Consider the following 126041-nt stretch of genomic DNA (forward strand, 5'->3'; position numbering starts at 1 on the left):
TTCATTAAGTATGCGGATGATTATTTTTATCCTTAAGTGGATGGTTATTTTTACTAAGAGTGAGTGGCGTGCGGGAAGCCAAGCAGCGATGCCGCGATGGTGAAATGAGATGATTATTGATGAAGATGAGGTGGCCGCCGGTTGAAAAAGAAGAGCATTGGAGTGAAATGCTTTAGTAAATTAGGATTTAAGATGGTTATTTTTTTGAAATAACTAACTGGATTTTTTAAAAATTTAAAATTTGAAATTGAAGAATTTAAAATTTGAAATTTAATGTGAAATAACTACCTATTGTATACATTGTCAAGATTTTTCATTGGCTTCCTAACAGAATTCAATCTTATTTTATGTATTATAAAAAATGTTATTAATATTTTTTTTTAAATTAATCAATCCAAAAATAAATTACAGAAATTTATTTGTTACCTTACTAAAAAAAATAGAAATACAACTAACATGATCCATTATTTAGAAAAATGTTAAGATTGAGTCATAGTCTATAGTGGGATGTAGCATAATAATAGCGCCGGTTGGTAAGAAAAGCAAAACAAATCAGATAACGCGGCAAAAGAGATATGGCGGAGTATCATTAAAAAAGGAAAGAAGCATTTAAAAAAAGCTTACGTGTCAGTACCAAAACGAATCCTGTCACCTAAATAGCTGAAGAATCTTTTCATCGCCAAAATTAACGGTTATGATCTCACCCAACCTAAGATTTTAAAATAGAAACCCCTTCCATATTTATCGAAATCCCAAGATTTCTCACAGAATCTGCAGAAAACGAAGAACGAAGTGAAAGGAGTAGAAGAAACACTTGTGCTTAACCATGGCCGTGATCTCCGTCCACGGCGATGGCCGCCACCACAACCACCTCCATCCGCCGCAGCTCACTGGTTCCGCCGGCTCCTCTCGACCGTTTTTCTCCAGTGATTACGTCGAGCCTTCCTCGCTAAGCCTTCTACCCTTACACGGCCATGCTTCTTCTACCAAAGGTTCGTCTTCTTAGGAAATCAAGCTGATATTAATCAGGAAAAAAAGAAAGCTTAGTTTGATGTTATAGATTACTAGTTTCGATTTTGGATTATACTACTGCTGTTAGAAACTGCAGTTGTTGCTTTTATTTTTAGCTCAGTGGTTTTTAACTTTATGTAGTTGATGAAGAACTCTATTTGTCACTTGCACACCAAATGTATAAATCTGGGAACCATAAGCAAGCGCTAGAACATAGTAAAGCTGTTTATGAGAGAAATCCGCTTCATGTTGACAATTTACTTCTTATGGGTGCAATTTATTACCAGGTTTGTTTTCTGTCTCTGTTTCTGTTTCTGGGAGGATTGATGATTTTTTGTAGACCTTAGGCACCGAATTCTTGGTCCTTCACTCCTTCTGTATTAAATTCTGAGTTTGTGATACCGTCTTTCCTGCAGTTGCGTGATTTTGATATGTGTATTGCAAAAAATGAGGAGGCGCTTGGGATTGATTCCCATTTTGCTGAGTGTTATGGGAACATGGCAAATGCATGGAAGGTAAGTTACCGCTGCGCTCCTTTGCTGACTTCAAAAGAATCAAAAAACTTGTGGTGTATTTGTTTTTTATAGTAGGTGAATTACATATGATGGTTTTCTAGAGTTAATGGTTTTTCCTTTTTATGTGCAGGAAAAAGGAAACGTTGACATTGCCATTCAATACTACCTGATTGCCATTGATGTCAGCAAGCAATTCTGGACCTATATTATTGTTCCTTTATAGCAATTCTTTTTGTGTGAATCATGTTGTGAACTTATTATACATTCCAGTGATTTGTTGGTTCATTTGTTATTTCCTTTATAGTACTTTATTTTGGATGTTTCAGCAAGAAATTTCACATAAAGCCATGGACACATATTTTGCCTTATTTGGGCTGACAAAGTCACTTAACTTGTTTGCTGTTCTTATTTACAGAGTTTCAGGTGTATCTTTGATATAATATATGTTGCATGAAACTTATCTGCTGTGGCGCTTAATCTCTTTCTTTCTTTATTTAATTATTTATTCTTTATTATTTATTTATTTTTTTGGGTGGAATCTTGTTATGTTATTTATTCTTTATAATGTCCTTTATTGTATGTTGTTATATAATCTTGGGTGAGATAATTTACCTTTGTTTTGGTTTTGTTGTTCTAGATAAATCCAAATTTTGCTGATGCATGGTCAAACCTAGCTAGTGCATACATGCATAAAGGGAGAGTCGCTGAAGCAGTACGGTGCTGTCGACAAGCACTAGCTATAAATCCTTTGATGGTATTCTTCAGCATATAGTGATTACTGTTTCTTGTTAATCTTTATTGAACAATTGGCACACATTATAATATTTTATTTGCCATTATGTTCCTTTTCATGGGGGATTCATTTGTTTTGGTGGTGATACAGGTAGATGCTCATAGCAACCTGGGAAACCTAATGAAAGCTCGAGGGTTGGTGCAAGAAGTAAGTCCTAAATGTTTGATACACCATTGTGTTTTGACATTTCTATCCACCAAATAATTCAGATCCTTGAACTCTATAAAAATGTTGCAACATTTCTAGACTTCAATTTTGCTGTGCCATATCCTTCTGTTCTAATTAATATAGTTTTTCTTGAGCAATCAGCTTTCTCCATTTGAGATTATGCTCTATTATATTCCCCAATGTGAGCAGTACTTCATCCTATTGGATTAGTTTTTCTGCTTATAAAATCAGTTGTTCTTAGAAAACATTTCTTCCATGATATTACTTAACTAGGCTTTGGTGTACAACATCTTGCTCCTAGAACAAATACCTTTCCATTGTTTTCTTTCAATAGTAATTTGTGTTTCCAGCTTGAGCTAAATGAGTGTGGCATCCTTATGTATCTTTCTCACCATCCTCAAGTCGCATTTTATATAGCCATTAAAAGAATGGCTGTATGCCGCCCTGGCGTAGTTTCTTCACCACTTAGTATTTTGTACCCTAAGTGTCTTGTTAATTATTGGTTTTACTGATTTAAATAATTCATCCATGGAACTGTGATCAAATTCACAGTTTGAAACAGATGTCAAGTTGTTGTCTTCAAGCCAGGGCTCAGATGATGGTTGTTGTAACATTTTGTGCAGGCATACAGTTGTTACTTTGAGGCATTGCGCATTCAACCTACTTTTGCTATTGCGTGGTCAAATCTTGCTGGTCTTTTCATGGAGTCTGGTGATTTCAACAGAGCCCTTCAGTATTACAAAGTAAAGTCTTACATTGCATACCTTAGTGATCTGATATTTCATGCTTTTGTTTATTTACATTCTTAATTATTTCAGGAAGCAGTGAAACTCAAACCTTCCTTTCCTGATGCATACCTGAACATGGGACATGTGTACAAAGTAAGCCAGTAAACAAGTTTAGCTTGGTTAGTTAGATGAACTAGTACCTTGATTAATGATTATTATATTTGGGGTAGCATGACATTTTTTCTTTATCAGGCTTTAGGAATGGCTCAACAAGCTACTGCATGTTACCAAAATACTCTTCAGACACGGCCTAACTGTGCCATAGCTTATGGTGAGTTCTGTTGTTTCATATCTGTTTCAGGCTAATTTTATTTATTTATAAGACATTAATTCATAACCTATTTTGTTTTCCCTCTTCAAAATATCTCATTATGGTGTCCTCAGTATTGAAAGCGATGATCTATATATCATGAAGTTAATAATAAAACAAGTTATGACTTTGTTGTATAAACACTAAATTTATATCATTGATTATTTTCTATTGTTAAAGACGCGAGAATTATGCTTCAGCTAATTACACCAAACAGTGCATAAATTACACATTACACACTGCCACAAGATTGTGGAGTTGGTTCTGAACCTTTACAACACAAAATGACATAACACATATTAGGGGAGATAGCCTTGGCATTACTTCTGTTAAGAACACTGTCCATATAAAGGATTTAACCTTTTAGGGTGCTTTGGATTTCCAAATGTGTTTATTGAGGCAAATGAAGAGTTTTTCAAAGAATATGATACTTGTTTACATTTCACAATGTGGTAAATCTCAACTTGTGCTGTACTGCTAATCATTACCCTGTATCACATGTGGGAAATAGGTAACTTGGCAAGTATATACTATGAGCAAGGACAACTGGAAAATACAATTTTACATTATAAGCAAGCTATCGCATGTGACCCCAGATTTTCAGAGGCTTACAATAATTTGGTAGGTTTTCTTGTTTTGTTATCGTCTTGCTTGAAAATAGCCTATGAAATGTTTACATATTTCGTTGGTTTTTTTCTCTTATCCAACATGTAGGGCAATGCACTGAAAGATGTTGGCAGAGTGGAAGAAGCAATCCAGTGCTACAATGTATGCTCCTTCCTTCATCCATTACATTTATTTTTTATTCATTTTTCCACTATTATATTTGCATGTCACTGAATCTACTTTATTGTGTCTTGAAGCAATGCCTTGCCTTGCAAGATAACCACCCCCAAGCACTGACCAATCTTGGAAATATATACATGGAATTGTATGTGGTCCTTGTATTTTTGGATAATGGTATTAACTGATGATGGTACGTGGTTGAATGATTTTTTTTTCTGGTCAAAATTGCTCTTGTTTAGGAATATGGTGTCTGCTGCTGCTTCATATTACAAGGCTACACTATGTGTGACTACTGGATTGTCTGCTCCTTACAACAACCTTGCTATAATCTATAAGCAGCAGGTACTAAAATCTGGAATGAAATTCCACCTCAGTTGATCCAGACGCCCTCATAGATGTTGTATATGTTTCATTAACTAGTTCACAGTTGGTCTATGTTCGTGGGTGACAAACCGGGGGCACTGTCAGAATGAGATGCTAATGCTAAATTTGTATATATTCTTTATAAAGGTGTACCTCTACTGATCTATTTTATACTTGTTTGGACAAATTATTTCAGGGGAATTATGCAGATGCCATATCATGCTATAATAAGGTTCTCTGCAATGACCCCCTGGCAGCTGATGCCTTTGTAAATAGAGGCAATACATTTAAGGAGGTTGGTAGAGTAAGTGAAGCTATCCAAGATTATATACGGGCAATTGCTGTCAAACCCTCTATGGCTGAAGCCCATGCTAATTTGGCTTCAGCTTATAAGGACAGGTATGCTAACTTCAAGTTTCCTTCATGTTGTTGAGGCCCATATTATAACAACTCTTTTGCATATCAGCAATGTCTTAAATTTTTAAAGTTTCATTGTCTTGAAACCTTTCATTTTCCTCACAGGACCTGTCAGAGGTCCAATGAGGAATTGATTTTCTGAAAATAATTTGAGCTTGGGGTCATAGCTCGAAATTAATCTTTTTTCAATTGTTGCAGTGGGCATGTAGAGGTTGCCGTAAAGAGCTACAAACAAGCATTAATTCTTCGTCCAGACTTTCCAGAAGCAACCTGTAATCTCTTGCATACACTTCAGGTATATTTCAGTTGTAATACTTTTCACTCTTTTCCAGTATGCCCTTAGTGGAGCATCTTGCGATAGAGACGATAATATTTTCTTTAACATGAGTTGATTGGTAGTGCTTTTATCTGTGAATGCACAATGCTTACTTCCATTGAACTGGTGGCTTTCAGATAGATGGGTTTGATCAAATCATGCTTGTTATGTTTGCTTTTAGCATACATCCATGAGTGATTGAATTCACAAATTAGATGATGTGCTACAAAAGCTTACCTGTGACCCTATCTTAATTTTCAACATTACTAATTTGATGAACCAAGTGTGATTAGTATCACATTTTGGAGAGTTGTGATTCATCATTTCATTTGTCATAAATTGGTGCAATCTTTTGTCATGTTGCAGTGTGTCTGCAGTTGGGAGGATCGTGAAAAAATGTTCAGTGAAGTTGAAGGGATCCTCATGAAGCAAATTAATGTCAGGACCTATCCATTCACATTAACATATCATATGGTGCACCATGTTTTGTTGGGTTGAGCATGCTTTATTGTTATTATTTTTGCTTTTCAGATATCGGTTCTTCCTAGTGTTCAGCCCTTCCATGCAATAGCATATCCACTTGACCCAATGCTAGCTCTGGAAATCAGGTATGATTTTTATGCAAATCACATCCAAAATAGAAAGTGAACTGTTCTATTGTGCATCCTCCCCCCCCCCCCCCCCCCCCCTCTTTCTGTTTCAGTTTATAATGTACTTCACTGTCCATGTTTGCAGTCGTAAATATGCTTCCCATTGCTCCTTAATTGCATCTCGTTTTGCTCTGCCTCCATTTAGCCATCCTGCCCCTGTCCCAATCAAATGTGAGGGGGGGTATGAGAGATTACGGGTTGGGTATGTCCCAATCTCTTGACTAATATTCATATATTTCTCTCCCAAACAGTTTTGATGAATATTTGTTTTGTTATATTTTAACTGTGAGCAACTTGATGGATGCAGGTATGTGAGTAGCGACTTTGGTAATCACCCCTTGTCACATCTAATGGGATCTATTTTTGGTATGCACAACAGAAAGAATGTTGAGGTATGTAAGATGGCTCATTCCAACTTATCCCTAATTTCCAAAAGCACTTAATTTTTGTTTACAATTGACAATCTATGTGCAGTTTGGCTAAAGTGATAAAATTACTCTTTTTGCGGAAAAAAAAAAAAAAAGCATTTGAGCAAGTGCTAGTTGGCAGTGTTCTGATGGGAAAATGTTAAAAATACCATTCTTTATATATGCAGGTGTTCTGTTATGCCCTGAGTCCAAGTGACGGTAGTGAATGGAGGCAACGCATTCAGTTTGAAGCTGAGCACTTTGTGGATGTTTCTGCCATGTCATCTGATCATATAGCAAAAATGATTAACCAGGATAATATACATATCCTTGTCAACCTTAATGGATATACAAAGGTTCTTTTCTGGAAATAATTTTTCTCTTATCTATTTTGCAAACAAAAATTCATGATCAACTGTAATAAATCACATTTGTGGTCTGTATTTATTTTATGCAGTAATTTTATGTATTTGATGCTTGGTTTTTCTGAGGGCTTCCATTTTATGTATCAGTACTTTATTCTTTTTATCTGCAGGGTGCCAGAAATGAGATTTTTGCTATGCAACCTGCACCGATTCAAGTTTCATATATGGGATTCCCTGGAACAACAGGAGCAACATATATAGACTATTTGGTGACAGATGAGGTGAGATTCTTAAATTTGGTCTACCTAAAAGAGAGAGCTGTTTTTTTCTTCTTTTGCTTTATTTTATTTTATTGAGGGGCTAATCAGTCATCTAACTCTTTCTAATTTTTCTTGTAGTTTGTCTCACCACTTGGGTCTGCTCATATATATTCTGAAAAACTTGTTCATCTTCCCCATTGCTACTTTGTAAATGATTATAAACAGGTTGCTTTTTATGAACTTAATTGGAAAAGCCTTGATTCAACTTTATTGCTGGTTTTTATTAGATGCATGGTGTTGACTTTTCTTTGTGCTGCAAAATTTGTTTGTTCAGAAAAATCAGGATGTATTGAATCCAAAGTGTCAGCACAAACGATCAGACTATGGGCTGCCTGAAGATAAATTTGTATTTGCATGCTTCAATCAACTGTACAAGATGGATCCTGAGATATTTAGTACATGGTAATAGCAGGATGCTGCTTATTGGCTGTTTAGATTATATATTTTTTTCTAATAAAAAAAGTATTCTCACATATTTAGTTATATAGTTATTTTCTTTTCATACCTTGTCAACAACTAAGCCTTATCCCACTTGACTTTTCTGGGTGCATTGTTCAAGAAACACCATTGTGTTTTATGAGAAACCATACTTCCATTCTTTCTATTTCTGCAAAATGCATATTTGCATGCTATTAACTCTTGTCTCTTGTAGGTGCAGAATTCTTAAACGTGTACCCAATAGTGCACTTTGGCTACTAAGATTTCCAGCAGCTGGCGAAAGGAGACTGAGGGCATGTATGTGGATTTCTGTAATGATATTACTCTTGATGATATATTGTGATTAGTGGTGTCTGTTATGTTTTTTATTATTGCTCCAAAATGAGCGCTGGGCATTGGCCTTCTTTCAGATGCTGCTGCACAAGGGTTACAACCAGATCAAATTATTTTCACAGATGTTGCAATGAAGAATGAACATATCAGGCGAAGTGCTTTAGCAGACTTATTTCTTGACACGTAATTTCATCTCTACTTGTCCTCTCTTTGATGTACTAGATTGTTTTCTGTTATTTGCTTACGGCTTCCTTTGTTTTAATACTCTTATTGCATTGTTTTAGGCCTTTATGCAATGCGCACACAACAGGAACAGATATATTATGGGCGGGTTTGCCTATGATCACTCTACCTCTGGAGAAAATGGCTACTCGAGTTGCCGGATCACTCTGTCTTGCTACTGGACTTGGGGAGGAGATGATTGTTCCCAGGTGAGAGATATTTTCTTGATTACTGATATGGACAGTTATTGTTACCTTTCTGTTTATATAACTAACTAACTGTTGTGTGTGAAACCAACCATGTAGCATGAAAGAGTATGAAGAGAGGGCAGTATCACTGGCCTTGAGTCGCCCAAAGCTTCAAGCTCTCACTAATAAGCTTAAGTCTGTTCGCATGACTTGCCCTCTATTTGACACAGCTCGCTGGGTGAGTTTAATACTCCCTCTCCTTTGCCTCAAATTATAAATGTATCAAATTCTTTTTTGTGACAGATAGTTTTAGATAGTATGTAGTTTATAAGATGCATTGTTCTGAATTTTGTAGGTGAGGAATCTTGAAAGAGGATATTTTAAAATGTGGAATCTACATTGCTCTGGTCAACGTCCCCAACATTTCAAGGTCACCGAAAATGATCTTGAATATCCTTATGATAGATAGATAGATAGATAGGTAGATAGATAGATAGATATAGGTGTTAGACGAGAATGTATATAAGAAAATCAAGAAAAAGTAGACCGATCTGATACTTGCTATGTTGATGAATCTGATGAAGTTCTGTTTTAGCAATCACGAATATATCTATTTTGCTAGCAATCATGGATGAGTAATTTATTGTGTTTTGGCTTCGCAATGCTCTTGATTAATTAACTAGAACATTAACAAGATATACAAAAAAAGAAAGAGGGGGCCGGGGACTAAACTTTTCACTAAAACTCAAATGAACCAAAAGTTGAATCAAATACAACAAATTTGTTATTTATTATCATATATGAATTGCATGAGCCAAAACAATATATCAATGGAATGAAATGGTAATTCACTTTATCAAATTAGTTATTATCGTATCAGAACTGTTTTTCAAGGTAGTTAATTATTTTTTGATCCACTTGAAAAGCTTTAGTCAAAACTTCAGGAGAAATAGGTGGAGTGGATCCAAAAACAGCATTTGCGATTGTGATAACACCTGGATTCTGACTGCTAAGACCAGAAATAGCAACAGCGTTGCCATAACCCACGTTGAATTGGAAATGAATGAGACCAATTGGGAACACAAACACATCACCCTTGTTGAGCACTTTAGTAAAAAGACGGTTGGTGTTGTTTTGATTGGAAGTGACAAATCCAACAAAGAGAGTGCCTTCAACAACAGTCAAAATCTCTGTGGCTCGAGGGTGAGTGTGAGGAGGGATTAAACCCTTAGGTGCAAAATCCAGGCGAGCAAGTGATATGCCGAGTGTGTTAAGTCCGGGTAGTTCGTTAACACTGACAGGAGTCACGTTTGAGCCAAGTTTGTTGACAACATTCCCAGGATCTACATGCTTGAAGAAATCTTCAGCTACTACAACTTTAGGGTCTTTGCAAAAGTTTCCATTCACAAATACTGCAAAATAAGAAATTAAGAAGAATTAATTATAACGATGCTTAACCATATATATTGAAAGGAGTTTGATACTTGAGTATGTAATGATATATACCAGCATTTTGGGTGTCATTGAGAGCCACACAGAAATCTTGCAGTGGACTGGGATCATAGGCTGATGCAAAAGAGGATGCCAAAGCCAACAAACCAACAAGGAAGTAGATTGCTTTCATTTTGTGCCTCTTGATATACCTTTAAATTGATGCTATGTATGTAATTGCTAATCTCTTATGAATGATGCTATGTATGTAATTGCTTAATTAGTTGTGGTGAGACTTGATGAATTTGTTGAATGGGAAGCTTGCTATTTAAAGGGAGGAGTCATTGAATTGGCCTGCAAATTAACGTTGTTGCATCTAATAATTGCTGAACCATTCTATACCAACTATGTATGTGCTTGTTCAAAGAATATATTAAACTTGTCACGTTAGCTCCAAAAAGAAATGAACAAGTGATCAATTAGTTTTCAAGTTGTTTGTCTTAGGACTTGGTCTGAGTTATTGAGACTTGTTAGCTGAAATTTAATTTACTGTGCTTTTAGAACTAGTAAGGCCAGTTTGGATAAATAACTTAATTAAATTACTTTTAAGAAAATAGCTTAAACAATAAATGACTATATTAAAAGTAACTTATAAATAAGTTATTTTGTATTTGGATTTTTAATTCTAAAAGTATTTATTTTATAAAAATATGATAAAAAGTAGTAGTATTACGAGAGAAGTAATTTTTTTTAACTTCTATGTAAGTTCCTAAATAGCTTCTTAAAAAACCACAATTTGATTTTGAAAATTGCACTAGTCATTAATACTACTACTTTTCATAAGTCAAAAGTTAAAAAAATTACTTTTAAAACTTTTTAAACGGGCCCTAAGTACATCATATTATATTTCTTGGTTGCCGCTCTTCCAAGCTTATCTATTCCTTGACCAAATATGTTGTAGTTTTATATATTATAATAATATGAAAATTTCCTGGAGAAGCAGTTGGGGGAAAAGGGATACAGTCATAAGGAAAAGAAGAGACCCCTTCAGATTCATACATGTATATCCCCAAATTGAACAAATGGCGATCTGATAATATTGTGAGCTGATTGCTTGCTTCTACTAATTTGACAGTAAAATATTATCCCATTTATGTAACCTCGCTTAGGGTTTAATTCCTTCTTGCGAAAGTTAATATGGAGTTTGATTTTGATTGATAATATAAAATATTTTAGAAATCGTATAATTATATTTATTATTTTAGATTATTATTTACTTAATTAATATATAAAATAATTATTTTTATCAATCTGGTATTATTTTATGTTGATAGTGTATTAAAATTAAATTTTATCTATCTATCTATCTATAAATAAATAGTCATTTCGACCATGAAATATTTAGATGCTGACAAAACTAATCATTAAAATTGAAACTAAAGTTATATCCATAAAAAAAGTTTTGTTTGATAAAAATAACCTATTATTAATTTTTTTATAATTTCGTAAATACCCATCTCTTTTCTGCTTCTTTCCCTAATTCTAACCCTAACCTTAACCCTAATCATTTAACCGCCCCTCCATCCTCCTCTGCCTCCTATCCTACACCCTTCTTTGCCGCCATAACCCCACCCACCACTACCATCTCCTCCACCCCTTTTCTCTTTGACCATCGCCAACTCCGACACCACCTCCGCTCCATTTCCTTTCCAACTCCTCTCTTCCAACTACCTCTCACCACCTCCTCTGCTAGTCATATCATTTTTTCGCAAGCATAGCCATAGCAGTGGACAATTTTTCCCACAAAATAGAATTTATCATTTTTGTTTCGGCTTTCGTTTCCGATACTATCCACAACCGTCCATATGTCTTACAAAAGGTATGATCTCTACTTGCTCGAAATTTTTTGTAAGAAAAATTGGTTTTGATTTGGAATATTGTATATAGCATGCTGAGAGATATAAAAATAGAGAATCAGACAGTGAGATATCATGGTATGGAGGCAAAACATTGATAATGTTTGGCCCCAATATTTAGGGTTGAACATGGATCGAATAATATCCACAGATCCACAGTATTTATCTGTATTCGATTCGTAAATTATATTATCCGATCCACATTGTCATCGGATCGGATTTTATCCAATCTGCACTCTAAAAGGATCAGCTTGCGGATATCACACCTGTATCCGTAGATCTGATCTAGTTAAGTTTAGAAATCAAACACCCTAACCCTAAACATTCATTTCGGTGCTGCACATCTTCCTCTCTCCCCTCTCCCCTCTCCCTTGTCCCTCTTCTCACTTCTCAGACCCAACCATCTCAAGACTCATTCTCTAATCTACTCATCAGTGACCATTATTGTCGTTTACCTCCACACGAATCTCATTCGTTCGCTGTCTCCATCCCATGGCCTCCCCATCTCGCATTCCGTCGCCTTTTTGTCTCGCATCTGTCTTCTCATCCTCACCACCTCGCCGTTTTCTCTTTTTCTTTTCTTTCTCAGCGGCGCTCCTCTCTTCTTGGATTAGTGGTTGGCTACTCTTTTCGTTCTCGACAGTCGCATTCATACCTTCATCGTGATTCTTCTCTACTTCGCCTCTGTTCTTCACCAATTTAGTCATCATCGTTATTTTACGTCTGTTGGGCATTTTAGTCACTATTTTGTTTCTGCTTATGCTCCAATTTTTTGTTTGCTTAAGTCTTTCAGTTATGTGTATCTTTTGCTACTTCTTTTGATGGCTTTTTTGTTTTAAAAAAAATTAAATAAGAATAAATCTTATGCACCGTAATTTCTTTATTTGTGACTCTCTTGTTGTATTTTTTTTTTAAATTTAGATGCTATTATAGTTTGATTCAGATTTTTGGTTCTTGTAAAACTGCTGGTGATCTATTATGATTTGATTGTTGTTATTTTTCTTTTAAATTCTAGATTTTTTTTTGGTATGCTATTTTTTGTACTATTGCACACCTCCATCTTTAACGTTCTTCTTTCGTTACTTTAGTTATCACTTTTTAAGTTGTATAGTATTTTGTATTAGTAAGGTTCAATAATTCGATGTCTTCAGTGAATAACTAATATTCATTAAGTTGATGTCTTTCTTAGGTGTAATATGTAAATACAAATCTAATATCCAGTAACATGCAAGTTTAAAGAATTGAAGTACATTTATTTTTAGGATGGTTATAGCATGGAGAAAGCATTTCTGGTCCTTAAAATTACAGCATGGTTTTTAAATTTTTGCTTATTTATGGTGCTTAAAATTTTGACTATATTTTGTTAAAAAATAAAATATTTCAAGCAAAGAGGTGAGGTTACAACTGAACTAGGAACCGGCTAAATACCAACATCACCTATTCACATCATTGTTGTGCTAATAAAATCATTCTTTATATTCTTGGTCCACCTTTTGTAGATCAAAGACTCTGGAAACTTAAGAAGGTTTTCAAACTTTATGGCACCGAAAATGTGACTACAAGAAATGCCACGGGATTCAAACAACTTGCACGAGCACGAGAACATATTTTTACTTCTATCGACTTTCACCCGTCGATCTTTCGTCAGGTCTCCGAGAACAGTCATACTGAACTCAACCTTGTCGAACACCGTGCATAATACCTTGATATTCAAAGCCTCAGCCCTCTGCTCATTACGAATTTCCTTAAAAATATTGCGAGTGAAACAACATGCTACAAATCTTTCATATACCTCTAACGAAGTAATCATCATTGGCTCAGAGCATTGAGACTTAAAGTCAGCTACTAATTCATTGTTTCTATACTCCTTTAAGGCCCTATCCAGGTTATGCATGAAGTTGATGAGTGTATTCTTGCGATTAACGTAAAATATGATGAGAGAGTTTATACCTTCCACTGTGACGTCGTCTTTATGTACCCGAAAAACTTTTTCCATAAGAAACAATGGGACCACATTGCACGAGTTTCGTAAGTTTTTTCCATTCACGTATTCCCAACAAGGTTGTGCTTATCCAAAATGGCTTCCCATCTTCGATCAAAATCTATACAGTGGTTGTTGTCATATATAAGACCCTTAAAATCCCGTAGAAAATTATGATTCTTTCACTACAAGAAAACACGTCTATTGCCACATTTTTAAAGCGTGGCGAAAAGCTGAAAAAAGCGTGGCGATAGCTTTTCGCCACGCTTTTTGAGCTACCGCCACGCTTTTTTCAACTTATCGCCACGCTTTTTCGTTTGCCACGCTTTTTACAAATGGCCACCCATAAAAGCGTGGCCGTATGTGAAGATATGGCCACGCTTTTAAAGCGTGGCCATATGAGAGGTCTGGCCACGCTTCAAAAGCGTGGCGATAGAAAGAGATATGGCCACGCTTTTAAAGCGTGGCGATAGCAAGATATGGCCACGCTTTTAAAGCGTGGCCATAGCCAGAGATACGGCCACGCTTTAAAAGCGTGGCAATAGCCTTGTAAAATTTAAAAAAAAAAAATCCTTTTTCTGATTTTTACCTTCATCGATACAAAATATAAAATTTTCAGTTCTTTTTTGATACCAAACTATAAATATAGTATGCAATTTTTATTACAAGACAAATCAAATACAAAATAAATCTCGAGTTTGCATAGGAAAGTGATTGTCCTGTTTACAATTTGAAAGAATTAGCAAACTTCTCTCACAACTGGTTGAAGAATTTAAGTTCCTATGGCGATGCCTTGTACAACAATCTATCTTAGCAATAAAATGAATCTGTTCCTAACAAGTATATCAAAACTGTAAAACCGCGGAGAGCACACTACTAATATGTTCTTCTTGGTTTAGTTCATGAAGCCGCCACAAGCTTTGGTCTGAATCATAGTTTGTAGCCTTTGAAACTAAACTAAACAAAACATGATATAATATGGTTCAAAAATCTCAACAGTAGTTTCTGTAGCCTGGGCTGTACATGCAACTTTCTGCATATTTGACAAGATCCTTAGGTCGAGGTAGATGAGAAGCAAGACCTGTTTTACCAAACACAGCACAAAAGATATAAGTATTGAAAAGAAAACAGAGCAAAGTTGTCTGAAACTCAAAACATTTCATGAAACTAACCAAGTTCATATGCCTTGCTACCACGTTAGCACCAATATGTGCTGATATCTTTCTGATATTTGATAATGGAGGGTAAATCAGTCCTTTATCATAGTTCTCCTGTGACACTTGTGCAGCCAAAGCTTCAGCTATTGCATAAGAAGAAACCGTTAGTGAGTTCTTGGTTCTACCTTCTTGGAATTTAGATTGAATTGATTTTAGTATATTTAATCTCTCTTAGCTTGAATGAACTCACAGGCTGCCAAGAGCATCTCATCGCGGATGCGGATTGCACCAGAGATGAGCAAACCCAAGCCAAAACCAGGGAATATGTAAGCATTGTTGGCTTGAACAGCAATGCAGGAAGCGCGAAAAAATAAAATGAAAAAATAAAATGAAAAAATAAATATATAAAGGTCAGCCACTGAGATGTTTATATTGAATAACAAAATGTGTAGGTAGCAAAGGTCAAATGAAACCTGTCCAGGAACAAAGACTTTTCCTTCATATTCAACAGGATCAAATGGGCTACCACTAGCAAAGATTACTTGACCCTACAAATTAAATTAAGATAAACAACATTAACACATAATGATGTGTGTAATCTATTCTAAATTTTTCAAAGACCTGAAAGAAGGTACAACATAATTCAAAGAGTGGGGAAAAAAAGTAGAGAAGAAAACAAATACAAAGAAAAATCAGAACCAGATGAAAACTCTACTGCAAAAGCCATATGGTTTTACAATTCCACAATCCACATACCATTTTGAATTTGTCCATAGTTCCTGAAAGAACTCCTCTTGAAGAATCCATGTCATTCCCCTAAACAAATACCAACATTTTATCAAAGAAGAACAAAAAAGTAGCAGTGCTAATGGTAAATATTTTTTATAGTTATATGCAAACCATGCGGTCCAGCATCCGGTTATGACTATCCACCTCCTCGTGTATATCACTTGAGATCTGTTACAATCACATCAACAACACGTTAACACATCAAAATAATGAGAAGGTTACCAACAGCTGAAAAGAAATAAATGAGGAAATGATCATAATTCACAGCGTTCTTCAAGTATAATATACAGGAAGAACAAACTTAGGTCTAGATTATTTTACAAGAAAAATTAAACTTACTCTTTTCAACAAATTGACTCTATCTTGCAATCCACCCATTGCTCGCTCGTTATCTTGTTCATCAATTTCATTATAGGAGGAGTAAAGTGATGATGCTCGGATGCCTCCCTCCTCAATGCCGTCAAACAGAGCAACTCTGCTGTTCCGGGCGTCTCTGAAACAGGGAAAAGGTTTATAACAAAATAGTAAGAGGCAAAAGTTAGATAATAAACAAAAGCAAGGTGATTTCCTTTGCATAAACCATACATTGAAACAGTTTTACAATCTTTCCATCAGACATCTCCATGATTTCATAAAATGTTCAAGATAAGCAAATTATCTATGAGGAACAAAAAATTTGTTTCAGTATTTCTACCGTCACCTGTGAATGCTTGCGTATTTCAAAATAACAAACTTGAAAGTTAAAATAACCCTTCACAAGTTATCAAAATCCCAAAAGAACTAATCAAAGGGGGGAAAACGAAATACTAGTCCAGCATAACCCAATTTCCACCAGAAAAGTTACCCTTCAATTTATTTTGTATCTGCCATTTTAGAAGTTCTTTTTCATGTTTAAAATTACCTGTCACATTTAAATATCAAGAAAATATTAATTATTTTTGACCAATTATATCTTTAAACTAATTATGCTGAACAATAGAGTGGAAAACATAAATAAGTGGTAATTCAGTATAACTAAATAAGGATAGTTTCATAAAATTAGCTTACTAGATACTAGTATCAAGATTATTCATAAAACCAACCCGAAATATGGTTAAAGCATTTCATCAAACATGTTGAGTGCGGTAAACTTGAAACGAAATAAGAGAATTCAAAGCTTAGTATCAATGTGATAGAGAAGAGAACATAATATTGTATACTTTAATTCAGTCTATGAAAAAGATCCAAACCACTGCCAAATCAAATAGTTACTTATTGTAATAGAAATAAGAAGTTGCAGAGTTTCAAGCAGAGTATTGGTGTTGTGTGAGTGTATTGTCTGGTGGTGGGTTTAGGGAACTCACAGCGGCGACAAAAGAGAGCAGTTCGACAGCTAGGTGGAGCGCACGGGTTGGTCGCAGAGTTTGAAGCAGGGCAACGTGGCTTCCAGACGAACGCGAACGCGAACGGTGAACGCCGAGCAAACTTGAACGGCGAAGAACGCGAATGAAGACGACGGCTGAACGAAGACGCGAACGTTAACGGCAACCAACGGCGGCGGAAGCGCGGCTGAGCAGACAAAGACGACGGACGCCGAGCTCAAGGAAGCAGCTGCGATCGGTGACAGCGAACGGGGGTTGAAGACTTGGAGCACGAAGGAAGCTAGATAGACGGACGGACGACAGCAGTATGCCACTCCTTGCGGCGGCGATGGTGTAGGCTTACAGTGCTAGGGTTTTTTGGCTGAGTTTTTGTGAATGAAAGAAACGGAGGGAGAAAGGGAGAAAGAAACGAAGGAGCTTCAGAACCAAGAGTGAAGGGTTTCGAGTGACGAAGGCTAAGGGCGAAGGGCGAAGGGTGAAGGGCGAAGGGCGAAGGGCGAAGGGCGAAGGGTGAAGGGTGAAGGGCTAAGGCTAATGGGAGGCGCTCTTCAGGCTTAGGGTTTCGAGTGATTAGAGTTAGTGTCTTTGGGTTGGGGACCGGGTTGGTGCCGGGTTGGGAGCCGGGTCAGGGGCCGGGTTAGGGTCAATGGGTTGGAGCCCCTCTCGCCACGCTTTTAAAACGTCACTGTTTTGCTCTACGGCCACGCTTTTGAAGCGTGGCAGAAAAGAACCTTTTGGCCGCGCTTTTAAAGCGTGCCAAAAGCGTATTAGGATATGGCCACGCTTTGTAAGCGTGGCCGTAATGAAACCCTGTCGCCACGCTTTCAAAATGTCCTTGTTTCTCTCTATGGCCACGCTTTTGAAGCGTGGCAAAAAAAAGCGTGGCCGTTTCTCTAACCAATTGCCACCCATACAAAAGCGTGGCCGTTGATACTTTTCGCCACGCTTTTGAAGCGTGGCAATAAAAAAAGTGGCCAAATCTCTAATCTATTGCCACCCTTATAAAAGCGTGGCCATTGACCACTTTTGGCCACGCTTTTGAAGCGTGGCAAGAAAAAAGCGTGGCCATAGGCCTTTTTTCTTGTAATGTTTATATTTTCACATGCATTTCTCTGAAGATGCTGTCCGCATAACCGATGGGTCGTATCAGAAAGAACATTCTTTATTGCATCTCACATGACAAGGTCTCCAACTGTTATAACTGCTTTAGGAAGCTTCCCATCCATCGCTTCAACAAACATTTCCAACAACCACTTAGATGTGTATGTCATTTCGTCTGATAGTAAACCGGAGCCGAAAATAATAGTTTGCCCATGATGATTGCATCCGGAAAATATGACCAAAGGTTTGTTGTATTTATTCCTTTTGTATGTTGAATCAAAAGCAGCAATATTTCCAAAGCAGTGATAGTCGACAATTAATTGCCCATCTGCCCAAAATATATGCTTGAGCCTTTGGTCACTAGTGAACGTATACTTCCCAAAGAAAAACGGATTGTTGTTTGACTTGCCAATCAAATAGTTAATTGCGACATTTGCATCCCCGTTTTTTACTTTTGATCTACGATAACGATCAATGTGATTGTATAAATCTTTGCGCGTGAAGCCAGCATGACGATATCCATCCTTCTGAAATGCAATATATCCCATAATATGGCACATCTTGACACCAAAATTATGAAGATTCTCCACTTGAATTTTATCAGTAATAGTAAGTCAACGATTGGCTGGAAGATGTGCAAATTAGGGGGCGTCAAATTATAATTGTGAGATTCCACAAAACATGATACTTTCTATCTACCACAACCGTAGTCAACCTTAACCTTAAGCCGTGCTGGGCACTTAATTCGTGTGATTGACCTTGCCTCCCATGATCTATTCTCCAGATCAAGATATCTCATATTCCTGCAGTCCTCTTTATTGCAAACAAGTTGCCTACAAATGATTTTACTTTCCCTATCACTAACGATGTCATCCTTTCTCATTACAAAGCCATGCCAACAAGCATAAGCGTTATAAAATTGGCAAGCTTCATCCTCTGTCCTAAACTCCAGGTTCCAAATATCCTCCACCATTAAATCTGATATTCTTTTAACATCACAATCATGTTCACTCTTGTTAGTAAAATCTAACGAATCAACATCATCATCTTCAACATCATCATGTGAATTCGGTTCATAAATAAAATCATCACCCAAATCATTATCAGAATCATTCTTAACATCATCCCCGTATGTAGACATAATTTTATGCCTACCAAAATCTAGGATAGTGAACAAAAATGTGAATAAACAGAACCAAAGGCAGCAACTACGGACAGCTAATCTAACCTAATTAGTAGCAGCTATAATTTCCGGAACCAAACCTATTTAAACTAACCCAATTGTTTACGAGTCGAGTATAACATTTTAATTTTAATACGTCAAACCTAGTCACAACATAGAACTAGCAAATGTGACTTAAAATCTAAATTCCAGAATAGCAACGCAACACCCTAAACAGAGAAACATTGAAAAGACAGAGACTTTCATGAAAATTAAACTAACCTCGATTAATAAAAAAATTGAATCAGAGATACCTTGATAACAACCAAAACTTGAGCTTGAATGAGTAAAATATTGAACTACTAGAGAGAGACAACCTTACTTAATCACCCGCACCTAATTCGAAAGCAGCTAAAAAATAAAGATAGTAAACTAGCTTCCACCTGTCACAGTTTCGTCACAAGCAGAGGTTTAGCTATTAGGTTGACAAATTTTACTACTGGAGCCACATAAAGTTAGCCTTTGACCTTTCCTCAGTCGATGGCGGTACCTAGCAGAGAGAAACAGAGTATCAGTATTGGCTCTTGTAACTCCAAAGAAATAATGCTTGCAAAATAAACCTCGAGTTGAATAAGGTGTTATATAACATACAATAAATAATAAAAACAAAAGAGGGTTGGGTGTGTGGAGGTTAAGCGTATTTCTTTTCTCAGAGATGCAGATTGAATGCGAGACACATATGGAGGGTTTTTCTTTTACATCAATTTAGAGATAAGAAATTAAAATTGCAAACTACCCCTTTAAATTATATAGTATATATATACACTAACTATTCATAGAGTATGATATAGTATGTTTATGTTATAGGTTCATTAAAAGGTTTGATTATTTCACTTCATTAATTATTGAACCTTTGAAAATTTTACTTAATTAATGGCTCAGATGATGACACCTAATTAATTAAGAGTAAAAAACCCATACGAAAAGTATGAGAAGCCAATGGAATATTTGTACAATATGTACAATGGAGGTTTATGGAGTATTAGAGATATAATCATTAGTGTTGCCTTTTCTCATCAGCTGAAACTTTTAGAATGAGTGGTATCATGACATGGTATTAGAACGCTAGATCCGAAAAGTCAAAAGTTTGATCCTTAGTGAACTCCAAAATCTTTATTATCCCTAATACTATGGTTATTCTAGATAGTATGGGGGATGTTCATTTTGTTACTCAATAAAATCACACACTAAAATTAAAGTACAAGTAAAATCACACACTAAAATTAAAATCACCTTTATTAAAATCACACACTAAAATTAAAGTACAAGTAGAATTATTCAATGAATTATAACCCTCATGCGTTTTATTATTACATTGAACTGCATGAGCATATGCATAACATACACTAAATCAAAGTACAAGTAGAATTATTCAATGACGAGTGCTCTCTGTCGTCAAACTAGTTGTTATCATACCAAAACTGCTTTTGGAGATAGTTGATTACGTTGTTGTCCACTTGGAAAGCTTTAGCCAAAATTTCGGGAGAAATAGGTGGAGTAGATCCGAACACAGCATTTGCAATTGTGATAACACCTGGATTTTGACTGCTAAGACCAGCAATAGCGAAAGCATTGCCATAACCGATGTTAGATTGGAAGTGAATGAGGCCAATTGGGAACACAAACACATCACCCTTGTTGAGCACTTTGGTAAAAAGACGGTTGGTGTTGTTCTGATTGGAAGTCACAAATCCAACTAAGAGAGTTCCTTCAATAACTATCAATATCTCAGTGGCTCGTGGGTGAGTGTGAGGAGGATTTAAACCCTTAGGTCCAAAATCTATGCGAGCAAGTGATATACCCAATGTGTTGAGTCCTGCTAGTTCGTTAACTGTCACTGGAGTTACTTTTGACCCAAGTTTGTTAACAACATTCCCAGGATCTACGTGCTTGAAAAAATCCTCAGCCAGCACAACTTTAGGGTCTTTGCAAAATTTTCCATTCACAAATACTGCAAAGTGAAAAATCTTATATTAAAAACAACTAGTAGTCATAAGATGCTTAGCTTAACCATAATATTGAAAGGAAACTAATTGAAATATAATTTGAGTAACAAAAACTATGTGATTATGTGGAGAATATGAATGTATATATGCACAGATACCAGCGTCTTTGATGCCATTATCGGGGAGAGCAACACAAAAGTCTTGGAGAGGGCTGGGATCATAGGCAGAGGCAAAAGAGGCCAGAGCCAAGAATGCAACCAGCAAGTATGTAGCTTTCATTTTTAGTTCGCTAGCTTCTATATATTTCTATAGTTTTGTATATAATTGCTTGTTAATTGTGAGAGACTTGAATATCTTCTGCATGGAAAGCTCGCTATTTATAGCATGGAACCATTGAAGTGGCTTTGCAATTTATCCACGCTGCAGGTAATGAATATTATTCTATAGTATTTGCATTGCGGAACCATTCTTCAACAACTACGTGCATGCTAGTTCAAAGAATAATACATTTTAAAATATAAGAAGATGCTCCCCATAAGTTAAAGCCAGTTTAAATAAAATTTTGTATTCTTGTATTCTGTTTGGTGATAAACTATACAAATTATGAAAATTTAATTTATTCTCTTTATTTTTTATTAAAAAAATGTGAGATAAAAAATATAAAATAAAAAATATAATTATAAAAAATTAACAAAAATAATAAAAAATAACGTGTGTCCTTTATTAGTATTACCATGTCCTTTTTGTTAGGGTAGGGTGGACACAAAATACACTAATTTAGTGTTTTGGATACAATATCTCTATTCATATTTCCTATGTCAAACACAATTTTGTATCTATGTGTCTCTGTCTTAATGTCCGTCCTGTCTCTGAAAACAAATGCAGATTTAATTATTATTAGTATTTTTAATGATATGAGATTACATATATCTAATAATGTGAAATTACTCATTTTTTTTACTGATTAAATACTAGTTAAATTTTAATAAATGCTAATGACTAAACTTTTTTTTTATTTTTAGTATATAATCATATAATCTCACGTTGAATTGGTCTCTTTTATTCATTTTATCTACAGATTTAAGTAAGTACTCACTTTAAAAATGTTATTTGATCGTCAACTTTAAAAGTTAGGTAACATTTAATAAACTTTTTGTTAATTAATTGGTACTAATAATATGCAGGTAAAGAGAGTAAATACTCATAAACAAATAAGAAAAATGGGTGAGTTTATATAATCAATTTAATTTTAATTAAAATAAAATATTTGTTTTGATTATTATTTATTAATTAATTGTTACTAATAATATGTAGGTAGAGAGACAATAAACACTCAAATAAATAAATGAGAAAAAAGGGTTAAGTTTATATAATCAATTTAATTTGATAAAAAATTACAATAATAATTATTTGTGTAATTAATTAATTAATTATAATTCGACACTTTTTAAAACCAAAATAAAGTAGTTTAATTCATTGAATAAAGTAAAAGTCTAAAATATTTCTATTTATTATTATTGAATAATAAATTAATTGTATATGTATTTAACATATGAAATAAATATCCCTATATATTTTATTTAAATATAGAGTATTATGTGAATTAAAATCTAAATAATTAATTTATTACATTATTTTTATTCTCACGAGACTATGAAATATTTGGTGGTTTTAGAGTATATTTAATGCATATTTCAAAATCTTATTTTTATTTAAAGTAATTGGGCCTCCTCTAGGCTTATCCATTTGACCATGCAATAGTGCGACCTTTATATAGAAAGTTAGCTTGTGTGTCTACAAAATGTCAAGAGCAGTTAGGGTTAAAAGGAAGAAGTTGTAAGCAATTGGGTGTCACAACTCACAAGGAAAGTTCGTTGATAATTGTTTGGTGTCCTTTAAATGATTTTTATATTGGAGCGGAAGTTAGTTAAATTTGAAGAAATCCAAATTAATATGTAACGTAGGGTTAGTTATAATAAAAAAAATAGAGAGTTGTTATGCACTTATGCGGTAAAGAATTAAAAATTTCGATGAGAGTACAGTAGTTGGCTCCAAATTATGTTTCATGAAGCAAAGATATAATTTAAGCACAGCAGCCTCGAATATCCAATGGAGGGATTGTGATTCTTTTCGGATGTTCTCATTTAAACCTAATTTCCTATATCTATTTCTCTTATTGTAGGAAAGAAATTAGAAGTTTGTTGCATAATTTTTTTTTCTTTTATTGGATGATTCACTTTAATAATGAGTTAGCTTACCATCTACTGTCTCTTTGTTGTTGTGCGAATCTCACTATTTATCCTTATCTTTAATCCAACTTCTTATATACACATATATCCCACTTTATTTATTTTTTCTTTTTCTTTTTTTTTTCCTCGAATGGTTCCGAGGTCAGCGTCTCAAGTTCACTGTTGTATTATTGTGCAACAAACGATGATAGAAAAACCTCTTTTAAAATAATAAAATGAAATAAAAAAACTTGTTCAGCCTATATGGTGCTTTGTGGCATGGATCTATCTTGCTCCTTAAATATAGCAGACACTCGAGATTTTAAAAGATGTGATTGGAAAAATATATATGCACTACTTAAAAGTCCCTTTGGGAAGTAACAGCTACTTTTGTTTTCTTACTTTTAAATTATAAAAAGTCATAATTTGTCTGTTTGATACCATTTTAAAAAAAATTTTTAATTTTTTAAAAAATTAATTTACAGTTTTTTGAAAAATAGAAATATATGACTTCTTTACTTTTTCATAAGTCATTCTACCACTTACTTAAAAAAAATTTAATTTCAAAACATAAAAAAATCTATTTTCCTTTTTCACTTTGTGAAAAATACTGACCATTCACCACCATTTTCACGCAAGGTCTGCTAGAAGTATTGACCTTCCACCATAATTCCACCATCATTCTCACGCAATGTTCCAAACCTCACCATTTTCACGTAATGATTCATCTGATAGAAGTATTGATGATCCTCCACCACCATTTTCAGACAATATTGCATTTGAACAACCTACTGCATATATTCCTTCTAAGTATTTTTTTTTATCATTTTATCACTCTATTTTTTATTATTAAATTTGTATTTAACTGTGGTATAAAATTTCAGTTTAAATTTTATTTTTTTCATATGTGATTTTATTATAGCTTGCTATTATTTTCATAGTTAATTATAGCAAGTTCTTGATCTCGATAAAAGAGAAGAGATTCTAATAGGAGTAAAAAAATAAAAAACAACAACAAAATATACATTGACACATATTTTATATTTATTTTTTATTTTCACCTACCATATCATACACAATATTAGTGATTAGGTTATGTAAAATCAACATTCAATATTGGAAAGTATTTGTTATCATCGTTATTTTAATATTCATTCTCTTCTGTAAAAAAAATTTATTTTTTGAGTTATTTATCCAAACGCTACAACTTTAAAATAAGTACTTTTATAACTAAATATCCAAACACAAAATAACTTATTTATAAGCTGCTATTAATAAAAGTCCTTATGTTGTAAGTTTTTTTTTCAAAAAAACTTATTTAAATTATTTACCCAAACTGGACCTTATTGCAAGAAAAGTGACATATCTTATTTAACAACTAAATGCAGAGAACCGTATTTGGGAGATTAAAACTGAAAAATAGAAATTTGGAGATGAAAAATGAGAGACAAAGATTAAATTAAATTTTTATATTAAATACTAGTAAAGTTTTAATATCCATTTTTAAAAATTTTAGTCCTTTATATTCCACTTTTTAGAAGTATTGAAAAGACTTAAATTTTATATTTAAAACTGAAATTTTAGTTCCAATTTATGATCACCAAATATGATACTGAATATTAGTCTCTAAATCTCAATCTTAATAATTCAAAACAAACACAACCTTAAAATGTAATGTTTCATTCTGTTCGGTTGCTCGAGGTTTCGAACGGGTTGGAGTGGTGCTCCAGGTGAGGGAGTGGGAACCAGCCTAGACCTGAGCCTGTGTGCGAAACGCGTGGGCAGACGATCTCCCGAGTTCTTTGTGAAGTATGGGGGAGCTACCTGCAATGACACTCCGACGCCCAAGTCAGGAAGTACGCAGCAGCTATGAGATTAGGGGTGCTAGTGACGTATCTTGGAGGAGGGGTAAAGCCCTCCCCATATATACCCTATCAGTGGGGTGGGTCCCACGAGGATAGACCCACCTTCCTGAAACTTTCCTTACTCCAGCTGTCAGGTAGCTGGCTTCCTAGAGAAAAGGTGTCCGGGTCAGGGTCCGGACGTGCGATGCCCCGCATACCGGCCGCTCGGGTTGGGTGGGGTCGCATGCCGGGTCGGATTAGACGGAGCGCCAACTGGGCTGGGCCGCAAACATTCATAAATAAATTATTAATTAAAATATTGAAAGTAAATATAGCTATATGTATTAATTTAGCTAGATGTATTGTGCTTAATGAAGCTTTGGCATTGGATGTTAGAAAATATTTTTCTTTTAATTTACTCATAATTATTAGTAGTATTTGTTGTAGTTTTTTCTATACTTTAATTGTGTTTTATTTTTTTTTGTTGTCCACGGTATTTTTCAGTTCAATAGTTAAATGAATAATCTGTAACAGATCTGAGCTCTATTTAATTGTTTGTCGCTGGCCAATAACTTGCTGTATGCACAAGGCGGGATTCGAACGCCCGACATTTATTTAAGTGGATAAGTGATGAATTGACCGCTCAACCAACCCAAGTTAATTCTTTAATGGTATATTTTAATATGTTAAAAGTATGCATATTGAATGGAATTGTATTTCCGAAAATAAAAATAAGAATATTTGTAAGGAAAAGTATAGATAACTAAGTGTATAATCAGCCAAGAATTAAACAGCTCAATTAATTATAATTATTAATAATTAATTTTAAATTTTTTAAATTCAAAATTTAAATAATTAGAAACTGATTAAGTAAATCTAATTAAAAACTATAAAAAACATTTTCTTTCCACATTACAATACAAAAAATTCGAAAAATACATTAAAAAATATCTATTTAATATGAAAAAGAAATATCACAATAATTAGCAAAAAAAATATTTATATATATTAACTTATCTTTGTTAAGATGGATTTCGAGATCCAGTTTATTAAAAAGTTAGCAGAAGTTGACTGGATCCTAGTTAATTCCCTAGCAGAACTCTATTTGTAATTATATTATGAAATTAAAAGATTACATACATTAATGATTCAATCGATCATAAGTAAAATATAACAATATTGATGGTAATAGAATCTTTTAACATACGCGTGCTTCTTTTTCTTTTTCTCCTTTCGTTTAATTTTTTTTTATTTTTCTTTTTTTCTTCATTTATTGTCATTATTGTCGTTTTCATCTTCTTTTTTTTCTCATTCTTCTTTTTTTATTTGATTTTTTCTCCTCATTCTACTTTTCGGAGTTGGTATATATTCTTGAGACCTAGTCGCTAAAATTTGATGTGTAGTTTTAGAACTAGTGAATTAGCAAATTACATTACTCTTTAAAGTAATTGGACCTCTTCTAGACTTATCCATTTAACCATACATAGTGCGACCTTTATATAGAAAGTTAGCTTGTGTGTCTACAAAATGTCAAGAGCAGTTAGGGTTAAAGGGAAAAAGTTGTAAGCAATTGAGTCAAACACTGACCTTCACTAATTTATTGTCACAACTCACAAGGAAAGTTCGTTGGTAATTGTTTGGTGACCTTTAAATGATTTATTATATTGTAGCGGAAGTTAGTTAAATTTGAAGAAATCCAAATGAATATGTAACGTAGGGTTAGTTATAATGAAAAAATAGAGTTGTTATGCGGTAAAGGATTAAAAATTTCCATGAGAGTACAGTAGTTGACTCCAAATTATGTTTCATGAAGCAAAGATATAATTTAAGCACAGCAGCCTAGAATATCCAATGGAGGGATTGTGATTCTTTTCAGATGTTCCCATTTAAACCTAATTTCCTACATCTATTTCTGATGATTCACTTTAATAATATGAGTTAGCTTACCATCTACTGTCTCTTTGTTGTTGTGCGAATCTCACTATATTTATCCTTATCTTTAATCCAACTTATTATATACACATATATCCCACTATTTATTTTTTCTTTTTTTTCTCGATGATTCCGAGGCTATGTTGATCACCGTCTCAAGTTCACTATTGTATTATTGTGCAACAAACGATGATTGAAAACCTCTTCTAAAAAAATAAAATAAAATAACTTGTTCAGCCTAGATGGTGCTGGGTGGCATGGATCTATCTTGACTCCATCAATATAGCAGACACTCAAAAGAAAAGACAAAATGTATGCAGAGAAGGAGGGATAATAAGCAGGCTGATTCACCTGCATAAAAGAAGAGGGGAGAGGGGAAATGGATCCTCTCAATTTTTTTTTAATAATTGAGAGAATAAAATCTGATCTTTTACCATTAATTGTTATAAGTAGGATCAAAAGAAAACATGAGAAAAAGTGTATTAAAAAGTTATAGATAACACTTTATTTCTTCAATTTTTTTCAACAATTGAGAGGATCTATTTTCGAAGAGGAGAATTTAATTAGAACAATACACAATTTTAAAAATAGTGTAACTAGATATTTTTTAAAAATTATTTTTTATTCAGTTTTTGGAAAAAATAAAAAATAAAAAGCAAACAACTTTTTAAAATTTTTGAATAATTAATACCGTAAAAGTGGGTATAAAAAATTAAAATAATATATTGTTAAATTTAAAGGCCGATCAAAGACTGGAATTTAAAGAATAAGTAGTATTTTCGTTTTAAAAAATGTGATGTTTGAAAAATATACACTACTTATTGCAAAGAAAGTGATATGTCTTATATAGCTTTTGGTTTAACAACCAAATGGAAAGAACATTACACTACGACTCTATTTGCCTATTTGGAAGAGAGATTAAAATTAAGAGATAAAATTAAGAAATGGAGACTGAAAAATAAAGATTAAATTAATTTTTTATATTATATTTTATGTAAAGTGTATAGAATTGAGTTATGTCTCAATATCTTATTTGATTTAAAATGAATATAGAATTTAAAATAACTAAAATTATTAAAATATTTTACTAATAATTAAAAATAAAATTAAAATAAAATCCTAATTCATATAAGTGAAGATGATCAAGAATTATGTGGAACTGAAAACACTAATAAAAGTGTTATGTTTAACAATGAAAAAATTTGAGCTAAATGGAAAAAGAATAATGAAAAAAAATGTGATAATTTATTATGTTCAACAATGAAAAAGTTTGAGCTAAATGGAAAAAGAGTAATGGAAAAAAATGTGATAATTTATTATAAATTTCTGTTGTAAGAAAAAAGTTAATTGGACGTGGGGTTAAAAGTCTCTCTCTATTTCGTTCATAATCGGTAGGAACATCGTTCCCTTTATTTCTTATTCGGCGGCAATGGCGACTCTTGTCTCTGCTGCCGCCGTCTCTTTCTTATTCTTTCTTCTTTTTTTTCTCTTCTTTCTCTGTTTTATCCCTATTCTTCTCTTTTCTTTTGTTCTTACAAGAGAGATAAAAAGAAGAGAGATATATTAAAAATGATTATGATAAAAGTATGATCGATGGTGGATCGATGATGACAGAAGTGTGGTAGTGAGAGTCACAAGATAGGGTGGGATTGAGGTGAAAGGTAAGGGATACGAGGAGTGGGGTTGGATTATGAGATTTGAACGAGAGCATTTTAAGAAAAAAATATTAGTAAAGTTTTAATTTTTATTTTTAAAAATTTTAATCTTTTATATTTCTATTTCTATTTTTTAAAAGTGCTGAAAAGACAGAAATTTTGTATCTTAAAATTAAAATTTTAATTTTAATTTATGATCACTAAATATGATGTTGAGTCTTAATTTCTAAATCTCAATCTTAATACTTCAAAACAAACAGAACCTTAAAATATAGTATTTAATTCATAAATAAATTATTAATTAAAGTATTAAAAGTAAATCTAGCTAGATGTATTGTGCTTAATGAAGTTTTGGCATTGGATGTTAGAGAATATTTTTCTTTTAATTTACTCATAATTATTAATTAGTAGTATTTGTTGTATTTTAGCTAAAATTTTCTATACTTTAATTGTGTATTATTTTTTTAGTTGTTTACAGTATTTTTTAGTTTGATAGGCAAATGACTAATTTATTGTGGATCTGAGCTCTATTTAATAGTTTGTCGCTGGTCATCAATGAGTTGTTGTATGCATAATATAGGATTTGAATTCTCAACACTTATTTAAGCGAATAAGTGATGAGATGACCACTCGATCAATCCAAATTAGTTCTTTCATTGTATATTTTAATATGTCAAGAGTATGCATATATATCGAATGGAATTATATTCCCGAAAATAAAAATAAGAATATTTGTAATTATAGTATGAAATCAAAAGATTAAATTATTGATTCAATCATAATTAAAGTATAAAAACATTGGCAGTAACAGAATTTTTTAATATACGCACGCTTCTTTTTCTTTTCTTCCTTTCGTTTAATTTTTTTTTCCATTTTTTTCTCTTTCTCTTCTTTTGTTATCATTGTTGTCCTTGTCATCCTCCTCTTTTTTTTTTTCTTTTTTTTTATTTGATTTCTTTTCTTCCTTTTTTTTTCTTCTTCTTTTTATATATATATTTAACAAAATTACTAAATACAAATTTTGATACACAACACAAAAAATTTTGAAGGATCACATATTCAGACCATTGACTTACCCACTTCTTCTTCACGTTCTTCTCCAATATATATTCAGCAAAGCTCTGAGCACATAAATTTTAATGTGCACAATACAAAACTCAAGTAAAAGAAATTTTTGAGTTGTGCAGTGAAACTATTGAGCATAAAAATTTCGGTGCACATAACCCAAAATAATGGCAATAGAAGTATTTAGTAAAATTTTTTAGGCTATGAAATTTTTTTTATACTATATTGATAAGAATATATTTTATGTGCAAGAATTTTGGTGCTATATATACAAATTTCTATACTATATCCACAAGTTTATGTGTCATATACAAAATTTTTTTGTGCTAGGAACAGAAATTTATGTACTATATCGATAATTTTATATACTTTTTAACAAAAATTTATGTGCTATATCAATAAGAAAAAGCGTGTACGTTTATACACGCGCATGTTAGTTTTATGTTGGACTTTAATTTTATCAACTTAGTTAGACTTAATTAGTTACAACAACGTTTGTACTATAAAATTAGTAAAGCTAATTTTATAGAAAAAAAAAGAAGACCAAACATTGAAAGGAGAAAAATACTCTTTAATAATAACCATCAAATTTTGATATTGGAGGGAGATAGATGATGACTAACAATATTAAGTTATGGATAATTTATGTAATAGAGATTCTCCTATAAATTTAACTTTCTCATCAAGTCATCCAACAACAGCAATAGAAACATTTGAATTTCTTTAAGAATTTTTTTCTTTTTTTAAAAGGTATTCACCTATATCCTATATAATTAGAGAAAAGTATATTTTTCTTTTGGCAAAATAGAGTTATTGTAATTTCTTTGTAATAAATTGAGAAGTTATAGTTCTCAAAGAAATCTAATCAATTCTTTCATATTTTATACATATTTTTAATTTTTTTTCACCTTTATATTTTAGCTGCGTCATTTATCTGGTACCTAACAGTAATATTAGAGTTAAAAGTTATTGATTAGTAATTTTTGTTGTTGCAAGTTACTGTATATTAAAAAATAGCATCAAAGTATGAGATTCAAAAATTTAGTGGGAATAATTTTTTCTTTTGGAAATTAAAGATAAAAGCTATTATGAGGAAAGACAACTGCATGGCAGCAAATTAGCAATTGAAGGTACAAATACGTACTATAAGAAAAGTGTTGAGTACCATCGGATTTATCAAATAAATCTGACGGTAATAAAATTATTGTCGAAAACAATCAGACGGTATAAACTTCGCTGGTAAACGTTTACTGTCAGATTTATTTCGTCTGACCATTAGACTCTCTGGCAGATCACCTGCTTGAAAAACCAATTTGTTATTGGTGGATCTTTCCGGCGGTAACAATGGCACCAAAAACATGTTGTTTCGCGCTATATTACCATCAGATTATTCCTTCGGTAATTCCAACAATAATATCAGTTTTTTTTTAAATTTAAAATAATTGTCAATTTTAATTTTAAATTAAAATTTTTTTGCACAATTAGTGGTCAAATCATGAATAATGAAGAATTTTTATTTAAAATAATTAAATAATACAATATGCAAATTAAATAAAAGTCAAGTATATCAAATAAATATATAAAACAATAAAACAAAAACCTAATATCTACAGATCTAGGTAGTTGTCGTCGTCATCAATCTTGTGGCCATGAGTCGATGGAGTAGAAGGCGGTGATGATGTCCGTGTGCCACCAGCGTTACCGCTGCCACCAGCAGGGTCAATGCCAGCGGCGCACATCTTGGAAAGTTACTCCTCCATCTAAGCCTCCATACGCTACATCCGCTCCAGCGACTCCCTAAACTCCAGCCTGAGCTCATCCGTAGACGTCATGCGGGTAAGGATCTCCTGATATCTCTCCTGATAATCGTTAAGCTCCTTAGCCTGCTGGTGAAGGCTGCGCTGGAGCTCCTGCACACCTGGAGCCTAAAATCCACGCGTTCCTCGGGTTGCACGGCTTGACTGGTGGCGGAGCCTGACGATGGCCTCAATGTTGAGGTGCAATGGCTACTGGTGAAGAACGACCCCATACCATATACGTGGTTCTTATACAGGGCTGAGGCGGTCTTGTGCCAAACCAAATCGAGGCCGACAACTGAGGTCGCAGATCCATCAGCGGCATCCTGTCCACTTTGTTGAGACTGCAGAGACTGCTGAGTCATGGATGCTAACGTCCGACGCTAAATCCGACGGTACTCAAAATTTTTCTTGTAGTATGCTGGGATTACAGATAAAAAATAAGAGATAAATGACAATGTCATTGCAAACTTACACTTGACACTAGCTAATTTAGTCTTGTCAAGTACAGTAGAGAAAAAGACAATAAAGAAAATTTGGGATACTTTCATCAAATTATATGAAGTCAAGTAACTTCATAACAAGATATTCTTAAAGAGAAGACTTTATACTCTTCGAATGAGTGAATCCACATTGACAACGAATCACATGCATCAACCATCTACATACGTTATGTTTTTAATTCTCATCGTTAGATTTCAACATAGCAGAAAATAAACGTGCAGAACTTCTACTTCAAAGTCTATGAGATACATATTATCAACTCATTATTAACTTAGCTAATAATGTTTTGGCTAATTATCTTTCCTTTGATTGTATGGCTGCTGTGATTTTTGAAGAATCCAAGCACAAGAATAAGGAACATAGATTAGAGAGCTCAAAGCAAGTAAAGGCATTGTTGATGACGAAAGGGAGAACAATGGAATGTGGTTCCAGTGGGCCAAAGTAAACCAAAGTTACGAGAAAGGAAGTAATTCAAATGCTACAAATTTGGTATAAGAGGGCACTTTAAGGAAGATTGTCGGAATAAGAAGAGTATAGAGAATGTTACAAAAGGATCAAGTTCTCAATGATGTGATGCAAGTACCTCTGATAATAGAAAAATCCTATATGGTGAAGCAATAATTGGTTCTAAAAGCAACAAACAACTCATTGATGTCTGTGTTGTTGATTTAGGAGCATCTTGGTACATGACTCCTCTTCGTAATTGATTTTGTACATATAAAGCTTTCTTGAAAGGATCTATGTTTATGAAAAATGATCATGCTTTAGAAATTGTTGGAGTTAGTACTATCAAAATAAAAATATTTGATAGTTCTATTTGTTCACTTCAAGGATTTAAACACGTGACAAGCTTAAAGGAGAATTTATTGCCAATTGGGCAACTAGATGAACTTGTTTGCAAGACCCATATTGAATATAGAATCTTAAAAGTTGTTAAAAATTCTCTTATGGTAATAAAAGCAGAAAATATTGCAATGAATCTATACATGTTTACAGAAGATACTTTGTAAGAGGCAGAGGCATCAGCTACTTCATCAAGCCAAAAAGAAATGATGATGACATGGCATTGCAAACTAGATCACATGTTAAAATGGGGCTTGAATATTCTTGTGGAAGATAATCTCATTGTCGGGTTCAAGTCGGTAAACTTACCATTTTGTGAGCATTGTGTTACAAACAAGCAACATAGATTAACATTTGGTAGATCAATTACTCGGAACAAGCATATATTGAAATTGATTCATTCTGATGTATGAGAGTCATCGGAGATGGTCCTAAGTAGAGCAAAATATCTTATATCATTTATTGATGATTTTTCTAGGAGGTTATGAATGGATTCGATAAAAAAGAAGTCAGATGTGTTTGAGATATTTCAGAAATTCGAAGAAAAATTAGAATTTAAATCTGAAAAGAATATCAAGTATTTGAGATTAGATAATATAGGAGAATATATAGATGGTCATTTTCTAACATTTTGTAAGCAAGCAGGTATTTAGTGACACTTCACAATTCCACACACACCTCAGCAAAATGGTGTAGCATAGCAAATGAATAGGACTCTTCTAGAAAGAGCACGAGCTATGTTACAAATTGCAGGTTTAGCCAAGTCAATTTAGGTAGAAGCTGTTAAAATCACCTATTATGTGATAAATCGTTCACCGTCAATCATAATTAGGTTGAAGACACCAATGGAGATATGGAAAAGTAAGCAATAATCTAATTATTCTTCTTTACCTATATTTGGGTGTTCTACTTACGTGATGTACAATTTCTCAGAAATCATTGTCAAAATAGATATGTTGATTCACACTTTCCATGTGATCTTGTCAAAGAAAAATCTACTACAGGTAGGGGTGACAATAGGTAGGGTAAAATTTGGACCCAACCCTAACGCTATCCATGGGTTGAGAGTAACCCAACTCTAATCCTACCCGCAGTTAACCCATGGGTATTTTCGACCCTACCTGCGGGTTTTCACAAATATTCAATATTATTATATAACCTAATGAGCATGCAAATTAAAAATTTAATACAAACAACACAATCATCCAACAAATAACACAATCGTCCCATAAACAACATAATCATCAAATGCTCAATTTTATATAAAAGTCTTTGCTTAAATTAACAACACAAACACAAATAAAATCATTGTAAGTCCATGAGCATTCCATTTGCTGCAACAACATCATCACTAGCTAGTCTATAACTTCAGATACATCATCATCATCATCATCATCATCATCATCATTATCATTTGTAGTTTGATAATCAAGTTTTTTACCTAAAAATCAACGATAATAATTTTGTTTATTAATCAATCTATATAAAAATTTAGCATTAACATAAACAAATAGAAAAGTTGAATCATAAATAAGATCTTTGACGATATACTATCCACAATCAGTTTTGATTACATATAAAAGCTTTCACAGTATCTTGAAGTCTACCACGATGAGGAGCAATGACTTGACCACTTGTGCTAAAAGAAGACTCAGAAGAAACGATAAACACAGAGATAGCAAATATATCTCTCGCAATTCTTTGAGGGGTTGGACGGGGATGTTAGAGACGTGAGCGAGCAGCACCGACGAAAGGAGTGGGGGGAACACGGAGTTGCAAAGAAATTGAGATTTGAGAGAAGAGAATCAGAGATAAGGTTTCTTGAGGAGTTTGGGGGCTGTGAATCTATGATCTGAGTGTAGGATTGTGATATAATGTTGTATAAAAGTGTTAAATTATCAATTGATGATCTTAACTCAGTGATAAAGACCTTTTACACTAAGTGAGAGGTCATTGGTTCAACACCCACCCGTAACATTTACATATATAAAGTGCGGGTTGGTCAGATAGGGTTGAGAATTAACCCGCACCCTACCCGCTCTGTACTCAACCCTACTCAGTACTCACAATGGATCGGGTTGGGTGCATGCTACCACCCCTAACTATAGGCTATGTGTTTATACTTGTAGGAGAAACTGTGAGTTGGCTATATAATTTACAAACTATTGTAGCTTTATCTACTATAGAAGTTGAATATATGATAGCTATACAAGTATGCAGGAAATTTATTTAGATTCAAAGATTAATGGAGAAACTCAAACACAAATAACAAAAAGTTTCTATGTATTGTAATAGTCAGAGTGCCTTGTATATTGCAAGAAATCCAGTCTTTTATTCAAAGACGACTAAATCCATTGGAGTACAATATCACTTTTTTTCAGAAAATAATACAAAGTGTAAATATGCAGAAGATTCACACTAAAGATAACCTAGTAGATGTCATGGAAAAACCAATTAATACTAATAAGTTTGAATAATGGTGTAAATCCTACTATGGTCTATTGGATACACGAACAATATAGATTCATAGAATTTATCAAAATTAGCTTTAAGTGAGAGATTGTAAATTTAGTAAAACTAATTTTATGAAAAAGAAACAAAAAAAGAAAAAAAAAAACTAAACAATGAAAGGAGAAAAATACTCATTAATAGCCATCAAATTTCGATGGTGGAGGAAGAGGAAGACTAACAACCTCATGTTATGAGTGATTTATGTAATAGAAGTTTGCCTTTAAATCAAACTTTATCATTTCATTTCTCATCAAGTGGTCATCCAACAAGAGCAGTAAAACATTTGAGTTTTTTTGAGAATCTTTTCTTTCTTTGACAGATATTATCCTATATAATTAGAGAGAAGTATATTATTTTTTATCAAAAGAGAGTACTATTGTAATTTTTTTATGATAGAAAAAAGTTGTAATTTCAAATAAAGTTATTCCATTTTTTCACATTTTATACAAATTTTTTGTTTTTGCATCTCTATATTTTGACTACGTCATTTATTTGATACCTAACATCACTACAAGAAAGTCATTGGAAACTGTTAGATTTAGTGACAGAATAAATCCGATGGTATGAATCTCGCCGGTAACTATTTATTGGTGAATTTTTTCGTTCGCCACTAATTACCAGTGGATATTTTCCAACGGTAATATATTATTTACTAATAATTAAATTAATAACTACCGACGAATTTAACCGATAGTAAATTTGCTGGTAAACTTAAATTTTAACTTTTTAAATACTAACAATTAACTAATTTATCTCCACAACATCAACCATACATTATCATAAATTAAGCCAATGCAATAGTCAAATCAAACACCAATTCATATCCATTAAAAATTTCATTGTCAACAATCCCATAATCGTTACAGCAATTTATGATGCAAGTACATAACATTGCTATGAGCAAATAGAAATTATATGTAGATCATATAATTTACCAAAATCTGTAGTATCTCACCCTATAGATGTTTAAAAAGAATTAATACTAAAGTTATTAGGAGCAAGAGAATTTTTATATAAAAAATTTAACATTCTAATCATATCATGAACAAGACAACAAAAGAAAACAATCTCTCAAGAATGAAACCTGACATTTGAAAGCATGTCATAAAAATCAAGAAAAAGAGAAAGCAAATAGTTTAGTTCCAGTCTCAACATATTATAAAATAAACAATATTTGAAAATCGTTGAGCATTGCCAAATGGATAAGTGTATTATGTTCAATAATTTGGTTATCATAGTACCTCTTGTGCTGCCTTAGTATCTTTAATCATATTCATGACATTTGGAGCATCAACAACCTCCTTTAAACTGCCTACAGATAACACAACAAAATGCCGCAGTGATAAATGGAGGCAACAAGAATCTCGCTCTTCCTTGCTCTGTTTTCACTTTATTATAAAGATTATTGTTCATGGTTTTAAAAATCGGATCAGACCGAACGGTCGAACCTATCCGACTGAGAATTGTCCACTTTTGTGATTCGATTTACAGCGTAAAACTGCCAGTAGAGAACCCGCCATCAAACTGACAAAGAGAACGAGAATCGATCGGTCGGACTAAACTGGGACCCAGCTGGTTTTCAAAAAAAAAGAATAAAATCTTCACCCAAAAACAAAAATAACAAGAATATATTCCGTCGATTTTTTCTCTGTCATTGATGTTGATTGGGACCTCCTCCAAAAAAAATTTAGAACGCACAAAGTAGTGATCCCATAAACGTCGTGTTTTTTTTTTTTCAAAAAGGCTTCAGAGTGAGAGACTGCAAATCTAGAGAACCATGAATTACAACGAAGAAGAGATGAAGAAGTGGCACTGATAACGCAAGAAGCAGAAGGAGGAAGCAAAAATAGATTTGGGATGAACACAGAGGAGGAAGACTGGAAGAGATAAATATGCGTAGGCGCGAGTAAATCCCCATAATAGTCCTTGAGATTCGGGTCGTTACCCGATATGGTCCCTGAGATCCCAATTGCATCATTGTAATCCTCCAGATACGGCTCCGGGCACCATAATAGTCCCTGGACAATTTTTCGGTGATGAGTCATGACCGACGATCTGATGTGTCACGAAGTTGCCACGTTGGAGAGCCAAAATGTTGGCGTTTTGGGTTGGTGCCCCAATTTGGTAAAAATGTCGTCGTTTGACCCGAAATAAAATATGAAACGGGCTTGATAAAAAACACACCTTCCCTTCACTTGTCTTCTCCACTTCCACCCTCTGTCTTCTTCTTTTCTTCTTCTTGTTCCTCCTCTCTTCATGAATGCCACTACCTTAGGGTTCCATTGGTGAGGTTGAAATTCTTACACTCAGAAGACATCAAAGTCAAGTTTTACTTCATCGTTTGTTTCCTCCTGCATCAGAAACAAGAGGTTCTGCCATTTGTAAAGGTAAATTTTTTTTATTCTTTTTTTGCAATGCATGATGGTTTTTGTATATGCTTGTGTTGTGAGTGTAGTTGGAATTATGGTTTCTTTTTCTGTTACTATAGTTCTAGGATTTGATTAGGTTGGGGTTTCATGAGATGCTCTGTTTGATTATGGTCATGCTCTATTTGAAAATAATGCTCTGTTACTTCCTTAGGATTCCATTGGTGAGGTTGAAATTCTTGCACTCAGAAGACATCAAAATCAAGTTACACTTCATCGTTGGTTTCCTCCTGCATCAGAAACAAGAGGTTCTGCCATTTGTAAAGGTAAATTTTTTTTATTCTTTTTTTGCATTGCATGATGGTTTTTGTATATGCTTGTGTTGTGAGTGTGGTTGGAATTATGGTTTTTTTTTTCTGTTACTATGGTTCTATGGTTTGATTAGGTTGAGGTTTCATGAGATGCTCTATTTGATTATGGTCATGCTGTGTTTGAAAATAATGCTCTGTTTCATGGTCATGAGTGTTCTGTTTGATAAAACTCTTATCTGTTGATGTCTGTTATATGAGTGAATACTGTAATGACTTGTAATGTAGACAATACTATAAATACTTCTGCTGCAGTTGTCTTGTATAATATACAATTTGTCTAATTCATTTCTTATGTATAATGATGAGAATATTTAAAAGATCTATTTTACTTAAGCCATTTTAATTTTATTAGAAGATTGGAAATAAACAGCAACATGTTATCACAAAAGTATACTCTTTATTAAGTTTGTAGAAGATGTGATGTTATGGAACTTGAAACATACATGTTCAATTAAAAATTTCGTGTCTAGGAGTCAATATTGTATATGTCTTGTACTAAATAAAGTGACTATATACTGCAAATAATTATGTGAATAAGACACTAAAATCTGTTTGTGTACATATATTATTCTTTTTATTTTTTTATTGAATAGTTAGTGTAAATAGGACAGAAAAATCTATTTGTGTTTATAGTGATTGTCAAGTAATGGGTTTTGAATTTTTTTTTTCAGATGGAAGAGATGTTGGATATTATGTTTCATTACGGGGGTGATTTCAAAGAAGATCAAGAAGGAACAATGGTATATTATCCGGATAATAAGGCTTGTTTAGGTGACCTAGATGTGGATACGTTAGATGTATTCTATCTAAGGAACTACCATAAAAAGCTTGGTTATGATGAGATAAAGCAATGCTGGTGGCAAGTTCCTGGGAAAGGTTTGGAGAACGGACTAAGAAGCTTGAATAATGATAAGGAGATAAGAGAGATGGTGAAGTGTGCTAAGATCAATAACGGAGTTATTGATGTATATTTCGAGCATAGAGCATCACTGCCAAAGGTTTTGGAGGGAAATACACAACAGAAAAAGAATTCTCCAAGATTAACACAACCATTACCCCCAAACACCAAAGTTGCCTCAAACACTAAAGGTACACAATCACCATCAACAGTTTCATACAATCAAAATCAGACCAAAAAATCCATTAACAAAGTCAGTAGAGTCAAGCCAAACAAACCCACTGGTAGCATCCGGCCCACAAAGCCCATCAAGACTACCCAAAACACCAAAACAGATAAAACCAACAAGTCCAAGCAACCCAAAAAAAATAGTATATCTAGGAGACCTTGTACAAGGTCTACTGCCAGAGGATTCCAAAGCCTAGTTTTTAATAATGAGATTCCTTTCGAGGTGCCTTCTGACTCTTATGAGAGCGCAGAAGATAGCCTTTTTAAGCCAAATCTTGATGAAGACAGCTCTTCTAATTCAGATACTGGGGTGAAGAATGTCAACAATGGGAGTAGGAGTAGGGTGAACAAGAACAAGAATGAGAAGATATTGAGAAATGTTGGTCCTCTAGCTAAAGAAAAGGAGAAGATTTTGGTCGAGGATGATGCATTTGTGCAAGAAGTTAGTGATGAAGAAGTGGATCTTGGTTTTATTGGTAATTTTGCTGAAGGTGTAGAATATGGTCTAGATCCTGGAGCTGACTCGGATGGTGCCAATTCATGGCACTCATAGGAGATGAAGACTCCTCCAAATTCGGAAGATGAACTAGAAGAAGACAACGATTCTGATGACGCATGTCCAGTGTTTAGGGAGAGTGCAAGATTTGGTGAATTTCATCTTGAGGTGGGTATAAAATTTGGCACAAAGTGGGACTTTAGAGAAGCTGTTAGGGAGTATACAATTCAAGAGGGTAGGCGCATACGCCTGGCGAAGAACGATAATATAAGGTGCATGGCAGTTTGTAAGGTTAAGGAGTGCCCTTGGGTGATTTATGCATCAAGGGACCATAAAGACACTTGTTGGCAGATCAAAACCTTTAATAACAACCACACATGTCCCAGGGAAGACAGAAATAGGGCTGCTAATAGGAATTGGGTCTGCAGCAAGCTTGTGAAGAAGATTAGAAAATATCCCAACTTCAGACACTGCGAAGCTACAACCTATTTCAGAACACGTTTTGATTTGACACTAAACAAAAATTCAATCTCGAGGGCTTTGATGGATGCTAGAAGTGTAGTGTATGGTGATGAAAAGGAACAATATAAGATGGTGAGGGACTATGGCTTGACTTTGCTAAAAACCAATCCCGGTTCAATAGTGCAAATATGTACCAAACCTCAACCAAATGGAGAAGTTATTTTTGAGAGAATGTATGTGTGCTTAAGTGGTTGTAAAAATGGGTTCAAAGCTGGCTACCGTCCTTTGATTGGATTAGATGGAGCATTCCTGAAGACTCAATTTGGTGGACAAATTCTGTCAGCAGTTGGACAGGATGCGAACCATCATATCTACGTCATTGCGTGGGCAATTGTGGAGATAGAGAATAGGGAGAACTAGAAGTGGTTTCTTGAATTATTGCATCTAGACTTGGGACATTACAAAGAAAATGGCTGGTGCTTTATATCCGATATGCAAAAGGTAACCATGCATATTCGACAAATATTAATCCTATTATTAATTAACTGTTATTGTTGTTATGACAATTATGTTGTGAATGAACTAATACAATTTATTTGGCTGAAATGTTGATTTTATCATTTGTTAGTATGTATGCTATATTAGTGCAGAAAGGTTTCATTTAGTTTGCAAGTTATTTGACTGAATTGTTGAACTGTTTGAAATTTATTTGACTGAAATGTTGATTGGCATGGTCTAGTGCGCCTATTGTCACTGTTAACATGTGATTGTTACTATCTGTGTTGTTTTACCATTGTACATTGTTACTATGGGCTATCGACTTAAATGTCAGGGACTATTATGTGTACTCATGTTAAATGTGAAGGAATATTATGGGGAGGGTGAGTTTACGTTAGGGACTGTTATGGTGATCGACCATGATTGGCAGGGACTAATACACTATGTGTTATTAAATGACCATGACTGGCAGGGACTAATATCAACAGTGCAAGAGGTGATGCGCAACGTGCACTATCGTTTTTGCGTCTGGCATTTGTGGAGAAATTTTAACAAGAGTTAGAAGGATTTACAACTAAGGGGGCTTTTGTGGGAATGTGCAAAGGCAATGACTCATCAAGAGTTCAGGGATGAAATGGACAAGATAAAAAGACTGAATGAAGATGCATGTGCATATTTAGATAAATGGCAAAGAGATGCATGGACTAGAAGCACATTCAGCCATAGGCCGAAGTTGGATAGCATTTGTAACAATGCATGCGAGGTGTTCAATACAAAGATCAAGGATGCAAGAGCCAAGCCCATTATAACATTGTTGGAGGAGGTTCGAATGTTTGTAATGCGAACCATAGCCAAGAACAAGGTGAAACTAAACAATCACACTGGAGTGCTCACACCGGTTATAAAGAGTCGACTGGAGAAAGTTAGAAAAGAATCTAAGAATTGGAAGCCTATTTGGACAGGGGACAACAGATACAAAAAGTTTGAGGTGCATGGACACCCAACTAATCATGTGGTGGACTTAGGAAAAAGACTATGTACTTGCCAATTTTGGATGCTTACAGGTTATTTGCATTGCTATAATAATTGTTTTTGTGCTATAGTAATAATCTGATTAATGGTATATGACTAAAACCCATGGTTGTTGTGGCTGTTGTTTGTATGCAGGTATTCCTTGTGTGCATGCATGTGCTGCACTGTCTCGGGTTAACAATCTACCAGAAGACTTTTGTCACCGCTTGCTAACAATGGAGTCATACAAGGAAACGTATAATCATCATATTAATCCAATTCCTAGACAAACATTATGGGAGCATACAGAAGAATGTAACAGGCCACATGCACCAAAAATAAAGAGGAAACCTGGAAAACTACAGATGAAAAGACAGATGGATACTGATGAGAAGGGTGGTGGAGGATCTAAAAAGTCTAAAGCTGATCCCAAGCCTCAGAGTAACAATGGAGATAATGTTCATCTAAAGAGGCAGTTGGGCCCCTTTACTTGCAGTTTCTGTGGTGATAAAGGACATACAAAGAGAGGTTGTAAGAAGAAGAGAGCTTGTGATGCTGCTGCTGCCGAGGCTGATAAGAAGAAGAAAAATGAAGGAGGTGCGCCTGCATCTGAGCAACAACTTCAGCAGCCTCAAGATGATGGTGACCAACGTGATGGAGAAGACAATCCTCTTGTGCAGTCTACTGAGATTGCACCAGCCACTTCTAATGCACAACCTGTAGAGATAGATATATCTCAGCTAACTGCTTCTGATGTAGAAGATTCTCATAAGGTAACTACCTATTTACATTTCTTAAATTTTTTGTGATTCAAGTGAATCATCATTTATGTGTAATGTAAATTTTTTCTATCTAGGATCATGGAATAAAAAGGCCTTCAAAATTATCACCAAGGAGAAGATCCTCTCCACTAGCAACTTCTGTCCCAGTGAATCTCATGCAGGGTACATTTTATCATTTTTTTACATATTGTTCATTCAATGAATACAGGGTACACACCACCAACTCTTTTAACTCAGGCTTTACAATACATGATAACAATTAACACAATCAATACAGACATTGTAACACTCCGATTACCCTAAACCTTACCTCTAGCCGTAAAGCAAAGGTTAATAAGAGATTACGGCAGTCCTAAGACTTATACATATATATGTATATAGAAGGAAATAATATGATCTAGAATCCTGATGAAGGAGTAAGCTCAAAAATAGAATTTCAAAAGCGCGAAACGTTCACACGAAACTAACGCACAAGACTCAAGGTTTAGATGAAAGAATAAAATATATATATATATATATACAATATTATTATAATCATAGAGAACTAGCCGCAGCTTGCGGAGTTTAAGCCGACTAGTTACAAATAGAACGATACAGAGATTTAGAAGTAAAATAGCTTATACGACCTATCTCTCAATTAAGCCTCTAAGGCCATAAAGATAAATATACAAAAGATGTGAGAGCCACTATAACAAAGAAAAACGTAAATAAACCAAGGAAGAACCATACTCCGCTCTCTCACCATATCCGCAATCTCATCGAAGTAGATTACGACCTGCATCTGAAAAATAACAACAAAGTATGGAATGAGAACCGGAGGTTCTCAGTATGGTAATAGTGCCCAATGATGTAAGATGTAAGGCTCCGGGACGCCGAAGACAATCCTAGAACATCACATCACATACAGATATTCAAGCTGAGAACAAAACAAATAAATATATATAACAAACTTAAACCATAAACCAGGGTTATCTAAACTTAGGGGGAATTCTAACTAAACTAGTCACACCGCTGTATCCCACAGCCCTCGCCACCCTAACCTCCGTGCGATCCCATCGCCACCGCCTACCTAACCTCCTCAGCACCAGATAATCACAATTAATACAAACAAGTAAAACACAAGTAATATTCATATACAACAAGTAGTTCAAGAAGCAGATAGGCATGTTATACAATTAAGCAAACTCAAGTAAACAAAGCAAGCAAGCATATATAAGATGCACATGATGAATGTCTGCCCTATTGGCTGTGATATCACATTGTCGATTCAACTGCCAACCCGACACATTTCCATGGAGACGACGCCCTTCGGAATCCTCATATGGGAACCCCCGAGATATAATGCTCAGATCACTGTCCAGGTACATGTGCCTGCACGCTCTATGGATTCGAAGGGATGCGAGCGGGACCTATTGCCACCGACCTCACATTTAAGCGCAAGCAGGACGAACCACCACCCTTATGCCGCCGCAGCTACCTCGAACAGGCGGGATCCAACCTCAACCCCTGCCCGGGCGCATAGCGTCTCAAAATCTCAATAAAAGTAGTACAGTGGTTTTTAAAAACATTTTTAGCATAAGATGGATCCATCACTTCATTCAGAGCCCTCGACTCTTCACAACCACTATTCATTCTCATTTCATTTCTGAACTCAACAGTTCCTTAGTTCTCATCTCATTCATCAACCATTCTTCACCTACCATTGGACCACCTTCAGTACGCCAGAAACCTAGGCCTCCGTTTTTCTAAACTTTTCCAAACAAACATCAACTAAAACCCTTAGCTTATTTCCCATATTCCCATACTCAAAAGTAGGCCCAAAACCTTTAAAATGGTGTTATAGAAGCTTACAACCTTGTCGAGAAGGTGAAATAGTTGAAAACAAAGTTTAAATTTATGAAACAGGGCGTGTGCGTCTGCACAGGGGTGTGCGTGCGCACGCCCAGGAAGATTTTGAAAGTGTGCGTACACACAGGGGTGTGCGTGCGCACAGGTACTAAAATTTATAAAGTCTGTTCACTCGCACAAGCCGTGCGAGCGCCCCTAACAGACGTCCCTTCCCGACTTGTGCGTGCGCACACGGCTGTGCGTCCGCATAGGTCGTAATTCTTCATTGATGTGCGCGCGCTCAAGCTATGCTAGCGCTGCCAACAGAATGCACTTCCCTGCCTATGCGTGCGCACAAGTGTGTGTGCGTCCGCACAGGTCAAAATTCTCACAGGGTGTGCGTGCGCACATATCAGAAAATCCTGAAATTCTGCAACTTTGCAAAATTTCAGATTTTTAACACCAATTTTGAATGATCATAACTTCCTCTACAAAATTCCAAATTTTGCAAACTTTATATCAAATCGAAGGGTTTCCAATAATCTTTAAATATAAACCAAATTCAACAAATTTTGAAAACCAAGGCCAAAGTTATGATCAAGCAAAGTTCATCAAAATTCCACTTTTACCTAAAACCTCATAACCTCAATTTTAACCAACCTTCCCTTCAAAACCAAATCAAAACCTACCCAAACATCATAAACTACTACCACACATAACACATTACCTCTTCATATCGTTCTCCTTAATTTCACTTAAATTACTCAACTATTATACCATATCTCACTACCAAATCCATAATTTTCTACAAAATCATAAATTCACACTCATAATCATAATCAATAAACAACAACCTCGACCACCAAAACAAATCCTCATAAATTCCAACAATCATGATCAAACCCTATCCCTCATAAAGCACATCAACACCAATGATACCCAACAATACTCAACAACCACCATAACCAACAATCATAAATCATCATCAATATATGTCATTAAACACCATAATCATCAATATCCTTTATTTCAATCCACCATAAATATTTCACATTAACTCATCATCTAAATTCTCAAAAGTCTCATTATTCATCAATATAAGTAATCATCATCATCCACAATAATTCTATACACCAACAATTAACATTAATTCACATATAATTACTCATACACCCACAATCAGGGACGGATCCAGAAAGTTTAGTATGGAGGGGCCGAATTTTAGATAAATTTTTTTCATTCATAAAAATAATTAACATATAGTTATTAGAGTTAATTTTTTAAAAATTTTATTTTTAATATGATAGTTACATAAAAAAAATATAACAATATCAATAGTACATTATAAAATTATAAAGTACCAATAATTTATAGCGTGTTTAGTTAAAAATGATTACATATCTTATTAATTAAAATTAATTCTTTCAAAAATTTTTTAAAATTTGAAAATAAATGATAAATTATTAATTATTTGAAAGATACAATACCTTTATAGAATACAAGATATAAAATATTTTTATAAAAGTTTTTCTTTCAACAACGTAAATTTAGAAGAAAAATAAGTATTTTTTATAAGAAAAAAATATCTAAAGTACATCATGTGATTACCAAAATATAAATACGTAAGTTATTATTAATATAATAATATAAATTTTAAATATGTTAATATAAAATAAATAAATGATTTTTTTAAATAAATATAGAAATTATTATATAAAACTAATTTGAAAGTTACAAAAATTTGAGGATATGATATTAAATTAGTTAAGCAAAAAATATTAGTGAATTAAATAATTAAGACATAAATTTATCACATAATAAAAAATAAGACATATAAAAATACTAAATTATATAATATTTTTTATATTTTTAAATACATATCTCATATATAAATATAATTTCTAAAAATTTTGGGGGGGGGGGGGTCGAGGCCACTACTCGCCCCCCTTTAAGTCCGTCCCTGCCCACAATATTCAATCCTATCTTAGGGTCTACTAGCCTAAGTGTCCATGAACATTACATATTACATAAAGAAAATCGAAACCATACCTTGGTCAATTCCCAAAATGTTCCAAATATCAAAACGAAGCCACCAAGCTTGCTCCAATGCCTCAACCAACACCAACAAACACCAAGGCTCACACTAACAACACATATATCACTAAAATCAAAACATAAGATGCATAAAACAACTAAACACAAGGGTTTAGTGAAGTCTTACCTTACCCAACGTGATTAGGGGTAAAATTCAACATTTACTCGCTACTAGAGATCACCTAAACAAGCAAAACCACAAAATCTACTCAAAAACTAAACCCAAAAATGAACAGAACCTAGGGCACGAAACTGGAGCGTGAAGAGAGAAGTATTACCAGATTTTTTTAGATATAAAGGAAGAGCTCGTCAAGAGCTTCGCGTGGCCGCAAACGGTTCGTCAATCGGAGCTCCGGATCAAAAGTTATAGCTCCCGGAAGGCGGAGGTGAAAAGAGCACTCTCTCTTCACTCTAACCGAACTCTCTCTCTCTCTTTGTGCTGAAATGAGCTTCCTTGGCTCATTTACTCACTTATATATGTTGGACCTTGGGCCCAGTTTGGGTCTGGTCCAACCCGTTAGCATTTTTGATCCGTTTGGCCCATTTTGGGCCAAAACCTTTAAGATTAGTGTTTGGTTTTCGATTCTAAATTATTTTCCTCCTTTCAAGACAATAAATCACTTTCCAAATATTATTTTTCCAAAATACGTAGTACTGGATAGACCAGAGCCGGTACTGCTGGCTTAATCGCCAGTATGCATTTTTACAAAAACTGTTCGAAAGAAATACATTTTCCAACTCAGAAAAATTCACTGAAACAAAATTTCTCATTTATATTTTTAAATTAAAACTTCTAAATTTTGAATCTATTCTGGGCACTAAAATTATTTTATTAAAATGGTTTTATGTGAAAACGCGGGTTCTTACATCCTCCCCTCCTTAAAAAGATTTTCGCCCTCGAAAATCCGAATCACACGATGGGATATATATATATATATATATTCCCCACGAAGAATCCTACTTTCAACGTTGCTAATCCAACAAGTTGCCAAGGCACCTCGTTTGCCATCATCCTACCGTGTCGACGTTCCCTTACGCCTTCCGCTGTGTCACTCTGATTATCGTCATTACGCATCCAAAATTTTTCTTAAAACAATTACCAATTTTGTAATACTTTTTAAAACCTTTAAATCAAGTTCCATGTAAATGAGTTCATTGTTAAAACTTTTTCAAAAGAGCCAAAAATTGTTTACTCGAAAGTCATCTATTTGAAATCATGGTTTTCTTAAATAAAAACTTTTCAGTTTGACTTCCTTTCGATAAGATAATTTGGAAACCAAATTCACAAATGAACATAATCGGAGGACTCACTTTTCTTTTTAAACAATATCCTCCAAACCAAGAATTTCCGACGTAGTCTCAAAACCAAGGACTGCATTTCGCAAAGCTGTGAAAACAAGCCCAATCTAAACCAATTTATTATGAAAGCTTTTTCAAAAGGCTCAAAAATTCATTTATTCTTAAATCAAAACCTTTCAATTCGAATTCCGTTTTGATAAGATAAATTATAAACCAAAATCACAAATCAGGAAAATCGTAAAACTCACTTTTTTTGTAAACCATATTATTCAGACCAAGAGTTTCGATTTAATTTCAAAAGAAAAACATTTAAACCGAAAGTTTCAAACCAAATTTGAAAATCATTTTAAACCATAAAACTTTTCCAACATGGTTCAATGCCATACTAGTTAGAAATCAAAAACCATAATTTAAAAACCGCAAAAGCAGCCGTGTATACCTTCCCTTCCATAACCACAAACCACATTCTAAAGAAATAAAGCTTTGCATTACTGTTCCTAAAGATCGCACGTGACATTACAACTATTCTCAAGTTTATTCAGAAGGATAAAAGACTTTGAAATAAGAAGGGCAAGCAACACGGATAATCTCCGCAAGAGTTTTGAAAGAACTGCTAAATTTACAAGTAAACGAGGATGTACAATCCATGAAGAGTATTGGAAGAAATTCAGTTTAACATACTCAAGGATAACTTCCCGAATCAGAGATAACTGATAGGAACACAAAAAGGATAAGCAAGGCAGTAGTTTGGAACTAATCAAGCTGAGTTAACAAGTATAAAATTATAGAAGAAGGTTATCTGAAGCTAGTGATGACACTCTCAAGGTTTAAAAATTTATGATTATGTACACCAAATACATTTGAATATAAAGAATGAAAAACTGAAAGAGGATCACCTCATGTGCTAAAAGAAAAGTATGTAACTCGCATTTCACAAAAAGGGTGACAGAAACATACACCAAAACTGCAATGTGGTTAAAAGAAAACTAAATTACATTTTGTCTAAATAGTTTCCAAGTAAAAGACAAAATAGGTGAGGTTTAGAAAATGAGAATCAATTGAGTTAAGGCCACACAATGTTGAAAATTCTGAAAGACATTTAGTTACTCAATCAAATAAGGTATACACTGAAATCACGGCAAGGTTGTAAGAAATCAAAGGTTTGTCCAAGAATTCCCAAAGCTTATATTCAAACAAGAGTGTATAAGTTTTATAACAAATATGGAACTAGTTAAACTCTATTTAGAAAAGGAAACTCCAAGGTAAAAATTTGCTTATCAGTTGGTTTCAAAACTTCATTTAAAACAGTGCATGCCAACTTTAAAACAACTTTGTCAATTTAAAGAATAACTATGGATGCAATTTAAGCGAGAAGAATCGATTTAGATTTCTTAAGAGAATCCAAAACTTGTTTCAAAAGTCCACAGCGAAATCCTAAGAATACACTTGAAATTGCCATCACATAAGAACATTCAAGAATATTAAGATGGGATTAAAAGAAATCAGACCAAACAATAAAGGATCTTAAATCAAAGGAGTTCAAACAAGATCCATGAAGTATGGGACATCAAACAAGTTTTTCATTGGTCCAAAAGAATACAAAACTCGTAAGGAAGGACAAATCAATCAACAGTGAATTTTTAAGAAGGAACCATTGACCAAGGAAGGACAATTAAGAGGACAAACAACACACTAGATAGAAATTACTTCAAGTTGACTCGGACGAGTATGATATTTTACAAGAGATGAAAAACTAAGATTAGTGGTGACGGTCATAACAGTAAAAGAATAATCAAAAACAGAACCGAGTATATCATTCCAAGAAGTGAAAAGTTTAAAAAGGAATTGGTCTGTTCCAAAAAGAAAGTTTCAAAAGAACAACAATTGCATAGACAATGTGTTGTACTAAACCAAAGTCAAATTAAAAATAAAAATAAATTAAGTGAAGTTCGCCAAATGAAAATCAACGGAAAAGAGGCAAAAATCTTTCTTTTGAAGAATTCCTAAGTACATAATCAAATGAAGATATTTGTAATAAAAAAAACTATAATAAAGTTGTTAGAAAATCAAGTTGTATTTAAAGTAATTATATTTCCATAAATCAGTGAAGAGACAGGCGAGGTATTAGAAACAATTAGTTTTAAACTGTAAAAGAAACTTTCAAAATTTATATGGAAAAATGTATATCAAATCAAAAGCAATTTTGTTAAGATTTGAAAAATGGTTGTACTTATCGTCAAATAAGAGGAAACTAAATTACAATTTGTCTACAAAGGACTCGGAATAAGAGCTTAAAAAGATATAATACATCAAAACATGTTAATATATATATATATATATATATCAAAGAATACATGACTCAAGAGGAAGTGCTTAAACAAAGAAGATAAATACACCAAGGATTTTAAGCAGACATATGCAGTTAGGATTAAATAAAAATGCATATGAACAGAGGAAGAAGGTTAGAGAAATCAAACTACTATCCAAAAGAAAAGACCACAAGAACTTCAGGATAGGGTAGGAAAGAACAAGTCACATGATTCTAACATAATCCAAAGCACGTAACTGAGTAACCTCGAGAAATAGTTTCTAACGTTCCCAAAACCCACGAATCGTGTTACCTATTACTCGTATCTCGTCCATGATAACCCATTACCAATAAAACAAACCAATAGTTTTCCAAACTCTTATCAACAGTTTCAAACAAATTCTCAAAATCGTTTTAAGCTTTAAAACCTTTTAAGAATCCAAGCCATACCGTGTAGAAATTGAAAATCTTAAGTAAAAACCGCAAAAGAGTCAACCGTTACTTCCGTTGCCACAAGTGTTAAGCCACACCCATCAGTCGATATGCCGCAAACTCCATGAATAGGCTTTTCTGGAACATGATGAGCTCGTCGCGCATAGGCTAGGTTAGTCACCCTTACTACCTCTCCGTTAACGTGATCGACCTCGTCCGAGAGTTGCCATTAGGGTTCCTTTTCTTCACCAAACATTCGATATCAAGGTGATCAGTCTCAATACCAAAGGTCTAGTGCTTCAATTTTCCCAAAAGGCACTCACAAACAAGCATGCTATGAATTATCAAGTAGATAACCTAAATAGCATGAAAGAAAAATGACCCAGAGTGTGCAACGAAGCACAATCGGTCCATCCCTTAGGCTCACGAGGACGAACCGCTCTGATACCACTAAATGTAACACCCCGATTACCCTAAGCCTTACCTCTATCCGTAAAGCAAAGGTTAATCTAAGATTACGACAGTCCTAAGGCTTATACATATATATATGTATATAGAAGGAAATAATATGATCTAGAAGCCTGATGAAGGAGTAAGCTCAAAAATAGAACTTCAGAAGCGCGAAACGTTCACACGAAACTAACGCACAAGACTCAAGGTTTAGATGAAAGAATAAAACATATATATAGATACAATATTATTATAATCATAGAGAACTAGCCGCAGCTTGCGGAGTTTAAGCCGACTAGTTACAAATAGAACGATACAGAGATTTAGAAGTAAAATAGCTTATACGACCTATCTCTCAATTAACCCTCTAAGGCCATAAAGATAAATATACAAAAGATGTGAGAGCCATTATAACAAAGAAAAACGTAAATAAACTAAGGAAGAGCCATACTCCGCTCTGTCACCATATCCGCAATCTCACCAAAGTAGATTACGACCTGCATCTGAAAAACAACAACAAAGTATGGAATGAGAACCGGAGGTTCTCAGTATGGTAATAGTGCCCAATGATGTAAGATGTAAGGCTCCAGGGCGCCGAAGGCAATCCTAGAACATCACATCGCATACAGATATTCAAGCTGAGAACAAAACAAATAAATATATATAACGGACTTAAACCATAAACCAGGGTTATCTAAACTTAGGGGGAATTCTAACTAAACTAGTCACACCACTGTACCCCACAGCCCTCGCCACCCTAACCTCCGTGCGATTCCATCGCCACCGCCTACCTAACCTCCTCAGCACCAGATAATCACAATTAATACAAACAAGTAAAACACAAATAATATTCATATACAACAAGTAGTTCAAGAAGCAGATAGTCATGTTATACAATTAGGCAAACTCAAGTAAACAAAGCAAGCAAGCATATAGAAGATGCACATGATGAATGTCTGCCCTATTGGCTGTGATATCACATTTTCGATTCAACTACCAACCCGACACATCTCCATGGAGACGTCGCCCTTCGGAATCCTCATATGGGAACCCCGAGATATAGTGCTCGGATCACTGTCCAGGTACATGCGCCTGCACGCTCTATGGATCCGAAGGGATGCGAGCGGGATCTATTGCCACCGACCTCACATCTAAGTGCAAGCGGGACGAACCACCGCCCTTACGCCGCCGCCGCTACCTCGAACAGGCGGGATCCAACCTCAGCCCCTTTCCGGGCGCATAGCGTCTCAAAAACTCAATAAAAGTAGTACAATGGTTTTTAAAAACATTTTTAGCATAAGATGTATCCATCACTTCATTCAAAGCCCTCGACTCTTCTCAACCACTGTTCATTCTCATTTCATTTCCAAACTCAACAGTTCCTTAGTTCTCATCTCATTCATCAACCATTCTTCACCTACCATTGGACCACCTTCAGTACGCCAGAAACCTAGGCCTCCGTTTTTCTAAAATTTTCCAAACAAACATCAACTAAAATCCTTAGCTTATTTCCCATATTCCCATACTCAAAAGTAGGCCCAAAACCTTTAAAATGGTGTTATAGAAGCTTACAACCTTGTCGGGAAGCTGAAATAGTTGAAAACAAAGTTTAAATTTATGAAACAGGGCATGTGCGTCTGCACAGGGGTGTGCGTGCACGCCCAGCAAGATTTTGAAAGCGTGCGTACACACAGGGGTGTGCGTGCGCACAGGTACTAAAATTTATAAAGTCTGTTCACTCGCACAAGCTGTGCGAGTGCCCCTAAAAGACGTCCCTTCCCGACTTGTGCGTGTGCACAGGGCTGTGCGTTCGCACAGGTCGTAATTCTTCATTGATGTGTGCGCGCTCAAGCTGTGCTAGCGCTGCCAACAGAATGCACTTTTCTGCCTGTGCGTGCGCACAAGGCTGTGTGTGCGCACATATCAGAAAATCTTGAAATTCTGCAACTTTGCAAAATTTCAAATTTTTAACACCAATTTTGAATGATCATAACTTTATCTACAAAATTCCAAATTTTGCAAACTTTATATCAAATCGAAGGGTTTCCATATAATCTTTAAATATAAACCAAATTCAACAAATTTTGAAAACCGAGGCAAAAGTTATGATAAGGAAAAGTTCATCAAAATTCCACTTTTACCTAAAACCTCATAACCTCAATTTTAACCAACCTTCCATTCAAAACCAAATCAAAACCTACCCAAACATCATAAACCACTACCACACATAACACATTACCTCTTCATATCATTTTCCTTAATTTCACTTAAATTACTCAACCATTATACCATATCTCACTACCAAATCCATAATTTCCTACAAAATCATAAATCCACACTCCTAATCATAATCAATAAACAACAACCTCGACCACCAAAACAAATCCTCATAAATTCCAACAATCATTATCAAACCCTATCCCTCATAAAGCTCATCAACACCAATGATACCCAACAATACTCAACAACCACCATAACCAACAATCATAAATCATCATCAATATATGTCATCAAACACCATAATCATCAATATCCTTTATTCCAACCCACCATAAATATTTCACATTAACTCATCATCTAAATTCTCAAAAGTATCATTATTCATCAATATAAGTAATCATCATCATCCACAATAATTCCATACACCAACAATTAACATCAATTCACATACAATTACTCATACACCTACAACATTCAATCCTATCTTAGGGTCAACTAGCCTAAGTGTCCATGAACATTACATATTACATAAAAGAAACTAAAATATACCTTGGACGATTCCCAAAACATTCCAAACATCAAAATGAAGCCACCAAACTTGCTCCAATGTCTCAACCAACACCAACAAACACCAAGGTTAACACTAACAACACATATATCACCAAAATCAAAACCTAAGATACATAAAACAACTAAACACAAGAAATTAGTGAAGCCTTACCTTACCCAACGTGATTAGAGGTAAAATTCAATATTTACCCGCTACTAGAGATCACCTAAACAAGCAAAACCACAAAATCTACTCAAAAACTAAACCAAAAAATGAACAGAACCTAGGGCACGAAACCGGAGTGTGAAGAGATAAATCTTACCAGATTTTTTTAGATATAAAGGAAGAGCTTGTTGAGAGCTTCGCGTGGCCACAAACGGCTCGTCAATCGGAGCTCCGGATCAAAAGTTATGGCTCCCGGAAGGTGGAGGTGAAAAGAGCACTCTCTCTTCTTCCTCGCTTCACTCTAACTGAACTCTCTCTCTCTCTCTCTTTGTGCTGAAATGAGCTTCCTTGGCTCATTTACTCACTTATATATGTTGGACCTTGTGCCCAGTTTGGACCTGGTCCAACCCGTTAGCATTTTTGGTTCGTTTGGCCTACTTTGGGCCAAAACCTTTAAGATTAGTGTCCGGTTTTCGATTCTAAATTATTTTCCTCCTTTCAAAACAATAAATCACTTTACAAATATTATTTTCCAAAATACGCAGTGTTGGACAGACCAGAGCCGGTACTGCTGCCTTACTCGTCAGTATGCATTTTTACAAAAACTATTCGAAAGAAATACATTTTCCAACTCAGAAAAATTCACTGAAACCAAATTTCTCATTTATATTTTTAAATTAAAACTTCTAAATTTTGAATCTATTCTGGGCACTAAAATTATTTTATTAAAACGGTTTTACGTGAAAACGCGGGTTCTTACAGACACAACTAATACCAACAATTGGTTAACCAATTTTTTATTTCGGACATCTTCTTCTAATCTCCCAAGCCTCCAATCAAAGTTCATCTTCACTTCATGATTATCTTCATAAGATTCTGGTTTCTCAACTGGTTCATCCTGCCCAATATCTGCCCACACAAAAAGCCCACACCATCTCTTTCTACTTGTCTGTAATCAAGCAAACATATAACATGCTCAAGCTTCAGGGAAGAAGAACAAGAGAAGAACAGTCAGGTAGGTAGGAGCAATCATAACAACACAAGTAATACTGATAACTCACATTATAATTGGGACAACCAAAAAATAGTTTATTTGGGTTTGAATCTGTCCCAAACCACCTGAGAACTGGGCGGCAGCTGCAACCGCACCATTTCGGCACCCCAGATCTTCTGCTCCTGCTTTGCGTTCTCGTCCGATGGCCACTGCACGGTGAACTAATAGAGCTTCCAGCTCTAGTGCTTCCACCACCCATCATGGATATTCACTTCCAGCTCCAGGGACAACAGCAACAACAAGAATGAGAAAACAACGATGAAGAAGAAGAAGAAATTAACTTACTGAACATTTGGGAATTTAGGGTTAAATATAGAGGGAGGGACCACATTGGATATAAATTGAAACTGTGCTAGCTCAACTAGCCATTAGCACCATCTAGCATGGCAAAATGAGGCCACGTCAGCGTCTTGATGATAACTCATCACCGGAAAACTGTTCAGGGACTATTATGGTGCCCGGAGCCTTATCTGGAGGATTACAATGGTGCAATTGGAGTCTCAGGGACCACATTGAGTAATGACCCGAATCTCAGGGACCATTATAGGTATTTACTCGCGTAGGCGCGCTGCCACAAATTGATTGATGATGCTGCACTGCTGCCATAAGGTTTGAGACAGAGGAGATTTATATCTAGGGATTAGGTTAATTTTTTTTATGCTGGGACGGCGGCGGGTTATATCCAATTGTCCATAAGCCCAACAGATAATGTTTTTTTTTTTTTTATAAATAATCCAATAGATAAGGTTATTTTTATTCATATCATCGAGCTTTATTCTTATGAATAAAAATAAGACTTGATTTGTATATAAAAAAAACTTAATTTTTAATATTTATTTTATTTTTTGTTTTTATCATAAGATCAAAAGATTTTGATTGGTATAATATTTTAAATTTAGATGACATTTTAAGATTTATATCATACTATAATTATATTTTAGTGTGTGTATTTATATTTTATTTATTATTTTATTATAAAACAGTTTTTTCGATTAAACTAATGGTTGAATCGGTTAAACCAATAAACTGATGAATCAGTAATTAACACAGTTCAATAACCGGTCCGATTTTTAGAACTTTGTTACTGTTTGCCTCAAATCATGTAATTGTTGTCTTTGTTTACCTTCTATATATTGTTTATCAATGCTTTTATTAATCATACAGCTAACAAAGTCACCAAAAGTATAAAACTAGAAGATATTCCTCTCAAATTAAAAACTCTTAAATCCTTGTCAAAGTTTTCAAAAGTTTACACGATCATTCCTCCCCCTAAGTACCAAAAATCCTATTGAATTTAATATTCAATCTTAAACCTTGAGTGTAATACAAGTGAATGATAAATTATGCAGGAACTCCAAAGTATAAAACTGACTATAAATAGTTCTGGTAACATTAAAATTGATCTACAGATTCTTTAAATTAGAAAGACGATGGCAAATTGATAGCTAGCTACGGGGGTGAACCAGCATTATATATTTGCAATATAAGTAACACTTACCTATGTATCATCGACAAGAATACCATCAATTCTTCTTTCTTTTGAAAGAAAATAAACAAATGTCAGTAAGCATTGCCTAATTAAACTTCATTTTCAAAAATCTATTCTTTTAACAAAGTTAAATTCTCACCTTCAAATTTAAAACACAAATGTTAGAGAGTGAGCATTGCCTAATTAATTCAAAAAAGATGCATAAAAAAAACCATCTGATTTAAAAGTGTAATTTCATAAATCAACAAACAGTGTTATTTTACCCAAGCCATGGACAAAATCTATTCGTGCTTCAAACAATTTTAGATTTATAAAACCAATTCTTTTTTCTTTTAATTCTCAAAATATCTAGAGAATCTAAAATTGATGCCATATTTATAAATCTCAAATAAAAGCAACAAGGTCATACCTTTGGGGCAACTGTGGAAGAAGGACAAAATTGACACTTATTGGGAACTAAAACGACACAAACAGCAAGCAGGAGTATCAGCGACACAACCAGTAGCAGCAGTAGCCAACGAATAGAGTTTTTGACAAGAAGAAATCAAAGAGATGCGCAATAATAACATGAACAAAGGCTCAGCACAACAGAGCTTCTGATGAGAAGCATACATGATGAGTTTAGAGAAGGATTGAGAAGAAGGTTTTGAATTTTGTGAGTCTAGGTTTTTATTTTGCGTCATTAGGATTTTTTTAAATAAATTAAAAAAATAATAGAGAAAGGGAGGAGGACAACCTACCTGGAGGGAGGAAGGAGGCAACTCCGGTGACAAAGAAAACAGTGGCGGCAGTAGTGGCGGGAGCGATGAAAACGTGGTGACAGCGCGACCAATGCGGCGCAAGGAGCACCAGCCGAGTCCACATTGTCTATGGACGCTATTGGTGGTGGCCAACGCTAGCATAGGGGCAGAGGGCTGTTGGAGGTAGTTAGGGGAGAGAGAGGGAGAGAGAGAAGAAGAAGGTTAGGGAGAGAATAGTTCGAAAATGAGGAGAGAGTGAGTTTGCGATTCGAATTTAAGATGAATATTATCTTCAGATTTATTGGCAGATAAATTCGACGGTAACACTTTGTGAATAACTAAAACATAGCGTTGCACTAATTAAGGTTACTAGCGGTTTTTTCGCCGACAAATTCGACGGTAATATTCGCGCCAATTTTTTTCCTTTTTCCTCTAATTATTTCCATCGAAAAAAAATTCACCGATAACTCTGTCGCTAAATTCTAACGCTAAATTCGACGAAAATTCCAATAATATTTAACATTTTTCTTGTAGTAATGTACGTATAAAATCACCGTAAAATTTATAGTAAGAAGATCGAATGGATTTTGCTAATAAATGTCGTTATTAATTTCATAAATGGTGGTATCGCTATGTTTTTTATTTACTAATGTTGGAAAATAGAAGAACAAGGCACACACACTCACGAAAAATATAAAATGAAGAAGAATGTATTGAATGTATTTGTGTGTTGTTCTTTATGAAATGATTACATATGTATTTATACTTCTCTTTGACATCTAAACTTAACACATCCTAATAAAAAAATGATTTAAATTAAAACTAAATATAGGCAACCCATTCAAATTGTGGTTTCTATTCATTCTTAAATTCTAACCATCAAGTTTATTTTTAACATTCTCCCTTAAACTTGATAATCTTCCTACTCCAATCATAATTCTTAACTTTTGAAAAGTATCATATTTTAGAGGTTTTGTGAAAATGTCAACAACTTGATCAAGTGATTTCACATACTCAACCTCCCCATGCATGTTTTCAATACATTGTTGAATGAAATGATACTTTGTTTCTATGTGCTTGCTTCTGTCGTGAAACACTGGATTCTTTGCTAGGACAATTGCTGACTTATTGTCCATCATGATCTTGGTGGATTCAGCTTGCTCAAAATAAAGTTCCTTCAGTAGTATCTTCAGCCAAATTGCATGACATGCACAGGCAGTGGCAGCAACATACTCAGCTTCACAAGTTGAAAGAGTGACTATGGGTTGTTTCTTTGAACATCAAGAAATTGCATCATTTCCTAGAAAGAAAACAAATCTAGTAGTACTCTTCCTAGCGTCAATATCTCCAGCATAATCACTATCACAATAGCCTATTAACTTGCACTCATCTGAAGTTGAATAAAACATGCCATACTCAAGAGTACCTCTAAGATAGCGAAAAATTCTCTTGACTGCCTTCATATAGGTTTCTATTGGATTCTCCATGTAGCGACTGACTAACCCAACTGAAAATAAAATGTCAAGTCTGGTATACAGGTCAAATACCTTAAACTCCCCACAAGACTTCTGAATAATGTTTGATCAACTTTTCTTACACCTTCTTTCTCTTTGAAAAGTTTGACTCCACACTCCAAAGTGTATTGGTAGGATTGCAGTCTAGCATGTTGAGTTTCTTCAATAGCTCTCTTGCATAAGTCTCTTGTGAGATGAAAATTCCATCCTCCATTTGTTTCACTTCAATTCCCAGATAATAAGACATTAGTCCCATATCACTCATCTCAAATTCTTGAGCCATTACCTTCTTAAATTCTTCAAACATTATTTGATTGTTTCCTATGAATATAAGGTCATCCACATAGACACAAACAAATAACAAATTTCTTCTTTCGTCTTTCACATAGAGTGTATATTCATGAATGCACCTAGTGAAACCATTATCTTGAAAATACGTATCAAGACGATCATTCCAAGCTCTTGAAGCTAATTGCTTCAGTCCATATAAGGCCTTTTTAAGCCTTAACACCTTATTTTCACAACCATCAACAACAAAACCCAAATATTGTTCAATATAAACTTCTTCCAGAAGATTACCGTTCAGAAAAGCAGACTTCACATCCATTTGGTGGATTTTCCAGTGGTTTTGTGCTGCAAGTGACAATAACAGCCTTATCGTCTCCAAACGAGCAACTGGAGCAAACACCTCATCATAATCTATTCCTTGCTTCTGCTTATACCATTTTGCAACGAGTCTTGCCTTATACCTTTCTACACCACCTTTAGAGTTAGTTCTTCTTAACTCTGTAAACCCATTTGACTCCAATAGCTTGATGACCACTTGGAAGTAATGCAAGTTCCCAAGTGTTGTTCTTCTCAATTGTTTGAATTTCTTCCTCTATAGCTTGTATCCATTTCTCATCTTTGACAGCTTCCTTAAAACTTAAAGGCTCATCATTCGAGAGTAGACACAATAAATTCTCATCCTCTAGCATTATAGTTTGCTCATAGAGATTAGTGAGACTTCGATATCTGCGAGGGCCTTCGCTTGAACTAGAGAATGGAGATGACAATAATGATGATACTGGGGTTAATGCTGGTGTTGAAGGATCAATTTCATCTTGCACTTCTTGCATTGGAGCTTCTTCTTCCTCAAAGTAAGGCAAAAAAACATAAGTAGCTTCATCTTGTGTAGTCTAATCCCACTTTGTACTTTCTTCAAACTCAACATCTCTGCTTATTATTACTTTATTGTTGTTGGTATTGAAGAACTTGTAGCCTTTAATATTTTCTTCATAGCCAATAGATACGACCTTTTGGCTCCTATCATCAAGCTTTGATCTTTATTGCTTAGGAATTTGGACATATGCAATAGATCCAAAAATCCTTAAATGTGAAACATTAGATTTCAAACCACTCCATGCTTCTTGAGGTGTTATATCTCTCAAACTCTTGGTAGGTGAGCGGTTTGAGAGATAACAGCACATGCAACTACTTCTCCCCATAACTCTTTTGGCAATGACTTGCTCTTTAACATCATTCTCACCATATTTAGAATTGTCCTATTTTTTCTTTCAGCAACTCTATTTTGTTGAGGTGATCTAGGAACAGTCAGGGGACGTTGAATACCATGGTTTTCATAGAATGCCTTGAATTCATTTGAAGTGAATTCTCCACCTCTGTCAGTTCTGAGAGCTTTTATCTCATAGCCACTTTCCTTTTCAACGAGGGCTTTGAACTTCTTGAATGCATTAAATGCTTTACTCTTTTTCTTTAAGAAATAAACCCATATTTTTCTTGAATAATCATCAATAAAAAATAGAAAATAAGCACTCTTACCAACTGATAATGGCTTGATAGGTCCACAAACGTCCGCATGGATTAGTTGAAGTGGCTTGGTAACTCTTGATTTGGACTGTTTTGGAAAACTCTTGAATGTTTTCCAAGTAAGCAAGCTTCACATAACTTATGAAGATGATCAATTGTTGGAATTCCTTTTACCATCTTCTTTGTTTCCAATTCTTTGAGCCCACCAAAATTTAAATGTCCATATCTCATATGCCAAATCCATGGTGGATCTTCAATACATGACTTTAAACATATGGCTCCACCACTTCTCATGTTTAACAAGAACGTACGATTTCTTGTCATAGAAACCTTAGCAATAAGATTTCCATTTTTATCCCTAAGCCAAAGATAACGATCTTCCATGACTATCTTGCAACCATTCTCCATAAGTTGCCCAATACTCAAGATATTATTCTTTATCTTTTGGATGTAATAAACATTGGAAAGAATCTTATGACTTTCGTTCTTTAGCTCGAATATAATCGTCCCTTTGCCAGTGATCTCTACTTTTGATTTATAACCAAAACGGACGTGTCCTTTTACGTTAGTGTCAAGTACTACAAATTTACTCCTATCACCTGTCATATGGTTGCTAGCTCTATTGTCAAGATATCATGTACAATCTTCAGAATTTTGATCTTCCTTGAGTGTAAGGAATAATGTTGGTTCTTCATATTTTCACTGTGCACAACAAGTTTATTCTCTTCTTCTTTGGATGTCTGACATTCTCAAGAATAATGTCCATTCTTTCCATATGAATAGCATTCAATGTATCTTTTGTCAACTGTTCTTCCTCTTCCATGTCCTTGAAAAAAATTTTGATTTCTTCTCTCTTGAAAATAATTTTTCTTATCTCTTCCTCTTCTGTAACTACGTCCTCGTCCTCGTCCACGGCCTCGATCTCGTCCTTGTCTTCCACTTTCGTTTGCTTCTCCTCTAGCATTCCACGAAAGTTTTGTCTGCAAGACCTGCTCCACACGTTCTTGCTTGCTTTTATCCATTCTTTCTTCATGGGCCCGTAAGGAACCATTCAATTGACCAATGGACATAATATCCAAATCTTTGAACTCCTCAATGGCTACCACCACATGGTAAAATTTTGAGTTGAGAGAACGAAGGATTTTCTCAACAACACCAACATCTTCTAATTTTTCTCCAAGTCTTTTCATTTGGTGCACTATCGCCAAAACTTTGGTGAAATAATTCGAAATGGATTCAGTCTCCTTCATCATTAGAGACTCAAACTCAGCCCTTAGAGTTTGAAGACGAACCTTCTTCACCTTTTCAACTCCTATGACGGAATTTTGAAGAGTATCCCAAGCTTTCTTTGCGTTGGTTATATCAGCAATCTTCTCAAATATATCATCATCTAAGCCTTGATGAATGATAATAAGTGCACATTGATCTTTCTTTCTTTTGTTTTTCAATTTGTCCTTCTAAGCTTCTGTTAGCTTCTCCACATTTTCTGGTTCTACATAGCCTTTCTCAACCATCTCCCACACTCCTTGAGCATCGAGAATTGCTTTCATTCGGGATGCCCAATTGTCATAGTTGAGCCTAGATAATTATGGATATTGAAAAGATAAAGTGGTTCCACGAAGACATTTTATAAGTGGCTCTGATACCACTTTATTGGAAAATAAAAGAACAAAACACACACTCACGAAAAATATAAAATGAAGAGGAATGCATTGAATGTATTTGTGTGTTGTTCTTTATGAAATGATTATATATGTATTTATACTTCTTTTTGACATTTAAACTTAATACATCCTAATAAACAAATGATTTAAATTAAAACTAAATATAGGCAACCCATTCAAACTCTAGTTTCTATTCATTATTAAATTCTAACCATCAAATTTATTTTTAACAACTAAAACATTAAAAAGATATAAAAAAATGTGGCATTAATAATAACTTCTCACTAATTAAACTCAATACATAATTTATTGAACCAAAAATCAAATAATCAAATACAACAAATCTGGTATATATATATTGCTCGTGCATTTTATTTATTGTTCTACATTATATATGAGTTCAAACAATATATCATACAAATGGAATGAAGTGGCTGGTGATTCACTCCATCAATTAGTTATTGTCATACCAGAACTGTTTTTCAAGGTAGTTAATTACTTTTTTGTCCACTTGAAAAGCTTTAGTCAAAATTTCAGAAGAAATAGGTGGAGTCGATCCAAAAACAGCATTTGCAATTGTGATGACATCTGAATTCTCACTGCTAAGACCAGCAATAGCAACAGCGTTGCCATAACCCACGTTCAATTGGAAGTACATAAGACCAATTAGGAACACAAACACATCACCCTTGTTGAGCACTTTAGTAAAAAGACGGTTGGCGTTGTTTTGATTGGAAGTGACAAATCCAACAAAGAGAGTGCCTTCAACAACTGTTAAAATCTCTGTGGCTCGAGGGTGAGTGTGAGTAGGGATGAGCACGGGTCGATTTGGTTTGGGTTTATGATAAAATTAGAACCGAATCGATCAAAATATAATTGGTTTGGTTTGGTTCGGATTTGTATTTTTTTGTACATGTACCCGAACCAAACCAAACCAAACCAATTAAAAACGGATTGGTTCGGTTCAGGTAATTGAATACCCGATGACTTTGAAATTCATAAAAAAAAAAACCAAATTTTTATCTTAAAAATTCAACAAATACAATAAACATGTAACATCAATAGAAATAATCCAAATATGTTAAATACCAAATACATTAAAAACTAAACTCATTAAAATCAAAACATATTAATAGTGAATAATTTTTGTCTAATGAAAAAGTCATGTATATATTTTTTATTTTTTATTTAATTAATATATGATCGGGTTTGCGGGTTGGTTCGGGTTCCGCACCCCCATAATCGATACTCGAACTAATCATTAACAAAGATCATCGATTTAGTTCAGGTTGGACCCAATTACCCGTTAGTTTCAGAACTAATTTAATTAGTTCGGTTCGAGTTCGGACGGATAATCGAATACCCACTACTCGTACTCACTCCTATTCGATAGTTCATTAACACTGATAGGAGTCACTTTTGAGCAAGTTTGTGTTGAACTAACCACGTTAGAACCAAAAAAAAAATGAACGAGTGATCAATTTGTTTTCAGGTTGTTTGTCTTAGGACTTGGTCTTAGTTATTGAGTCTTGGTAGCTGAAATTTAATTTACTATGCCTTTTAGAACTAGTAAGTACATCATATTATATTTTTTGGTTGCCTCTCTTTGCTTTCAAGTTTATCTATTATTTGACGACCAATCATGTTGTGGTTTATACTATTTATATATTGTAATATGAAAAATTCCTAGAGCAGCAGTTGGGGGAAAAGGGATATAGTCATAAGGAAAAGAAAGACCATTTCAGATTCACATATGTATGTCCCCAAATTGAACAAATGGCGATCCAATAATATTGTGAGCTGACTGCTTGCTCCTTCTACATACTAATGTGACAGTAAAATATTATGCTCATAATATTCTGTGACCTTGCTAGGCTTAATTAATCTTTCTTGAGAAAGATAATCAGATTATCTTAGCTACAAATTGTTGCCTTAGCTATACGCAGTTATAATAATAACAATCACAATAATCAACGTACAAAAACAATAATAACAACTTTTTTTAATTGGCAAAGGAAAAAATATATTCGTCACATGAACTCCTCCTTTTATAAGCTGTTATACTCTAGGTCCTAAAAACTGGACTGGTCATCAAACTGTTTTAGTGACTGATTTATTAGTTTATTGGTTTAATCAGTCTAACTAGTGGTTCAATCAAAAAAACCATTTTAAAATAAAATAATAAATAAATTATAAACAATACATAAAATATTTGTTCCTATACTTTGCATTGTTATGTTCTTATATGATATGTGCCTTTTTCTTAGCTTGTGGATCAATGCCACTGTGTGTGAAATGATTGTTGTCATCAGAATTATTACAAGAACCATGATTGTGTGAGATGATTGTTGTCATCAGAATTGTTACAAGAACCATGATTGAAAATACTTCATCGCCCAATACTTACATACATACATAATGAATTGAATCAATAATATGCATGATGGGTATGAATTAATTTATAAAAAGTTAAAACATGCATCATATAAATATACCTTTTGTTCCCAGCCAATGTTGAGCACTATAATTCCAATGAAGCCTTTAGTATTCATAAGTAGACCAAGAATTACACCTTCCATGACAGGTATTTGGAATAGGAGAGAAACAACAAGAGTACCAAGGACCTTGCCAATACAAGTAAGAGGAACTATCTGTTAATGTTACAAGTGTGAGGAGTGCATGAAGTTAGTCCCACATCAAAGAACGCAAGGAAGAGTGAGGAGTTTATAAGATGAGAAACCCATTAACTTGACGCCTTAAGGTTTTGAGTTGGATGTGGTGTCTTCTCATCTTATGTTATCTCATTTGATTCCTCTCCGAAATCTCTCCGGTGGTCGAGAGCTCCCCACGGTTGGCCCAACAAGTGGTATCAGAGTCGATGGTTTAATCGGTCTGGTGGTTTTAAGGAGTATTCAAGGTGAAGCATTGAAGTCTTCCCGGCAAAGGTGGTCCAGCGGCGTGTCCCGCGGTGTTTTGCGGCAGTGTGATGGACGAATACTCGTGGCGGAGGAGCTAGAAAGAGGGGGAGTTTATGCTTGATATGGAGACTCACACTTGAGGGGGAGATTGTTAATGTTGCAAGTGTGAGGAGTACATGAAGTTAGTCCCACATCAAAGAAAGCAAGGAAGAGTGAGGAGTTTATAAGATGAGAGACCCATTAATTTGACGCCTTAAGGTTTTGAGTTGGATGTGGTGTCTTTTCATCTTATGTTATCTCACTTGATTCCTCTCCGAAATCTCTTCAGTGGTCGAGAGCTCCCCACGGTTGGCCCAACACCATCAAGATCACAAATCCCCATCTAGCGGCTCCCTTGATCAAGGTGAGATTAGTCTTGAGGCCACTGTTGGCCCAACACCATCAAGATCACAAATCCCCATCTAGCGACTCCCTTGATCAAGGTGAGATTAGTCTTGAGGCCACTGATAGCAAAGAAGAGAGGTAGCAGAAACGGGACAAAAATTAAAGAAGAAGGCCATATCAAAGAACAACAACTTCAGAGCTTTAAAGTTCAAACCAAGAACAAGACTAAACATTCAGTGAAGAACTGAAGATGAAGACGACGAAGATGAAGACGACGTGCCGATCTACTGGATTCCGGACACGGGGAAGAGGAAGAAGCGGCGGCGCTGAGGACCTGGGGATGGCGGCGGCGCTGAGGATCCGGGAATGGCGACTGCGATGAAGGGCTAGGGTTTTTTATTTTTCCTTTCTTCAGAGTTCTTCAGTAGTGACGAATGTTGGGAGAAGAAGAGGGGGGGTTGGGTCTCGAATGCATTATTGCATTTGCTTCTGTTTTCTTTTTTTTTTCAAATAAAAAACGGCGTCGTTTTATCCGAACTAGCTGGTTACCGATCCAGTCCAACCGTCCGATTCTCTGCTGGTTCGACTGTTTTTGAGCGGTTTTCCTACTAACGGTTTTAGACAATAAACCGAACCGCTTTTGTTGCCGGTTTATGATTGAACCGATTAAACTAGCCGGTCCAATCCGATTTTCAAAACCATGATTATACTAAATTTATTAATAATTTGAATAAATGACAAACAAATTTTTCATTATATGTAAATTAAAATGTACATTATATATAAAATAATAAATTTATGCTTATCATAAAATAAGTATAAATATTTTTATTTATTTATTTTTATTGTATTTTATAAATATTATAAAATATTATAATTTTATATATTTGATTTAAATTATTTAACTAATATATATAATATTTAAATGTGAATTTCTATTATAATAATATATTATATCTAAATTTATATTAATAATTATTAATAATAATATAACTAAGTATAGTATTAAAAATACATAAAAGAAAATTTTTTTTACTTTTTGCCTGTGATGGAAAGAATTTTTTTTAAGAAACCACACACATAAAAAATTTTTTAGTTTTTATGTTTTCAAATAAAAAAAGTTTTATTTATTTTTTTCTTTTTTTCTCATTTTCTCTTAAACCAAATAATGTGCTTGTTCGGGTACCATTAAATTAATAAAAAAATTATTCTTTTTAATAAAAAATCTTTTTTTATTTTTTAGTCTATTTGACAAATTTCTAATAATAAAAATAAAAATATTAAAAAAATAAAAATATATTTTTTTGAAAGTTATAATTTATATCTTTTTTTTTTAAAAAAAATTTCTTAAAAAAAGGATATTTTTTTACATAATAAATAAACAAAAAATTACTTTTATCTTATTTTATTTAAATATAATTAATAAATAAAAAATCTCTTTACATAAAATATTCAAACATAAAATTACTTTTATTTTATAATAAAATTTTTAAAAAAAATTATTAAAAAAAATGTCGTCCAAACAAGTGTATACCTTAATGTAGATAATTGTATTGATTCTGTTTTCATATGAAATTTGACGTGTAGTGTGTGTAGCTATATAGATTGAAATCACCTTCTGCGCACTATCTTATTCACATTCATATTCCACCAATAAAAATGGGACATTTGTTAAAATTATAAAATCAACATTTAAATAAATATATTTTTAATTCTTATTAATAAAATATAAATTAAAACATAATAACGAGACTTGTGATCTTTTTTTCTGGGTAATGTTAATTAAGAAGATAATAATAATTTAAAATTATTTTATTTAATGTAATACATTAATAATTTTATACATATAATATTTATAATTAAATATTTATTAATTATATCTAATATCATTTAATTATTTTTTAATTATTCTCCACATACAAGCATTTTACCCATACAAGTCATACAAGTTTATATATTCTATTTCACGTTAGATACGCCTCTTCTAGCACGTCAATTTCACGTGCCTTCTAATTTAACAGATTTTTTAATCAACGCACGCACGTTTTTCTTCGTGCCGTTACTGCACGTTTTTCTTCTTCTTCTAATTTAACAGATTTTTCAATCAACGCGCGCACGTTCTTCTTCATGCTGTTACTGCACGTTCTTCTTCTTCTTCTTCTTCTTCTTCTTCTTCTTCTTCTGCTCTTTCGTTATCGTCGTCACCAACACCACCACCACCACCACCTCCTCCTCCTCCTCCGCCTTTTTTTATTGGAATTTCTTCTCCTCCTTCCTTTTCCTCCTTCTCCTCCTTATCTCGTTGTTGAAGATAATAAATAATTCAACTTCAGATTACCAATTGAACCAAAACAAAATTGATTATTGTTTTGAATCCAATCAAGTAGCTGAGGTGTGGTTTAATTCTAGTTAATTTTTCTGTTAGTAGTTTATAATTCTGTAGGTGAATAATGTTTCATCGTTGATGGTTTGAATTGAATATAATGTAAAAGTTCTGTATTGAAGAAAATATTTTTCTGTATTTGCAGTAAATTTGGGTGTAACACAAAAATATTTGAGTTAACACGAAGATATTTGGGTGTATTCTTTAAGAATTTTCGGTGTATGTGTGCTGATAAATTCTGCATAATTCAAAACTCTTCTTCTCCCTCCTCCTCATCTTCTGCTGCTTCTTCTTTTTTATCATCATCATCATCTTATTTTTTTTCTTATTCATCTTTTTTTTCTTATTTTATATTCTCAAGTTTCTTCTTATTTTACTCTTTTAACAAGAATAAAAATAAAAAAATCAAACAAAGAAGAAGAAGAAACACATAATGGTACAAAATTACTATTGAAAGAGGATGAATTTACATTCGTTCAACTAAAAGAAAGAAAGAAATAAGAAAAAAAAGAACAAAAAAAATGCAATATTAGGAAAAATATTTTTCTGTATTTGCAGCAAATTTAGGTGTAACACGAAGATATTTACGTGTATCATTTAAGAATTTTCGGTGTATGTGTGCTGATAAGTTCTGCATAATTCAAAACTCTTTCTCTTCCTCCTCATCGACTTCTGCTGCTTCTTCTTTTTTTCATCATCATCACCATCTTTTTCTTCTTTTTTACTTATTCATTTTTTCCTTTTTATTTTACCTTCTCAAGTTTCTTGTTATTTTACTCTCTCACCAACACCACCTCCTCCTCCTCCTCCTCCTCTTCTTTCTCCTTCTTTTTTCATTAGAATTTCTTCTCCTTCTTCATTTTCCTCCTTCTCCTCCATCATCAGTTATCTCGTTGTGGAAGATAATGAATAATTCAAGTTCAGATTATCAATTGAATAAGAACGAAATTGATTATTTTGAATCCAATCAAGTGGCTGAGGTGTAGTTCGATTCTAGTTAATGTTTTCGTTAGTAGTTTATGATTCTGTAGGTGAATAATGTTATTTTTGTTTGTGAAAATTGTTGTTCATCGTTGATTTGAATTGAATGTAACGTAAAAGTTTCACATTAAAGAAAATATTTTTCTGTATTGGGTATAACACGAAGATATTTGGGTTTATTGTTTAAGAGTTTTCAGTGGATGTGTGCTGATAAGTTCTGCATAATTCAAAACTCTTCTTCTCCCTCCTCTTCATCTTCTGCTGCTTCTTCTTCTTCTTTTTCATAATCATTATCTTCTTCGTTTTTTTCTTATTAATCTTTTTTTTTCTTGTTTTATCTTTTCAAGTTTCTTCTTGTTTTACTTTTTTAACAAGAATAAAAACAAAAAAATCAAACAAAGAAGAAGAAGAAACACATAATGGTACAAAATTACTTGAAAGAGGATGAATTTACATTTGTTCAACTAATTAAAAGAAAGAAAGAAATAAGAAAAAAAGAACAAAAAAATGCAGCATGAGAGGAAATATTTTTCTGTATTTGGAACAAATTTGGGTGTAACACGAAGATATTTGGGTGTAATACGAAGATACTTGGGTGTATTGTTTAAGAATTTTTTGTGTATATTTGCTAATAAGTTCTGCATAATTCAAAACTTTTTCTCTTCCTCTCCTTCATCTTCTGCTGCTTCTTCTTCTTCATCTTCTTATTTCATATTCTCATAATTCTTCTTGGGAGGAAAAAATCAAATAGAGAAGAAAAAATACATAATGTTACAAAATCAATAGAAAGAGAAGGAGGAAAAAATGCAGCAACAACAACAGTAATAAAAAAACGACGACGAAGATAAAACACACGAAGAAAAAAGAGGAGAAACGTAAAAAAGAAGGAGAAGAAGAAAGAAGAGGATGAGGAGGAGGAAGAATGCGAAGTGCGCTGTAAAAACGGTTGAGTAGTGCGCATGTTAACACACTCCAATGGATGAACGTTCTTTTTGTTGAATTTGACCTAACTTGTATGACTTGAAAACTAAAATGATTTATATGCGTAATACTTTTGCTTATTTTTATTTAATTTTCTACTATGTCCGAATATGCATTTTATTTTGGTATAAGGTTGTTCAGCTTAAATTATTCATCTATCCAAAATACACCAAATTGTTTCTGCACGTACTGCGGTACGGTGCCTCCCTAAGGTACAAGCGAATCCTATTTCTCGAATCGCTAATTAGGTTTGAGTAGCTTCCTCAAGCCACTCTCCGTAGTTCTTAACAATCAACAAGTGTAGGAGTGGGAGCAAATTAAAAACCAGCTTGTGGTCGTTCGGCCACATGGCCACAACTGAACTGAACACACATTTGATGTATGACATGCTATATATTGATGTTGACTTCTAATGAAATTAGATGTGATGAGAACATTAAAACTTCGATGGAATTAAGGAACTATTATTTGTATATGTGAGAAATAAAGTCTATCCAAAGTAGAGAACAATGAAGAAAGAAGAAGAAAATGAATGTTAACTATTACTATCACTCTTCTACAGTAAATTGAAGAGTCTTATTTATACATGAATTCTAGAAGCTACTAACTCTAGTTTCAAAAGTAACTAATGTGGTTAATCATTTTTCCTTTGTATATGCTATTATCCCCCCACAAACTCATGGTGGTTTGAATGCCAACCTGAGTTTGCTTTTAAACTTGTTAAAGCTGGCTAATGACAGAGGCTTTGTTAACACATCTGCCACTTGTTCAGTTGATGGAATATGTGTGACAGCAATAGAGCCTTTGATCACCTTGTCCCGAATAAAGTAGAGATCTAACTCAAAGTGTTTAGTCCGATTATGTAGGATTGGATTATATGCAAGCAACATAGCTGAAATATTGTCACAAAATACAGTGGGGGAAGCTGGGCAAGGCTGATGCAATTCAGCCAGAAGATTTTGAATCCAAATGAGTTCCATGAACACTGCTGCCAGGGCTCTATATTCAGCCTCAGTTGAGCTTCGACTGACCGTGGGTTGTTTGCTGCTTTTTCAAGACACCAGATTTGAACCATAGTACACACAAAATCCAGTTGTAGATTTTCTATCATCAAGATCACTTGCCCAATCTGAGTCTGAAAAAGTAGAAAAACGTAAATCAGTGCATTTATGAAATTGCAATTTGAGCTCAGCAGTACCTGCCAAGTATCTCAGGACTCGTTTAACTGCAACCCAATGTTCTTGGCAGGGGTTGGACATAAATTGACTCAGTTTGTTCACTGAAAAACTGATATCAGGTCGTGTAATTGTTGCATACTGCAACCCGCCCACTATGGAGCGATATAAAGTTGGATTTTCAAAAGGAGTTCCAACATTGGCAATCAATCTAAGAGAGCTTATCATTGGAGTCATACTTGGTTTGGATTCATTCATGCCAGCACGTGTTAGAAGGTTATGTATATATTTAGTTTGGTTCAAAGAAATTAAGGAAGAGGAATGTGTTATAACTTCTATACCTAAGAAAAAGTTGAGCTCACCTAAATCTTTCAATAAAAAGGTAGAATGAAGTTTGCTAAGAACAGTTTTTATTTCAGATTCGTTATCTCCAGTGACAAGCATATCATCAACATAAATAAGAACATAAATAGTAGAATTAGAAGTATATCTAGTAAACAGGGAAGGATCAGATTTTGTTACTGTAAAGCCAAAAGATTGAAGGGTGGAAGTAATTGTTAAGTACCAAGCCCTTGGGGCTTGTTTAAGGCCATAGATGGCTTTATTTAATTTGCATACAAGTTTAGGATTAGAGTGACAGAAACCTGGAGGTTGGGACATAAACACAGTTTCATGAAGAGTTCCATTTAGAAATGCATTGTGAAAATCATCCTAATTGTAACTGGTTTTATAACAGGTGAAAAAATTTGATCAAAGTCAATTCCAGCAGTTTGAAGAAAACCTTTTGCAACCAACCTAGCTTTATGTCTTATGATCTCACCTTTTGCATTCTTTTTAACAGCAAATATCCACTTACAACCAACAACTTTTTCATTTTCAGGTAATTCAACTAAGGACCATGTATCATGATATAATAGTGCTTTATATTCTGTGAGCATAGTATCTCTCCATAAGGGATTGTGGAGAGCACTTTGAATACTTTTAGGCAATAAATCAAAATTAGAAGAGACTGAGAATTTTGCTACCTGAAGAGCTTTTGGAGTTCTATTACCTGTCTTGGACCTTGTCTGCATTGGATGGATATTTTCTGAACGAGTGGTTGTAGATGGGGGGTTTGAGGAAAAAGGCAAATCAATGTGAGTAGAAGTAATCGATATGAGATCTTGGGTAGAAGTTGCTGTCCCATTAGCCTGTGAAGCTGTCTGCATTGGATGTATTTGTTCATGTTCCTCACTATGACGTGTATCACCAGAATTGATGTTGGGCATTGAAGATGAAGGCTCAACAGAAGAGGGATGAATGGATGCAATCTGAGGTAAAAAATCTAAAGCAGTAGCATTGCTAGTGCAAGTTTCATTAATAGTAGTAGAAAAAAAAGAGTGAGATGGAAATTGATGTTCATGAAACACTACATCTCTAGAGACAATTATTTTTCCACTTTTAGTGAGACACTTATATCCTTTTTGATTCAAAGCATAACCTAAAAATAAACAGGATTCAGATCTGTATTCCAATTTATGAGCAGTGTATGATCTCGTGTGAGGAAAACATAAACATCCAAAGATTTTCAAGAAAGTATAATCAGGTTTATGATGATATAATAGTTCAAAAGGTGATTTATAACCTGTAACAGATGAAGGCATGCGATTTATCAAATATACTGAGGTTGCAAAAGCCTCATTCCATAGAGTTAAAGGAAGTGTAGCAGTAGATAATAAAGCTAAAGCAGTTTCGACTATATGCCTATTTTTTCTTTCTGCTAATCCATTCTGTTGAGGGGTATGGGGACAAGTGAGTCTATGAATAATTCCTTCTTGTTGTAAAAATTCAATAAATGTGTGAGATAGATATTCTCTAGCATTATCAGTTTGAAGTGCTTTAATAGAGTATCCTAACTGTTTTTCCATCTGGGTTTTGTACAATTTAAAAACACTAAAGACTTGTGACTTGTTTGTTAAAAAATATATTGTAGTGTGTCTTGAATACACATCAATGAATGAAGCATAATATCTAACACCTGTATGAGCAGTGATTGGGGATGGCCCCCAAATATCAGAAACAATCAATGATAAAGGGCAATCATAAGTAGTATTAGATGGAGAGTAAGGTAACCGATGAGATTTTGCTAAGCAGCAATGTTCACATACACTAGAATCAGAAGCATTTTTATTATTCAGAGGTAACGAACAATTTGTTACAATAGACTTTACAATTGGTAAGGCTGGATGACCAAATCTTTTGTGGTAAACATCCAATGTCAAGGTTTGAGCAACAAAAATTTGAGTATTAAATTGTCTAAATTCTGATTTAGGAAGAGTCACTTTTTCAAAACGATACATTCCATTAATTGTTGTGCCTTGGAGAAGCACTTCTTTGGTAGCCTGAGATTTCACAAAACAAACATCAGGCCAAAACGAAAAATACACATTGTTATCTCTAGCAAATTTGGATACACTAACAAGGTTATGTGCAATTGAGGGAACATGCAGTAAATCATACAAATAATATCTTTTATCTGTTGGTTTATGATGCAAATATGAATTACCAATATGCTGAATTTTAATACCTGAACCATTACCAATATAAACTTGATCTTGTCCATGATATTCTTGTGCTTGTTGTAGGTTTGACAGATCAGGAGTACAGTGATGAGAAGCGCCAGAATCAGCATACCAAGATGGATCCGCAATTGTAGCAGGTGTAGCAAGCATTGCTTTGGGATTATGGAATGAGGGAGGTGGAGGGAGTGCATTGTGCATCGAAGAGGTGGGTGAATTTTGTTGTGCATGTTGAAATTGTTGATCAAATCTAAAATAACAGTAACTAGCAATATGCCCTAACTTGCCACAAATTTGACATTGTGGCCGATTTGAGTTCCAAGAACCTCTTCCTCCACGATTTGTTCTTCCTTCACGCCCTCTTCGACCATAAGTGCCTCTATTAGGTGTAGGCGGTGTGTTTCTTGCATAGGCAGAATCAAAATTAGTCTGAGTAGAAGGTTGTGATTGAGTAAAATTGACCTGTACCATTGAGGGTTCTGGTTTCTTAAACCTCTCCACAATGTCTTCTTGAGCCATCAGGAGAGCTTTAAGGTCTGGAATGGAATAGGGTGGATCTTTGGCAGTGACATATGTCAAGAATGACTGATAATCTTCATTTAATCCATCTAAAATGACATTAGTGTATTCTGCATCAGTTAGAGGAGCTCCAACAGTGGCGAGTGCATCCACCACTTTTTTTATTTGAAGAAGATAATTTGATGCTGGACCAGTCTTCTTGATCGATTTCAATTGCAGTTGAAGTTGCCTAATACGAGCTTTTGTTTGTGACGCAAAGTGGGTGTGAAGTCGGCTCCAAATGTCATGTGCAAAAATACAACCAAGAACTCGATGTTTGAACGAGGGATCCAGGGATGAGTAAAGCCAGGAAGAGACATTGTAGTCATCAAGCCTCCATTCTTTATATGTCTTTGTTTCATTTTGTGCCTTTTCATCAGCAGCTGATGCGTATTTTGTTGGAATCTTCTGTTGGTCCAGATGATCTTGAAGTTCTTGACCTGAAATTGTAAGAATAGCTGAATGGCGCCAGGTGAGAAAATTATCATCGTTGAGTTTTTCTGGTAAAGGAACAGAAAGGGGCTTTAGAATTGACACAGAGGGTGATGCTTGAGTAGCAACAGCAGCAGATGATGGATTATTGTTGATAATTTCTGGCTCCATAGATCTTGGGCACTATCTGATACCATGTGAGAAATAAAGTCTATCCAAAGTAGAGAACAATGAAGAAAGAAGAAGAAAATGAATGTTAACTATTACTATCACTCTTCTACAGTAAATTGAAGAGTCTTATTTATACATGAATTCTAAAAGCTACTAACTCTAGTTTCAAAAGTAACTAATGTGGTTAATCATTTTTCCTTTGTATATGCTATTAGTATATATATATTTTTTTAATCAGCTAAAGGATGGACATGGACGTGAAGTTTAAGTCGCATCAAAATTTAGAGTACTAAATGTTAACAATTATCGCATGATCTCTTAAGTCTGCCACATTATGGGAGAGTGGTAACGCTTTGAAAAAATTGACCGGATAAGCATAATTTTTTATTTTATTTTATTTTATTTTATTAAAATCACACACTAAAATTAAATTAAATCAAAGCAGAACATGAAATACAACGTAGTGCATGTGAATTATAACCCTCATGCGTTTTATTATTACAGGGAACTGCATGAGGCATATGCATAACATACACTAAAAGTACAAGTAGAATTATTCAATGATGAGTGCTCTCTGTCGTCAAACTAGTTGTTATCATACGAAAACTGCTTTTGGAGATAGTTGATTACCTTGTTGTCCACTTGGAAAGCTTTAGCCAAAATTTCAGAAGAAATAGGTGGAGTAGATCCAAACACAGCATTTGAAATTGTGATAATACCTGGATTTTGACTGTTAAGAGCAGCAAAAGCTAAAGCGTTGCTATTACCGATGTTAAATTGGAAGTGCATAAGGCCAATTGGGAACACAAACACATCACCTTTGTTGAGCACTTTGGTAAAAAGTCGGTTGGTGTTGTTCTGATTGGAAGTCACAAATCCAACTAAGAGAGTTCCTTGAATAACTGTCAATATCTCAGTGGCTCGAGGGTGAGTGTGAGGAGGAATTAAACCCTTAGGTCCAAAATCTATGCGAGCAAGTGATATACCCAATGTATTGAGTCCTACTAGTTCGTTAACTGTGACTGGAGTTGCTTTTGACCCAAATTTGTTAAGAACATTTCCAGGATCTACGTGCTTGAAAAAATCCTCAGGTACCACAAGTTTAGGGTCTTTGCAAAATTTTCCATTCACAAATACTGCAAAGTGAAAAATCTTATATTAAAAACAACTAGTCATAAGATGCTTAGCTTAACCATAATATTGAAAGGAAACTAATTGAAATTTAATTTGAGTAACAAAAACTATGTGATTATGTGGAGAATATGAATGTATATATGCACAGATACCAGCGTTTTTGATGCCATTGGGGACAGCAACACAAAAGTCTTGGAGAGAGCTGGGATCATAGGCAGAGGCAAAAGAGGCCAGAGCCAAGAATGCAACCAGCAAGTATGTAGCTTTCATTTTTATTTTGCTACCTTCTATATATCTATAGTTTTGCATATAATTTCTTGTTAATTGTGTGAGAGACTTGAATATCTTCTGCATGGAAAGCTCGCTATTTATAGCATGGAACCATTGAAGTGGCTTTGCAATTTAACCACGCTACAGGTAATTAATAGCGTTTGAAAGAGAGACAAAGACTGAGATTGAGATATAAAGACAGAAAAATATTTTAATAGTGTTTGGTGTAAAGTGAGAGATAGAGATTAAAATAAAAATAAACCTCTAATTTAATTTGCACAAAAGGTAAAGTTAGAATTAATTAATTAACATGGGAGTATTTTAGGTATAAAATATTATTAAAGTTTCAGTCTTCTGTGTCTCCACTTTTTGAAAGTACTGAAATATTGAAATTTTAGAGAACAAGCCTAAAATTTTAGTACTAATCTCTGAGCCAACAAATATAATACTGAGTCTCAATCTTCCAATTTCCATCCTAATACCTCAAAACAAACGCTACCTAATATTATTCTACAGTATTTGCATTGTGGAACCATTCTTCAACAACTATGTGCATGCTAGTCCAAATAATACATTTTAAAATATAGTCATGCTACATATCCATGTAATTTGTATTCAAGTCCATCTAAGTTGGCCCAACACAAAAAAAAATCCAATACCATTAAATGAGTGTATATAACACGCACCCCAAACCCCCCAAAACGTTAACATTTATTCGCGCTTCATTATGAAAAAATATTCCTTCTTCTTCAACACGCACGAAACCGCTACTCTTCGAATCTCTCTCAAAATCACTCAAACTTCACTCACGTTCTTTGCAGAAACCGTTACTGGAGAAGAATCGCGAGAAGATTTTGCAAGGAAGAAGCAAAAACTAATGAAAACAGCAAAAGAGACTGCGAAAGGTATGAGAAAAACTAATGTTCATTTAAAATCTTGCAATTTCGCGTTTCTCCTAGTTGCATTTTAGGTTCACTGGATTGAGTTGCTTCGTTTAGTAGATCGAAGTATTCTGATTCCATTTTTACAGCGTAACTAGGGCTTCGAATGAAATGTGTTCTTATTTTCATTCAATTCAGTGGAGTTGCTAATTTTGATTCACTTGATTGTTAGTCTGTTCAGTTGACTTCTTTTGCATGGAGAAATACTATTCTTGATGATTGAATGTTTATAATGATTTATTCAGCACATGAATGGTGTTCTGTTCAGTGAGCTTGGTGATTTTCATTCACTTGATAGTTAGTGTGTTCAGCTAGCTTCTTTTGCATGCAGAAATACTTTTCTAGCTGTTTCATTATTTATCATGTTTTATTCAGTATATCAATGGAGTTCGGTTCAATGGGCTCGGATATTTTCATTCACTTGATTAAAATATGTATGCTTGTACTTGTTGGTGTATTGAGTGAAGTATTGACCAAATTTTTTTGTCCTTACAGAAAAAATGAAGACAATGGTGACAAAGAAGGACAAGCCGCGCTATAACGTAAGCACATTAAATATATTTATCTGCTTTCATTCGAATAAAATCTATTTTTTATTATAAATATATCATCACATTCTGTTTGAAAACTTGCAAAAAACTCACGATTGCAGATGCCAAACAAAGGCAATAGCAATAGTGTTCAAGAATTTGAGTAAAAAAAAGAAAGATATAGTTGAAGAAATAGGATTCGGTGCCCTGGCACATGTCCCGAAAATGAATGTCTCTCACGCTCTCTTGAGAGAATTGATTGATTGCTATAATGAGTATCATGGATGCCTGAAAACTCTCCATAGGAAAATATACATAACACCTCGCAAGATGGCAGCTGCACTGAGCATAAGCCATGATGGTAATACACTTTTCACTTTCTGTTTATTTTTGGTTCATTACTTCCTTTGATTTTGGTTCATTAAAGAACAGAAAATTAAACTGAGTCTTTTTGGCTGATTTGTTGCTATTAAAATATTGCAGGGAATCGTTTTCCTGAAAAGGTTGAGTATGGCAAATTGAATGAGCCAGACAAGGCAATATTTGACAGCCTCAAATGTGTTGCGTTGGCATATTTGACAAAGTCTAACTTGGATATGAGTGTTGAAGGGGAGGAGAACCGGCAAAAATTCCGGAGGACTTTTGTCGTTTTCGTACAGAAGTGCTTCTTGCTGCCAACAACGGTAAGCATGGCCTCCACGATCCATAAGCCTCCTATCTTTCATGTGGATAACATCCGACAGTGGGATTGGGCAAATCATGTGCTCAGCTTCTTGAGGAAGGGAATTGAAAACAAGAGAAAGGGAAAGAAACAGTTCCTTGATGGCTGTGTTTTTGTTTTTATGCTAATTTATTTCCATGAAACTAAGTTCCATCGCTTGGATGCACCTGATGCTCCCCCGCCACCGTGGATGGCCCACTAGACAAAGAAGATGATGCTCGACCGGATTACTCAGGAAGCAACAAACAAAATGGTAAATTAAACAAAAATTTTTCCCTAAAATTTTGTTTCAGATGCTTCTAAAAATACTCTGCTAACTAAATAAGCTTGTGTTTTAGGTTATAATTAATTTATTTCTCCTAGTTACATTTTAAGTTTATTGGATTGAGTTGCTTGATTTAGTAGATCGACTTATTCTGAAATGTATTTTTATTTTCTTTCTGTCCAGTGAAGTTTCTAATTTTTATTCACTTGATTGTTAGTGTGTTCATTTGAATCTTTGTGCATGCAGAAATATTTTTCTTGATGATTAAATGTTTATCACATTTTATTCACCACATGAATGTTGTTCGGTTTAGTGGGGTTTGTAATTTTGATTCACCTAATTGTTAATGTGTTCAGTTGAGTCTTTGTGCATGCAGAAATGTTTTTCTTGATGATTGAATATTTATCACGTATTATCAGCACATGAATGGTGTTCGGCTCAATGAATCTGCTCATTTTGATTCACCTGATTGTTATTGTATTTGCTCATTTCAGATGCTTCTAAAATACTATGCTAACTAAATAAGTTTGTGTTTTAGGGAATTCTGTATAGAAAGCAAATAAAGGAGAAAAAAATAAAAAGAAAGAAGATGGAGAAGAAACCAACTTTTTTGAAGTGGAAAGAGAAAGGAAAAGGGAAGAAAGAAGAAAAGAAAATTGTTGATCTGGATTCTTCTTTGGAAGAAGACACATTTTCCGAATTTAAATCCGAAGCTGAATCCGAATCCGACAAAACACTGCCAGCCAAGAGAACAAGACAACAGAGGGTGGTTAAAAAACAAAAGATTGTTGAGACAGATTCAAAAACAACAAGAGAAACTGAAAGCAATAACACGGATTTAGAAAGCAGAAGTGAATCTAAAAACCAGTAAGTTTGATGTTCATATTGGTTTCATTTTACTTGTATTTGGTCAAAATTATTCTTATGCGCTTGTTCTTATGTATTGCAGAGAAGAAGAAATTGAAAAAACAGCCACAAAGAAAAGAAAACAACCATAGAAGGTGGTTAAAAAAGAAAGCAAAAAAAGGAAGCCTATGCCGACGGATTCAGAGAGCACAAGCCAATCTGAAAGCCAGTAAGTATTGAGTGATGCTCATTTATTTGATTGTATGATATTCATCTAGTTTAGTTTTTCTTTTTTTTGCTAAAAATTGTTTATGTATGTGACGGAGAAAAAATATCGGTAAAGATTTTGACAAAAATTATCGCGTTGCAAGTATAGTTCTAAACCGACAATTTAACCTCAATCAATGTTTAAATTGTTTGTCACAAATACAAACCCAATAAAATTAACTGAAGTATTCAAACCTCGGGTCGTCTCTCAAGGAATTGCAGAGAAGTGCATTTATTATTGGTTATGAGATTGTATCTTTTTTTTTTTTGAGTTTAATAAGCAAGGAATGTAAATAACAAGAAAATAAACTAACAACTAAGAAAAGTCCTAGCAAAGGTTGAGAATCGGAACTCCTATCCTCATTATCATTGTCAATTGTGATGGTAGTTGCAAATTACTCTCACTTAGTTATCCTCTAACAATTGAACGAAAGTCAAGTGAGCAAATCAACTTGAGTTCACAAGTCCTAATCAAACACTAGAGTTAGTGAAGCTCAAGCCAACTAGCAACTTTTAATCACCAACCAACAAGAGACTTTGACAATTCAAGAGTCTCCAAATTAATCAATCCAAGTTAAGAACATGAAAATCTAATTTAAAATCTAACCAAGCATTTTATCAAACACTTGGTAGGCACAAAATAAAAGCATAGAAAAGCAATGAGAGAATATAAAATCTAAAACTAACAATTGTAAGGAATCAATAATAACAAATGAAGAAAGAGGCAATAAACATGAAATACTTCAAATTGTATTAAATAGAAAATTGAATCTAACATGAAGAGTTCATAAACTAAATTGGAAAAATAAAGAAATCAACTAGAGAAGTCAAACTAAGATGCTAGAATAATAGAATGTAGAATAGAAACTAAATTAAAGCAAGATGGAAATCTGAATTGAAGAAGAAATAGAACTAAAAATCCTAAAACCTAGAGAGAGGAGTGAACCTCTCTCTCTAGAAAACTACATCAAAACCTAATAATTGTGTGAAATGATAAGTGAATGATTCCCTCATCCAGCTCCACTCTATAGCCTCTAATCTTCACTTTCGGGCTTGGAACTGGGCCAAAAGCAGCTCAGAAATCGCCCCCAATATTTTCTGTTTAATGCAGCATGTGATGCTCTGTCACGCGTACGTGTCAGCCACGCGTACGTGTCGATGAACAAATTCCTGGTCACGCGTACGCATCATCCACGCGTACGCATCGATTGCCTGCTACACTGGTCATGTGTACGCGTCGCTACCAGATTCTGAAATACTTGATTTCTTGTATTCCTTCCACTTTTGCATGCTTCCTTTCTATCCTCTAAGCCACTCCTGCCATATAAAACCTGAAAACACTGAACACACATAGCACGGCATCGAACGTTAATAAGAGAGGATTAAAATTAGCAAATTTAAGGCCAAAGAAGCATGTTTTCAACCATAGCACAAAATTAGGAAGGAAAATGTAAAACATACGAATTCTATGAATAAGTGTGAGAATAATGGATAAAATCCACTCAATTCAGCTTAAAATGTACCACGAAATAGTGGTGCATCAGTATGCTTGTTAAGTAAATTACAAATGTGATATTATTCAGTAGAGTTGGTCAAGTTGATTCATTTAATTGTCAACTATTTAGTTGAGTCCTTTTTCATGCAGAAATATTTTTCTTGATGATTGAATGTCTATCACTTTTTATTCAGCACATGAATTGCGTTCGGTTTAGTGGGCTTTGTAATTTTTGTTCACTTGATTGTTAGTGTCTTTACTTGTCCTTTTACATGCACAAATATTTTTCTTGATGATTGAACGTGTATCACGTTTTATTCAGCACATGAATTGAGTTCAGCTCAGTCGTGTTGCTCATTTTTATTCACTTGATTGTGTCTTCAGTTGGGTCCTTTCACATTAGAAATGTTTTTCTTGCTGATATTTGTCTCCAGTATAAATTCGATGTGTTTGTCTATGTTGCAGAGAAAAAGAAATTGAAAAAACACCCATAATGAAAAGAAAACAATCGGGGAGGGTGGCCAAAAAACAAACCAAATCAGGAAAGCTTGTTTTGACAGATTCAGAGAGCAAACCTGAATTTAACAAGGAGTAAGTTTCTCGAATCATGTCTTTGGTTATTCATGCTTTCGTTTTAGGTTCATTGATACTTATTTTATGAATTTTCAGAATTAAACAAGAAAAATACAGCATTGCGAAAAGAAGAAAATAGGCATTGTAGATGTTAAGAGAAAAAAGATCAAAGAGAAGAAATGATGGAGCTCACACAAAAAATGTTACTCCCGATAGGTTTGACTCAACAGATGCACAAAATGATTTCTCTGAGACGTAAGATTCGGTTTCTTATATTGAGTTCTTTTTCTTTGTTTGTTAACTTTTGCTACAACCTTTTCTAATTCCTCTAGATTCACTGAGTAATATTTATTTATCTTGCTTAGATTGCCGATTGTAAATTTGGGTAGCGAACCTATCTTACAGACTCAGGCGAGCTCCACACCATCTATGAATGCATCGGACAATACCAGGTAAATTTGTTCATGGCAGGCTTTAGTTTCGGTTCAATGGGTTCTAGAAATGAATTTCATGTGTTTCTAAACCTCTCTTTTAATTTTGGCTGCTGATTTTAATTTGGTATCTTTTTTATTAGGAAAAATACCCCGGAAACCACGATAAAAGTTTTTAGAAGAAATAAAATCCATCAAAAATAGAGTTTTAAACCTCCACCAGTGTAAGTTTAAAATATTTATGTTTCTCTTTTAGATTTAGGTAATAAATTTTATTTAATTAATCACACGGAATCGTGTTTAAATGTTAGTAGCACTACACCTGATTTTGACCTACAAATCATTGAGATTCGAGCAGAAACTCGTTCTCAACCTTTGAAAATGTGAGTTTTTCAATGTGCAGATTTTAGATTCTCAAAATATATTCTAATTATTCAGCATTAACTTCTTCCTTCTTTACATTCCTTAGAGATCCTATTGCGGTGTCTCTTCCGAGTTCTCTTAAGGAAGAGTTACTCAAAGATGACTATATCTATGTCCCTTCTGATAATGAGTAAGTTGTGCATAAAATTATATTTATTAATTTTAATGGTATAAGATAATAGTTTGGGGTCATTATTGAACTGTTTTCTGTTTAACACAGCAGCTCTTTGAAAATGCAACAGCAGCCTTGCAAAGAAACACCGGCACAAAAATCAGAACAAGAAGCACCTGTTGATGTGTAAGTTTTACTGCTTGTACAAATATTGATAATTTTGGTTCACTACATGATTTAATTGTGGTTCAGTTGAACCCAAAAATGAATTCAATGAGTTCTTATTTTTGGACTCTCTTCTGTTTCTTACAGCTGCCTTGCGAAACTCGAAAAGTAGGCTGCGGAGGAATCTTCCCCGAGGAAGACGGAGCCAAAAGCTCCATTGAATGTGTAAGTTTTAATTAATATCATTTTTTATAATATTATGTGTTATATATTGCTTTTTCATTGTTCCTTTAAGTTGTAATTAGAATTTTTTTTATTAGTTTTAATGGTATAGGATAATAATTCTGGGTCGTTATTGAACTCTTTTCTGTTTAATACAACATCCCTCCCGAAGAACACCAGCAACCATGCCAAGAAACTCCAGCGGGATGACAATTGGAAGAAGAAGCACAACCTGATTTGTATGTTTTCTACTTGTTCAAATCTGGATAATTTCGGTTCACTACTTTGTTTGATTTTGGTTCACTATTTTGTTTAATCCAGAAATTACTCTCTCTACTGTCTTACTGTGCTGCTCATCCTAGGCAATGGGAAGATGATGTGCCTTCCTTCAGCCTTTGGATCCCCCAGCATCTCAACTGACTCCCCCGTCTCAAGTGACACTGACTCAACCAACTTAGCCCTCTGAGCCAACGGTGTCAGAGCTTGAAGTCTAGGCAGACGTGGTGGTAGATGCTGGAATGACAGCGGCATTAAAGTTTGCTGAAGCAACAAGTGTCGAGATGAGCTTCACAGCTGCTGAAGTTTACAAAACTACAGAGAAAGAAAAAGAAATCACGGAGGAGTTGAAGGAGAAGTGTTATCATTTGATGACACATGTCAAAGAAACCAAAGATAGTACCGATGAATATGACCCCTTATTCATCTTGAACCATCAAGCGAATTTCGAGGGGCTTAGACATCACTTCATGTATCTAAAACATGTGGAAATCACGGTAAAATCTTTGCCTATTGCGTTAACATTAATAATTTTTCTAAGAGCATATACCCATTTTGGTCCTCAAAGAATTTTAAACTGGACACTTTAGTCCCCAACTAAAATTAATTACTCTATTGGTCCCTAACAATTAATTCCGTCAGTCACTTAGGTCCTTTACTCCGTTAACTCTAACGGAGGACAAAATAGTCCCTGACAACTCTGACAGGGGACAAAATGGTCCCTGACAACTCTAACAAGGGACAAAATGATCCCTAACCCCTTTATTCGAAAACGACACTGTTGTTTCCCAATTTTTATCATATCTCGCATAACCCTAACATTCATACTCTCCTTCTTCACCTTCACAGTCTTCTTTTCCATCTTTTCCTTCCTCCTCTTTAGCTCCAAGATTAAGCTATGGTATAATTGTCACACGTATCGCACCTACCTCAACATGTCATGGACCACACACTTCCTAAATCTCTGCACTTCACCCACCAAAAGCATCCACTTCCACGTCTTCGATAACATCACCTCCAACCCCGACAGGTCCACGACATCCTCAAGACCAAGTTCCACAACTACTCCAAGGGCACGCCTTTCTCCACTCTCCGGCAAGCAATATAGATTATTGGACATTAGGACATCATGAGAAGATTCTCCTTCGAAATCATATGCAAATTCTCATTTGAAATAGACACCGAGAGCTTCATTCCTTCTTTTCCAGAGTCCAAGTTGGCAGACAGCTTTGACCTCGCATCCAAGCTATCAGTACAACGAGCAATGTCGTCGTTGCCGCTCATATGGAAACTAAAGCGATTACTGAACATTGGTTCGGAGAAGAAGCTGAAGGAAGCGATCGGAGTGGTGGACAATATGGTCATGGAGATGATAGGGCAGAGGAAGAGGGAGATGGCAATGACAACGACAACGACGAGTCTTAACAAATCAGACTTGTTGTCTAGATTCATGGGATCCATCGAAGACGATAACTAGTTGAGAGACATAGACATTAGTTTCCTGAGTATGAATTGGTTGAGAACAAGTTGATGATTTTTTTCTTGTGAACATTAAATTTATAGAGTGTGCATTGTGTAGTTTGAAGTTACACTGTTAGACTGCTAGTGTTATGCGAGATATGATGAAAATTGGGAGAGAACAGTGTCATTTCCGAACAGAGGAGATCAGGGACCATTTTGTCCCCTATTAGAGTTGTCAGGGACTATTTTGTCCTCCGTTAGAGTTAACAGAGTAAAGGACCTAAGTGACTGACGAAATTAATTGTTAGGGACCAATTGAGTAATTAATTTTAGTTAAGGACTAAAGTGTCCAGTCTGAAATTCTTTGAGGACCAAAATGGGTATATACTATTTTTCTAAAGACTCTAATACCGCATATCTCAGAAATGTTCTTCCTGTAGGTTGGTCAATACACATTGCATAGTTCTCAACGACATGAAATGTCCCCGGTTTGAGAAAGATATATATTGTGTGTCAACAGATATTGTGGTAAGCCAATTTTTTTATTCCCTGCTGATTGAATGTGTATAACGTTTTATTCAGCACATGAATTGCGTTTGGTTCAGTGGTATTGGTCATTTTTATTCACTTGATTGTTTGTGTCTTCAATTATGTCCTTTTGCATGTAGAAAATGTTTTTCTTGATGATAAAATGTGTATCACGTTTTATTCAGCACATGAATTACATTCGGTTCAGTGAAGTTTGTCATTTTCGTTCACTTGATTGTTAGTGTCTTCAGTTATGTCCTTTTATTCAGCACATGAATGGTGTTTTACTGGTTCTTTTCTTATTTAACTGAGGTTTGTTTTGCAGATGTTTATGTTGGGAAACCATGGCGAGAAGTACATTGATCCAAAGACCAAGAAGGCCTACCGGTACGATGTCGATCGATATGCACACCAACGCTAGTTTCTTGACAAATGAAAACTCACATCGCATCTATTTGTAAGTCGTGATTTCTAAACCTTCTTTGATAATTCTCTCGTTTGCTATCATTTGGACTGAGATATTCTATCATTTTTTCAAACTTCAGCTGTTTGTGCCGATTTGCAATGGAGGAAACTGGTGGTTGTGGATTGCCGATGTCCGAAAAAAAGGCATTCTATGTGCTTGACCCCGTGAACAAGAACAAGAATGAAATACCTAATTTGAGGATTAAACTGAACAAATTTGTTATAAGTTATTTAAATGTTTCCCTTGTTGATTCAATGCTTTTGATGTTTTATTCAAGTCATGATTTGTGTTCGGTTCAGTGAAGTTGCTAATTTTGATTCACCTAATTTTAGGTCACCTTTTTTTTTATCACTTTTAGGGATTAATAATATCCCATATGAGAGTTTACACTGGGACGGAACCCATAATGGAGGACGAAGATGGAGAAGAAACAGAGTATATCAGGCTCAATGGTCAAAGTACAAGGTAAAAATCTTTCTCTTCTATAATGCTATTTTTAATGTGTTTTATTTTGTATATTATTAATCATATTTTACTTAAATTCTTTCTTAGCTATGACTGTGGCATATACATCATGAAATGGCTTGAAACAATTAATCCTCGAAAGATCAAAAGCAGAAGAGGTATCAATATAAAGCTAAGACACAAGTAAGTAGTTTCTAAATTAATAAAATTCTTTCATTTCTTATTTCAGTTGGGTTCATTTCTTATGTAACTAATTCATTTCAATTGAAATTTAGGAAGAGATTGATGCTTTTAGGCTTGAATATGGTCCAAATATTCTGTTCCACAAACTGTACAAAATGAAAGACCAAGTCATTCGAGTATGTGAAGCAATAAGACTCCCGAAACCATCTGCTGCCCTCTCCAATCCTTTTTGTAAATTCACGTCTGGGGATATATATAGTAGTAAATAGGATATACTTTGTTTCACTGGTTGTAATTAACACTATTTTGTTTAAAAAAGCAAACACTGCTTCTTTCAATATATATATCTGAATATTAATGTAAATCTTAATGTATATATCTAATGTTAATGTTAATGTATATATCTAATGTTAATATTTATATCTGATTCAAAATGTATATATCTGTTGGAACTGTCTACCTACTGTTATGTTCCAGGATCACAGTGAATGGAATCAGGGTATTTATCAAATATTAAGAACCCCAAATAAATAAATGAACCGAAATTAATACACACAGTGAACCAAAAAAATGCGTATATCAATAGAGCAGAGAGATAATTTGAAAAAATGTATATATCATTATTCAGTTTCAGAAACACCTGAACTCTCTGACATAGCAGAATAAATTGACTATTCAATACCAAGGTTCTGAAAATCAGACCGGACCGGCCGATTTAACCGGATTAACCGGAAACCGGTCATCTAGCTGGTCCAGTTGATACTCAAAACTGACTTGCAAAAAATCGGCTAAAAAACTGGCCGAACCGGTGGTTAACCGATGAACTGAGCAAACCGGCTAGGTTTTCTTAATGTCCGGTTTTGTTTTCTTTCTCAAAAACGGCGTCGTTTTGACACCAAAAACAAAAAAAAGAACAAAACCCAATTGCACCCAGTCCCAAATCAACCCTAACGCGTAACCTACTAACCCTCTCCCTTCTGAAATCATTTTCTTCCTCTCCCAGCCGTCTCCTATCCAGCACCGCAATCTCTCTCTCCGTCGTCTTCCCCTTCCCTTCGCCTGCACAAGCTTGTCGCCCCAGCCCCACCTTTTTCTCTCTGTGTGACTCCAACCTAACACTAAATCTCTTTCCACCCGCCGCCTGCTCCGGTCGCCGAAAACCCAATATCAGAGGAGCACCCAGCCACGCCCCCACCATCAGCCCCCGGCGTCAGTGCGGTTGTTGCCATCCTCGTCTTCTCCTCTCAAAGGTCTATTCTTCTCCTCGCGTCCCCCTGTTCTCTTCGCCCTGTCTCTGCTGGCAGCTCTGTTCTCCTCGCCGTTGCGAGTGTGTCTACTTGGTTGTCTTCTCTTCGCAAGTCACCTCCGTTTCACTGCTCGGTCATCATCCCTAATAAGCACTCATCTACTCCTCCTTGAGTTGCTTTTTTTTTCTTGTTAATTTTTTAGATTGTTGTTGTATATATTCTGATTTCTGATTTTTGAGTTAATTATATGGATTAGGTTAATTGTATGGATATTGAATTCTGAATTAATTTTATAGATATTGGAATTTAAGATTCTCTTCTCAGGTCTTTATCATTTCAAGTTGGTTAATTGGATTTCTTAGCCCCTTTTGAGTTTTGAACCTCTTGACTACTTAGCAATTTAGCAATTTGATCTTTGTTTATTTAATTTTTTCAGTGATTTCTTGAAATTGTAAGATTGATTTTTTTCTGAGTTGTTGATTCTGGGTTATGGTGCAATGTTTCTATCATTGTTTATGCTGTTGTTATAGTTTTATTATTATTTTTATGAAATTGGAATACCTGTTGTGGTATTATATGCACTTTGATTTTTGTTAGTTATGAATGTTAATTTTTAAAATTGTTTTTGAATTTTTAATGGATAATTTAATATATAAAATTATAAAATCTTGAATTTTATCCATTTAAAAAGTATATATTAAATTTTTTATAATTTAATTTTATATTTAGTTAAACCGGTTAAACCCCGGTTGAACTCCAGTTGAATCTCTAAACTATTGAACTAGTTACTTTATCGGTTCATTGACCGGTCCAGTTCTCGCAACCTTGTTCAATACACAAAAAAAGTGACTATTGAATAAAGAAATTCACAAAAGCTAATATCAAAAATGGAAAAAGTGACTATTCAATAAAGACTAACAACAGTCAGAAATTAATCCTCCTATAACTTTAGTGAACCGAAATGTGCTCATAGATGAAAGGAAATTTATGTTAATAAAAACTGAAACTCGTATAATCCTCTCCGGGATAATACATATCCAGTGCATTGTGAAAGCTCGAACTTGGCTGAATCGTTGGTCCATCGTCTAAAAGATTCAACTGCAAAAAGAGAAAATAAATCGTATATTAGCAAAACACACAAATGAATGTTTTCCAAATCGAAAGCAAATCAATTTTACCTCGCTTGGAGCTGGCTTTTTTCTTTTTCTTCATGGCAATTGAGATATTTTTTTCCAGGTTTGATCCTAGTCTGTTCCTGGGCCGGCCTCTTATTTTGACATGTGGCGGGCTTTGAAGGTCGTTCACGTCGCTTCTTCGTGGAATAATGAACTTTTTCCTTTGCTTCTCGCTTGATATTCTCGCATCTCGATCATGACATTGTCAAACGCCTAGTGTAGAATTCTGGTAAGCTCCTCCGACTCTGAAACGAATTCGCATATATTGTGCAATCAAAATACCAAATCGTCGAATCTCTTGCTTCTCGGCTCTAGTAGAGGCTCATCTTGGCTACTCTTGATGTATGTATGCCTCCTCTTTATGTTCTTGCTCCAACGCTCCAGTATGTATTTCAATCCCACGTTATCTACTCGCTCGAAGCTTAGGATGCTCAGGGAATGGTGGCACAGTATGCCCCTTGACTCAAATAGCAGGCATTGGCACTTTATCTCTCGTGATACTGCGTCGTACGTGACGAAAAACTTGTTGAATGTGGAGTTAGAAACCTGCTCCATCACTTCGTATGTTGTGAAACCTAGGGTGGAATGCTTTGATCTTGTGATGCAGTTCACCTTTTCACTGAATTGTGCTTGAACTTTCCTGAACTTCTTGTGGGTATACACGTGCTAAAATTGAGCCTCTATTGCTGATTTTATTGCGCATAATATCACGGTGTAAAAATATGTAGCGTCGAATTCTCTCTCTCTTTGCTCTCTGCTTGCTAGGCAATTATCGTATTGCTTCATGAATTGACTCAGGGAACTATTTCGTGTGATGAACTTGTTGAAAAATATGTGCATGCTCTCGCTCCTTTGTGTGCTTCTCATCCCCGCCCAGAAGTGGTTATCCAGGTAAACTGAAATCCATATATGCCGATCCTCGTACAACTCTGCAAAATGAACCGAACTAATGAGCTGTACTAAACCGAAATCCGTACATGTTTTGATCCAAAAGGTAAAGGCATGAAAATAATTCGAATTAAAAGCTTGGTTACCTGAGAGCCACTTGTTGCATCCGAGGCTGTACTTTGTGAGAAAATCGTTCCAGTTTTGTCGAATGCGTCTTTTATGAATGAGTTCCAAATAACGTGGCTCATCTCTTGTTCGATTTCTTCGTGTCGCTTGTAGCCATTTAGTTTGTTTGGGATCTTCATATCTGCCAGATGCACCACCGGTGAATTGTTGTTAGCATGCACATCTCAATAGCCCGTTGCATTGATGCGCATTGGTTGGTGAGAATGCCTTTTGGTGCCTTCACTCCCATGCAACGGAGCCAACACTCGAATAACCATTTGAATGATTGGATGTCCTCATTTTTCATCAGTGCACATCCGAGAAGTGTCGACTGACCGTGGTGATTCACACCCAGAAAAGAAAAAAAAAACAGATTGTACCTGCATAAATGGACACTCTCACAATGTGATGAACCGAAATGTTTGGATTTGGTGAACGTAAAGACTGAATTTGGGTGAACCGAGTACCTGTTTGTGTTGTAGGTGGTGTTGAATGAAACCACATCTCCGAAATACTCGCAAGCAGCCCTGCTTCTTGTGTCGGCCCAGAATGCATGTTTGATGGAGTGATCGCCTTCGAGGTTGAGCTCGAAAAATAAATTTTGGTTATTCTCTTTCATTCTTAGTAGGTACTTCCTGAATTCTTTGGCATCGTCTTGTTCAGAAACATTCCGTACTTCCCTTGTGATGTAATTTCTCACATCTTTTTCTATAAAACTGAGTTCCCAGTGACTACCAGCTACTGCTATGAACGATTGGTAAGTTTTGCTTGGTCTGATTTTGGCTTCCTCGTTGGTTTCGATGGTTCGACACACAAACATGCTTAGCTCCCTATGTTGTTTGAGCATCTCTGCACGGTCTGGACAGCAGGGGTGTGAGTGATTCAGAACAACTTTGGAAATTGTCCAGAGACCGACATCCTTCAATATGTGTACGTAGATCCTGGCTGGACAGTTTATGCCGGCTGAGGGGTTTGTCTTCAAAGTAGGAGATATCTTGGATTTCCACCTCCCCTCTCTGCTGCATACGATTAGTTGATTCTTGATCTTGTCTCCGTCCCGAGTCGTGTTCCTTATTTTGGTAGAAAAACTGGCAAGTTTGGAATAATATTTGTAGAACTTTCCGGCTTCTTCTAGTCTCTTGAAAATCATCCCCACCTTTGGGACAAATTGTTCATCCACAGCACACCTGGTCTGCATAATAAACCGAACATGTTATTATGGTGAAACAATAGTATAGAACTAGATGAATGGAACATTATCCATGATATAAATTCAAATTCAAACAACTTTCTGTAGAGTGAACCAAACACGTACTCATGGTGAAACAATTGTATAGTACTGAGTGAACGAAACATAATACATTATATAAAATCAAATTCAAACATCTTTTTGCATAATAAACCGAACACGTACTCATGGTAAAACAATTGTATAGTACTGAGTGAACAAAATATAATACATTATATAAAATTAAATTCAAACATCTTTCTGTAGAATTATCAATTCAATTCAGATTTAGAACACCTGCGTCCATTCAAATTCAATTAAATTCAAATTAGTAATTGTATTCCATTCAATTCGATTCAAAATTGAATAATCTAAACATTGTCTAGTTGATTCGTTTTAGAAGAATAATCCAATTCGCTCTCATTCAACTAATTCGAAGTTGAATCATTCATTGTTTCGATTCAGATCAAACAAGAAAACGAAGAAGAATAGGAAGAAGATAAATGTAACGTAAGCAGATCGAAAGAAGAAAACGAGAAGATGAGCATGAGAGGAGAACGACGAAGCTTATTATGTTGAAGGTAATGCAAATCAATAAGGAAGAATGCAGAGAGCAAGAAGAAAACGCAAGCAGAGAAGAAGGTTTAGGTTGCAGCAGAAGGTTTACGTTGAGTAAAGTTTTAGGTTGCAAAACATTATATGTAGCGTGTGTATGACAAACGAACGAAGGGGAGGCACGTCTAGGCAAAATAACTTGAATAGCTTAGAATGTATTTTTTTTACATGGATGTAGAACATTATTGTTTAAAATATAAAAAGATGCTCCCCATAAATTAAAGCCAATGAAATTATTTTTGGTATATAATCTCACATTAAATTGGCCTCTTGTATTCATTTTATCTACAGATTTTAAGTAAGTACTCGCTTTAAAAGCGTAATTTGATCGTCAATTTTTTTTTTCCAAAAAGTTAGGTAACATTTAACAAACTTTTTGTTAATTAATTGGTACTAGTAATATGTAAGTAGAGAGAGTAAACACTCATGGCTCAGGATTCGGTGGTCCAGGAACCTTTGGACCACTTAGTGGTCCAAGTAAGAAAACATGTTTTTTAACTTTTTTTAACAACTGTTACATAGTCCTTAACTAATTTTAATTATAAATTGACCCTATATATTTTATATAATTATAAAAACGATTTTTTATTTTATAAATAATTAATTTATCATAAATTTATCATGTTCATTAACAATCAAATACAAAAACAACAACAATTAGATCATCCATGGATCCCAATTTTCTTAAAATATTACATTCGATCCGAGACGTTCTTGAGGATTCATGAAATCGTGTTTCGCTGAAATCCAATCGATTGGAATATCAAACCAATCGATTGAAATTTAACCCAATCGATTGGATTTCAGTTTATCACTAGGAATTGTAGTTCCAAGTTGATCACCAAAATCAACTTTGATAAAATCACAGTCCAGTGACATATTCTGTGTGTTGGTAGCATCATTTAAGACCCCCACTATATCTTCGTTAGAAGGAATATCCATGATTATTATCAACGGAAGAATATATTAGGAGTAGACTTGGTTGAAAGGCAAATAGTTAAAATAGTTTGTGAACGTATACAAAATTAGTCAGATTGAACACATATATATACCCAAAAAAGATAACAAAATTTGAATTCTATCTTTTAAAAAATTTGCGAAACAGCGGAATAATCTTAAAACTGTTTAAGATATCTTATCTTTTAATTAAAACCAAATACTTTTCAATTTCAACTTAAGAACATATTTTCAATTTAAGAAATTAAATTTGATCAATTTATCTAATTATATCTTATCTATAATTATCTTTAATTAGCTAAATACTCAAATGAAATTCAAAATCATAATAATAATAATAATAATAATAATAATAATAATAATAATAATAATAATAATAATAATAAACGTAACTTCTAATTCAATACGCATGATTTGGGTTTAATATATAGCGATTTTGAAATTTCAATCGATTGGATTACAATACCAATCGATTGAAAGCTGAAAAAAACACATTTAGGACACTTTCCAATCGATTGAAGTTTCAAACCAATCGATTGAATTAGAAGTTACGTGCAAAGTTCAATCGATTTTTAGCCGTAACCAATCGATTGAATATTGAGACCAATCGATTGTTTAGCCGTGACCAATCGATTGAATTACATAAATTTAACATTTAATTCATTGTTCAATCGATTGGTTACTTTCACCAATCGATTAATTTATTCAAAACCATACTTACCAGCAATATACAATCCAATCGATTGGGTTAAATTTCAATCGATTGGTTTGATATTCCAATCGATTGGATTTCAGCGAAACACGATTTCATGAATGCTCAAGAACGTCTCGGATCGAATGTAATATTTTAAGAAAATTGGGATCCATGGAGGATATAATTGTTGTTGTTTTTGTATTTGATTGTTAATGAACATGATAAATTTATGATAAATTAATTATTTATAAAATAAAAAATCGTTTTTATAATTATATAAAATATATAGGGTCAATTTATAATTAAAATTAGTTAAAGGCCTATGTAATAGTTGTTAAAAAAAAGTTAAAAAACATGTTTTCTACTTGGACCACTAAGTGGTCCAAAGGTTCCTGGACCACCGAATCCTGAGCCAACACTCATGTAAATAGATAAGAAAAATAGGTAAGTTTATATAATCAATTTAATTTTAATTAAAATAAAATTTTTATTTTAATTATTATTTGTATAATTAATTGATTATAATTTGACATTTGAATAAAATAAAAGCTTAAAATATTTCCTAATATTAACTCTTTTAAAATTGTTCGAATATCTTTTCGAAATTAGAGAATAAATTATTTTTTTTTATATGTTATCATATAATAAATTTAATTGTATATATTTAACATATAAAATAATTTTTCTATATATTTTATTTGAAAAATATAGAGTATTATGTGAATTAAATTTTAAATTATTAATTTATTCATCTTTTTTATCTTTATAAGACTATGAAATATACTTGGTAAATCTTAGAGTATATTTAACATATGTTTTATAAATAAATATTTATTTAAACTTTAACTGTATATTAAATTAATTAAATATATGATTATTTTATATGTTAAAAATATATAAAATAATAAATTTATCATGTAATAATATAAAAAATTAATAATTTATTTTTAAATTTCTAAACAAGTAGCTAATTGCTTAAAGTTAACTAAGAAACTGAAGTTAGGATTAACTTCGGTATGTATTCTTAAGATCTAGTCACTAAAATTTAATGCATAGTTTTAATTAGATTTAATAAATTAGTAAGTACTAATAAGTACATAAGTAAGTACTCACTTTAAAAGTGTTATTTGATGGTCATTTTTTTTTTTCCAAAAAGTTAGGTAATATTTGACAAACTTTTTGTTAATTAATTGGTATTAATAATATGTAAACAGAGAGAGTAAACACTTATATAAATAAATAAGAAACATGGATAAGTTTATATAATTAATTTAATTTTAATTAAAATAAAATATTTATTTTAATTATTATATGTATAATTAATTGATTATAATTTTTATTTTTTAAAACCAAAAGTAACCTAATGCATTAAATAAGCTTAAAATATTCCCTAATATTAATTCCTTGAAAATTATTCCAATATCCTTTGGAAATTAGAGAATAAATTACTTTTTTTTATATATATTATCATATAATAAATTTAATTGTATATATTTAACATATAAAATAATTTTTTTATATATTTTATTTGAATAATATAAAGTAATATGTGAATTAAATTTTAAATTATTAATTTATTGCATCTTTTTAAATTTTATAAGACGATGAAATATACTTGATAATTTTAGAGTATATTTAACATATGTTTTACATTTATTTATTTAAACTTTTACTGCATATTCAATTAATTAAATATATGATTATTTATAGGCTAAAAATATATAAAATAATAAATTTATTATGTAATAATATATAAAAAATAATAATTTATTTTTAAATTTCTAAACAAGTAGCTAATTCGTTAAAGTTAACTAGGAAACTGAAGTTGGGATTAACTTCGGAGTTAGTATTTATTCTTGAGATTTAGTCACTAAAATTCAATGCGTAGTTTTAATTAGATTTGATAAATTAATAAGTACTAATAAGTACTTAAGTAAGTACTCACTTTGTTATTTGATTGTCAAATATTTTTTTTTTTTTCCAAAAAGTTAGGTAATATTTGAGAAACTTTTTTTTAATTGATTGATACTAATAATATGCAGACAAAGAGAGTAAACACTCATATAAATAAATAAGAAAAATGGATAAGTTTATATAATTAATTTAATTTTAATTAAAATAAAATCTTTATTTTAATTATTATATGTATAATTAATTGATTATAATTTGCACTTTTTAAAACCAAAAGTAACTTAAAATATTTTCTAATATTAATTCCTTGAAAATTATTTCAATATCCTTTGGAAATTAGAGAATAAATTACTTTTTTTTATATATATATTATCATATAATAAATTTAATTGTATATATTTAAAATATAAAATAATTTTTTTATATATTTTATTTGAATAATATAAAGTAATATGTGAATTAAATTTTAAATTATTAATTTATTGCATCTTTTTTAATTTTATAAGACGATGAAATATACTTGATAATCTTAGAGTACATTTAACATATGTTTTATAAACAAATATTTATTTAAACTTTAACGGTATATTCAATTAATTAAATATATGATTATTTTATAGGTTAAAAATATATAAAATAATAAATTTATTATGTAATAATATATAAAAAATAATAATTTATTTTTAAATTTCTAAACAAGCAGCTAATTCGTTAAAGTTAACTAGGAAACTGAAGTTGGAATTAGTTTAGCATTTAGTATTTATTCTTGAGATTTAGTCACTAAAATGTAATGCTTAGTTTTAATTAGATTTGATAAATTAATAAGTACTAATAAGTACTTAAGTAAGTACTCACTTTATTATTTGATTGTCAATTTTTTTTCCCCAAAAAGTTAGGTAATATTTGACAAAGTTTTTGTTAATTGATTGATACTAATAATATGTAAGCAAAGAGAGTAAACACTCATATAAATAAATAAGAAAAATGGATAAGTTTATATAATTAATTTAATTTTAATTAAAATAAAATCTTTAAGTAAGTACTCACTTTATTATATCTATTATATCTATTATATTCTATTTTTATTATATATTATTAATTTTACAACTAAAATATGCTACATATTACTTTTTCATTATAATTGAAATTAAATCTTTTTTTCTAAAATTAAAGAATTCTCTTTTTCTTTTGCTAATTTTACAACTAAAATATTCCACATACCACTCCCTTTTTGTAATTGAAATTAAATATCTCCTTTCAAAATTAAAGAATTATTCTTTCCTCTCTACTAATTTTACAACCAAAATGTGCCACATGTCACCCCCTCGTTGCAATTGAAATCAAATCTTTCCCTCCAAAATTAAAAAGTTCTACCATCTTCCCTCTTCATTTCTCTATCTCTCTCATTCCTTCAACCACTCTATCTCTTGTATATCATTATCAATAGGAATGGCAAAATTCCCCGAGATGCGGGAATCCCTGCGGGGACTGCCCCGAATGGGGATCCTATTGTGGGGAATTTTTTCCGCAAAGATGGGGATGAGGGACAAAATTCTCCCGAAGTAAGCGCCGGGACCCGAACCGGGATCCCCGCCCCATCTCCGCTATTCCCCGAAATTTATGAATTTCCTGAATTATCCTTAATAGTTTATTTCTCATATATGTTTTTTAGTCATTTTTCACACAAACATATATATAGAAACCCAAAACTCCTAATCTTTATTTGCATAACCCTTCTTCAATTTAGAGATCCCTAATGACACTGTCCATACTCCATCCAACCTCTCTACAGCCACCCCCTTGCCACCCTTCTCACTGCATCGTCACACCTCACCGTGCCATCACCCTTACCGCGTCGTAATTTCTATTTGCGGCGTTCCTTTTTGTAACTCTGCTATCGTGTCCATTCTCTTCTCTGTTGCTGCGTCTCCCACCTCGTCCACTACTTTGTCCTTTGACTCGTCGTTGCGTCCCCCCATTACATCATTTCGAAAGAAGTCACCATCGTGTCATTTAGACTTTTTGTATAAAATCTTGCAATTTTGTATAAGATAGATACTTGCAGCTCTATTCATATAGAAATTAATAATTAGCTAGAACTATTATGCAGATGGGGAATGGAGTCCCCGCGGAGAATGGGACCCCGTGGGGAATGGAGATGGGGAGCAATATTCCCACGGCGGGGAATGGGGACAGGGATGGGGAGCAAATATGAGGGCGGGGATGGGGAGGAGGGAGGCATCCCCGCCCCCATCCTGCCCCCATTGACATCCCTAATTATCAATGACTAATTACGAATTTGACAATCAAAATGTGTAACATCACATTCTTTAATTGTATTAAAATTAAAATTGAAATACTAAAATAGAAATTGAAATTAAAATATACTTATATTATGTATCATATATCATATATTACTATCTAATTTAATAACCAAATGTGTCACATCACACTTTTTTATTAAAATTGAGTCAAAATGTATCACATGTCACTCCTTCGTTGTAATTGAAATCAAATCTTTTCCTCCAAAATCAAAGAGTTCTCCCCTCCTCCCTCTTCATTTCTCTATCTCTCTCATTCCTTAAACCACTCTATCTCTTTTATATATCATTATCAATGATTAATTACGAATTTGACAATCAAAATGTGCAACATGATATTCTTTAATTGCATTAAAATTAATATTGAAATACTAAAATTGAAATTGAAATGTACTTATATTGTGTATCATATATCATATATTACTATGAATACTATCTAATTTAATAACCAAATGTGTCACATGTCACTCCTTTATTGCAATTAAAATCAAATGTTTCCCTCCAAAATTAAAGAGTTCTCCTCTCCTCCCTCTTCATTTCTCTATCTCTCTCACTCCTTTAACCACTCTATCTCTTTTATATATCATTATCAATGACTAATTATGAATTTGACAATCAAAATGTACACCATGACATTCTTTAATTGTATTAAAATTAAAATTGAAATACTAAAATTGAAATTAAAATTGAAATATACCTATATTACGTATCATATATTACTATCTAATTTAATAACCATATATGTCGCATGACACTCTCTTCTTAAAATTGAGAGAAAATTAATAAACTCTCACCCTAAATTCTCTTATCTACCTCTATTTTCCTATTTCTCTCTACTATTTTCACTCTATATATAATTTATATTTTATATTAGTAATTTGACAAATCAAAATATGTCATCCGATATTTTTTATTACAATTAAAATAAAATTTTTCTTCCAAAATTAACAAACTATCACTCTCATTCTTCATCTTTATCTTTCTCTCTCTTTTCTCTCATTCTCTATTTTTTTACCTTTTTATTCTACAGAAAATAAAATTAACAAAATAATATAATTCAAATAAAAAATATTATTATTATATATACATATTTTTAAATTTTTTATTTAGTTTTAAATTTTCACCGCTTATCTTTCTAATCTATATTTTCATTTCTCTTCTTTCAAATATTTATTACATATAACTTGGAGAGAATACTAATATTATAATTAAAATTTAAAATCAAGATTCAATTGTTTAAAAAAAATTAATTTTGAGTTAATTTTATAACTATCAATATAATTTTTTTATACTAATATCTAATTATATTTTTTATATACATAGAGAGAAAAATATTATTTTTAAATAGCAAGTATAAAGATTAATTATTTTTATTTGTGCAACAGACTTAACACCTAATTAAATGTAAAAGTATACACGTTAAATTGTTTCAAATTTTAGATAACGAATGTTAAAATTAATTATTAATAAAAAAAACTTTTTCATATAAAAATAATAACTACAAACTTATTATGTGATTTTTTATCTATAAAGACCTTGGTCTTCTTAGGCAGAGACTTTGTCAACCTACGACTTTTTTTTTTTGTAAAATTAGTTTAGTTGTATAAATCTTTTGTTTCATGCATAATCTATACTGTTAGGACAAAGTGGACTATAGTTTTAAAAAATTTATATTTCTGTAATATTATTACGGATAAAAATACTAATTGGTACTAATAATAATATGTAGGTAGAGAGAGTGAATACTCATATGAATAAATAAGAAAAATGCGTAAGTTTATATAATCAATTTAATTTTAATTAAACTAAAATCTTTATTTTAATTATTATTTGTTAATTAATTACTAATAATATGTAGGTAGAGAGACAATAAATACTCAAATAAATAAATGAGAAAAAGGGTTAAGTTTATATAATCAATTTAATTTGATAAAAAATTACAATAATAATAATTATTTGTGTAATTAATTAATTAATTATAATTCGACACTTTTTAAAACCAAAAGTAGTTTAATGCATTGAATAAAGTAAAAGTCTAAAATATTTCTATATATTATTGAATAATAAATTAATTATATATGTGTTTAACATATGAAATAAATATCCCTATATATTTTATTTAAATATAGAGTATTATGTGAATTAAATTCTAAAGAATTAATTTATTACATTATTTTTATCCTCACGAGACTGTAAAACATTTGGTGGTTTTAGAGTATATTTAATGCATATTTCAAAATCTTATTTTTATTTAATTAATTTATTATATTCTTGAGACCTACGCTAAAATTTGATGTGTAGTTTTAGAACTGGTGAATTAGTAAATTACAATACTACATTACTCTTTAAAGTAATTGGGCTTCTTCTAGGCTAATCCATTTATCCATGCATAGTGTGACCTTTATATAGAAAGTTAGCTTGTGTGTATACAAAATGTCAAGAGCAGAGGGCTAAAGGGGAAAAGTTGTAAGCGATTGGGTCAAACACTGACCTCCTCTAATTTATTGTCACAACTCATCACAAGAAGTTCGTTGGTGGTTTGGTGTCCTTTAAATGATTTATTATATTGTAGCGGAAGTTAGTTAAATTTGAAGAAATCCAAAAGAATATGTAACGTAGAGTTAGTTATAGTGAAAAAATAGAGAGTTGTTATGCGGTAAAGAATTAAAAATTTCCATGAGAGTACAGTAGTTGACTCCAAATTATGTTTCATGAAGCAAAGATATAATTTAAGCACAGCAGCCTAGAATATCCAATGGAGGGGTTGTGATTCTTTTCTGATGTTCCCATTTAAACCTAATTTCCTATATCTATTTCTCTTGTATGAAAGAAATTAGAAGTTTGTTGTATAATTTTTTTTCCTTTTATCGGATGATTCACTTTAATAATATGAGTTAGCTTACCATCTACTGTCTCTTTGTTGTTATGCGAACCTCACTATTTATAAGATCTTTAATCCAACTTATTATATACACATATATCCCACTTTATTTATTTTTTCTTTTTTTTTTCTCGATGGTTCCGAGGTCAGCGTCTCAAGTTCAGTGTTGTATTATTGTGCAACAAACGATGATAGCAGACACTCAAAAGAAAAGACAAAATGTATGCAAAGAAGGGAGGAATAATAACCAGGCTGATTCACCTACAACAGTGATTTGATTGGAACAATACACGATTTTAAAAAATGTGATTGGAAAATAAGCACTACTTATATTCTATTGGCTCCTCATACTTTTCTTTTAGGGATCTCGCTAGGGAGACAATGGATTATTTGTACAATGTGGGTTCACTAAGGATCGAATTCTTGACCTTTCAGATCTAGCATTCTAATATCATGTATGATACCACTCATTCCAAAAGCTTCAACTGATGAGAAAGAGTAACAGTAATGATTATATCTCTAATACTCCCTAAACCTCCATTGTACACATTGTATAAATATTCTATTGGCTCCTCATACTTTTCTTTTAGTTTAACAACCAAATGCAAAGAATATTACATTTCGACTCCATTTGGAAGAGAGATTAAAATGGAAAGATAAAGATTTGGAGATAGAAATTGAGAGACAAAAATTAAATTAAATTTTTATATTATATTTTGTGTAAAGTGTATAGAATTGAGTTATGTTTTAATATTCTATTTTGTTGGGAATAATACACCATTTCTCCTTGAGAAAATATCTTTTACAAAGAAATAAAATAGACACAATCACAACACAAGAATTTAACGTGGAAAACTCCAATTACTGGAGAAAAAAAACCACGACCGTTGTCAAATGACAACCAAAGAATATCACTATGTGAAAATTGTTACAATACATAGACTTCTTTCTCTCTAACACCGGCACCCCAGTACACCCACACTCTCAAAGCAAATATTTAACTACACCTCACAACACTCTCTAATCAAAGAGTATAGAGGAAAAAAAAAAGTCAAATACAAGCTTTAAGTGTTTCCGACTGGTGCAAAAAATATGGAGAATTTAGCCTCATATTTATAGCCTAGGCCACCCACTCCATTTGCTATCCTAAGCAATGTGGGACTAATTCAACCAAATCCTAACAAGCTCCACCTTGATTGAAATAGTCACACATCTTCAGCTTCCATAGTCAACACTGACAATTCTTTGCTGCCATTGTCTATACCGACAATCATAGTTCAGAGAACTATCATACTCCACCATGAAAGTATACTCACTTGGAATTAGACCACTCCAAGCATTTCGCCTTGGTACAGATCGAAACCTTGCTGAAAATTCATGGTGCAACTTCCAAATTGGCTTTTCCTGGAAGTTCTTCAGCCATCGACATAACTCCGCCATACACCTTGCATCTCAACGCCAACCAATGCCCGTGTGCAATTGTGGACCTGATTGCCACAACTTATCCTTATCCATGGCAGTGCGGCAATACCATGAGGATACTTCTTATCTTCTAGAGAACATCATCTTCAACGCCTTGTGCAAACCTGACTGTATCAACACATCCTTGACTTGTATTTGCCACAAGCCAAAATTGATTCTTCCATCAAATTTCTCTATTTCAAGCTTCACAGCACTTGAATATCCTGACATTGTTGCAACCGTATACTGGAATAGTATAACTCAACTGTAGACCGTGCACTAGGAAGGGTCCCCAGGAAAGAGAGGTGGGTCACAATGGACACACTTAAATACCAAGTCTTTCCTTAGCCAGAACATTTCCAAACTACACTCTCACAGTGTCACACTGCCTTCCAGCAACAACAACAGCAACCAAAGATCAACCTCAAGCCACAGGACAAAATTCTTTTCTGATGTGGAAGGTCAGACTAGGCTGCAACCACAGAGCATACTAAGAATAAATCCCACCGAACCGAAGCTCTGATACCACATGTTGGAAATAATACACCATTTTCCCTTGAGAAAATACCTTTCACAGAGAAATAAAATAGACACAATCACAACACAAGAATTTAACGTGGAAAACCCCAATTACTGGAGAAAAAAATCACGACCGTTGTCAAATGACAACCAAAGAATATCACTATGTGAAAATTGTTACAACACATAGACTTCTTTCTCTCTAACTCTGGCACCCCAGTACACCCACACTCTCAAAGCAAATATTTAACTACACCTCACAACACTCTCTAATCAAAGAGTATAGAAAAAAAGAAAAGTCAAATACAAGCTTTAAGTGTTTCCGACTGATGCAAAAAATATGGAGAACTTAGCCTCATATTTATAGCCTAAGCCACCTACTCCATTTGCTATCCTAAGCAATGTGGGACTAATTCAACCAAATTCTAACATATTTGATTTAAGATGAATACATTTATCATCTCCTGAGTACACGGATTCGGATTCGAAAAAAACCTAACAACAATTCACAAACGAGAATCAATCCTAATCATTAAATCTAGAAAACACGAATATTTTAAGTTTATGACAGGACTAATTAACAATTTGAACATTTGACAATAATACTTTTTCTTTCTTCTACTATAAATTAATCCTAAACACATTAAAACAAAATCATCCTCAAACCTTAAATAATGTCAACATGAAACCAGCAACAAATATTATAAATAGAACCAACAATAACATGTACAATTATTGGGTTCTAATTTCAGCTTCTACCTTCTCAATTTTTCAAGTCATTTACCCTCACTTGGTCAACATTCTCGGTAGAAGTCACCCTTCTACTGACATCTTCTTGTCCAATGTCAGCCCAGACAAACAAACCACACCACCTCTTTCCACTTACATTGTAGTTAGGATACCCAAAGAATGACTTGTTAGGGTTAGACTCTGTTGTAGACTACCGGAGAACAGGACGGCAGCCACAACCACACTACTGTTGAACACTCGATGTTCTACTTCGATTGAGAATCTTTGTGTTGGACCGCATAGAACTCTGGCTCCCACTTGCAATCAAGATCCTAAAATCAGAAGAGAGCACAACGAGTAAGAAGATGAAGAACAAAAAAAAAATGAGAAGAAGAAGAAGAAGGAAGAAAAAAAATTTAAATTATAAAAGGGGACAAGGACCATATTAAAGCTAATCAAATTTTATGTTATATCATCTGATTATTATTGTGTCCAGCATGATAAGAATTGGCCACATCACTAATAGTGTTAGTGCTTCTGTGATGGAAAAAGGAAAAAGGATTAATATGATGTATTTTTTTAAATTTAAAAAATTAATTTAGTGCAATTAAAATTTCAAAGATTAAATCAGTACAATTCATCAATCTCAAAACTCAAAGTAAAACTTAACTCAACTTACCACGTTAGCTCCAAAAAAAAAAAATGAACGAGTGATCAATTTGTTTTCATGTTGTTTGTCTTAGGACTTGGTCTTAGTTATTGAGACTTGGTAGCTGAAATTTAATTTACTATGCCTTTTAGAACTAGTAAGTACATCTATCATATTATATTTTTTGGTCGCCTCTCTTCCAAGTTTATCTATTATTTGACGACCAAACATGTTGTAGTTTATACTATTTATATACTGTAATATGAAAAATTCCTAGAGCAGCTGTTGGGAAAAAAAGAATATAGAGTTTGTTTGGGTGAGTTTTAAAAAAAAAAAGATTTTTTTTAATTATTTTTTTTAAAAAGATCTTATGAAAAAAGTAAAAGTAATTTTATATTTGGGTATCTTATGCAAAAAGATTTTTTTATCTATCAATTATGTTTGAGTATAACGATATAAAAATATTTTTTTGTTTATTTATTACATGAAAAACATCTTTTTTTTAAAAAAAAAAGATCTTTTAAAAAAATGTAAATTACATCTTCTCAAAAAAAATATTTTTTTTTTATTTTTTTAATACTTTTATTTTTACTATTAAAAATTTAACAAATATGTTAAAAAATAAAAAAATCTTTTTTATTAAAAAAATATTTTTTTATCAAAATAATAACGCCAAACAAACACGTAGTCATAAGAAAAAGAAAACAGACCTTTTCAGATTCACATATGTATGTCCCCAAATTGAACAAATGGCGATCCAATAATATTTGTGAGCTGATTGCTTGCTTCTTCTACTAATTTGACAGTAAAATATTATGCCCATAATATTCTGTGACGTTGCTAGACTTAATTAATCCTTCTTGAGAAAGATAATCATATTATTTTAGCTACAAATTGTGGCCTTAGCTATACGCAGTTATAATAATAACAATCACAATAATCAACGTAGAAAAACAATAATAACAAGTAACAACTTTTAATTGGCAAAGGAAAAAATATATTCGTCAGATGAACTCCTCTTTTTATAAGCTGTTATACTAAATTTAATAATTTAAATAAATGACAAATAGATTTCTCATTATATTTTTGGGTCGATCTTGTTAAGGATATAATAAAAATCAGTTATTAATTTTAAAAAATTGCACATCCAAAAATTTAAAGACTGAATATTAAAAATTTTAAATTTTACTGATATAAAAAAAAATTAAAAAATTTCTTTTGTTTAAATAAAAAAAATCATAATAAAGTAAAATTAGTCTTATTTACATTATATGTAAATTAAAATGTACATTATATATAAAATAATAAATTTATCCTTATCATAAAATAAAATATACATATTTTTATTTATTTATTTTTATTATATTTTATAAATATTATAAAATATTATCATTTTATATATATTTGATTTAAATTATTTATCTAATATATATAATATTTAAATGTGAATCTTTATTATAATAATATATTAGATCTAAATTTATATTAATAATTGTTAATAATAAGGGCAATTTACGCATCTAAATTGTTTGACTCTCAATATTACGCAAATACATTGTTTCCAAATTTAATACGCAAATGCATTGTTTCACTATTTTATATAAACCGCTACTGGCAGTAGCGGTTTACAGGTGTGCATAAACCGCTACAACCAGCCGCGGTTTATGTGTGTGAGTGTGTGAGTGTAAACCGCTGCTGCCAGCAGCGGTTTACGTGCGTGTGTGAGTGTAAACCGCTACTGCCAGTAGCGGTTTACGTGTATGTGTGTATACTATTTAAATAATATTATAAATAAAAAATTTAATTTATCATTTCACAATATAATTTAAAAAATATAAATATGCATGTAATAAATTTTTTATTTGTATTTATTATTAAAATGAGATTAAATAGCAAATCAAAGAGTGAGTACTCACAGAGTACTAAAATATATAAACTAAGACTAAATTTTTTTTTTATCTTCATCCCTTCTAAAACTCATGAATGATAAAATAATTTATTTTTAGTAAAAAATCCACTAAAGCATACACTTTTTCTTTAAAAATTACTTCATTTTTTATCCATATAAATCATATGATTGCAAAAAATATATACTCCGTTTTCTTTCTCTCAATTTTTTTGTAACTTAATTTAGCGGTTTCTGTGTTCTTCTAGCGGTTTAAGTTGATTAGAAAAATGTTTGTTTATGCTAAATTAAGTTACAAAAAAATTGAGAGAAAGAAAACGGAGTATATATTTTTTGCAATCATATGATTTATATAGATAAAAAATGAAGTAATTTTTAAAGAAAAAGTGTATGATTTAGTGAATTTTTTACTAAAAATAAATTATTTTATCATTCATGAGTTTTAGAAGGGATGAAGATAAAAAAAAATTTAGTCTTAGTTTATATATTTTAGTACTCTGTGAGTACTCACTCTTTGATTTGCTATTTAATCTCATTTTAATAATAAATACAAATAAAAAATTATTACATGCATATTTATATTTTTTATTTTATTCATCAAAATTATGATGCTATCACTATTATTTATCTAATTAATCAACTGTAAAATACAAATAATTTTTATTTTTTGGTATAAGACAACAAAGTTGCACAAATAAAAAAAATCATTTAGCTAGAACCTCAAATGCAAATCAGCAGCAAAGAACACAACCCATTTTTCAAACTCTCCAATCTCCTTTGTATGGTTGATATAAATAAAAGAGAATGAATGATTTTTAAAGAGTAAAATATATAATTTAGTAAACTTTTGGCTAAAAATAAATTATTTTATTATTTACAAATTTTAAAAGAGATGAGAATAAAAAAAATTAGTCTTGCTTTATATAATTCAATACTTTGAAGACTGTATTTTTATTTGTAATTTGGTCTCACTTCTAATAATAAATACAAATAAAAAATTTATTACATGCATATTTATATTTTTTAAATTATATTGTGAAATGATAAATTAAATTTTTATTTATAATATTATTTAAATAGTATACACACACATACACGTAAACCGCTACTGGCAGTAGCGGTTTACACTCACACACACGCACGTAAACCGCTACTGCCAGTAGCGGTTTACACTCACATACACACGCACGTAAACCGCTGCTGACTCACACACTCACACACATAAACCGCGGCTGGTTGTAGCGGTTTATGCACATCTGTAAACCGCTACTGCCAGTAGCGGTTTACATAAAATAGTGAAACAATGCATTTGCGTATTAAATTTGGAAACAATGTATTTGTGTAATATTAAGGGTCAAACAATTTAGATGCGTAAATTACCCTTTTTTTTATGAAACCCACACAAAAAAATTTTCTTTTTTAGTTTTTATATTTTTAAACAAAAAATAAAATTTCATTCATATTTTCTATCTTTTTTTTTCTCTATTTTCTTTCAAACCAAACAATACCTTACCGTAGATAATTGTATTGATTCAGTTTTCATATGAAATTTGATGTGTAGTGTGTGTCGTTACATAGATTGAAATCAGTTATCTGCTCACTATCTTATTCACATTCATATTCCACCAATAAAATGGGACATTTGTAAAAAAAGTTATAAAATCAACAAAAATTTAAATAAATATACTTTTAACTCAATATAAATAAAAATATAATAATGAGACATGTGATCTTTTTGTTTTGAGTAATGTCAATTAAGAAGATATAATAAAACAATAATAATTTAAAGTTATTTTATTTAATGTAATACATTAATAATTTTATACATATAATATTTATAATTAAATATTTATTAATTATATCTAAAAAAAAAATAAATAGGTCCCTGAACTTTTTATTTGTAGATATTTTACTCCTTCAAGATTGAAAAATACAAAACGATCTATGACCATTCAAAACGCCTGACATATGGATCCTTCCATTCAATCTGCTCTCTAATGTCAAACGGACAAGGCTGATGTGATGCCTGTGTGTCCATTACGGAGTGATGTGTCCGTTACGGTGTCAATGTGTCATGTACACAGAAGGTTGAAGGACAACTAGGTCTTTGTACTTCTAAAACGACGACGTTCTGGGAGGTGCCCTAACTCTTCAAATTGGTTTCAAATGCCATTACAGCTGTATAGATAGGGGATTTTTGTGTGTTAAGGATCTGTTCTATGGTCAGTGAAGGCGGTTTCTCAAGCACGCAACGAGTCCGATTGCCGTCTACACTCGTTGCATGGAAGATGGAGACGAGAAGGACGGCATTGCTTTGATGTGCAAACGTGGAGTTATGCTATATTGTAACAGTACAGGACACCAACTAATCCTAACCGATTGTTTCTTGGGTGCCCCTTCTTCAAGGTAACATAGTTCTGTAAATCTTGAAGCAGGTTCATGTATTTAATTGAATTTTGATTTTCTTTTCGATCTTGCAGTTGAAAAATTCATCCCACTGTAAGTTCTTTGTCTAGCTTGACGTTGCAAAAATTGGGGATACAGAAAAGTTAATTTGTGACAATGAGGTTGACGACATGGAGCAGTACTTGTGCAACAATAAAGTAGAATAGAGACTGGTTAAGTTGGAGAGGAAGCTTGCTTATCTAGAGAGGAAGAAAAAAACTAATCTGTTGGTGGTTAATTCTTGTGTGTTTGTTTGTAATTTGTGTTCCTGTTGTTGTAATTAAGTGTTCAAAAATAGATAACCAAAGAATTTGTGCATTGTTGTTGTGATGAACTATGACTGGAGTTGACAGAATGTAGTTTTTATCCTTTGATAAATGATAATATTTTATGCTGTAATATCATGTGTTTAAATAGCTATATATAATATCTTGTTGATGATCTATCTATGTGAAATTTATTAAATAATTTGGTTCATGAAATATTGAACCATAAGATATGATAAGTTTGAAGGATTACAATCCTAACAAAATAACATAACATAACATAGTTGGTCACCACCTGAACACTAAAACTTTGCCAAAAAGATACTAGAATGCATAACGCACAAAAAAAAAGGCTTAATCTCAAGTTTCACATCAACTACAACTGATTTCCTAAAATAATTACATCATTTCTTGGAATTGTTAACTCCTGGGGTGGGAATGAACTTAAACATCCTTTGAGTTTCAGTGCTTGTTGCAGACAAAGTCTCCTCAGATGATCCTCTACTAACTCTTGCATTTGATTGCTGTGGTGCTGAAACATGTTGTTGTTTGTCAATAGCATTTTTCCTAATTGGTTGTTTTGGTCTCAAAGTACTGTTGGTTGGCCTTGCTGAAACTTGGGCTGGAGGCTTAAATGGTACTTAGCCTTTCCTTGTAGGAACTGCAGAAACAAGTACAAATGAGGCTTTTGGAGCAGGTTGTTGTTGGGTCACATTTGGAGTTGTGATAGCATGTAAATGGATATGTAGTTGCTTGAGATATTCAATCAGTAAGTTCAAGATAAGTTCTACATAATTTCTCAAATAGATATGCACTTTTTATGATTTACCCCAATAGAAGGCTGGCCAGTGGGGTTCTGATCAGAATGGTTCTGGTTGGTTGCCTTAGCTGCATTTTGTTCTTCACCCTGAAATACTATGTTGATGTCATGAATGAAGGGAGACACTAAAGTCCTCAAGTAAAGTTAAAAAATATAACTTGGTCCCTTAGAAATGTGAAAACAGATAACTAAATCCTTTAATTTGTTATTAGGGGGATAGAAACAACCTTCAAGTTGTCAAGTTCCTCTGCATGGGGGCTAATCGTAAGAGTAGTAAAACCACAAGTGAAAGGCTTTTATTGTTATTATTCATTGGTTTCTTCATCTTTGGTTTTTAATTTGGGTTCGATGGCACACCCTTGCATGTTTTATAGTTGTGTTCCCTCTGACCACACTTGCTACATGTCCCATAAAAACTCCTCTTCAATTTTTTACCTTCAATTACAGTCTCTACTAGGTCTTTTTGCTTATTATGGACCTTTAGACGACCAATTGGTCTCTTAATGGTTGGTTGGCGTAGGCCTAGTTTGATCAGTCCTTGTCCAGAACTCTTCACTGGTTACTGGTTGGATGAAATGTTCATAAGTCTTCTTCGGAGATTCCATGCATAACTATGGATGCAAGTAATCTTCAAAGTTATCATGTCTTTTCCTAATTGCAGCTACGGCATGAGTACACGGCATTCATTTTTCACAAAAACCCTAACAACAAAGTAAAAACAATTCATGTAAGGATAACACCAAATACAATTTCAAATAATGATAATACCAACAATAAAGTAAAGACAATTCAAGTAAGGATAACACCAAAATATAATTTACAGTGATAATAATAACAATAACGAAGAAAATATAAATCCACACTGATCAGTAAGTTGTCACCTATTACAAGTGCATGTATGCTTGATCAGATCCACGTCCAATTTAGAGCCCTTGTAGGTGACCTCAAAATGTTTGGGCTCGTTATCACCAATCCACTCTGTAGTCTATTTGTTGCTTGGTTTGACAAGTCGATTCAACCTCTTTTCTTGAACTAGTGTAAGCTTTTTATGATGGCACTCTATCAGTCTCTTGTGTTGAACCATAGGCTTCATGAGATAGCATCGCAATTTTTCGCACATTGTGAGAAATAGGTTTACACCTGTACTTGACAATTTTCACATTGAAATAGGCTCTCACCCATGTTGCAGGATCAAATTTCATCAGCTATGACTGGACATCCTTATTAACTTCCTTCAGCTTATCCATGGTTGCCTTGAACTCAGGGACAGTGGTACACCTTGCACAATTCTACACAATTTTCTTAATGTACAAGTCTTGAATCGGTTGATAAAATTCTTCCACATGTGTATGACACAATTCTGAATATGTGCATTCGGCATTATGTCTTTCAATGCATGGAATAGACCCTTACAAGTTATTCATTCGATTAATTGAATCAGAAAGTGGCATGATCAAATTTCATGAACTAAATGAAATTAACTACAGAAAGTCAGAAACTGAGGTACTAACCTTTTGCTGGTCGGACATAAAATTTCAATCATAATGTTGTACATCTCCAATATCCTCTTGTAAAAAGGTAAGAAACCACGTTCATGACTCATTCGATTCAGATCTTGCCACCGCAAAGACAATCACATAAAACTGATTGTTAGCATTCTATGCCATAGCAGAGAGTAATTGACCTCCATGATAGGTCTTGAAAAATGCTCCATTCAAATAAATCAAGAGTTTGTATTCACTCTTAAATCCAAACTTGCAGGCATCGAAACATATATACATTTTGTCAAAGGTAGGGGGTGACTGTGGCATGAGAATAACATCTAGCAAGGTAGTAGATCTTATATTGCTTCTATGTATCTCCATCAAGTAGTCCATCAGCTTCTCATATTGTTCCATCTCGTTTCTATAATCCTGTCTTTTGCTTTTCTTACAGCTCTATAAACCATTTTAAGGTGTACAGCAAGATCAAACTCTTCTCTTAAAAAATCAATAACTTCATGTGTTGTCATGTGGGGATGGATGGTCATCCTTTTCTCCACCTTCTTGCTGATCCAGTGTTGGTCAGCTGTATTGCTTCCTAGGTATCTTGCACATATATGCTCATTCCTATATGTTTTCACTTGGAAGCACTGCAGTTGTTTATTATAGGAGAAATGGAAAATCCAAGGAAAATTCTCACCCTTGCAGTCAACTCTAACCTTTTCTTTGTCATATTTTATCCAGACTAACTCCCTCCCCTCAACAATAAACAAATCCTTCACAACCTTCTTAAACCTCTTAATTGTAGCAAATCTTGTGCCAAGCTCAAATCTTCCTTCTCCGAAACCATACTGTTCATCAAACTCAGGCTAATGTTGTTTGTTTCCTTCATCTTCTGATGAAATAGGGGTATGCAGATCCTCATATTCATACTCATACACAATCTCCTCATCTTCTGTGTCTACACCACTAATATACTCTGTAATTAATGGCCTTATATTGGACTCCCTGGCAGACCTAGCTCTATTGGGTTGTCTTGTAGGCCCACTTGTGTTGGGCTATTTAGTAGGCCCATTCATCTTTGACGAACCTTTTCCAATTGAGCTCACTCTTCTTGCTTTAATTCTCTACCTTTTAGACACGTGTGGCTTTTTTTTTTTTTGCTTTTCCTGGGATTCAATGTGTTTCCTCAACGATGAAGATACTTGTTTCCTCTTTCCTTTGACAGTCCTAACACTACTACTCCCATCATCATCTTTACTACTCTCACTTTCACTTTCATAACTAAGAGGTAGTGGTTTATACAACTCATCTTTTGTACTATCATCACTATCATGATCAGTAAATGAGTCATCCAACATTTCTAACTCATTTGGATCCACTTCTTCCTCAACCTTATCATTTTTCTCACAAGCACCATATGCGATCTCAGAATCATCAACAGGATAATAAAAAAAATATAAAACTCATCAGTGTCTTTGTTCCTCAACTTAGCCTGTCACATTTGGTTGATCCTTGCATCTCCCTTAGTACATGCAATCCTAACTCTATATCCTTGTATTTCAAATCATACCAGTAAGTCTCCTTATATGATTGATATCCCAGTCCTTTGAACAGCGTTATCAAATCTCTAAAATTGACAAAATTTAAGTCCATGAGTGGAAATCTCTTAACTTGACCATGAAGATAGACTAACTATGGGTAGGTGTCTTTGAAAAGTAGTCCCATGATAGAATACAGAAACACCAAATACATCATCCATCTGCCATATTTTTCAATGCACAACACAACACAAAACCATACATTATTAACAACGATCCAAAACCTCCCTAAATATTACCCTAAACCTCACTAACCCCACACAACTAATTAGCCACTACCCTCACTTACACTCCCTATATAAATTCCATCCTAGGACATGTATAACTACAAATAAAAGGCAGAAGAACAACAAGTTTCAACAATGTACTTACTACTCTCCACGGTGAACGCAGCTACAACAACGAAACTTTACTGGAACTGCTTCAAAGAACACCAAAGATGAAGCGTTGTATTTTTTAAAGGAAAAACGTCAGTGTTAGGACTTCCTGTAATTGTCTATGACTGATATAGGCATCTTTTGCATATCTGATATGAAGCGTTGAACAATGTTTTTCGAAACGTCGTTTTAGTGCATATATAAGAACCAACATGTCCCATAACTTTGTATAACGGATCACGTTAGTCCCGTTAACAATATCTTGGCAGCACGTACAAACACTCCACACCACATAAGCGCCACCTAATCTAAATCTGTAACGTTTGGCCAAACACGTTGAATGGAAGGACCCATATGTCAGGCGTTTTGAATGGTCAGGGATCGTTTTGTATTTTTTAATCTTAAAAGAGTAAAATATCTACGAATGAAAAGTTCAAGAACTTATTTGTCCTTTTTTTATATCTAATATCACTTAGTTATTTTGATCAAATTTTCTATTACGTCCGAATATGCATTTGTTTTGTTATAAGGTTGTTCAGCTTAAATTATTCATCTTTCCAAAATACACCAAATTGTTTCTGCACGTACTGGCGGTGCCTCTCTAAGTTACAAGCTGATTCGTCCTGGTACTGGGGTGGCCGATTTTTAGCAATTTCGAGCAGGTGACTGTCGGAGAGGAAGAGCTATACGTCGGCCTGGATCGAACACAGCGGCGGGAATACCTACAAAAGATACTCTGACGCTCAAGTCAATAATGATCTTTAGTAAATCAGTTAAGTAAAGAATAGAAGACTGAGAATGGAACCTGATCCTTAGCCGAGTATATTAGTTCGGCTTTATAGAAGCTGTTTTACCCGTTTACTGTGGATAAGTCTGAGTTCGTATGTTGGTTGTGGTATTCTGTTTTGGTGATTAGGTTTGTTAAGCACGTTTCTTATTTTCGAATGAGCGAGGTCGATCTTATCTGTTAACGTGCCGAGCTTTCCGGACGACCGAGGATAGTGGTGACATATCATAGCCCCCAAGCTTACCTTGGTTTAGACAGGACTAAGGCGAGCTTTCAAACCAGGGATACCGCAATCCTCGGTCGCTGAGTTATTGCCGTGTATGTTCCTTATAGCCCCCAAGCTCGGCTTGGTTCTGTGCAGAATTCAAAACATTTTTGTAGTAGTGGCTTCGTTCTGCGCGCCATCATGACATGATTGATGTGAAACTGTCCTATTTTTCTAGGCACCCCTGTCCGTTGGATTTAGTAGTGGTTTTAATGCATTTCTCTTTTTTGACAATCTGGAGTAAATGCAAAGGTTTGGTAACCGTTTTGCTTTATAGGAGTTATCTTTTGCTATACCTCTTTTCTTTCAAACTGCTGGGTTTTGGAAAAAAGTTTATTTTCTCTCCCTGTCTGAAAATGAGTAAGCAAGGTCAGTGTTGATTCTTCCTGCCTTTCTTCTTTGTTTTCTTGCTTTTTCTTTTCTTGCCCTTGATGGAGAACTGTAATATGGGTGACCCATGTGATTGGGTTGATGCTAGGGTAAAAGAGCGTGTGTCTCAATTTGATGATGAGGAGTCGGTGAGGTTGTTGGGGTCGAATATTTGGGTCATAAATGGTAGTAATATTAGGATAGAGTTATTACCTTGTGGGAGGGGTGACCGGGTCTGTGACCGACTAGATGATTGGTCCTTCTTCTACATGTATAGCTGTCTGTTCACTGAGCTGGGTGTGAGACTTTCCTTTACCGAGTTTGAGTGTGGGGTTTTGTATTGGTTGAATTGTGCCCCAACCCAGCTTCACCCTAACTCTTGGGATTTTGTTCGGGCGTTCGAGGTATTAATGGAACTGTTAGACCGTCCGCCGTCTCTCAGGCTGTTTTTCTCATTATTTCAAGCGAAAGGGGTGAATAGGGGCTTGTGTGTAAACCTTAGCAATTATCCCCGTCGGGCTATATTTGGTCTATATAAGTCCTCGTTTAAGGACTTCAAATCCATGTTTGTAAAGGTTAGGAGTGTACCCGAGGAAAGGTGAAAGAGGTTTCTTCTAATGTTAGGAAGGGTCCTACTGCTTTGGTTCAATATGGTCCTGGGCAGAAACATAAGAGGAAGAGAGGACAAGTTCAAGGTAGCCTTGCCGAGGTCTTAGAAGGTAAAGGGGAGTCGTCCATGATACTGTAGATGGTTGAGTCTGCATATGAATCGTAGAAAAGGCTCCATGGATATGATGAAAATGAACATGCTAAATCTCTGTAGGCAAAGCTGTATCCTTTTAGTACCATGGCTGATGAACTTTGCTGTTTCCCGGATGACATAAAGATGATTGACGAAGTTGGCCGAGCTAGTGTTAGCCGATTTCTTTAGGTACAGATTTTTGTTGTAATGCTGTATATAGTTTTCTGTTGATGTTGCCCATTGATTGTTTTTCTTTTTGTAGGTGATTGGTGCTCGTATCGTGGCCATTGGTAGGGCACAGGAGCTTGCTTTGGTCCAGAAAGAGAAGGAGGCTTCCTGTGTTGAGGAGTTGTCTGGCATCATCCAGGAAAAGGAAAAAAAGATTGCTGAGCTCTCTTCTTCCGTGGAGAAAAAAGAGCTGGAATTGGTTGATGAGAGAAAACTGCACAAGACATCTTCTGAAAAGCTGAAGGTTATGGGTTCTGAGAATGACTAGCTTTCTGCTCGGATCAAAGAATTAGAAAGTGGAATCTACGAGGCTTTTGCTCAAGTTTTGAGCGTGCCGTTTCTCAGGTCAAGGTGCTTTACCCGGAAGCTAATCCGTCGAGGCTTGATGTTATGAAGGTGGTCGTGAATGGTCAGCTTGTGGATGACGAGGTTGCTGCTGGAAGTGATAGTGAGGAGTCCAGCATTGGTGATAAGGCAGATTAGGCCTTTGTTTATGCTTTATTTTGTAAGCTTTGTATATGGTACTTTGGTCTTTAGAACTTGTACTTAACTTGTTTATTTTTGGATAATTCCGAGTATTGTTCTCGGTTGTGATTTTTCTGGTTTCCGAGTATGGAGCTCGGTTTAATGGTGACTGTTTAGCCTTTTAAAAAATATAATATTTTGGCAAGGTTATGATAGTAGTAATGTTTTGTTTTGTAATGGTGTTTACGTATTGAAGATGGTCGTCAACGACCATTTTTTTGGATGATGAGGTTATTAATAGGGAGGGCGGTAGCTTTAGTATAGCCCTTATGACTTTGTTGTAGAAACTTGATTTGATTTTGTTGTTTGGATTTTTCCGAGTACTATGCTCGGCATACATTTTGTAGTTTCCGAGTATGAAGCTCGGATAATTGTGATTGTTGTTGACCGAAATATGTGCTAACTGCTATGATAACATAAATATTTTGCTTGCAATGTAAGTGATATCTGTATAATGATTTGTGGCATCCGGTCTCGTTAAAACCCTCTCCGAGTAAAACCCATGTATTTTGGGAAAAAACCTTTGAAGGGGAAAAAGAGTACCATCATTCGTGAATTTACAGCATGTGTCATGATTGATATTCCCTTAGTAAGGAGACATTCCATGTTCCTGAAAGTTGATCTCCTTTAAGAGTTTCTAGCTTGTAAGCCCCCTTTCCGAGATTCTGGAGAACTCAGAAAGGTCCCTCCCAATTTGCTGCTAATTTGCCATGTGCTGGAGGTTTCCGAGCTTCTTCTGTTCGTCTGAGTACGAGGTCTCCTTTATTGAAGGACCTATGAACTACCCTTTTGTTGTGTCTTCGCTCTATGATCTGCTTCCTGGCTGGTTGCTTTATGGCTGAGATGTCTCTTTCTTCTTCCATAAGATCCAGCTCGGCTGCTCGAGCTTGCAAGTTGTTCATTTGATTATAAAGTTCGGCCCTTAATGTCGGGACGCTGACCTCTACTGGGATCAGTGCTGCTGCACCATATACCAGCTTGAAAGGAGTTTCTCCTGTAGCAGATTGAATGCTGGTATTGTAGCTCCATAGGATTTCTGGAATGAGGTCGGCCCACTCTCCTTTAGCCTCGCCGAGCTTTTTCTTTAATCCCTACAAGATGATTCTGTTAGCTGATTCAACTTGTCCGTTGGTTTGCGGGTGCTCGACTGAGCTGAAATGATGTTTAATGTTAAAATTTGTTAGAAAGACAGCGAGTTTATGGTCCGTAAATTGTCTCCCGTTATCCAAGATTATCTCTCTTGGGATACGGTATCTACATATAATGTTTTTCCATAAGAAAGATCGCACTTTCTCTGCTGTTATATGTGCTAGTGGTTGTGCTTCTATCCACTTAGAGAAATAGTCTATTGATACTAAAAGAAACTTTACCTGGTCTGGCGCTTTCGGAAAAGGTCCGAGGATATCCAATCCCCACCTATCGAAAGGCTAGCTTACCTCTATGGTGTGGAGCTCCTCGGCCGGGATCTCTGAGAGGGTGGCGTGATTTTGACAATTATCACATGCCTTGACTTTCGAAATGCAATCCCTTTTTATCGTCGGCCAATAGTATCATGTTCGCAATATCTTTGCAGCCAATGCTCGGCCGCCGATGTGGTTTCCATAAACCCCTTCGTGCATTTCTGCCATGACATCTTCGGCTTCCTCATTGCTGATGCATTTGAGGAGTGGTTGGGAGTGTCCGTGCCTGTACAGGGTATTGCCGAGTACTGTATAGAAACTTGCTCTTCTTCGGAAGAGCGGCAAGTTCGGCTCCTCATTTGGTATGGCACCTGTGTTGATGTAATTGAGAAAAGGTGTTCTCCAATATGGTACCTGCATGATGCTTAAGATTGTTTCCTGCTCAAAGCTCGGCTTGTTGAATGTTAGTTGGGACAGGGCCGGTGTGTTTTTCGCCTGCCTTGTTGTGGCTAACTTGGATAACACATCGGCTCTGGTGTTTTATTCTCGATTTACATGAATAATATCAAATTTACTAAACTTTGAGATGTGATCCTTTGTTATGAGCTAATATTTCTCTAACAAAGGATCTTTTACCTGGTACTCGCCTTTGATTTGATGTACTACCAGTGATGAGTCGCAGTAAACTGTTATCTGAGGTATCCTGAGTTGTTGGGCGAGCTTTAGTCCTGCTAGTAGAGCTTCATACTCCGCTTGGTTGTTACTTGCATTGAAGCGGAATTTTAGTGATTGCTCGGCTATCACTTTCTCTCCTTCTTTTAACAATACCCCAGCTCCGCTTCCTTCTTTGTTTGATGCTCCATCTACATGTATACTCCAATTGGCTACTGTGTGTTGTGTTTCATTAGTCATTTCCGATACGAAGTCAGCAAGTACTTGTGACTTGAGAGTTTTTCTCGACTCGTACTGAATGTCGAACTCGGAGAGTTCGATTGACCACTTTATTAACTGTCCGGCAAGCTCGGGTCTGGTTAATATCTGCCTTAATGGTTGGTCTGTTCGTATTATGATTGTGTAGCTTTGAAAGTAATGTCGCAGTCTTCTCGTAGTGGTGATTAGTGCCAGCGCTAGCTGTTCTATCTTCGGATACCTTGTTTCTGCTGGTTGTAATACCTTACTAATGAAGTATACTGGGTTTTGCTTTTTTCCTATTTTCATCACTAGGACCGAGCTTATGGCATGGTTAGATACTGATAAATACAAATACAACGGCTTACCTGCCTCTGGTCTCTGGAGTATTGGAGGTGATGCTAAGAGCTGTTTGAGTTTCGTAAAGGAGTTTTCACATTCGTCTGTCCATGTGAATTTCTTGCACTTAGAGAATGTCTGGAAGAAATGATAAGATCGGCTTGCCATTGCGGGTAGGAAACGTGATAGGGTGGCTATTCTCCCTGCTAATTGCTGGACTTCTTTTACTGTCTTTTGGCTTGTCATGCTCAGCACTGCATTGCATTTCTCTGGGTTGGCCTCTATACCTCGTGAGGTTAGTATGAAGCCAAGGAATTTCCCTCCTTGGACTCCAAAAGCACATTTGTCAGGGTTAAACCTCATGTTATATGCTCGGAGTTAGTTGAAAACTTCTACCAAGTCATTATAGTGTGACCCTTGTGCAGGCGCTTTTGCTACCATATCATCTACATAAACTTCCATATTCTGGCCTATCTGCTGTTGGAACACTTTATCTATTAATCTTTGATATGTCGCACCTGCATTCTTTAAGCCAAAGGCATTACCTTGTAACAAAAATTTCCATGTTCTGTTATAAAAGCTGTTTTGCTTTGGTCCTCTGGGTGCATCAAAATCTGGTTATAACCAGAGTATGCATCCATAAAACTCAAGGTTTTGAAACCAGAAGCATTATCAACTAACTTATCAATGCAAGGTAATGGATATGCATCTTTAGGGCAAGCTTTGTTTAAATTTGTAAAGTCGACGCACATGCGCCATTTACCTGAACTTTTCCTTACCATTACCACGTTTGATAGCCATGTGGTGAAGCGGATTTCTCTGATGAAACCTGCATTGAGAAGCTTCTTGGTATCTTTAAGTGCTGCTTGTTTTTTCTCCTCTCCGAGGTTTCTTTTTTCTGTGCCACTAGTCGAACTGTTTTGTCGATTGCTAATTTGTGGCAGATGACCTCTGGACTTATTCCCGGCATGTCGTCCGGCGTCCATGCGAATAGGTCGGCGTTCTGGCGCAGTATGTGTATAAGTCTTGCTCGTTCTTTTCCTTCTAATGCTTCTCCAATGTATGTGTATTGTTTTTCATCTGCTGTTAATGTTATTTGGTGTAGGTTGTCCATTGGTTGAGGTCTCTCGCCGAGGTCTTCTCTTGGGTCGAGATCGACTAACATCGTGGTCTCGGCGGAGCTATGTATGGCTTGGACTTGGGGCCGAGCTATCTCCTTCGTCTGGACTTGCTTTAGACTGGCATTGTAGCAGTGCCGAGCTTCTTGGTGATCGGCGTACACTGTAGCTATCCTGTTTTCCTGCACTGGAAACTTGACACGCAGGTGTAATGTGGACACTATCGCTTTGAATATATTCAAGGCGGGTCTCCCAATTATAATATTATAAGGGCTATAACAGTCTACTATTAGATACTAAATATCAATGGACTTCGACATAGGGATCTCTCCTATTGTGGTCCTTAGCCATATATGTCCCATGATTGGGACCCTCTCTCCAGAGAACCCAATTAGATCTCCCGAGGAGGGCTGTATTAGTTTTTCTGACAACCTTATCTTTTTAAAGGTAGAATAAAACAAAACATCAGTGCTACTACCTGGGTCTATCAGTGTTTTCCTTACCAACAGCTCTCCAACCTGTATGGAGATCACTACTGGGTCGTCGAGGTTAGGGCTTGCTGATCTGAAGTCTGATTGATTGAAGGATATTGTGATGTCTGGGTCCTCCTCCTTCTTTGGTTGTACTGTTCCTTCGATTGCCAGCATCGCCCTATAGCTTCATTTTCTGGCCGAGTTTGTTTCACCTCCGCCTGCGTATCCTCCTGATATGTGGCTGATGATTCCTCTTGGTGGATCAGGAGTTGTCTGTTCTTTTTTGTTCTTATCTGTCACTGCTTGTTTATGCTCGTTCCTGTCCAGGTTTGCCCCTCTGGATTTCCGAGCTTTGACATATTTGTCTAAGAGCTCTTGGCGTGCCAGTCTTTCGAGCAGGTCTTTTGCAACGATGCAGTCGTTCGTGGTATGGCCGAACTTCTGATGGAAGGCGCAGTGCTTGCTTCTATCTACGAACCGTTGGTCTTGGTAGTTCCCTTCTCGGGCTGGTGGCTTCACAATTTTGTTATTCAGAATCTCTTTGATGATGTTTTCTCTCTTGGTATTGAATCTGGTATACGTGTTGTATTTTGGTGTGAGCTTGAAGGGCCTTTATAAACCACTATTTTATGGTTTATCTTGTGCTCATTTGAGTGGTTTTTATCAAGTTCTTACCCACTTATTCATATGATTCGCATGGTTTTACGTTTTCCTTTTCTGATTTTGTGCTATGATTGAAAATATGCTTCTTTGGCCTTATATTTGCTAATATTAATCTTCTCTTATTACCATTTGATGTCTTGATATGTGCATTAAGTGATTTCAGAGATTATAGGGCAGAAATGACTCAGAGAATGGAAAGGAAGTATGCAAAAGTGGAAGGAATACAAGAAGTTGAAGAAATTGCTAAGTTGTCCAGCCTGACCCTCTTGCACTAAAACGGTCATAACTTGAGCTACAGAGGTCCAAATGATGCGGTTTCAGTTGCGTTGGAAAGCTAACATCCGGGGCTTCGATTTGATATATAATTTTTCATAGTGGCCGTACAGCTAGACGACGCGAATGCGTGCTCCACGCGGACGCGTCGCAGTGACAAAAATCAGCGTGGCAGATTTCGCCCCCAGTGATTTATGGGCTGTTTCTGGCCCAGTTTTCAGCCCAGAAAACACAGATTAGAGGCTATAAAGAGAAGGAATGCATCCATTCATGAATACAACATTCATAATACATAATTTTAGGTTTTAGATTTAGTTTTAGAGAGAGAGGTTCTCTCCTCTCTCTTAGGATTTATGATTAGGATTTCTCTTATTTTAGGATTGCTTCTACAATCACAGGTTCAAAGTTCCTTTAATTTATTTTCTGCTTTTATTTATTCCAATGCTTTTACTTGTTAATGTTCCTAAATTGGCTTATGAACCTTTTCATGTTAAGATTTGAATATTCTATTTAATATTATTTGAGGTATTTCAGACTTATGGTTGCTTTCTTTAATTTATGTATCCAAATCATTTTCATTCAAGTAGATTTTCTTCTCCTTTGGCTTTGGTTGATTAATTGGTAACAGTTGAGTTATCAACTCAGCTGTTGATTGAAATTGGAATTCTCTGCTGGTTAATTTGTACTCCAATAACTCTAGTCTTTCCATAGGAGTTGACTAGGATCTGAGGATTAAATTAATTAGTCCATTTGACTTAACTAAGTGGGAGCAGAATCTAATTCTCATCACACCTGATAAGGATAACTAGGATAGGACTTCAATTTCTTATACCTTGCCAAGAGATTTTATTATTATTAATTTATTTTTCTTGTCATTTAAATTACCTGTCCTTATTTGAAAAACCCCCAATTTACAAGACTTATAACCAATAATAAGAACACTTCCCTGCAATTCCTTGAGAGACGACCCGAGGTTTAAATACTTCGGTTATCAATTTATTTAGGGGTTTGTTACTTGTGACAACCAAACTTTTGTACGAAAGGATTCTCTGTTGGTTTAGAAACTATACTATCAACGCGATTATATTTCTATAAAAATTCTTTACTAAACAGAAATCAGTTCGTTCTAAATGGCGCCGTTGCCGGGGAATTGCAAAACGTGTGCCTTATTATTGGTTATTGTAAATATTTTTCTTGTTTGTTTTCTTTGTTTTGATCTAAAAATTCTAAGTTTGGTGTCATTTTATTATTTTTTCTCTTTCCTCATTAAATTCAAAAATATCTTTTCTCTTTATTTTAATTGAATTTTCGAAATTTGTATTTAAAAATTCAGATTTTTATTTTAAAATTTTTATCTTATCTTATCTTAGTTTTAAATTTCAAAATTCAAATCTTTTTCAAAAATCATATCTTTTTCAAAATCTTATCTTATCTCATTTCAAAATCAAATTTCAAATTTCAATATTTAAATTCCAAAATTCAAAATTCAAAATTTAAAATTTAAATTTAAAATTTTAAAAATCAAACCTTTTCAAAATTTAAATCTTTTTCAAATCTTTATCTTATATTGTTGACTTTTTCAAAATTCAAATTTCAAAATTTAAATTTCAAAATTTAAAATTCAAAATTTAATTTTCAAATTCAAAAATTTAAATTTCAAAACCTTTTAATTTAAAAACTTATCTTCCCTTTCCTAACTTATCTTATCTTTTCTAATCTTAAAATCAAATCTTTTTCAAACATTTTCTCTTATTTATTTTATTTTCCTTTGCTTGTTTATTTGTTTTTGTTTTTAATTTTTATTAGCTACTATGAATTCTCACCTCTCTGGTTTTAAGTTTGTTTCCAATGTTGTTGTAAGGAATGGAAACTATAATGAAAATAGGCATCAAGGTTGGAAAAATCAAAAATGGAAGGAGCCACAAGGATTTGATCAACCCTCTTGGCAACAACCCCCTCCAATGCGCTATAACCAACAATCATTCTATGATGCATATCAAGACAATACTTTGGTGGACCCTTCCGTGACAACCAACCTCCACCAAATTACTATGGTCAAGAGCCATTCCAGGGAGCGTATCAAGATGATGAATATGGTGGACCCCCTTGTAGTTACCAACAAGCCCCACCATATACTTATGAACCACCTCCCCAACATACCTTTGAACCACCATAATCACAAGCCCCTTTACACCAAACACCCCCAAATGACCCTAACCCACATTTACCACACCAACCACCACATGAACCATACCCAGAACCATCACCTCAATATCCACCATCTCCATATCCTTATCAAGAAGAACCACCTCCGTATTATGAGCCCTTTCTCCCAGCAAATGAACCCTCCTATCCACCCCAATCTCCATTGGATAACAACACCCTCATCTCTAATATCATTGGTCTCACCTCTACACTCCAAAATCTTATATCTCGCATGGACCAACCCTCTACCTCCAATATTCAACCCTCAAACTTCAGTGCGCTTCCTTTTCAACCACATAATAATCTTCCCATCCCATCACCACCCTCCATGGAAGAGCGCCCACATCCATCAATCCAAGAGCAAGATGATTCCAGTTATGCTATTGATATGGAACAAGAAAGAAGGAATCATCTTCGCGAATCCATACTTCATAAGAAGCTAGAGGAAGCCCTACAGATGAAGGTAGTAGAGACCCTTGAAGTCGAAGAAGTGGTTGAAGAATTAGTGAAGGAAGACATCAAGGAGGAGTCTGATTTTGTCTTAGAGCAAGAGGAAGCCCAAAATGTGGAGATAGGAGAGACCCTTGCAGATGAAGGAATAGTTGAAAGGAGCTATCATGGAAAGGAAATCATCAAGGATGAGTACGATTTTATACTAAAACAACTGGACAAAGCAGTAATTACTAAAGAGGAGGAAGTGGTTGAAGACTTAGGAGATGCAGAACCTCCATGGAAAAGTCCAGTCATAGAACCTCCTTCCAAGACGTTTGAATTTGATGTTGAAGAGGGTGTACAACCTCTAAGGCATATCATGGCTAAAGACTTTGAAGAGGTTGATCAAGAGATGGAGATTAAAGAAAAAGAAGCACAACCTCCCATGCCCTTGGAAAGCAATAAAGAGGAGATTGAATTGGAAGAAAGCTACCAAGAGGAAGATGTTGAAATTGAAGAAGCTTACAATGAGGTGGAAGTTGTCCAAGAAGAGCACAAGGGAGTGGAGCTTAAAATCACATTGCCAAAGTTGCTGGAGACCTCTCCCCAAAGGCCATTACCACCCAATACAACATTCAAGTGGGTAAAATTCATATCCCTTAGCTTTCTCATTCCACTTGAATATAGTTTACTTGAGACAGATGGTCAACTTAGAGTTCTTTGTGGCTATAAGAGCAAGCGGGAGATGGATAGTAATAGGAATTGTCATGCAAGGTTTAATATGGTTGTAGGCTCCAAATTGAAGTACAAAGGTTGGTATAATTCTCAATTGAATGGGTCTAGGAAGTTGTTTGGATGTCTCCATGAGAATTCAGATTGCTTGTCACCCGGTTGGAAAAATGATGATCAACTTGAAGACGGGTGTAGAAACAAGATTTGGGATTCGGGAATATATGAGGATCAAATTTAGGAGCTCAAAACTTGTGAAGAACTCCATCAAAGCTTGAGAAATTTACTTGGTATTGATAGAGCTTATTGGAAGTCCAAGCATTGGTGGAAGTTTCAAGACGAGTTCAAGCACAAGCCACCATGACAAGGAGCTCACCAAATGTCCAACTTAAGGACAATAACTAAAGTGCTAGGTGGGAGACAACCCACCATGGTATGATCGTTCCTTTTCTTCAATTTTGATTCGTTTTGTTTATTTTTGAGTTTTATTTTATTCTATTTTTATTGAACCTGGAATTATTTATAGCATCCACACTATCATTGCATTTTGCATCCTGCATAAAAAAAAAAATACACGCACGCGACGCGTCCGCGTCACCAGTGCGTTTTGAAGAAAAGAGAATTGGACAGAGAGTCACGCGAAAGCGTGGCTGGAGGCGTGCCTTAAGCACAAACATGCCCACGCATCCGCGTCACCCACGCGGTCGCGTCATTTGGAAAATAAGCCTCCCACGTATCCGTGTCACCCATGCGAATGCGTGCCCCTAAAAATCAACATAAAAGAGGTGTATGGCAGCAAGTTATGATGGAGCTGGGTTGGAATGAAGCTGGAAGCACCAGCCCCATCACGCGACCGCGTGCCCCACGCGGCCGCATCGTCCTCCAAATATGGCCATTCACGCGATCGCGTCAACCACGCGATTGCGTCAACCACGCAATCGCGTCACCCAAAAATTTGGCAAAATGGGTTTGAAACAGAGAGTTGCGCGAACGCGCAGTTGCTCTCGCGCCATTCGCACAAATCAAGTCACGCGACCGCGTGACCCACGCGTCCACATCACTTGACAAAAACCACACACCATGCGACCGCGTGAACCACGCGTCCGCGTCGCCTGCATCGCACAACTTATCCAGATCAGCGCCAACTATCTTATCTTTTCTTTTCTCATCCTAATTTCTTTCTTACTTTCTTCTTCTTCATTACTTCTCATCATTATTCTCTTTCATTCTATTTTTCCTATTGCATTTGCATACTTTCATTCACTGCATTTTAATTTTATACATATTTTTATCTTCTTTTCTAAATCTCTTATTTTACCATTGGTGTTAAACGTTCTTATTCAACTGTTGCATCTTTTCTTACATTACTCTGGTGCTTAGTGACTTGTTTTCCACTGTTGGGTAATATTATTTAAATCAATGCTAATCTTTTATGATACTTGTACTCCTTTTGCATTGATATGAACTTATACTGTCTTTCATTACCCACACTTCTCCCCTTTGTTACAAATTTTGCACCACTGGTATGCCATGT

General features: G+C 34.2%; 8 protein-coding genes and 2 long non-coding RNA genes across 10 annotated transcripts; 2 read left to right on the plus strand and 8 right to left on the minus strand.

Annotated features, from left to right (window-relative positions):
* Positions 1-544: 544 nt before the first annotated feature.
* LOC112758376 (probable UDP-N-acetylglucosamine--peptide N-acetylglucosaminyltransferase SEC) lies at positions 545-9015 on the plus strand. The gene is made up of 28 exons (XM_025807041.3): positions 545-992; positions 1153-1298; positions 1428-1526; positions 1657-1707; positions 2164-2280; positions 2410-2466; positions 3111-3230; positions 3306-3368; positions 3468-3546; positions 4097-4206; positions 4300-4353; positions 4449-4516; positions 4611-4713; positions 4931-5133; positions 5350-5446; positions 5834-5905; positions 5999-6075; positions 6203-6319; positions 6425-6509; positions 6713-6880; positions 7060-7170; positions 7288-7374; positions 7484-7611; positions 7862-7944; positions 8058-8163; positions 8265-8411; positions 8508-8628; positions 8746-9015. The coding sequence occupies exons 1-28, from the start codon at positions 827-829 to the stop codon at positions 8857-8859; spliced, it is 2949 nt and encodes a 982-aa protein (XP_025662826.1). The 5' UTR covers positions 545-826; the 3' UTR covers positions 8860-9015.
* A 125-nt stretch (positions 9016-9140) lies between these two features.
* On the minus strand, positions 9141-10220 carry LOC112758377 (germin-like protein subfamily 1 member 7). The gene is made up of 2 exons (XM_025807042.3): positions 9897-10220; positions 9141-9802 (listed from the first exon to the last, which is right to left on the minus strand). The coding sequence occupies exons 1-2, from the start codon at positions 10012-10014 to the stop codon at positions 9267-9269; spliced, it is 654 nt and encodes a 217-aa protein (XP_025662827.1). The 5' UTR covers positions 10015-10220; the 3' UTR covers positions 9141-9266.
* Positions 10221-14651: 4431 nt separating this feature from the next.
* Positions 14652-15246, minus strand: LOC112756830 (uncharacterized). Its single transcript, XR_011874012.1, has 3 exons — positions 15126-15246; positions 14891-15018; positions 14652-14799 (listed from the first exon to the last, which is right to left on the minus strand). It is a non-coding gene; the product is annotated as an uncharacterized lncRNA (long non-coding RNA).
* A 378-nt stretch (positions 15247-15624) lies between these two features.
* LOC140173023 (uncharacterized) lies at positions 15625-16005 on the minus strand. Its single transcript, XR_011874013.1, has 2 exons — positions 15776-16005; positions 15625-15691 (listed from the first exon to the last, which is right to left on the minus strand). It is a non-coding gene; the product is annotated as an uncharacterized lncRNA (long non-coding RNA).
* A 2192-nt stretch (positions 16006-18197) lies between these two features.
* On the minus strand, positions 18198-19267 carry LOC112756831 (protein FAR1-RELATED SEQUENCE 5-like). The gene is made up of 2 exons (XM_025805446.1): positions 18826-19267; positions 18198-18715 (listed from the first exon to the last, which is right to left on the minus strand). Exons 1-2 carry the CDS (start codon positions 19265-19267, stop codon positions 18198-18200), a joined length of 960 nt encoding a protein of 319 aa, XP_025661231.1.
* Positions 19268-20566: 1299 nt separating this feature from the next.
* On the minus strand, positions 20567-21656 carry LOC112758378 (germin-like protein subfamily 1 member 7). The gene is made up of 2 exons (XM_025807043.3): positions 21453-21656; positions 20567-21299 (listed from the first exon to the last, which is right to left on the minus strand). The coding sequence occupies exons 1-2, from the start codon at positions 21571-21573 to the stop codon at positions 20749-20751; spliced, it is 672 nt and encodes a 223-aa protein (XP_025662828.1). The 5' UTR covers positions 21574-21656; the 3' UTR covers positions 20567-20748.
* Positions 21657-40091: 18435 nt separating this feature from the next.
* Positions 40092-40913, plus strand: LOC112756832 (uncharacterized). Its single transcript, XM_025805447.1, has one exon. The coding sequence runs from the start codon at positions 40092-40094 to the stop codon at positions 40911-40913; it is 822 nt and encodes a 273-aa protein (XP_025661232.1).
* Positions 40914-60352: 19439 nt separating this feature from the next.
* On the minus strand, positions 60353-63057 carry LOC140180042 (uncharacterized). The gene is made up of 5 exons (XM_072220427.1): positions 62870-63057; positions 62217-62313; positions 61631-62105; positions 60910-61334; positions 60353-60679 (listed from the first exon to the last, which is right to left on the minus strand). The coding sequence occupies exons 1-5, from the start codon at positions 63055-63057 to the stop codon at positions 60353-60355; spliced, it is 1512 nt and encodes a 503-aa protein (XP_072076528.1).
* An 8041-nt stretch (positions 63058-71098) lies between these two features.
* LOC140180043 (uncharacterized mitochondrial protein AtMg00810-like) lies at positions 71099-71458 on the minus strand. The gene is made up of 2 exons (XM_072220428.1): positions 71245-71458; positions 71099-71181 (listed from the first exon to the last, which is right to left on the minus strand). The coding sequence occupies exons 1-2, from the start codon at positions 71456-71458 to the stop codon at positions 71099-71101; spliced, it is 297 nt and encodes a 98-aa protein (XP_072076529.1).
* A 4005-nt stretch (positions 71459-75463) lies between these two features.
* On the minus strand, positions 75464-76391 carry LOC112757147 (germin-like protein subfamily 1 member 15). The gene is made up of 2 exons (XM_025805752.2): positions 76227-76391; positions 75464-76076 (listed from the first exon to the last, which is right to left on the minus strand). Exons 1-2 carry the CDS (start codon positions 76381-76383, stop codon positions 75526-75528), a joined length of 708 nt encoding a protein of 235 aa, XP_025661537.1. The 5' UTR covers positions 76384-76391; the 3' UTR covers positions 75464-75525.
* Between the last annotated feature and the right edge of the window lie 49650 nt (positions 76392-126041).

The sequence above is a fragment of the Arachis hypogaea genome, chromosome 16 (genome assembly GCF_003086295.3).
Source record: "Arachis hypogaea cultivar Tifrunner chromosome 16, arahy.Tifrunner.gnm2.J5K5, whole genome shotgun sequence".
NCBI classification, from domain to species: domain Eukaryota; kingdom Viridiplantae; phylum Streptophyta; class Magnoliopsida; order Fabales; family Fabaceae; genus Arachis; species Arachis hypogaea.

Bases quoted from the DNA above. Each gene is read 5' to 3' on its own strand.
- LOC112758376 (XM_025807041.3), top strand. From the start codon at position 827: ATGGCCGTGATCTCCGTCCACGGCGATGGCCGCCACCACAACCACCTC. The intron at 6,510-6,712 runs GTATGTAAGATG...TTATATATGCAG, and splicing joins ACAACAGAAAGAATGTTGAG to GTGTTCTGTTATGCCCTGAG. The intron at 8,412-8,507 runs GTGAGAGATATT...CCAACCATGTAG, and splicing joins GAGGAGATGATTGTTCCCAG to CATGAAAGAGTATGAAGAGA.
- LOC112758377 (XM_025807042.3), bottom strand. From the start codon at position 10,014: ATGAAAGCAATCTACTTCCTTGTTGGTTTGTTGGCTTTGGCATCCTCT. The intron at 9,803-9,896 runs GTATATATCATT...CTTATTTTGCAG, and splicing joins CAATGACACCCAAAATGCTG to TATTTGTGAATGGAAACTTT.
- LOC112756831 (XM_025805446.1), bottom strand. From the start codon at position 19,267: ATGTCTACATACGGGGATGATGTTAAGAATGATTCTGATAATGATTTG. The intron at 18,716-18,825 runs GTAGATAGAAAG...ATAAAATTCAAG, and splicing joins TAAGGTTGACTACGGTTGTG to TGGAGAATCTTCATAATTTT.
- LOC112758378 (XM_025807043.3), bottom strand. From the start codon at position 21,573: ATGAAAGCTACATACTTGCTGGTTGCATTCTTGGCTCTGGCCTCTTTT. The intron at 21,300-21,452 runs GTATCTGTGCAT...TTCACTTTGCAG, and splicing joins TAATGGCATCAAAGACGCTG to TATTTGTGAATGGAAAATTT.
- LOC112756832 (XM_025805447.1), top strand. From the start codon at position 40,092: ATGAAGACTCCTCCAAATTCGGAAGATGAACTAGAAGAAGACAACGAT.
- LOC140180042 (XM_072220427.1), bottom strand. From the start codon at position 63,057: ATGTACTTCCAATTGAACGTGGGTTATGGCAACGCTGTTGCTATTGCT. The intron at 62,314-62,869 runs GTATGACAATAA...ATAATTATCTAG, and splicing joins TACCTTGAAAAACAGTTCTG to GCTCAACTATGACAATTGGG. The intron at 61,335-61,630 runs GTAGTTACAGAA...ACCATATGACAG, and splicing joins CCGTGGACGAGGACGAGGAC to GTGATAGGAGTAAATTTGTA.
- LOC140180043 (XM_072220428.1), bottom strand. From the start codon at position 71,458: ATGACTCCAATGATAAGCTCTCTTAGATTGATTGCCAATGTTGGAACT. The intron at 71,182-71,244 runs GTACTGCTGAGC...CTACTTTTTCAG, and splicing joins AGTCCTGAGATACTTGGCAG to ACTCAGATTGGGCAAGTGAT.
- LOC112757147 (XM_025805752.2), bottom strand. From the start codon at position 76,383: ATGCAAAACTATAGATATATAGAAGGTAGCAAAATAAAAATGAAAGCT. The intron at 76,077-76,226 runs GTATCTGTGCAT...TTCACTTTGCAG, and splicing joins CAATGGCATCAAAAACGCTG to TATTTGTGAATGGAAAATTT.